This window comes from Thermobia domestica, chromosome 5 (genome assembly GCF_964235325.1).
Source record: "Thermobia domestica chromosome 5, izTheDome1.hap1.1, whole genome shotgun sequence".
Classification (NCBI taxonomy): domain Eukaryota; kingdom Metazoa; phylum Arthropoda; class Insecta; order Zygentoma; family Lepismatidae; genus Thermobia; species Thermobia domestica.
This window is the reverse complement of record NC_137458.1, coordinates 55143869-55288047: the sequence shown is the minus strand read 5'-3', so window position 1 is coordinate 55288047 and position 144179 is coordinate 55143869. Positions and strand designations below refer to the sequence as shown.

The window sequence follows — 144179 nt, the reverse complement described above, 5'->3', positions numbered from 1 at the left end:
TTACAAATAAAAAAAACTTATTTATTTTCCCTGATTCTTCGTCTCCGATTAAAAATATATCTACATGTTTGACGCTGAGAATGTAAGATGCCGAGTAACCAACATTGTAAAATGTGAAATTTCTTTGGGATAAATAACAGGGAGTAGAAACACTTTTGTGGTAGTTTGTTTCTATTCGCCTTTAACCGCTAGACAAAAACGACAGTCGGAATTAGGAAGGAGTAATTAGCAACGACCGACGAATGCACTTGCAAATATTATAGTGGGAATTCGACATTTTGTAAACAACAGCATGCAATGTTGTTTACGATAAGTTGGATTTTCACAAAGTCAATGCTTGCTAGCTAACCAGGAAACTGCAAGAAAAGTATACATGGGTGTTTCAACTGTCCAATATGATATAGAAAGAATAAAAAATTAGAGATACAAACTTCGTTCCAAAAGGCTTAAGGGAATTACTATAGGACATAGAATGTGTTATTTACGTATATAGTTTCAAATATATATTTCCCTTTGTGAGAACCACCTCTACGGTGATTAGAATTTGAAAGAATCCGAGCACACCCAGGGATAAATCATTCATATTTTTACGTATTTTGCCACAGGAAATAATTCAGGGACAATGAATTATATGATTCGATGTGAAATGTTCAATAGATTTTCCTCTAGCTTTCAGATCAGTTAACAAACTCTATGAACAAGATATACCAAAACTTATGTTATGAAAAGGATTAATAACAGCATCTTATTCTGTTGACAAAATAGGTAAGATAAGGAGTTTAATTATTTACATGACTTCTTGGATCTAACTACTAAACATTTTCCAGGATAGATATTCTTTTATATTCAGAATCTTCCTTCACAAATAAGCATAGATTGTAACAACTAACTTGAGATAAATCATGTCTTTATCAGTAAATATTATTAGATAAAGCCATATAAGCATCATGGTTTACAACTACTTTATACACAGTTTACAATTAGACGGTTTACAAGCATCGCGGTTTACAAGTACACGGGCTACAATTTGTATGATGTATTTGTAATTACTCAAGGTCACACTAAGAGAAAAACTTTGCTTTGGAATACTTTCAGATCAACTTATCTCCTCACGTCGAAACGTTGATGCTAGTTGTGCCTGCTACCCATTGTGTGACGACGAGAACTACAAAGCAGTTCTGTCTGGTATTCTTAAGTGAGTAAAAAATATTGTAAAACTAGCTCTGAATATATCGGTCTAGAAATTTACGAAAGAACATTTTTCATTATGAACATATACTAAAAACATTCGTAAAGTAAGGTAACAACAAGTACAGAGGAGCAAGTAATATTTTCGTGCGTAATTTGGCTCTACTAGATTTTACTGTCAGCCTTCTCGTTTCCAGCTATTAATCATAGCTCTCATGAATACTTATTTATATACGTATAGTGAAAGTAACAGATATTTACAATGGCTAAGCCGATTTAAAATTTCGCTAAATGTGAAGTGTGCTCCATTATGCGTTTTCTAGCCACAAGGCAAGAACATACTACGCATTCTCAAAATGTTTGTTCCTTTTACAGTAAGGCACACTTCTAGATGTGTACAGCCATATGGAGATTTACACCTGAAGTGCTCCACCAGTTGAATCCGAGGAATTTGGCAGGAAGTATGCAACAAAATTAGCTTTAAAGGAAGGCGGGCGGCATAATCACCAGGCAATTGGGCGAAATTCAAACTACCGTCTACAGCATAATTTCTACAAATGAAATGAATCTTTCACCTGTAGTTCTTACGGCAAAACATTACTTGATATTTGCCCTATTTGTGGAGAAAAATTGAAACAAAAAATTAAAGTCCAACCCTGTTGCTGTTGGAATGAAATCTCTTTAAGTCGTTTGATCTGAAATGACTTTGCAGAACCTGAATAAATATTCTGTCACTTCAGGGGGGTGTAGGAAGAGCGAATGCACCCCCGTCCAGTATGGAAACATACAATTTTAATCAAATGCTTGGCGAGAGTTAGCTCATTGGTAATGCGCTTTTATGATTTGAAATCTAGTTCCCAAGCCATCTTATGTCATAACTGACAACATAGGAGAACGGGAGATGCAAATATGATGAAGGAGAAATACACTCACATGTGCAAATTCAGAATAGGAGACAAAATAATCGGATAGCATCCATATTTTGTCGCAAATTTTGATTTTGTAAGTAGACATGTAAAAGCTCACCCGAACCTGAGAGTATCCCATTACTAATTGTTGAATTCAAGTGGAGAACTCAGTTGAGAGAATCAGATGATTAGGGAGGGAGAGAAACATCTTAAGATATGGGGAACGAACAATGAAAAAAATACGATTACGAAGCCACGCCTTTGCTCACTCACCCACAGAGCGACACAGAATGACAGACAATCATAGGTCAGGAAAAAATGTTCGTTACGACCAGTGATTTATTTGTAGGGGGAAGCTAGGGAAATTCCCCGTCTCTAGCTTTTCTTTCCTTGGCACCAACTTAAATACTGTTGTTCCAGCCTGGGAAGAATATCTTCCACCTCTCTAGAAAATTTCCTAACAATTTACATATATTTTTAGCGACACAAAACATTAATTCATTGCTGTTCTGCATAATTATACTTACACAAATGAATTATTTCCAATTCTACGAATTCCCGTAGCAAGTAAACAGAAGTACTAAGTATGAAATTCTATATCCCGCAAATAGTTTTGCAGAAAATACTTAAACTAAATTTTCTGTTGTGAACAGGGGGAAGCACTCACGCAGGGGCTTATGAAGCAGATTGCGCACATAAAATTTGTTTTCGTCAGTAAGGGACATAAATTTACATTCAAATGGCAAAATCACACGTTAAATTGTACCATAATTTTACTTTTAAAAGTATACCATTATTTTACGTTTACTTAACGTAGAACGAATGCATTCTTTTTGGCTTGGAGGAATAAAATTATGGCTGAAGTGGGAGTGAACAGACTGATTATGATCAGGAACAATGGATGCAACCAAGCAGTGGCATAGCCAGCAGGTCTGGAACGCCCGACATTTGTAAAAGTTGTTAATATAAGGCCTAAGATTGCGGTTTTATTCAAACATTTTCCCGGGGTGAACCCCCGGATACACCCCAAATGAATATTTAGCCAGCGGTCCTTCTGAAATCAAAGCCTGGCTACACCTCTGCTACCAAGTGATATATTCTCTGTCACATAAGAAAATGCATGTTTTCCGTGGGATGCTATATTTCGCCCTCACCATGGGAATTAAATCGCTACACTTTCCTTGCTACCACATCGTGATTTAATTAAATGTTTAAAAATTTTTAAAGTTTGATCCCTAACCAAATCGATAACTGTATGATCTATCTCTTTGCAGTTCACCCAGGACACTATAGAAATATCGTAAAGCAGAAATAAGTTATTTCCAACGTGAAAGTTACGATTATTGCCATATATTCATAGAATAGATCTTTCGTGTATCTATTCTGTAGCTGATTGGATAGCCGGTGGGTGTAGCCGAGCGGTCTGAGGCGTTAGGCTGATGATTGTGAGGTGAAGCCCGTTGGGGGTTCGAGTCCCTCTGTAGTAGCAAGGGTGGAATTTTAACTGTCCTCGATGTTTCTGTGTTCGTGTCCCTGTCCTGTCTAGTAGTCCTGAAAAGTGGTTGCAGTAGAAAATAAGTCAGGAAGTTTTAAAAAAAATGGATCCGTGCAAAATTCCCAGTCACGCGGCCCGTGTTCGAACCTTTGTGCCGCTATTTTCTTATTTTTATTTTTTCTATTGATCAGGTAAGGCTCCAGTAGAAAGAAACTTGTGGTTACAGCTCAAGGTGTGATTCGATATTCTGTTAATATTTATTTATTTATTTCTTCTCAAGCGAAAAAATAAAGTAAATTTTACTAGCGTAAAACTTCTAGACTTGACTGTTAATAAAAAATATGAATAAGATTACAGCTCAAAATAAATAGAATTCTCTTCAATTGTAGTCCATAATTAGCTATGGTCAAGGAAATGGATTTCAGCTGTTTTGTGTGTGATCAGCACATTGACTTCGATCATCCCTATTTTTGGAACTAAATATCAGTAATTTGTTTTTTCGTTTATATATAAAATTCTCATCTTTTAGTCCTTAACAAAGCAGAGAATATTGCCCAAACTGTCACTATGGCTTTACATTTCATTATATCAAGAAATGAAACTATATATATATATATATATATATATATATATATATATATATATATATATATATATATATATACAAAAATATCGAAAATAATATGACAAATATTATGAACAATTTTATAATAGAACTAAGCAATGGTTTATAATAAAATAAAATACAATGAAATGCACGGTATTTGAAGTTAGCGATAATATTGCCAGTAGATGCTGAAATACAAGTTTCTTGAACAGATAGGGACACTACACCTTGAAATATACACATTGAATTTAGTTTTCGATAGAATCTGAAATATGTTAAGAACTTTAAACCTTGAATAACGCAACACAAGTTTGAATCCCATAGTTGTAATAGTGTCGTTACAAACTCAGTAGTGATAGTGGCTCATTGAAATAATTCCTCTTCCCAATCTTTTTATATAAGTCAACCAATCTAAAGCCGGATCTTTGATCAAAACGTTTCTTTTTTTTCGTTTGCGTATATTTCAGGGAGAATATGTAACGTCAATTTTAATTAGCAAATGTATCAACTGACCAAATTGAATAATGCTAAAAAATTTTATTCACATAGTTAACCTCTAGCTTCGACTAGGTTGCTGAGAACTTGCTCGGGAGAGTACTCACGGAAGTACTAACTAAATACATGACTCTAATTGGTTGGCGTTATCCGTATCTTGCTACGTAGCCTATACCTCTGCATATATCAGAAAACATACGCTTGTTGCTTTCTGACCTCGTGGCTGTGCGTGCTAGCACTGTAGGCTGGTAATAAGAATTGCTTTTGGTGTGGGTTCAAAGGAAATCTTTCTATTTTTTAAAATCGTTCATAACACTTTTTTCAATAAAATACGATGAAAAAGTACTCAAAAGGCGATTTGCTTACTTTTGGGGAGATAAGTAGTAGCGATAGTAGTAGTACAGAAGCGAAGATATATATATATATATATATATATATATATATATATATATATATATATATATATATATATACCTTTCCATCAAATCATTAAAATAAAAAAAATGACTTCCAACAATATTTAACAGTAGGTATATTGGCACGTGTCGAACCGAGTTGTTTGCTACGCAACGTTATGCCTTCAGGCAAACTACTGGATATCGGCTAGTTAAGTCTTAAGGCCCACCATGAAGAAAGAAAGAAAGAAAGAAAAAGTTATGCTTATTTCATGGGGAAAACACAATAAATCTTCTCCTTGATATTAAGTGTTTGAAACCAATGCTATTATGAATATATATTTTTTCTAATTTTCTTTAGGAGACTAAAGGGAAACGTTAATTCTCCTATATATGAGAAAGAAAAATATATCTCATATATCACACACATAACGAAATAAAATAGCATATTTATTTAAGCCTTGGCGCTAAGTGCTTTAAAATTGTTTAGAATATTTTCCTAGTTTCCATAATAAAAAATGAGAATTGTTAATTTCCATAGAAAAAGAAAGTAAAATATAATTATACTTATTAAACAAAAAGAATAAAATAAAATATATTTAAAATACATTAAAATAAAATATGACTTAACTAAGTAAAACATTTACTCCGAATAGTCTCTGCAAGTAATTTGTAGAAAATGGACAGAAATAATGAGCATAAACTATTAGTTGTCAATTAAAAGTGTAGCAAGTGATAGTTCTAAATCCAAGTAGAATATTCACTCTGCTTCATTTAAATAATAAACATTTTGCAAAAATAATGATCTTTTGGCTATATCATAAATATTTTAGTAAATAAATAAGATACATATGCATAATTTAATCACCGCAACTGGATAGCTGATTGCGTGGGTGAAGATAATGAATATTACTACAAACGATTACAAAGGTGGGGGCCGCAGTGGCCCAGTGAAAGCCGGTGGGTGTAGCTAAGCTGCCTGAGGTGTCAGGCTGTAGTGTTGTGAACGGCTCAAGCGGCTCGGCTCACGATTCAGTCACCTCCTAGCCGAGCTCACACCTCAACCTACCGAGCCGGTTCGAGATCCATAAAAGTGATTAGATGCTAATAAATATGAAGTATATGTTCGATAAGACTTTTCCACAATTCTACTGTTTGGGGCTGAACTCAGTCAATATTGAGGAAGTAAATTATTCGTCCTTGATTTGAAAACTGTTCCGCGATTTAACTCTATCAAGAATAAGGGGTGAAAGCTAAAACACTCACCATTTGCACATATACATATAAAACAATTTTGTGTTATAGCAAAAGACGTGAAGATCATTTGATTAGACCAGCGTTTCCCAACTGGTGTGCCGCGAAAAAATCGAAACAAATTATTAATTCTATACGAACCAAATTGCAAGACAGGGGAAAATGTATATTTATATTTCACATTACTATGAACCTCTACTATAAATCTACAATTTTAAATTTCATACTGTCTTACTTTTCTGTACATTTTTAATGTTGAAAAACGTATTTATCATTGTCATGACCATTATTACTTCTTTGTTGTTGCAGACTATTTCGTAACTTGAAATTTTAACATATTATTCAATAAATTCAACAAAGCAAGCATGCATACAAATTACCTGCATTTGTGTTTTAAAAGTATAGGAGATTTGTTTATTTGTTCGTTATTTAGTGATCTTCCCTTTTAGTTAAAGGTTAGATACAGTCTTCGAAAGAGAAAGTGGATTTTTAAAAACCCGAGTCCTATATTTCATTGCTATTGTTTTCTATTTTAAAATTAGAATGAAAAATAAGTATAATGATTTAGCACGGGGGAAAATCAGTGATCGAGCTTTCTTCTCTGTAAGAAGGAAATTAGTAATCACATTAAAATACCACGGTAATTATATATATATATATATATGGGTGTGTCGCGAGAATTCAAGTTACACCTGTAGTGTGCCGCAAGTTAAAAAAGGTTGGGAAACGCTGGATTAGACAAACCATAGCCTATTTTTCCTTTAGGCCATCCGCATAATTCGAATTGGTTGCGAATGAAATTGGCGACTGATAAGCGCGTGAAAGCTACCAAGTTCCTCTGAACTTCGAAACTTCGTTATTTAAATATTATAATAAAATATTTTTAAAAATAACTTTCACCATATTGAGTCAATTTCGATTCAATACGGCGTATATTTTCTTTGGGGCTTCTGGATTATCCCTATTAAACGAAATCAAATGGGGGTCAAGATAAAAATTAAATTAACTTTTTCAGTTTTACGTCTAAAGATTATGCCCTGTAGACTAAGGGGGACGCTGATTGAGGGATGTGGATTATGATCATAAACTTGGTGGAATGATAATGTGAGAGGAGTCGGAAGTACGCCGGCTATCAAGAATTAGAGGTTGAATTACTTTATCCCGCCGTTTTAAAAGGATCCAGTATAACTTCTGTAAAAAGTATTTAATTTTTAAAGAATGTGGTGCGAATGTAATTTGCAGTTTATGAACAAGCCACACTTTTAGGGATAAAATCAGTCAAGAATGCCCAATCGCCCACTCCTAATCATGTTCCTTTACAAAATTCTCAATATTATTTTGTAGGTTCCCAATTATCTCCGCTGTTTAGAATTATAATTGGCCAATAATAAAGGAGTAACTTTCATTCTTCTTGTCATGTAACAAGAAATAATTTGTGCAAATATAATGTGTTTTGTGAAATATAATGTGTTTTATTGGAAATTACAGGCATAAAATTATTGTTTGGAGTTGAAGCTGGAGGGGAAAAAAGTGAAATAATTTCATTTCGTGAAACTGTTAAAATATCTTTTCTCCAAAGTTCTTATTTTCGTAAAATAGTAGTATGTTTCCTTTCAGGCTGTAGAGAAGCGTACTGTTTATGTTGTTACGCATGAGAGTTGGGGGAAATTAAGCCAACTTCAAGATTACATGTTACGATAACTTCTGTGTTTCTTTTAAAACTGATTTCATGAAGTAACTTTTTTTTTGAAAGTGTAAGAACTACTATTGTTGGTAGGGACTCAAACTGATGAAAGGAAAGATAATGTAAATGTAAAAGTTGAAAGTAAATCAGCTCGCTCCTTTAACAAGCAGTGGTGATAAAACGTTATTTTGTAAAGATGAAATAAAATACATAATTCTAGCCCCAAATGTCTTTTGGGCATTAATTAGGAAAAAAGTAAAATTAAAACTAATTTTTGTAAAAAAAAAAAAAAAGAAATAAGATATTTAACTTTAGCTCCAAAGGTCTCTTGGACATTAATTGGGATGAAAATAAATGAAAGTTGAATTTGGTGAAGAAAACGTAAGACATTTGTTCCAGCTTCAAATGTCTGGTTAATTGAGAACAAAAATGAAATGTATAAGTTCTTTACCATTGAACAAAAGAAGAAAAGCTCAATAAAAGGCAAATATTTGGAAATGAATGAATTCTAGTATTTTGTGTAGTCACCTTCTGCTTCTATAACGTCATCCAAACGATTAGGTTTACTAGATACAAGATTCAATAATATAGTTGGATGTTGTTGGAAATTATTCCAGAATTCTATTACATGTGCCTCAAGAATTTCTTTGTTACGGTCTTGTCGATGTTCTTATCATTCTTGAACCATTAACGCCAAAAGATATTCTATGAGGTTAAGGTCTGGCGATCGAGGAGGCCATTCTATACATATTAGCACTGGATGATCTTCCAACCATGCTTGAGTTTGCCTCGAGGTATGAACAGCAGTGTTGTCTTTCATAAACACGAATTCCTCTTATTCTGGAAATTTTTCGTATAGAGACGAAAGCAGTATTCTCCAGTACTTGGATATAAGTCGCACTAGTCATTCGTCCAGGAACAGGAACGTTCTCGCCCGGACCTTCAGCTGTCATATAACCCCAAAAATGAGCTGAAACCCGTCTTGAATGTTCGGTGCGAATGACATATTGTGGAAGATATCGTGTCCTGCATGGCCTGTATAATATCATTCTCCCTTTGCAGATCAGAGAGGAACACCTTCTCAGGCTTGTGGGAGACTAACGTCTAAACGCCTTTCCTTATGGTAATCTGTCAAAATAGTTCTCACAGCTGGTTGTGCGTGATGGGGTCCAGCCGCAGTAAACCGTTGCCTTACTGTCTTGTGTGAACATCCTAGATCAACAGTTTTGTCTCTCAACACAGACCGATGACGCAAAGGACGGTTCCGTACTTCTTCAACGACAGCTTTATCTTGGGTCTTTGATGTTGCGCGCGGTCTTCTACTTCTAAGTCTTGACTTGGTCCATTCTATGTTTCCCTGCTCCCCATGACGATCCAACGACTTCCTCACGGTTCTAGGATCACACCCAAAATCTTTAGCAATGAGAGGCAATTTTTCACCATTTGCAGCACGGCTAATAATCTCTCCTTTTCGAGCGGCAGTTAACTCCAAAGCGCCTTTAATTGTAGGCATTTTACTGACACTAGAATAACAAACGAAATACTCCACAGGAGGTATGAATGTGAAAGCGTGTGTTAAGGATCAGAGTAATTTTATGTGTTGATTAATTTATTGATGGATGTTCATTGTGGGTATTATTACTTTATTTTTGTAAAGAAGCAAGTTACTACCCGCAAATATAAGTATAATTCTAACTATACTCTTTTTCTGTTTTTGACAAAATAATATGACGAGTGTGGATTTTTATTTGCTTTTGGTTGTGAGAATGTAGACCAGGATGAAAAAAATCATGATTTTTTAAAAAAAATATCATTTTTGTTGATTTTCTAATTTGAATCGATTTTTTATTTAAATCAAAACTTTCTCCTCGTATAATACAAGTCGCGACTGCAGAAAAGACATTAAGAATTAGTATTAAATGTTAATTATGTCATTTAGGTGGAAGTATTGGGATTTAATTTTGAATTAATCCCCAATCGTTTACCTATTTCAATCCCAAACAATGGTACTCAAGCATTAAGGAAAAAACTTACAGCAACGTTTATCAATATGACACTTTTTTTTTCACGAAAGTTACTGATGTTTGTCAGGGCCATATATATTTTTCAATCGAAACTAGCTAGCCGCACAAAATACATATGAAGTCCATAAATTTCGCCTAAAATAAACAAACTCTATGGCGTATGGAACCCGGAGGATCAATTCCACGTTCACAAAAGCTTTCCCTGACTTCTATCTTTAGCCAACTGGATCTAGTTTCTACTTTGTATTCCTATATCTGCGAAATCCATCTAAAAGTTGTTCTCTCATCTGGGTCTAGGTCTTCCTAATGGTCGTTTTCCGATTGGTCTTCCAGTTAAGACTCTGAAAGCGTTCCTACTTTTTTCCATCCTGGCTACATGACCTGCCCACCTGAGTCTCCTAGACTTGATGACTCTAGCAATGTTTGGTAAACCGTATAAATTATGTAATTCCTCGTTATCAAGTTTCCATCATTCCCCATTCACGTTCCTTTTGGGTCCGAATATTCGTCTGAGGATCTTGTTCTCAAGAACTTTCAGTCTATGCTCTTTCCTCATAGCAAGCGACCATGTTTCGCAACCATACAGGACAACAGGCATGATAATCGTTTTATATATTTTAAGCTTCAAATTTCTCGACAGAATTTGCGAGGACAAGAGATTTTGAACTAAATAATAACACGAATTCCCTGTTTTTAGTCGACATTTAATTTCTTCGTGAATATCGTTTTCGTCTGTTAATATTGATCTTAGATATTTGAAAGTATTCACTTTATCAAAAGTGTTATTCGATATTTTAACGCATCCAAAATTTGCCGTATTACGATTTCGAATAACTTCTATGTATTCAGTACATAAATTTCGCCTGAAGTTTTAAAATCTATTATTTTTTATTTTTTTCGCAGAGGGAATCGAGCTTCCCTAAATACGACCCTATTAGCTGAAAACAAACAAATAGACGTGGGCCCAAAAGAACATTCGTCTTAAATTTCCATGGTGAGAACTCCGTTGGAATAGTTTTAACAATTTAAAACGGTCTCGGTGCTGCAAGTTAAGTTAAACTTGTAACCATCCAACCCATCAGCGAGCTCATAGGATTATGAGAAAGTGAGTGGTGTGATCCGTGATGCGTTGCAATTAAAAAAGCCACAATGAGAATCACAATGCTGGATATAAAACTTGATCTCTCACTGAAGCATCGTGACTTATAATTAAATTTCAATTAAATGCTTCTAAATCAATGCTTCAATCAATACTTCAATTAAATGCTTCAATCAAAATTAAATGCTTCTAAACATTGGGCCTATGGGTCCCTAATACAAGCTTGGCAAAGTAGTTAAATATATTCTAAAACTCACGAAATAGAATCAACAATTAATTTAAAATTATTGACTGAGTATAACTGTAAACCCAGGGTTTAAAAAGAAATATGTAAAAAAAATTAGAGACATAGTTGAATTCGTCTGGATTTTCAAAGCACGTTTCCACTGTTCAAATCAATTTAAAAATTTTCAACCAACTAATTACAATTTCCGTTCTCCACACGAGAAGGATAAGTGTACGAAAATGTTATTAGGGAAATATTTAAGCCCCTTCCCCCCCTCCCAGAAAAACAGCGAATGATAAAAGCTATCCCAGTCAATCCATGTGTTAACTACGTATGTTCAAAATTCATTGTAAACAGTTAAATTAATTCCTTGCTTTGACCATTTAATTAGGATCTTGTAGCAATTATCTCCGTTCCCCACCCCGTACATTCTACACGACAAACTTTACTGACTCGCTTGATTGAATTTTGACAATCCCTTAAAATCAAATAACTTATCTTTTCTGTTATTCTCAAGCGCTTATACTCTTACAGACCTTGCAGTTATCCTTCAGTGCAATGTATTGACACACACAGACGCACACATCAAGCAAGATAGGCAAATATGAATTTATTGAGAAGAGAAAGAAGAATCCTGTTGTTATAATTCCATTTAAAAATGAAACGAACATAATGAAAAATTACATTCACGTTCCACGATAAAGTCCTTTAGGCTAAAGGAGACGGATCATGAACGAAACTAATGTTTCTTAAAATAAAGTTTTAATGATCTCCTAACGAAGATCGAATCCAAGACTACACGAACCACAGGCGCATAGGCCACCCACTAGATCAACAGGAAGAGTGAGAGCTTCTTTAACTTTGTAGTAGACATTTTCATTTCCCTCGTCTCCAGGTTTGTTCGGTCATACCGGATCCAGGTAATGAAATTCTTATCTAGTTTCATTACCCAATAACAAATTGATTTCATTTTTCTCTTGATCCCAATTGATATCGCTTGATAGGGATGATCGAGAAGTCTCAAAAAAAATATACTCCATATTGAATCGAAATTGATTCAATGTGGTGAAAGTTATTTTTAAAAATATTTTATTATAATATTAATAACGAAGTTTCGAAGTTCAGAGGAAATTTGTCCCTTTCACGCGATTATCCAATATCACCCGCAACCAATTCGAATGTTGCGGATGGCCTAAGGTAATAGTAAACTACGTTCTGTCTAATCAAATGATCTTCACGTTGTTTTGCTTACACCACAAAATTGTTTTATATGTATATGTGCAAAGGGTGAGTGTTTTAGCTTTCAACCCTTATTCTTGATAGAGTTAAATCCCAAACGATAGGATTATTAGTTGAAACCATAAGCCAATTTTCATTAAAATCAAACCAAAACAATAAAACATAGTGCTGGAACAGGCAAACGGCCGCACATACTCACAAATTTCAGTTGAGTCGAATTGCAGCGCTTGTCTTTGATCAATTTCACTATGATCCATAAAAATGGGATTTGTTTAAAGATGTCTTCGCGGAACAGTTGTCAAATCAGGGACGAATAATTAACTTCCTCGGTATTGACTGAGTTCAGCCCCAAACAGTAGAATTGTGGAAAAGTCTTATCGAACATATACTTCATATTTATTAGCATCTAATCACTTTTATGGATCTCGAACCGGCTCGGTAGGTTGAGGTGTGAGCTCGGCTCGGAGGTGACTGAATCGTGGGCCGAGCCGTTCACAACACTACAGCCTGACACCTCAGGCAGCTTAGCTACACCCACCGGCTTTCACTGGGCCACTGCGGCCCCCACCTTTGTAATCGTTTGTAGTAATATTCATTATCTTCACCCACGCAATCAGCTATCCAGTTGCGGTGATTAAATTATGCATATGTATCTTATTTATTTACTAAAATATTTATGATATAGCCAAAAGATCATTATTTTTGCAAAATGTTTATTATTTAAATGAAGCAGAGTGAATATTCTACTTGGATTTAGAACTATCACTTGCTACACTTTTAATTGACAACTAATAGTTTATGTTCATTATTTCTGTCCATTTTCTACAAATTACTTGCAGAGACTATTCGGAGTAAATGTTTTACTTAGTTAAGTCATATTTTATTTTAATATATTTTAAAAATATTTTATTTTATTCTTTTTGTTTAATAAGTATAATTATATTTTACTTTCTTTTTCTATGGGAATTAACAATTTTCATTTTTTTCTTTTTATTATGGGAATTAGGAAAATATTCTGAACAATTTTAACTACTTAACGCCAAGGCGTAAATAGATATGCTATTTTATTTCGTTATGTGTGTGATATATGAGATATATTTTTTCTTTCTCATATATAGGAGAATTAACGTTTCCCTTTAGTCTCCTAAGGAAATTAGAAAAATGGATATTCATAATAGCATTGGTTTCAAACACTTAATGTCAAGGAGAAGATTTATTGTGTTTCCCCTAGAAATAAGCATACCTCTTTCTTTCTTTCTTTCTTTCTTTCTTCATGGTGGGCCTTAAGACTTAACTAGCCGATATCCAGTAGTTTGCCTGAAGGCATAACGTTGCGTAGCAAACAACTCGGTTCGACACGTGCCAATATACCTACCTTCTGAATGGAGTTGGAACTCAATTTTTTTTTATTTTCATGATCTCATGGAAAGTTTTATATAGATCTTCGCTTCTGTACTACTACTACCACTACTAATTATCTCCCCAAAAGTAAGCAAATCGCTTTTTTTGAGTACTTCATTCATCATATTTTATTGAAAAAAAGTGTTGTGAACGTTTTAAAAAATAGAAAGATATCCTTCAGCTGGGTTTGAACCCACACCAAAAGCAATTTTTATTACCAGCCTACAGTGCTAGCACGCACAGACTCGAGGACAGATAGCAACAAGCGTATGATTTCTGTTATATACAGAGGTATAGGCTACGTAGCAAGATACGGATAACGCCAACCAATCAGGATTGTGTATTTAGTTACTACTTCCAGGAGTACTCTCCCGAGCAAGTTCTCAGAAACCTAGTCCAAGCTAAAGGTTAACTATGTCAAGAAGATTCATTTCAAACGGTTCAGCTATTTTTCGTTATGATAGAGATTTAGTGCTTTCCACGAGTCGAGTCGGGTCGGGTTGAAGACCGAGCCGACCGACCAGAGTGACCCGACCCGTGATCAGATCCGATTGACCTGACCCGACAATCCGACCCGAGCAGACCCGATTGACCCGACCTGACGACCCAAAAACCCGAGCTGACCCGACTGACCCGACCCGAATAGCCTGACCCGACAACTCGATCCGAGCTGACTCGATTGCTCCTACCCGACAACTCGACCCGAGTAGACCCGACCCTAACCGTTTGAAAGCACTATGGGTCACGACACTGGGTGAACGCCAAAATGCACTCCGATTGGGAATTAACCCCTTACCACGTGTACCGGTCTTACATGTTAACCACTAGCTAGATCAAGCGGGGGATTTGTATATGCATCTTAATGAATATTTGGCACTTTTGAGGTTTGCTAATTTCTTTTTATAACTGATACCATTGTCCGACGTGGGAGAAATTTATTATTATTATTTTGCTTTAGTTCTATGTGACGAAATTTTTGAGAATGTCAGTGTTCTCACCTGCTCGGACGGCAGGGGGTCTTGTCGGAAGCAAGTACCAACAGTCTCTTGGCGGAGACAAAAAAAATCGTTTAACTACAATGATAAGGGTTGAGGAAACTGGAGAACACCTGTGATTTTTTCCAACCCTTCAACTTTCATTCCAAAATAGGTTCTTATGATTCCGGAACCCGCGTCACTTTGATTTTTCTTTCTCGGTAATTAAAACGTATTTTGTAGTATATATAGTTGCAAATAAAAAGATACATAATATAAATTTTGTAATTAAAAATTTAAAAATACAGTATGATAATTAATTATAAAATACTAAATTTATTTAAACACTTTAAGCCCAACAAATGATATTTAAACAATTCGAACACTGGGTCTTGGTCATCAATACTGCGTCTTATTCTTTGCCTTGCACAGTCAAGTCTTGGTCCTGCATTTCGTAGTATTGGTGGTCTTTCATTCTATACAAGAGCCGAGAATGCTCGCCTCATCGGTACAAATGAAAACCAAGTGAGATTTTGATTGTGGTCTTTCATACTACACGGAAAGCAAGAAAATATGCTCACCGCTACTTCGTGATCACCAAAACAAGGCCAAGAGCAAGATTACTATTACTTCGTCTTGCATATCCATTCTTTATCTTATTCTTGTATCGATGTTCTTGGCTTTCGTGAAATAAAATGAAATATTCAGTTTAAGGTCCCTCGATTCTGCACCGAGGCTGAGGGATATGATGACCATGAGAAATGAATGCAATGGTGGAATGAAGAAAGTTCGAGGAAACAGGAGAACCTCGAGAAAACCCACTACACGGCGTTTCTCCACCACAAAACCCACTTAGCACAAGCTGGGATCGAACCATGGACACCATGCACCAGAGATGAACTCAATATCACTGAGCTACCGCGGCCCTGCCATATCCAATTTTTCTTTTGGTCTTCCTTAAACAACTTCTAGTTTTATTCTAAATCCAGACTCCATAATGGCGTAGATATTAATATTAAAGTCGATTGGTAAAATCAATCTTCCACATTTAAAAATTAAAGTACACACAAGTACAAAAATAAGCATTTATCATAAACACACAAGCTGCAAGTGTTCAAAATAGATTTATGGCTTCTATAAAATCAACTGAAAATTGCTGTTTTTAATTAGGCTAGTGGAAAACAGCAGCTTTCGACTCCCGCCGAGTTTAAGCTCAATCTAAACTCAGTTGACTAAAGTGAACTGACCCGACTGACCCGACCCGACAACCCGAACCGAGTTGACCCGACCCGACACGTAACCCGAATCGAGCTGACTCGAATGACCCGATCCGGCAACCCGACCGTTTGAGAGCACTATAGACAACATATTTTTCATTTATATACTATGTAGATATAGGCTACGTTAATAGTATTGTTAGTGTCTGTTTGTTCCTTGATAAAGTCCTTTAGGCTAAAGGAGACGGATCGTCAACGAAATTAAGGTCACTTAAAGTAAAGTTTTAATGATCTAACGAAAATCGAATTCGAGACTACACGAACCACAGGCGCACATGCTACCCTCTAAACTAACAGGAACGGTTAGGGCTCCTTTAACTGTGTCGTAGACATTTTCATTTCCATCGTCTCCAGGTTCGTTATACCGAATCACGGGTCTGACTGATTCACGGTAATTAAATTCTTACCCAGTTTCATTACTCTTTCCCAATAACAAATGTATCACAAAGTTTGTTGCAACCCAAACGGGTAAGAACTGACTGTGGACAGATACTTTGTTCTAAAAGCGGAGTTCAATTACCGACAAGAGCTTACGTGGTTTGGATCCCACGTTAACCTGTAGGTCCATGACTCATATACTATCGCTGCTGAGTGGGACGCCAAAATCAACTCAACTACTATAACTAATAACAGACATTCTAGAAAGAGTTCTGCAGACCATTTTCTTCATAATAAATATTTTTTATTTCAAACAGAGCAACATAAATGTATAATTACAAGCATTGTGTTAAAATCTCCGTAAGTATTCAGAAACCTAAGAAAACAAAACAAAAAACACGAAACAAACAAAAAGAAAAACGAGCTGATGTATGAACTTCTACCAAATATACTGTAAGCTCTCGCAAGCAAAGTAGGCATTATTCAATTTGATCAGTTGATACATTTGCTAATAAAAAGTCAGCGTCACATGTTCTCCCTGCTATATATGCAAAGGAGAAAATAACTTTTGATCAAAGATTCAGCTTTAGATTGGTTGATTTATATAAAAAGGTAATTCTTTCAAAAATTATTTCAGGAATTCATCCTTAACTTTTTAAGGAAGCAGGAATTCTTTCAATGAGCCACTATCGCTAGTGAGTTTGTAACGACACTATTACAACCATGGGATTCAAACTTGTGTTGCGTTTATTCATGGTTTCAAGTTCTTAACATATTTCAGATTCTATCGAGAATCAAATTCAAGGTGTATATTTCAAGGTGAAGTGTCCCTATCTGTTCAAAAAACTTGTATTTCAGCATCTACTGGCAATATTATCGCTAACTTCAAATACCTTGCATTTCATTGTATTTTATTTTATTATAAACCATTGCTTAGTTCTATTATAAAATTGTTTATAATATTTGTCATATTATTTTCGATATTTTTGTATATATATATAGTTTCATTTCTTTATATAATGAAATGTAATCCCATAGTGACAGTTTGAACAATAATCTCTGTTTTGTTAAGGACTAAAGAATGAGAATTTTACATATAAACGAAAAAGAAAACCAAATTAGTGATATTTAGTTCCAGAAATAGGGATGATCGAAGTCAATGTGCTGATCACACACAAAACAGCTGAAATCCATTTCCTTGACCATAGCTAATTATGGACTACAATTGAAGAGAATTCTATTTATTTTGAGCTGTAATTTTATTCATAGTTTTTATTAACAGTCAAATCTAGAAGTTTGCAAAATTTACTTCATTTTTTTGCTTGTGAAGAAATAAATAAATACTTGCAGAATATCGAATCACACCCTGAAGTGTAACCATATGTTTCCTTCTACTGGAGTCCTACCTGATCAATAATAAAATAAAAATAAAAAATAGCGGCACGATGATTCGAACATGGGTCACGGGAATAGGAATTCTGCTTGGATCCAATGAGCTACGTAATAAGGTGTACGAACCATCTACGCTATAAATATATGGCAATAATCGTAAGCTTCACGCTGTGAAAGAATTTTTTTCTCCTTTTATTAAGTTTTACGAGATTTCTATAGTGTCTTGGGTGAACTGCAAAGAGATAGATCATTCAGTTATCGTTTTGGTTAGGGATTGAGCTTTAAAAACTTTTAAAACATTTAATTAAATCGCGATGTGGTAGCAAGGAATGTGTAGCGATTTCATTCCCATGATGAGGGGCAAAATATAGTATCCCACGGAAAACTTGCATTTTCTTATAGACAGAGAATACATCAATTGGTAGCAGGGGCGTAGCCAGGCTTTGATTTCAGAAGGACCGCTGGCTAAATGTTCATTTGGTGTGTGTCCGGGGGTTCACCCCGGGAAAAAGCTTGAATAAAACCGCAATCTTAGGCCTTATATTAACAACTTTTACAAATGCCGGACGTTCCAGACTTCCCGGCTACGCCACTGCTTCGTTGCATCCATTGTTCCTGATCATAATCAGTCTGTTCACTTCCACTTCAGCCATAATTTTATTTTTCCAAGCCAAAAAGAATGCCTTCGTTCTTCGAATTTGACGCTTTTAAAAGTAAAATTATGGTATAATTAAACGTGAGATTTTCCCATTAGAATGTAAATTTATGTCCCTTACTGACCAAAACAAATCTTATGGGCGGAATCTGCTTTCTAAGCCCCGCGTGAGCGCTTCCGCCTGCCCCAATATAAAATTTAGTTTAGGTATTTCCTGCAAAACTATTTGCGAGATATAGAAATTCATACTCAGTACTTCTGTTTATTTGATACGGGAATTCATAGAGTTGGAAATAATTCGTTTGTGTAAGTATAATTTTGCAGAACAGCCATGAATAAATGTTCTGTGTTGCTAAAAATGTATGCAAATTGTTAGGAACTTTTCTAGAGAGGTGAAAAGTAGTCGTCTCAGGTTGGGACAACAGTAATTAAGTTAGTGCCAAGGAAAGAAAAACTAGAACGGGGAATTTCCCTAGCTTCCCTCTACAAAGAAATCACTCGTCGTAACGAACGCTTTTCCTCACGTATGACTGTCTGTCACTCTGTGCAGCGGCCTATGAGTGAGCAAAGGCGTTGCTTGCAGTCCAGTCGAGGGAAGTTGGTATTTTTTTCCATTGTTCGTTTCCCATATCTTAAGATGTTTCTCTCCCTCCCTAATCATCTGATTCTCTCAACTGAGTTCTCCACTTGAATTCAACAATTAGTAATGGGATGCTCTTAAGTTCGGGTGAGCTTTTACATGTCTACTTACAAAATTAAAATTTGCGACAAAATATGGATGCTATCCGATCATTTTGTCTCCTATTCTGAATTTGCACATGTGAGCGTATTTCTCCTTCATCATATTTGCATCTTCCATTCTCCTATGTTGTCAGTTATGAGATAAGATGGCTTGGGAGCAAGATTTCAAATCATAAAAGCGCTATACCAATGCGCTCACTCTCGCTAAGCATTTAATTAAAATTATATGTTTCCATACTGGACGGGGGTGCATTCGCTCTTCCTACACCCCCCTTTCTGAAGTGACAATATTTATTCAGGTTCTGCAAAGTCATTTCAGATCAAACGACTTAAAGAGACTTAAAGAACGACTTTCATTTTTTGTTGTACTTTATCTTCACGAATAGGACAAATATCAACTAATATGTTTGCCCTAAAAACTACACGTCTTAGATTCATCTCATTTTGAAGAAATGGTGCTGTAGACAGTAGTGGGAATTTCGCCCAAGTGTACGGGAATTTTCAGTGCCTGGCGATTATGCCACCCGCCTTCTTTTAAAGTTAATGGGGTTGCAATACTTCCCTGCAAATGCTTCGGACTCAACTGGTGGAGCACTTTAGCTGTAAATCTCTATATGGCTCTACCATCCAGAAGTGTCCCCCGCTGTACATGCTTCTTTACGTCAAGAAAGATCTTGTTGAACATTCCACGACCACGAGGAAATCAATATTGAGGTGAAATATGGCTCAAGCAGCACTTTCTAAAATTCTACGACTTTCAAATACACAACCTAGTACCCCGAATTAATTTTTTAAATGGTTGTAATTGCTTGGAATCAAATATCATTGTATCAACCTATGCATCATCAAATATATTCTAGAATACATTCTATCAAATCCTCCTCTTTTAAAACTATTTCTTACTATTGTTAACTTTCTTCTCAGAACCGCCATATAGTTTATGATTTTATTTCTGATTTTTATACTTTATTTCGCTTATTTGTACCTATTTTATATTTTAAGAAAGTAGAATACAAGTAATGTTAGAATACAAAAACAAATGTAAAGATTATATACTTTTACCAGCAATTCCTTAAATATTAAAACCGATATGTTCGTGGTACCGTTTTTCATCATTGCTAGACTTTCTCACTGTAAAATCTAGTGACTTTCAAAATTAAAATTCTAGATCTTTTTCTCAATATCTATATTAATATATCTTTTCCTCAATACTTGCAAATTAGTTTTACATTAATATATTGGCACTATTAATCCCTCAGCCATTATAATTGAGAAGAAAAATAATATCTGTAAGTTGCAGTTAAATAGAAGAAGTAAATTTGCTTGACATCACCATTTTCCGATGGCTGAAATGATTCCTCCAGGATTGAGATATGAATTAAAGAGATTTTTGTATGTCAATTTAACAAGAGTGCCATAATACTATTTAGACTGAAATTCATTCAGGTGACGCCTTTCTGTTATGTGTTCGATGAATAGTCAGTAACTATGCGTAATATCTTACAAAAGAAGCGGCTACTGTTTGTAGTATCATGTCATAAATCATAAGAGAACCGGAGCTTCCACGTCCAATGATCAATAAATTTGTGGCTTTTATATCTAAAACATCTATAAGAAACATCTACAAAAAATTGAAACTTTTTGATATATTACTGAAAACTACTAACTTAGGGCGAGAATGGGAAAGGGGTGGATTTGAAGAAATGTAATAAATAATAATAGCCATCAATATTAGTGTCCAATAATAATATCTAGGGTCATTCAGATAAATTGTAATAATTATGGTGTAATATAAATCGAAATTCACCTCCCACTGACACGAGTGCGAGGAAATGGTGAGAAAAGAGGGAAACATACAAATATTCGAAAACAACCGATATTAGTGTCCAGCCTACGCCTGTAGGGATTGTTGAGATGAATAGTTATACACACAATGCCGTTAAATTCCATGTTCAGCCTATACATGAGAGGCGTGGATGATGTAAAAATATAAAAATGACACACATTAGTTTCCAATCCAATATCAAAAATGAAAAGTGACCCCCGATATTATTTAAGTTCAAATACGTCTCCCATCAGTGTGGGAGCAAAGGGTGAGGTGTAAAGTGGTAACATGTAAAAAAAAACTCACAAATACTGATTTTAGTGTCAATCCATAGTCTTCAGTATTGCTTAGATGCAGATTGACAATTCAGAAGCTGTTTAAGTGCAGGTTCAACCTCCATTTGTATGGTGGTGAGAAGTGGCGAGAGACAGGGATTAGAAGGAGATACATCAAGGACGTCTACCGTTACATTTTCATTAAAATGTATATCCTAACTAGGAAGGGGCTCAAATACTTTCTGTAAATCTATTATTCCAGCGAAAATAACAAGCATTCCAAATAGTAAAAGCTATACACTAGGCTGTATCGTGAAAACGTATTTTTCGAAATCTTCTTACCCTTAGTGGCCATGTCTTGGCCAAATGTGTTTAATATAACATAGAAAATTTCAAATTGACACCTTAATTTTTGAAGTGCCGCCAGTGGTTTGAAATTCGAAAAAAATATAAAATCGTAAATTTTTGAAACAATAAATGAAATATTTATTACTTTACACAGCATTACGCTTAGTAATAATTGTTTGAAAATAGCCCAAATATAATGAGGAAAGACATCTAAAATCGTTAGCTCTTGTTTGCCATCGCTTTGACTTCGGAGGAAAAATAAATAAACTTGTAATGTTTGTGTCTGGCAGCTGCCTCCCTTGCAACTCAATTATTGAAACTAGTTTACTCACCTTAGTCAGACATAAAAATCAGTTTGAGGTGGATTATAACATTTGAGTGTTGTGCTTCTGCTAGTGTTGGTAGCGTTGACGCGTCATTCTCTTTTCTTGCTTGTTCCTATTGTTTAAAAGCCTGTGAGTTTCTTTATACGTTTGTAAGTGCGCAATTGTTTTGCTTGTATCAACATAGAATTGGAGTATAAGACTCGATTAAGTCAGGGATATAGAAAACATTATTCACGATGTTACTGTGTCTCCATAAGAGTTTAGTTGTGTTCGACTAAGTGCCTACATAGAAAGTGTGCTGAACCAATTCTTGTGGGAAAGAGAAACAAAGAAGAAAAATTCCGGTTCTAGAAAAGATCTGCCACTGAAGGACGTTACTCATATAGTTGCCTCTAAAACAATTGAAGTTTGGAAGAAGTCAACTATATGAGGAAAGGCTACTTTTAGCCAACAACAAACTGTTGCCGTAATTCTTCAATATTACGAAAACGTTCGTCATCTCCTAAAATCGGTGAAAAATCAAGCCCTATGTGTGATTCTAAAATACTACAATTTCAAAAATTTACCAGATAAGCTTATTTAATACTGTTTGGTGTAAATGTGCTGATTCACTAATTTATTGTAAATGTGAAAAAGATAGACGATTGTTAAAGTTGGAATTGACATTTCTTCTTGACTAAAGAAAGAAAAGGAAATGATTATACGGGGAATATACAAAAGTGAATCTAAACGGCGTATCAAGAGGTGTGAAAGAGCCATAAAACGTAGAAGTGAACATTTAAAACAAGCTCAACGAACTTTAAACGAGGACGCAAATTTGTATAATAGTGACCACGATTTACATGTTCAGGTTCAGATAAAGAATTCCGTCCATCTCCAAGAACTGAAAAAGATACAAGTCCACCATCCAAGGAAATGAGTTAAACTACCAACATTCGCTTCTGCGGTTTCCAGGTAAAAAAAATGTCTCTCCGTCATGCAGCACTCCTAGCTTCTTCACTTTTATTAAATGTTTGTCACTTCTCAGCAAGAGGATTAAGATATTGATCCTATCAAAATTGAAAGGGAGAAAAATACAAAATCATGGAAACTATCACTGATGAATCCACTTCTTTTCTAAAGACTTCCGAAATAGAAGAGTTGTATTTTGAAGGAATGAAAGACCAAACTCTAGTGCTGAACGAAATAGCATACCATATAGGATAGTCAAGAAAAAAGAACGTGTCGTTTTACTTCAAGAGCCCCAATCGAAATATATCGGCCACGTATGGCCAATGATAGGTAGGGAAGACCGCATCAAGGTAGCCATTACTCAATTTTTCAATGACTAGAATCTTGACATATCAAAACTTGTCGTTCTAGGCTGTGATGAAACTCCTGTTAATGCTAGAAGAAAAATGGAGTAATGACCAATATTAAAAATTATTTAGGAAAGCCACTTCAAAGAATAATTTGTCTGTTGCATACAAATCAACTCCCACTTAGACATTTAATCCATGAAATCGATGGTAAGACTACGGGGCCAAATTCATAAGAAGGACAAATTGGAATGCCTTTACAAAAGTGCGAGTCCTCACCACTTGTTGATTTTGAACCTGTAGCTGTTCACTGGATTCAGACCTTCAGTGCTTAGAAATTAAGCACAGATCCAAATATTTTTTTGAATATTTGTCAAGCTATTTCGTTGTATCGAAATCCTGAAAAGTTATATCAGATGGGTGAAAACTGCTAGTAGAATTTTATGCCTTTACATCGGAATGGAAAATCCATCAACAGAGCTCAAGATTATGGTTTCCTACATAATGAATGTTGATGCTCCTGTATGATTCTACACTAAAGGCGAACCATCGTGCACAGAAGGAGCTAACCATTTATGAAAATTATATCATTTTTTCGATATATGGATTCAGATTCCAAATCAATCATAGATCCAGGGATAATACGAAATGCGTGGTTTAGTCATCCAGAGAATTCACTTCTGGCAATGATATCGGACACAGGCGCGAAGATAAGAAGGCTCGGTTGGAGGGGAATTTTGTAGGAAGCAAATGATTAACCTTATTTGTCAGTGATATTGATTTAAAAACGGGTCCGAGTGTGTCTTTAAGGAGCCACCACTAACACAACACAGAAGCTAAGATGAGCTGCAAGATAACATAAAAATTACCGCGGTTGCAAGCGAAGAAACGACAAGTTTTCCTTGTCACACTCAAACAGTAGAACACATGATAAAATTAGCAACAGATGAGGCCAGTTCTGTGTGTGGTGCTGCCGCTCGCCACGGTCTTATTTCGGCAACTATAAAATTTGGGGAGCGGATATCACAGTTCACAAAGAAATCAGAGTAAAAATTAAAAATTAGTCACTGAACGTAAATAAGCTACATTTGAGAACCAGTAATTTGCAAATGCAAAATCAAAGATAAGTCTAAAAGTGGCAGGAAGGGGAGCACTCGAACTGCAGCTACCTCCTCCTGGTGAGTTCTGTGTTATTTCCAATGTAATAAATTTACTAGGAAATAAGCTAAGAGTTGCAGAAACTATAATGTATCTCAGCGAGTTTTCTGCAACTTTTAAAATGTTATACGTTTTCCAAGTGTATTAAAACTTGAATACATTTCATTTTGTAGACTTTTTAGTCCATTGTGTCAGATATCTAACAGAAAAATCACTAAGATGTTTAAATCATTAATATTTAGTTCTTCATTTTTATGAATTTAATAATAAATTCTATAAAGTAATACTAAACGACTCTAGTTTGTTATTTTCTTAATCAGATAAAGTACTCCTTAGAGGCAGAACTGTGTCTTCGAAAAGTCGCAAACAGTCTTATAGTAAATATTTAGCAGTAATGTACGACTTTGCTTGCATCGTGTTCGATATACAATTTCAAACGGACGTAACATTTAAAACAAAATTGTTTGGAGGATACGTTATCCAACCAAAATATCTTCTTGAGAAGATTAGCATAGTTGGCTATTTTGTATCATTTTTATATATATTTTTAAATATTAAAATCAGAACAATACAATAACATATCAAACATTATGTACATAAGTTAAAATTAAAGATAAGCTAGTACAATCAGTAGTCTCTTTCTGCTGGAGGTAGGTATATTAATCCTAACTTCTCAAATACTGATCATTCTGTTGGTTTATATAGCATGGTTTCATTCTCTTTGTGACCATATATCAATTTCATACTGTCTTCTTAATTGTCGTAGTTGGGCTTATCGCCTTTCATAGTGTTGCATATCCTTCAGCAGTCGAAAATGCAGTTTTCTAATTCATAAATGTATTCTTCAAAGGTTTTAGGATACTAGTAATATCCATCAACCATAAATTCTTGAGCAACAAATACTTCCTTTTACCGATCAGCATGAAGAATGTTCTTGCCTTCAATATTCTCAAGTACACCAACCATCGTATTGGAGCAATCGAGTGTGTACTCCTCTCCCGATAGCCACTTACCAGTAGAATTGCGATAATATTGCGTTTAAGGAAATTCGAAATTCGAGGTTCGGGTAATTATGATGCTATTCAATAACAGATTTACTTGTACTTTTGCTAAAGCTTTAAAGTAGCTCATGAAGGAAAAAACATGCTTGGAGAAGAATATTGACATTTGGAATGCAGTAGTCGACATTTTTTCCCTGGAAACCAATTATATTCTAAAGATGTCGGTTACACTACTGCAGGAACTTGTTTCCATCTTCTTGAACATTTCACTCACAAGATAAAGCTTCATTTCAAAAAGTAGTGCAATGTATGTTAGATTTTCCATTGTGTTGAAGAAATGCAGAAAGTAACTTTTGGTAGCTGGTAAATAAAATGCTTTTCAGAATTTGCTCAATGCCGTATGAACAAAATTCAGCTTTTAACTGAGGTTTTTATAATATTGCATTTATTACAATGTATATTCTAAGCCGGAAAGAGGGCGTTAAAGGTGCGTTTCTCTTTGATGATGGAGAGTTGTAACTTGAAATATGAATTTCTTATTAAAAGTAAATGGTCGTGCCCAAGATTTCCGCAAATTCTGCTTCAAAGGAGGAGAGGAAAATGGGAAAAGTTCTATATGTGCAATTTCAAAAATGATATATGTGTATTCATTTTAAGTTTTCGTTTTGCAAAAATCATTTGCTAGGAAGTAGATGGTAAATTATTACTTGAAGAATTTTCAGTACTGGAAAGGTGTGAAGGAAAATATTCAACTCTATCTGAGAAAGCTAAGTAAAAGTTATGATAAAAAGTTAAAGGCAAGCTAAAAATTGTTGTTATTACAATTTGCGTAGATAGAAGTGTTAGTAGTTAGAGAATAAAAACTCAATACACTATAATACTTTTGAAATTCCGTACATTAAGAGCCGTTGCTACCAAGGTCTCCAAAGAATCATCTGTAGATAGAAATCGCATTAGCTCTTAAGTGACAATTCTCAATACCTGATATACATAGAGGTGCTACATTTGACACGTTTCTTTGTTTTACGTCAATACGAGAGTGGTATATAATCATATGAAATATAAATTGAAGTACTTACTCAGAATTATCTATAAAATATAGAAACGACCCGTTATCTTTTCAAAGGGGAAGGAAAATTAAAAAACACAAATTTTCAAAAATCCTAAAACTCTGACTCGAGGCAAAAGTTTCAAAAAATTGCAACCGAGTACAGGGTTTTGAATCAGAAACTACCTCCTCACACAATTTGATCGCGATAGTTCTGGGAGAACAGTGTTCCCTCCCCTGTAAGTGTGAAAATTCAATTGTTTTGTTATCACAAGTTAATGAACTCTTCAATTGTGCTAAGATTATATCAGATTATAGTTAAGTAAAATTAACTGAAACTAGTTCTTCATCGTTTACTTAATACATAACTAATATAACGTTTTAACTTATTGCGCTTTGTAAACAAATACTTGACGCAGTTCGCAGTTCGAATTTACACTTCGACATAGAAAAAATGAAGTAAGATGTTTTTCTTTTCTTCTGTGGCACCATTCAAATATTGAAGTCGATACATTACAGTCGTACATTCGATGTTTCAAATAAATGTGGGTATCAAGGGTGCTGCAATAAGGTAGAAAAGGGTCAAATCTTTTTTCGGTGATATTACCAAAAGCTTATGAACATTTGAACTATCTGTGTGCACCAGGTATGTTCTACGAGAAGTTCAAAACGAATTGATGTTTGTACAATTTGGTTTGAATACAAATGAGATTGTGAAGGTTTCCTTTTCCTTGCTATTCAACAAGAAAAATAAAGTCGTGGCACAGTTTGTGTCAGCCCTCTGGAAGCGAGCGTCATATTGCAAGTGAAGGGTTTATTTGGAACATGCCTTGCGAGAACATTAGATAGAAGTAATTTACCGCCACATTCCACTAGCAACCTACTGTGAGCTATGACCGTTTACCGTAATTTATGGACAAGCACCATTAAATGCATCCAGCCTTCATTTCTTGGTCATTAGACTTTGCAGTCATCCTTCATGATGTGTACCTTCATGGTTGTACTCGACCTCTGAAGCTAATAGCTTGTTACTCCCTTCTACTGCACGACCGCACCAAAATCCAGAGTTCCTCCGTAATTTGGTACTCCTTGGTTTTGGCTCTAAGGAAGCTCATTGGACAAAGACATGCTCAGATGGCACTTGAATTGGGAGTGAAAAAACAAGAATGCAAAATAGATGGTTAGACATCATAGTCTGTTTGTAGTTATGATATTGCTCCCACTTCGATCTCTTCTTTTCTTTTTTTAAAATGGTTATTCGAGATTCGAAATACATATCATGTACCAAATTGTGATTTAAAATTACAATAGTTTTCTGTCTAGTAGATATGTTTTAATAGCACACCGTACAATAAACCAAATTATAACCATTACGTCAATACACAATCATGTAAGTGAGAAAAATAGAGCGAAATAAAGCAGAGCTAAGAAAATTCGTAGGAATCTAGGGTCGTTTCTCTGCACTTTTTCCTTGTTTAGAAGACAGTATAGGTTATGACAACAAGTGTTTAAAAGGATATATTTGAAGATATATATATAACGTGGTTTCACTATTTCGCAGAGAGGATTCTTCTTCACAAAATGGTGCATTCATGTGTTATTGAAACATATCTCCCCATAAATTTGACGATTGAATTTAAGGCATAAAATGAAGTCTTGTGTGTTGGAGCATAGAGGATATTGTAAATATCTTATGCATGTGGCGAGGTAGTTTTTCAGACATCAGTTACGACGACTGTATGTCTCATTGCATGCTTCGCAGTAAAAATATGGAGCGATGCGTGCAGTCATGTATTGAGTGATGTATAATATTTTTCTAAGAAAATCAGATTAATGGAGAAACGTAGTACATCATATATTCTCCAGTAAAACTGATGTAAACGCTAATTTTGTACTCTTTGAGGTGAGAATGAAACTTTCAAATCTCTGGAACACTGGCTCAATTATCTAAATTTCCTGCTGCCTTAGTAGATATATCATTTCCTTCCTTGTCCAGGAAGTATTTTATTTGATTTTGCGTACGCAGAGACGTCTAGAGTCTTTGTTCTTGACATTTTTTTAATTCGTAATAGTTCTTCATTTTCAAGTACTTCTTTTCTTAACTTTCCTCTCGAAATACTCACTTGGTGAAAACGAACTGTGAAAATTTCCTGTGTAAGGAAAAGGTCATTACTGTGAAACATTTTTTTTTAAATTAGGACCAAACATGATCCAGTCTCAAGCTGATCCGGGCGTGGAGCCAACTTACCCGAACAGCTTTTTTGTATTGTGGTGATATATCACAAGCTCACACTATTATTGTGCTTTAGTCCTGCAGCAGATGATCTTGGATAGCTTGAAAATTGTTGTACATGCAGCTGTTAATCTTGATTCCTGTTGGAAGTGTATTTAACTCAAACTTCATTATATGTCCTTCAATATTGAAGTGGCTACAATGATGATCCCCTTCATTCAAAAGAGAAAATCTGACACGGACACGGTAAATAATAAAAATGTGAATATAAAAGAGGTTGTGAATGGAATTAATAATAATTTAAGAGAAAATATGAAAGAAAAATAACACTGTTGTTTTTTCTACAATGAAAACAATCACATTTCCGAATTAGTAGGATGAACAATTAATTCACTTCAGTTATAAGCATTTATTTAGTTTTTGAAACGTGATAAAAAAAATTAATAAATTCCTCCTTCAAGATAGAACATCTACGAACCTTGTCAAATTTCATGGAAGAACCTAAGTACTAATATCCTATGAAAGAAAATAAGCCCTCAACACTTACCAGTTTTTTCCATTTGGACACTTTCCAAATTTAGGATGAAATATCTATGTAACCCTTAAGTATCCATGTTTTATGGAAGGAAATTAACTTCAAATATTTACCAACTTTTATTTTTGGCAATTCTCAAAATACGGTAAACCACGTGCGCATCTATGTCAACTTTAAGAGAGATACACCAAGATATATGTCTTATGAAACATAATTAGTTCCAATCATTAATAACCAATTTTTCATTTTTGACAACTCCCAAATTTTAGGATTGGTCATCTATGTATTAAAGTTAAATTTAAAAGGATGCATCATCGGATCCATATCCTATAAAAGAGAAAGCCATTAACGTTTACGAATTTCTACTTTCTACAATAACTAATATCTTAATTACAAAATTGAGGGGTACCATTACTTACAGGGGTATTTGTCAATCTTGATATCCATGTCTTATAAATATGAATGAACCCTCAACATTTACGAATATTTGTCTTGCGAATTTTCAAATTTAAAATTCGTAATGTACCTACTTTGTCAAATTGAAGAACGGTTTATCATCCTATGCAACTCCTATGTAAAATAAAATCAATTCGGAATTAGCAATATTAATACATTATATGTATGTACACTAAATAAATTTTCCTGTAGTTTTCAGTCTAAAACTTGATGTTTACAGCTACTATTTATCATGAGAAAGAATATGCCAAAAGAATAATTATAGTAAGCCTCTGAGGGTGCTGTACTGGTTCGAATGTAGTTGGAATGGATACCACTAATAAATAAGAAACTTTGCCAAAAGTAGTTGTTGTCCTCTCCAAAATTTCTACTATAGTCCAAGGAAATCGGAATGCGTGATACTCATAAATTAGAAACATATCAAACAAGCATTCAAACTATAAACGGTATGTTGATTCTGTTATTTAGTACGATAGGAAACTGGCCAGAAAGTAGTTCATGTGCCGCTCTCAAATTTCAACTATGGGTTAAACATTTATTCTTACACTGCCTTCTGTGCATCGAATTGGTACGTTAAATCAATTAACATTTGTTTCCTGGATTTCTACAATTTAACATATAAGAACCCCTAAAAATAGTCTGTCGCCAGGAATCAAACCCCGGGATAAAGTGCAACTAGAACGACTAGAAAAGTTAATTTTAAGAGTTACATTTTAAAGTTGAAGACAAAAATAAACTTATTATTGAAAAATTGAATTCTTAAAACTCGAACTAAATACACAACTTTCAACACACTGTTTCAAATTTAAAACTATTTTGAATTTAATAATCTACTATTACATCGTTATGATTTGGCTCAATGTTTCATTATAATCTTAAAAGATGTATCATGATGTTACTCCGTTCACTTATCCAAACCGTATTTTAATAACAAAAATGGGCAAATCGTCGATTTGGTACACGTGGTGTCAGAGAAATGAGATAGATGGCATAAGGTAATATCATAAACACCATGAAATCGTAAATAATTTCGAATTAATGTTAAATAAGTGTATATTTTGTCATGATTTGTCTAAAACTGGATCTATTTTTGGCTATCTTGATCTATATTTTGTCATGATCTATTATAATTATTTGCAACTCTAAATTTGATAATCAAAGAATCACATTGTGATGTCAAAGTAAGTGATATAATTTTCAGCTTTAAATAATAATTCGTTTCGTAAGAACGTCATAGATTGCAAAAACTTTATCAGAATGCACTGAAATTGCATGTTTAATAAGTAAAAGAAAAATGTCAATGTTTGGCCATTTTGTAAAGAAGGTTTGTTAGGTTCCTTTAATGAATGAAGCTGACAAAGGAAACCAAGTATACGTAATACTACGTACACGTCTCTAGCAAACAGTGTAATAACGTATAACACAATAGCAATTAGTAGCAGTTGATTGATCTAAGAAAAAAACACCGACATTTGCTTTAAAATATACTAATTTAACAACGAAAATTACCTTTTAAACACCTTTTCACATTTTTTAATAAGCTATTAATGGAAACAATGAGAATCTATGTCAATATTTAAGAAATACTATTCAGCTTCTCGACCGCCTACTATCTCGCCTTTCTCAGTAAGTCCATGTATCCTATCACATTACCAAATATATTGATACAATCCTAAAGTTTTAACTTAAAGGATAGAGCACATGAAATTTTGGTAATTTTATATCCACCCAAGATATAAAAGTTGGTCAAATACCAGACATTAGAGAAGTTTGCCCTTGACTATGATTTCTATGTCAAAAAATTTACTTTCACCTGTTGGCCAGCAAATTAGGTACTCTTACAAGAACTTAGTAGAGGACACAGCTATGTTGAGTCTGGCCATGGTACTGTCAAGTTTTGCTGAATCTGTTAGCAGTACACTACCGAATATTACTTTATTAATGTTAAGTTTTCAATATGTAACTTCTTTCTAGAAATGAATTTTATTCGATCAAAAATATTTAGCAAAAATTTCACTTCCAATTTATTTTTAGTTTATAATTTAACGGGTATAAGAGTAGTGTTGCCGGGTTTTCATGTCAATACACAAATAAATGAAAATGAAAATTGTTTAAAATGATCATGACGAAATAATTTTCCTAATCTGTAAAAATATAGAAAAATATTCTAGTCCGCACAGCAACAGTAAGCAAGCACGATTATTAATTTAGAATTTTTTATTGCATCACTCCGATTCATACTAATCTTGGACAACAATTGAACATTTCTTCCATTAATGTTGATATATTGTAAATAAATTAATTGGGCGCGAATAAAGATCGTGCATTTTGTTCTACTAGGTTGTTATCTTTACCATTCTATGTGTTTCGTAGTATGCTTGTTCTGTTAGGTAAAGAAAATAATTTCCACAGTTCAAATTTTAAGCAGACGGTTGGCTTTCTTATTATTATCTTCTCTTTTGAGTCCAGGACTGGTAAGCGTATGTTATAACTATCCCCATATTATTATAAAAGGAATGCTCAAATGAAAAGTACGAAACGTCATGCAAATTAAACAGGTTGAAATAAGAATATGATGCTTTGGAATAACACAATGTGGTTAGACACATGTGCGAGCGCATCTTACGTGAACAGGAGAGAATCAGGCAGTTGTGTGTTCCGTCCAATTGACGTGGCAGAGCGTGTGAGGAAATAATGGCCTTTATATTGAAAAAAAATGGCGATAGAGGAGCAGTGAGATGATATCAGATTTCTGAACGCGGAAGGGGTTAAACCGACTGATATGCATTGCAGGAAGATGACCCTATACGGGGAGACTATGTGTTCGACAAGTCAGTGAGAAAGTGGAGTGTCCGTTTTCATGAAAGCCGGAAAACTTTTTAAGTGATGCCCGACACCAGCCAGGCAAGACAGTAAACATGTCAGAACTCATTGAAGAATGGTAAACCTATATGGGGGAGGCTGTGTATCCGACAAGTCAGTGAGAAAGTAGGGTGCCCGTTTTCATGAGAGCCGGGATACTTTAAGTGATGACCAGAAACCAGGTCAGCCAAAGACGGTAATCACGACCAAACTCATCGACAAAGTGAATGACCTGGTGGGAAGTGATCGGCGTGTAACAATGCGGATGTTGGGAGTGATGGTGGGTCATTGGAATAGTGTTGAAAATTGCTCACGATATGTTGAGTTACCAGAAAGTGTGTGTGCATCGGACTCCGAAAATGAACAGCGAATCGCAAAAGGAACAGCGTATGGGCTAGCACTGAAACACCTGTTCCGGTATCGTGTAGAACACGCATTTCCGGAGATGATGGTCGCCGGTGACGAAAGCTGATATTGTAACTTCGAGCCAGAGACAAAGTGAGACAGCACGCAATGGAAACTTACCTCATCACTTCCCCCTCAGAACTTCAAAGCTGTGTCCTCAGCAGGCAAAGTGATGCTCACTGTCATTTTCGACGTTCGAGGTCTGATACTCATCGAATTCCTCGAGCTCGGAAACCCATTAACAGTGACGTGTACTGTTAGACCCATCATAATCTACCCAAGTCCATCAATGGTCTAAGCTCTTCACGAAGGGAGTAATTCTGCCCCACGATAATGCTAGCCCACACGTCTCCCAGGTCATATAAAGTCTACTGGATATGTTAAGATGTGAGCAGCTTGCACATCCGTACTACAGCCCGAACATGCTGCCCAGCGATTTCCATCTGTTTCGTCCGCTTAAAAAAATCTCAAAGGAAAGCATTTCAACTCGTATAACGAATTGAAGGACATGGTTCAAAATTGGTTGCTGTCACAGCCACAGGCAAACGGGGAACAGAGAATATTTCGGCACGTAGAATGGTAGAATAGTTTGCTCAGGCTGCTGCTGATTACTTTTGATTGAAGACTTCGATTATGTAAGCAGTGTAGCTTCGTACCTTTTCATTTGAACACACTACGTCCACAGAAGTAATTTGTGACTTCAGTAAATGAGTTCAATAGTTTATGTGTTTCTAGCAAATTTATTAGTGACAAAATATTTTATAACTTTTTAATTACGTGTTTTACTTTTAGATGTCAATGTTTGAAATTATACTTTTTTTCTTACTCAACATTTTCCTCTTGCTTGTTGCAGATTTAAGAATGTACCACCAGGAGCAATTTATATTATGGGAGCATTCCCGTATTTGCGTTACGAAAGGGATATATTATTTGGAAAATTGGAAATGATGGGTAAGTTAATGGAAATGCATTGTTATCGGATTATAAACATTTCTAGGTAATTCGTTGGAAACGAATTCTTCTGTATAAATAGAAACCTTTAAATTTCCATTGCTTTTTAAGATGATGATGAACGTGTGTTTTACAGTATATATATATATATATATATATATATATATATATATATATATATATATATATATATATATATATATATATATATATACTCATGTGGCAAACAAGAATTCGAGAAAGCTGATGTTATCTATTGTTCAACTAACTCTTTTATAATAAGATTAGATAATCTTGTGCTAAAAGGTTAATGATGATATTGTCTGTAAAATATTGTCAATATGTTTGTAAATATGTCCTAATGAGACTAAGGGTATATTTTACCTGCATGGTTTAATTAACAAATTTTAAATGTATCAATATTATAATTATGTTTATTCCTTTAGACTCCATTCTTATTCCCAATAGAAAAGATTTCATGTACAGTTAGATTTTGACTTTCGAGCAACTTCGCTTAAGACAGACTCATCATAAATCGATTTGATCTAAATCGGGCAGGTATTAGCCTATTATACAGTAAAGTATGAAATAACATATTGATGAACCGTTGGTTAATGACATAAAGTATGGTTACATTGTTATTGAATTTGTAAAATGCTTAGTTGTACGAACTCTACAAAATAAAACAAATTAATTGAATATATGTCAATAAAATAAGAAACAACTAAATTCTTTTAAACACCAGATCCTCTGTAGATGCCAATTCAACAACTCACAAAGAGTGAAAAAGTTACCCAAACACAGTATCTCCGGAACACCGTGCCGATGAGTTAACCAATATGCCACCCAATCTGCTTCCCAGAACAGCCACACACTTTCTCATTCTTGAAGTCATCGCCATTCAGACCATGTGGTATATATCACAGACTCCTCCTGTGCTTGGAAAATCCAGTATCCATATATTGAGAAAACCTTTTGATGGTTCAATGGGTTAACATTTAGTTCTTTTTAGAAATCTCCAGTATAAATTGTTTTAATTCTGTGTAGGTGTACCTTAATAGCTGCTATTTTTATGGGGTCTCACAATAGCTCCCACTACTCCTACAATAAATTATAGCAAGAATCTAACATTAATCTCTGGTTTGATTTCAGCTTAGCGTCCCTTTCAATAGCAAGGCTACATGAGATGTGCCCTACAGGTTAAAATGGAATCTGAGCCACATGAGATCCTGCCGGGAATTGTAGCCGGGTCTCCCACGGTAAAAGAATGTTCCATAACCGCTTAGCCGCGAGGAAGCTCGAATCTAACGTTTACTGAAAATCGCTTCTATATTCTGTAGCTCAAAGAACATAAAAATTATATATTATACTAAAATATATCTGACTGCAAAATGCAATATATGAACTACGCTGAAATAAATATTAAATAAATAAAACAGTTTTCCTGGCAATTTAATATTTCTCTACACGTTATGTAAAATCATTAAAGCTATAAGTAAATAACCTAATGTTCAAAAAGGAGAAAGATGAAGAGAACGAGCTTTTCTCATCATCATAAAAGGTATTCTACTTCAATCTACATTAGTGAAAATGTTAACAAATATGTTCGTAGTCGCATCTCCTAAATTAATATTCAAGACTGTAACTTTGGAATGGCCTGATACATCGAGGAGCATACAGTGAGTATCTCAGGTCACAATTCATTTGTACGTTACCGAATTAATTTCTTTATCTTGCTTTTAAAATTAGGAACACCGTCATTGTTGAAAATATTCCGAATGAAGAATGATAATTCAAAAATGTGGCTCACAAATTTTAAAGTTTTGTTCTACAGCAGTAGTAATTGCCCCACCTGATCGCGTTTTGGACTTTGACCCTGACCTTTATGACGTCATAGGTGAAAGGTCAATGACCTTGGCCCGGTATCAATGACCTAGGGGTACATAGGACCACCCCCTCTAAATTTTGGCCGGGGTACCATGGCCCACCCAATAAAATTTGGCAGGGGTACATAGGACCACCCCCCTTAAATTTTAGAAATTGCCAAATCTAAAAATTTGGTATGGTAGCCTAGGACCATAGTATGTACCTCTATTAGTATTGGGTGTCTATGTCGTTCCCTTTTATGGGTAAAAAATTGCCAAAAATTCAAATTTCGGGGATTTTTGACCTAATTTATCGCCTTTGATGAGGTATTATTACCCTATATGGTTATATGGGCGTATACAGGAGTTTATTACCTTTTATAAGACATAGGTATATTAATGCAACGCTTTAAAAATTTGGGAGGGGTACCTTGGCCCACCCCTTAAATTTTGGAAATTGCACAATTTAAACATTTAGTATTATAGTATAGAACCCTAGTATGTATCACTATAAATTTGGGTGGTCCACCTTGTTCCCTTTCATGGGTACAAAATTGCCAAAATATAAACGTAAGCAATACGTTGTACCACGTGTTTGGGTTTTGGTCCATTTTATCCCCCTTTGATGAGGTCCTATTTCCTTATATAGTTATATGGTCATGTATGGGGGTCCATTATCTATCATAAGACATAGGTACATTGGTGCACCCTTTAAAATTTTGGGAGGGGTACCTTGGCCCACCCCTTAAATTTCGGAAATTGACCAATTTAAGCATTTGGTATTATAGTATAGGACACTAATGTAGATCACTATAAATTTGGATGGTTCACCTCGTTCCCTTTCATGGGTACAAAATTGCCAAATTTTAGTACAACCACGTGTTTGGTTTTCGGCCCAATTTATCCCCTTTGATGATGTTCTATTACCTTATATAGTTATATGGTCATATATAGGGGTCCATTGTCTGTCATAAGACATAGGTACATTGGTACACCCCTTTAAAATTTAGGGAGGAGTACCTTGGCCCACCCCTTAAATTGTAGAAATTGCCCAATTTAAACATTTAGTATTATAGTATAGGACCTCAATATGTATCATGATAAATTTGGGTGGACCATCTCGTTCCCTTTTAGGGGTACAAAATTGCCAAAATATAAACGTAAGCAATACGTTGTACCACGTGCTTGGTTTTTTGGTCCATTTTATTCCCTTGAATTAGATCCTATTAACTTATATGATTACAGGGATCCATTTCCTGTCATATTGTTGCACCCTTCTTAAAAATTGGCAAGGGGTACACTGAAATTGTCCAATTTAGGCATAGTACAGGACCTCAATATATTTTGGTGGTCCTATTGCCAAATTTTTTAGTACAATCACATGTTCGGTTATTGACTCAATTTATCCTATTTGATAACGTATGGACGGGTATCCCCTTTCAATTTGGTAAGAACCTTCGGGTGTAGTACGGTCACGTGATCGATGATTTGGTTTTGATGCGCGACGAGGCTCCTGGTCAATGTTCTCTAGGAATTAGGTGGAAACTTTGAAAGGAGAGATTCATGGCATTTAAGTTTTTTTTCAACTTTCAAACTAAAAAAATCAAACCAAAGTTTTCAAAACAAAAATTGAAACGAAAACTTTTAAACGAAAATCTTGAAACTAAAATATTTTCAAAACAAAAATTTGAAACGAAAAATTTTGAAAAATTTTCAAACAAAAAATTTCTAACTAAAAATTTTCAAACAAAAATTTTGAAACGAAAAATTTTCAAACAAAAATTTTGAAACGAACAAAATTTTTCAAACTAAAGAATTTTGAAAACAAAAAAAAAGTTTAAAGCAATATTTTTAGAAACGGAAAATATTTTCAAACTAACAATTTGAAACAAAAATTTTGAAACAAAAATTTTCAAATAAAATTTTCAAACAAAAATTTCAAAACAAATTTCAAATGAAAAATTTTCAAATAGAATTTAAATCAAAGAGTGATCAGTTTTCACGGTTAACCGTTAAACTTTTTCCGGTTTTTAAATATTCGATTAACAAATAAACGGTTTTCAACTATTCGATTAACAAATAAACGATTTTCAGCTATTCGATAAACAGATGTACGGATTTTCCGTATCTCGCCAACATTTACCAGTGAGTGCAAGAATTTACAAACTAAAAAAAAATTATACTCGCCATAAATGCGCATCATTTTTGAAACAAGGTGTTCGTGTTCATCATGGATACGCAGTGGAAACATCCGTTTACCTGTATTCTTGCAGGAACTAGTGGGTGTGGAAAAACGTATTTTGTGAAGCGATTACTGTCACATCTCCCAACCATGATCAATGCAAAATTTCGTAAGATATACTGGTATTATGCAGAAAATGCAAGACGTGTATGCAACAATGCCGGTTCCAGTAGAATTTCACGAAGGACTTCCACGAATGAAAGATTTTCAGCTTCAAGATGGACCACATTTGATTATTATTGATGACCATATGCGAGAAGTGAATAGTGATATTGTTGATTTGTTCACAAAATTATCGCATCATCTAAATATTAGTGTGATTTTTATAACACAAAATGTATTTTATCAAAGTAAAGCAAATAGAGATATGAGTTTAAATTGTTCGTATTTGGTGTTGTTTAAAAATGCACATGACAAGTCACAAATCAAGCATATGAGTTATCAAATCATGCCTGAGCATCCACTGTTTCTACAAGAAAGTTATGCAGACGCAACAAGAAATCCACATGGCTATTTACTGATGGATCTTAAACAAGATACACCCGATGAAATGCGATTTCATACAAATATTTTTTCCGACGATCTGCATCATTATGTTTACGTACCAACAAAACATGTTTAAATTATTGTGCATGTGAAAACAATGACTTAGTCTGCCACGATGTCTCCTACAGTGAAACACGCTGATCTGCTACGTGCTTTGCACAAAGCTAAACCAAGATTGCGTAAAGCTATTATTGCCAATGCAGACGCTTCATTAATTCATACTATTTGTAAATGTTGTTATAATGTCTTAAAAGGCAATGTTCCACTGACAAGTGCGCAGAAGTCAAGATTAAAGCGTTACAAGAACACGCTCCGCTATCTCGTAGACAATACAAAATCATTGGATAAAAAGAAGAAACATTTAGCCGTACAACAAGGAGGATTCTTACCTGCATTACTTGCACCTATTGTAGGAAGTGTGTTATCCAGTATTTTGTTTAAACAATAAACATCATGGAACATAGCAAGAAGATGGTTTTAGTGCCACCAGAAATGTTTCAACGAATGCATGCATCATCATCATCCCGTGTGAGTGAAAATCGAGAATCTAATTTCGATCGTGAAATGCAATCTATATTGAATACATCGTATCCAAGTGATGAAGAAAAATGGAATCAGTACAATAGAATATTACATAAATATCTTTATGTGATGCGTAAACAAGAAGAACCAATACCACTTACAATTACATCAATGAAACCTAATGGTGTCGTCCCGAATGTTGACGATAGCACGAAACAAGAAATTCTAGCCGCAATACCACAAATGTATCGTAAGAAAGCCGAACTACTATTCCATCGTTTAAAACAAGATGACGCAATTACGTGAGATCATAAAGGAACAGTGTACATCAACGATAATAACCTACATGGATCCAATATTGTAGATTTAATGTGTGATGTGACTCGACCGAGGAAACATTCTAATCCTCAAGGCTGGGAATTGTTTTGCAACTACCTTGCATCGTCAAACACACCTCAAGAATTGATTGGTAATCCACGAAGATTAAACTATATTGTCAAGCGTAATAGTACAACAGCATCTGAAGGATCTGCACCACCAAAACCGGCACCTGAATTATTTTCTTCCGGAGAAGAAGAAGAAGAAGAAAATGATGATGATGTTTTAGAAGTCCCACCAAAAGAAAACGTATCATTCCACAATGGTCAACGTACAAACCATGACAAAAAGTTGAAATCCATTTACTACAATCCAGCACACCCTGCATCGTTTTCTACTGCAAAGAAATTATGGCAAGCCACAGGAAAATCTATACCTTCAGCCAAAATAAAACTTTGGTTAAACAAACAACCTACCTACACGTTACATCGTCCTGTACGTCGTCGTTTCCATAGAGATTTTTATCTTGTCAACAATATTGATGATCAATGAGAATGTGATTTAAATGATTTACAATCACTTCAAAACTATAATGACAATTACCGCTATATTCTTACAGTGATTGATGTGTTTAGTCGGTACGCATGGGCTGTACCACTAAAATCAAAAAGTGCCGAGGATATAGTGAATGCATTTGAAATGATTTTCTAGGACAGGAAACCAATTGTGCTACGTAGTGATCAAGGAACTGAATTTACCAACAAGACAGTACAAAAGTTTCTCAGGAAACACAACGTGCAATATGTTACAACAAAGGATCCAGATATTAAAGCCAGCATCGCAGAAAGATTTAATCAGACATTAAAACATCGTATGTGGAAATGCTTTACCAAATATCAAACATACAATTACATCAAAGTATTGCCTTTACTTTTAAAAGCATACAAGGAAAGTCGGCATTCCAGTATTAAAATGGCACCTTCAAACGTTTCTCAGGACAATTTACTGGAGGTGTGGCAAAACTTATACGACAAAAAGCTACAACGTTCAAAACATGATACGGATTTATCTGTTGGTGATACTGTTCGTATTAGTAAAACAAAACGTATCTTTGACAAGGGTTACCTCGAGAACTGGACTTGGGAAATATTCAGAGTAAAAGCCATTCTACCAAGAAACCCACCAGTGTATCGACTAGAGGATTTAAATCATCAACTCATCGGTCGTGTTTTCTACAGAGAAGAATTACAACCAGTGCCGCTACCTTCGACGTTCCTCATCGATAAAATATTACGTACAAGAACAAAAGGTCGCAGAAAGGAGTATCTCGTCCAGTGGAAAGGATATCCTTCCTCATTCAATTCGTGGATCCCTGCAACTTCATTGAAGAAGAAGAATGGAACCTGATCAAGATTTTTACGATACACTTCCCAGTAATAGTTCCATGGATTATTTTCCAAAAAATACATTGACTTCATATATTACGAAATTACAACGATGTGTAGAGTTTCGCCAGAAATGGGATGTGGCAATTGTAGAGATTCATTATCCACATTCTTTGCTGAACATCAACAGTAAAAAAAATAAAATATATTACAAATCATCAAGTAGTAGTGATCAGGAACCGTGGAAGTTTGTAACGATCCCTGTACGCTATTATAACAATATACGGGATCTTGTTCATGCAATTAATATACATCATAAAGAAACCAATTTATTTATATCGCATGACACAACTAATAATATATGCCTCATAAGACATCCCAATGAGGAAATCCATACTTCTGTACAATTCCCACCAAGTGTTAGTTTAATGCTTGGATTTGAACCGAAAGTGATTTAAAAGATATGGAAAAGGGACAATATACACCGGATGTACGATTAGGCTTACCACCACAAATGTACGTCTATTGTGACATTATTGAATCTGTCATTGTTGGAGATACAATGGTACCCTTAATACGAATTGTCAACATGGATCCTGTGAATCATACTTTTGGAAGTCATGCAGTACAAATCTTTAATCCTGCACATTATGTTCCGGTGGAAAAAATGAATTTTGAGCAAATACAAATCGATATAAGGGATAGCACAGGTCATCGTATGCCATTCACCTTTGGAACGGTGTGTACAAAACTACATTTCCGTCGTCGTCGTCATGACTGATCCGTATTTGCAATACTACCAAAAACTAAAAATAAAAAGCTAAAAAGCTAAAAATATGTTGAAAACTATGCTGGGAAGTGGATATCATAAACGAAAATGGGATGACTGCTCTCAGTTTGAGGTTGACCTTCCAACGATCAACAACACAATCAATCCTACGAACAGACGTAAATTATCACATAAGAAGAAGAAGAAATCATTGGCATCGTCACGAGATATTTTTGATTAATGCAACGATGGCTTTCTTACATCATCAATCCTGTGAATGTGTAAAAAGTGAATTGGACATTTTTTTAACGTTACCCACGCAAACCAGTGTTATGGACAATCGTATTATTGGCTACAAACCAATTAGTTCAATAGCTGAAAATTCACTAATAGAATTTGTAGTGAGTGGTAGCAGTGATGAATATATTGATTTGCCACAAACCTTATTGTACATCCAAGCACAAATTGTGAAACCAGATGGTTCCTCCTTCACCGAAACGGATAAAGCAATTGCACCTGTCAATGATTTTCTAAATGCTATGTTTAGTGAAGTACAAATCTACTTGAACAATAAACTGATTTCATAAACTGTTTTGAAAACTTTGGTTTGATTTTTTTTAGTTTGAAAGTTGAAAAAAAAAGTTAAATGCCATGAATCTTTCCTTTCAAAGTTTCCACCTAATTCATAGAGAACATTGACCAGGGGCCTCGTCGCGCATCAAAACCAAATCATCGATCACGTGACCGTACTACACCCGAAGGTTCCTACCAAATTGAAAGGGGAAACCCGTCCATACGTTATCAAAAATAGGATAAATTGAGTAAATAACCGAACATGTGATTGTACTAAACAATTTGGCAATAGGACCACCAAAATATATTGAGGTCCTGTACTATGCCTAAATTGGACAATTTCAGTGTACCCCTTGCCAAATTTTAAGAAGGGTGCAACAATATGATAGGAAATGGACCCCTGTAATCATATAAGTTAATAGGATCTCATTCAAGGGAATAAAATGGACCAAAAAACCAAGCACATGGTACAACGTATTGCTTACGTTTATATTTTGGCAATTTTGTACCCCTAAAAAGGAACGAGATGGTCCACCCAAATTTATCATGATACATATTGAGGTCCTATACTATAATACTAAATGTTTAAATTGGGCAATTTCTACAATTTAAGGGGTGGGCCAAGGTACTCCTCCCTAAATTTTAAAGGGGTGCACCAATGTACCTGTGTCTTATGACAGACAATGGACCCCTATATATGACCATATAACTATATAAGGTAATAGAACATCATCAAAGGGGATAAATTGGGCCGAAAACCAAACACGTGGTTGTACTAAAATTTGGCAATTTTGTACCCATGAAAGGGAACGAGGTGAACCATCCAAATTTATAGTGATCTACATTAGTGTCCTATACTATAATACCAAATGCTTAAATTGGTCAATTTCCGAAATTTAAGGGGTGGGCCAAGGTACCCCTCCCAAAATTTTAAAGGGTGCACCAATGTACCTATGTCTTATGATAGATAATGGACCCCTATACATGACCATATAACTATATAAGGAAATAGGACCTCATCAAAGGGGGATAAAATGGACCAAAACCCAAACACGTGGTACAACGTATTGCTTACGTTTATATTTTGGCAATTTTGTACCCATGAAAGGGAACAAGGTGGACCACCCAAATTTATAGTGATACATACTAGGGTTCTATACTATAATACTAAATGTTTAAATTGTGCAATTTCCAAAATTTAAGGGGTGGGCCAAGGTACCCCTCCCAAATTTTTAAAGGGTTGCATTAATATACCTATGTCTTATGAAAGGTAATAAACTCCTGTATACGCCCATATAGCCATATAGGGTAATAATACCTCATCAAAGGTGATAAATTAGGTCAAAAAGCCCCGAAATTTGAATTTTTGGCAATTTTTTACCCATAAAAGGGAACGACATAGACACCCAATACTGATAGAGGTACATACTATGGTCCTAGGCTACCATACCAAATTTTTAGATTTGGCAATTTCTAAAATTTAAGGGGGGTGGTCCTATGTACCCCTGCCAAAATTTAGTGGGTGGGCCATGGTACCCCGGCCAAAATTTAGATGGGGTGGTCCTATGTACCCCTAGGTCATTGACACCGGGCCAAGGTCATTGACCTTTGACCTATGACGTCATAAAGGTCAGGGTCAAAGTCCAAAACGCGATCAGGTGGGGCAATTACTACTACAGCACTAACGACTTCACCTACAACCGAATTATGTTGTTGTTCTACTGCAATACTCGTAGCATTAATGTACAAATAATCAAATTTATCAAGTTTCTCGGAAGATACATTACTTCGAGCATTTAGTTCATCTGAAACAATTTTAGGAATTTATCTTTCGAGGTTGCTATAATTCAATCATTAGATTCAAGTGATCAAGATTTTACTTTTCCGGAATTGAACTACATCACTCATCTAGCTCATTCCTGATGTTTTCTTGTTCGAAATTCTTCCTTCAACTACATCAGAGCGCTAAAACATGATATTTCCATAATACATACAGAAGTATTAATAGAGTGTTCTGCGAAATATTTCGAGTGAACTTTTTCATTAGTCCTACATGGAGAATTGTTTCAGATGCATGGATTATTATCCAGTAATTCACTTCAAACTTTACATAACAATTCGAAGATATTATTTCGACGGATATTTCAAATTACTTATGACTTGCGCTGTATGACTAGTTCTATTTTCTTAAAAATAAACTGCATTATCTTCTTCAGTAAATTGTCTAGATTTGCCAACGAATATCTAATAAATGCATTAGTTTTATTATTTCTCATCAAATTACGAATATTATTCGCTGTGTAGCAAAAAAATAGATTTGCATATAATATACTTGTCACAAGAAAAACTTCATGAGAATAGCTTTTAGTTACGTTATCATTGTCATTATCAGTGAATACATAAATAGTATTACAGCATTCCTATAATGCATTCCTTTATTTCTTCGGTCTAATAGCTTCAACACATCTTATTGAATTATGTTATATATATATATATATATATATATATATATATATATATATATATATATATATATATATATATATATATATATATATATATATCAGTATATTGTGTATAGAAGAATTATTATAACCGATTTACTTTTTCTTCACTTGAAAATTAGTTCTCGGCTTATTCGGCACCATACAAAACGATTAAATATTTTAAGATAGTAACACTCTAGTTCGTTTTAGAATATTAGATTTAGATATATTTGGCTTCAACAACTTTCAAGAAGCTTTTAAGATATCATAAAAACATCAGTAGACAACAATAATGTTTATTCTTATTTATATCTCTAAGTTGAATAGTGTTCTCCTGCATGTATGTAAATTAAGACGGTTAAGACCAAATGACCACAATCACTCTAATGCTTGCAATGGAAATGCAGTGTTGTGTTTCACGTGCGTTGAAATTTATATTCCACACAGGCATATTCCGCACAATCCTATTTAATAATTACAGAGCGTAACGCAACGTAAAACAGAATGCAAAATTCAATTGAAACTGAAAAGTATATTTGGCGTAGTATTGCACAAGACATTAAAGAATGTGGCTAAATACAACATAACCATTTAAAACAGTTCGCAACTTGATTATAAGTCGAAGACTAACTGTATGTAGTTATTGCAAATTATAATATTGTTGTTATCTTTTAGGACTTCAAGTAACTTTCGAGTAACCCCCTTGAACCTCAAGCTACTATATGCTATTACCTTGACTTTAATGCTATTTTTAATATTTCTATTTAAGTATATGTAGTATTGATCTTGTTTACTACTTAATCTATATTTCTTACTGCTTTTGTGAATTTGAGGTGAAATAACCATTTTAAACCACATATGTGATAGAATGATGTCCTTCAATATCGCAAAAAAGGATTCATTTATTTTGTGAGTTTTCAGAAGAAACATTTTGTTGTTTTAAATATAGTATATCGAACAGATTCTAGAATCTTCCTTGTTCCATCGAGTCAGGGAGACGGTAATGATGATGTCCGTGAACCTGGCCCTACCCATATCGGCACTAATTTTGAAACATACGTCAAATATTAGTGCCCAATTAGTGCTGACGACCTCTAATGTTAAAAAAATTTGTGCCGTTACATAGACTTCAAAACACAAAAAAGATTCTGGGTGGGGCTAAGTTCACGCTAGCCCCACCCACTCAACCGATTGAAATAAAACCTATACAGAATGTTAGTGTTAAATTAGTGTTGTCGATACCGAATAAAAAGAAAATTAGTGCCATTATCAGAAGGCCAAATATATTCGAAAATCCAATATGACGGTATCATCAAAGTAAACAATCGATTCTCATTTTTATGATACTATACTTAGCACTAATTTTCTTTCTATGCGATATCGTCAGCACTAATTTTTGGCATAATTTTCAAAATTAGTGCTGTTACACAAACGTCAAAAAAAATGATGTGGGTAGGCTAGCGTGAACCTAGCCCCACCCACTCAACCGATTGAGATGAAACCTATACAGAATGTTAGTGTTCAATTAGTGCTGTCGATACCACATAAAAAGGAAATTAGTGCCATTATCAGAAGGCCAAATATATTCGAAAATCTAATATGGCGGCATCATCAAAGAAAACAATTGATCCTCATTTTTATGATACTATACATAGCACTAATTTTCTTTCTACGCGGTATCGTCAGCACTCATTTTTGGCATAGTTTTCAAAATTAGTGCTGTTACACAAACGTCAAAAACCAAAATGATGTCGATGGGTCTAGCGTGAACCCAACCCGACCCACTCAGCCGATTGAGATGTAACCTATTCACAAAGCTAGTGTGATATTAGTGCTGTCGATACCGCATAAAAAGAAAATTAGTGTCATTATCAGGAGGCTAAATATTCGAAAATCTAATATGGCGGCGTCATCAAAGAAAACAATCGATCCTCACTTTTATGATGCTATATATAGCACTAATTTTCTTTCTGTGCTGTATCGTTAGCTCTAGTTTAGCACTAATTTTTGGCATAGTTTACTAAATTAGTGCTATTACACAAACCGCAAAAAACGCACTAATGTTTCCTTTATTGCTTGAAGCGGAATGTCACGAAACTCTCATATGAAATACATGGGGAGTTGTTCATTGCGCCAAATCCCATCACATTCGAAAGCACTAATTACCTCTACTAGTGCAATTGTTAGTGAATTGGAAGTGCTTCGTAGTGCAGCACCAACAACTGACGTTAATGCTTTATTAGTATAGGTGCTACAAATAAAATACTTTTGGATGTTAGGGTGAACTTGGTGCTATCACTTCAAGTACTAACTAAAAAGTTAATGCCATCGTTAGTGCTTCAATAAAATAACTAACAGTTCCAATAATGTTAGACTATTAGTGTAGTTATGGCCAATTACATATCACGAAATTCACATATGAAATTTATGGAGAATTTTTCATTGTATCAATTTCCGCCAAATTCAAATGCACTAATAATCTCTTCTAAAGAAATCGTTAGTGCATTTTTAGTTTTTAGTTCACCAACACCTAATGTTAGTGTTTCGTTAGTATAGGGCGAGCGTGAACTTCGCGCCCCCACTTCAAGCACTAACGAAAATATTAGTACGATTTCTTAGTGCATCTTTAGTGGTATAAGTAAACATAAACAATTTTGTTACTGCTTCACTGTTAGTGTAATTATGGCCAATTACATGTCAGGAAACACAGATAAGAAATTTATGGTGAATTTTTCATTGCGCCAAATTTCTGCCAAATTCAAAAGCACTAATTATATCTTCTAGTGCAATCGTTAGTGCATCATTAGTACTTCTTAGTGCAGCAACCACTGACGCTAGTGCTTCATTCGTATAGTTGCTAAAAATAAAATATCTTTGGAGGTCTGCTTGAACGTGCCCCGACATCAAACACTAACGAAAAATAGTGATATTCATTAGTATATTGATAGTGCTTCCATTAAACACTAACAGTTTATAGGGAACTTGATATTTCTGAAGTTGCCCCCCCCCAATAAAAATCTTCAATAAATCACAAAATATGGTGTCACTAATGTTCGTGCTTAGTGCGTGTAAATGCACTAACGATGGACTAAAGATTGGCGTTAACTCAATATTTCGATGTCAGTTTGAATGAAATTTGATATTTCTGAAGTTGGCCCCATCAAAGATCTTAAATAAATCCCAAATAATGATAGCAGTAACGTTAATGCTTAGTGAGTTTAAGTGCACTAACGATGTTCTAACGATTGATGTTAACCCCATGTTTCTACGTCAATTTATATAGATATGAATATTTCTGAAGATGTCCCCCAACCAAAAATCTCCAATAACTCGTAAACTCTGATACCACTAACGTTAGTGCTTAAAGCGTTTAAGCGTACTAACGTTGCACTAAGGATTGCCTATAACCCCAAATTTTTACGTCAATTTATATGGAATTAGATATTTCTGAAGTTGGCCCCCATCAAAGATTTTGATTAAATCCCAAAATATGGTAGCACTAAGGTTACGCACTAACGATTGCAGTTAACCTGGTATTTCTTCATCAATTTGTACGGAATTTGATATTTTTGAAGTTGGCCCCCACCAAAAATCTTCAACAACTAGTAAACTCTGACATCACTAACGTTAGCGCTTAGTGCGTTTAGTGCATTAATGATGCACTAAAATGTAATAAGTTTGGTGAAATTGTCTCAGCATAGCCCCCCATCAAAAATCTTCAATATCTCGTAAATTGTGATTGCACTAACGTGCACTTTCGATGCAGTAACGATGTGCGACGTTTGGATGATGGGGGCCAAATTCAGACATAGAAAGAATACTAGTGCTGAGGCCACTAACGTGCTTGAAGTTGGCCCCCAATCTCTTCCAAATTACACTAAACGTTACACATCGTTAGTGCACTTAAACACACAAAGCACAAAGCATAATGCTATCTGAGTTTACAAGTAATTGAATATTTTTGGTGAGGGGGCGAACTTCAGAAATATCAAATTCCATACAAATTGACGTAGAAACATGCAGTTAAGGTAGTCGTTAGAGCATCGTTAATGCACTTAAACGCACGAAGCACTAAAGTTAGTGCTATCATATTTTGTGATTTATTGAATATTTTTGGTGGTGGGGTAGCTTCAGAAATATCAAATTCCATATAATTTGACGTAGAAACATTTGGTTAATGGTAATCATTAGTGTATCGTTAGTGCACTTAAACGCACTAAGAAATAGCGTTAGTATTACCATATATTGGGATTTATTCAAGAGTTTTGGTGGGGGCAACTTCAGAAATACCAAAATCCCTACAAATTGACGTAGAAGCATGGGGTTAAAGGCAGTGCACTTAAACGCACTAACGTTCGTGCTATCACAGTTTACGAGTTATTGAAGATTTTTGGTGGGGGCTAACCAGAAAAATCAAATTCCATTCAAAATGACGTAGAAACATGGGCTTAATGACAAATCGTTAGTGCATCCTTAAGGCACTTAAACACACTAAGCATTAACGTTATTGGTACCATATTTTGGTATTTGTTCAAGTTTTTGGTGGGGACCAACTTCAGAAATATCAAATTGTATACAGGCTGTTAGTGTTTTCTAAAAGAACTAACAAATGACATTATTTTTTTCCTTAGTGCTTGAAGTAGGGGAAGTTTAAGCCGACTTCCAAAGATATTTTACTTTTAGCAACTACACTAATGAAGCACTAACGTTAGGGGTTGGTGCACTATGTAACGAGTCGCCTTGAGGACACCCCCCGGCTCGCGACTCAATGGACTCGTTCCATGTTGATGACGACTAACAAGAAGCAAAGGATTGTAAAAAGAAAAAAAAGGAAAATAATTATATTATGTCATAAGGTTGTTTAAAACAAGTCAAATTTAACCTGTATATACATTTATTCTTTGTATCTTTTTCTGTTAGTTTTTTTTTAAAGTAAAAAGAAAGAGTACGAGTGCGCGAATATTAGAGTTGAAGTGGAAAACATTCATATTTGTTAGCGCGTCACGTGATGGTTCATAGCTTCGCGGTATGTGATTGCCTTCTGCCCATATACTCTCTTGTTATATTTCAGCCGGGACAGATCGTGAACTCTCGTAGTTTTTTTAGCCTGGATGAATCGTGAATTCATAGCTGTAGTTTGTCAGCCAGCATGGATTGTTAGCTCATGATTGTATGTGTGGTGACGGTTGTGGAACGAAACGTGTACCAGTCTTTGCATGGTGTCGTTGTTTGTGTCTGAGTTTAACAGTGAAGTTGAACTGGGGCAATGAATGTATTGGGCATAACGGCAAAAGGAGTGAAAAGTGTGGAAAAAAGTGCTTAATGATATGAATATAATCACAGTTTCTCAGAAGCTAGTATTTCTATTATGCTTCTTTTCTTTTTAAGCAGAGAAATTACAGGAGTATTGAAGCCGAGGCAGGAAGTGAGCGGGGGACCAAAGTAGGTCAACTTGTGCCCGTTTATATGTTGCGAGTTTGTTCTAATAACCAGTGTAATCGTTTTGATTACTATAACCTTAGTTGTCTGGTTAGTTTGTGGTGCATTTTAGCCCCAAAGGACGAATTCTGCATTTTTTTTTTTTTTTTTTGTGGGACAATAATCTGCGAAAAGAAAAAGAAAAGATCTGAGAACAATAGTTACTTGCTTTGGTTTTGTAATGCAGGAAGCTTTTACCTTAATAAGCTCAACTGCTATAGCAAGTAACCGTTTGTACGCCGAAACTAAGTTTAGTTTGAATTTTTGGCGAGAGTCTTTGAAAAAGGTTCTAGACAAAAGTGCCGTTTGACCAATATGTTTATTCGCTTCGAGTTTCATCTCGGTCAGTCAACGAAGCCAATTCCATTACTTTAACACCACGAGACAAGGTAAAAAGAAGACGGAAAATTTGGGTGAGTGAATTTTTGTTTTAAGTAGTATATGGGTCACTTTGTTAGCAATTCCAGTTTGGTTGTGGTTAAGGTCGTTTCCGCTTTGGTTAGGACGCTATTTACATTTGTATTAAATTGTCACAGTAGGGATCTGTTACATCTTCTAGTTAAATCCTCCCCAGATTGTAATTTAGAAATTGGTGGAATGATAATCCGGGAGTTTAGATCCGAATAATTCTAAAGAATATTAAAAAGTTCGAAATTTTTCCTTGTGGATATGTTTATGTCTTTACAGCGTAATTTTGACTCGTTTATACGTGCATATTACATTCACTATTGATGAATGATTTCCATTGAGATTCTATATCGAGCACTTAAGAGTAAAATTTTCCAAAGAGAATTTACTTCTGAAGGTAAAGTGTGTGATATTTTGAACATCATAAAGATTAGCAATTGTGGGATTAAAAATATTACGTATTTATCAAATATTAATTTCGAATATGTACAGTCACGGTCAATACAAATAGGACTAGGTTCAATTTTAGTAAAAAGTATTGTAATATGAATAAGATTTTGATTCGAAAGAATTTCATAAGATTAATTGTGTTATTTCTTGATGTCACCAATTAATAATTATTGTACAGTCAGTGACAAAAGTTATTGAATGATAGAGTTTCTAGTTAACATTGAACTTTCACTTAATATTTATGAAAGAAATCTTTTGAATAGTATATTTGAATGGAAAGCAGATTGTCGAGACTGATTAACTTCAGATTTATATTATTATTATTATTAAATTTTTAATTACTTTGAATAAATTTATTTTTCGACTTTGTATTATTCAAGCGAATTTAGATTCGAATTGAGATACCGAGATTATTGTTAGTTAGTGCAATTAAATTGATAGTCAATACATTCGAATCAAATTATAAGTATATATTTTGAATTGGATCTCTTACGTATTACTACGCGGTATATATATATATATATATATATATATATATATATATATATATATATATATATATATATATATTTACATATATATATTTTTTTTAAAAATTTACTTCTGTTGTTATTATTGCTTTGCGCATTTATATTAATCTAACGTATTAGTATATATGCACAACCAACGCTTTGAAATAAAATTTGTTATTGAAAATTTGAAATCTGGTTGTTCCATTATTTATGATTATCTGTATATCCTATTTATTTGTGTTCGCCAATAACATATTCACAAGGAATATCAATCCGTCCAGTCTGGTGCAGCTGCTTTGGGTTTATGTGTCTGTTCGACCAAGACTCTTCTTTCGGGTTTGCTACTCGAGTTTAAATCGATTGTTGAATTATAATTATTTTTTTTAGTTAAGACTCTCGATTTGGATTCGTGTGGCGTGACTAGGAGGAAAGGGTCGTTACAACTAACAAGTACTAACACTGCACTAACGATCTAACGATTGCACTAGAAAAGGTCATGAGTGTTTTTAAATGTGGCCGAAATTTAATGTATTGGGCAATTCCTCATAAATTTCTTATAACGAAACTTTTTTGTACTAACGATGTACTAACGAAACACACTAATTTTTTCCTAAGTGCTTAAAGTAGGGCCTAAGTCAATACTATTTCCAAAAGTTTTTTACTTGTTGCACCTATACAAATGAGTACTAACGTTAGATGTTGGTGCATTAAGAAGCAAGAACCATGCGCTAATGAACTGCACTAATTTTTTCGTTAGTGGTTGAAATATCTTTAACAGCGAGAAATTGCCCACTGCAATTAGGGTTTTCCTTGTAACACCTTCACTTGTAACACTAACGACGCCTCTGAACTTAACCTCCACCTAACACACTAACGATAAATCTAGTGTCAATCGCTAGTGCATCGTTAATGTTTCTTAGTGCATTAACGTCTATCGTTAGTGCATTATTACTATAGGAGCTACAAATAAAAACCTTTGTGGCGCCGAGTTCACGCTGCCCCTGCCACTTCAAGTACTAACGAAAAACTTAGTGTCATTCGTTAGTGCTTCCTAGTGCACCGATAACAACTATTAGTGCTCCATTAGCGTAGGGTCTACAAGTCGAAAAACATTTGGGGCTAGCGTGATTTGGCTCCCATTTTAACCACTAACGGAAAGTAAGTGTTATTCGTTCATGCATAGTTAGTGCTTCTAGAAAGCAAACATAGTTTCGTAAATGCTAAACTATTGACGTAGATATGGCTAATTACATGTCACGAAACTCCATAAGAAATTCATATGGAAGATTTTGCTATCGACCTATTACCAGGAGAGAAATTTGATAGTGACTCTTGTCTGCGGTTTGCAACTATGATTTTTGCTGCGCAGGAAGAGAGTGTGTATTTCTTTACCCAGCATGCCGATGACAATATCCGCTTCTCAGGATGCAAAAGACTAAGCGCTGTTGTCATTCGTCAAGATTCTTTACTTCCGTCATTCTTTAACCAATCACCAGACGCGTATCATACCCAAACTGTTTTCTTTTGTCTGTAAGTCCACGCAGTGTGCGTGTAGGAGAGGAGAAAAAAATAAAAGTAGTACTTGCTGGTTGATCATCCGGAGAATGATATGATTTTGCGCTACGCAGAAATGCTAATCCTATTGTCAGTGGAATCCAAGGCTATAAAAGTTAATGTTGTCTGAATCTTGGAATAAGAGTGAACTATAATTTTATACTTGTGTTCATCAGATTAATCACACATCATCTTCGTAACAATTACGTGGAACAGAAGTTTGTGCAGCGGTACAGTGTAATCATCACTAGTGTTAAGAAAAAGCAATAATAATAAGAGAATAAGTGTATAATTGAACGGTATTTCAGCTCTTCAGTGAAAGATTATAAGTATTCAATTATTAAAGAGAAAAGGGGAAGAGTGATAATCGAAATACTAGTTTACGTTGTATTATTATTTGCAGTTTATCCAAATGCATGGTGAAAATAGCAACTGAAAGTGTAAACCAGTAAGTCATTCTATCGATAAAGATCACACAGTCATTGAGGCTGTATTGTGTTTTTGACGTGAACTACTCGTTCGCGTTCAGACGTCTATATGTAATAAACGTTATACTTTTGCTATTCCTAACTGACGTTCTACTCTTTGCTTTATTGTGTGGTTGCATAATCCCCGTAAGTTGGATTCAAGGGCACGGCTTGTGTCATTCGATGATAGTTGGACGATTGTAGTAAGTAAGGAAAATAAAAAATACACTGTCTTAACGTGCCCCAACACGTCACGTCTGACAGTATCTTTGCACCAAGCCTAATAACTCAAGTAACTGCCAGTATCGTGAGTTTGCTTACCGTATAGTAAAGTGTGATTGGGCGGAATTTTCTTATCTGTTGATGTGCACGTAACGATTATGGTAGTAAGTCAACGCAGTTCTGATCACTGATGTGTCTATTATGTTTAAAGGTGAGTAACCCTTAATACGAACGGTAGCAATTTCATTGCCTCAAATTTACACCAAAATCAAATGCACTGGTAATCCCTTCTAGAGCAATTGTTAGTGCATTGCTAGTGCACCACCACCTACCGTTCGTGCTTTATTAATGTGGGTGCTACAAGTAAAAACATCTTTGAGGACAGTGTTAATTTGGCAGCAATAACGGAAATATTAGAGCCGTTTTTGTCGTTTGTGTAACAGCACTAATTTTGTAAACTAAGACAAAAATTAGTGCTAAATTAGTGCTGACGATACCGCATAGAAAGAAAATTAGTGCTATGTATAGTATCATAAAAATGAGGATCGATTGTTTTCTTTGATGATGCCGCCATATTAGATTTTCGAATATATTTGGCCTTCTGATAATGTCACTGATTTTCTTTTTATGTGGTATCGACAGCACTAATTGAACACTAACATTCTGTATAGGTTTCATCTCAATCGGTTGAGTGGGTGGGGCTAGCGTGATCCTAGCCCCACCCAGAATCTTTTTTGTTTCTTGAAGTCTGTGTAACGGTACAATTTTTTTTAACATGACAGTTCTTCAGCACTAATTGGGCACTAATTTTTGACATATGTTTTAAAATTAGTGCCGATGTGGGTGGGACCAGTTTCACTGACATGTAATGATACTCTGAAAAATGGAAAAAATCAGAAAGCACGAATGGGAGACAAACGCGTGCTTTAATGAAAATAAATCATAATATATTTTATATTTTTTCTATGTATTCGGCATAGCTATAATGCTTTCAGTTTCAAATTTCTAAACCAATAAGGGAACGAACTATCGAAAGTTGAGACTCACTCTATGAATATTGTGTTTGCTTCAAGACATTGCTTAAGCTCCAAGCCGGTTACATCGTGGAATGGGCTTGAACTCTTAAAGAATAATCATAGTTTATAGATTAATTTTATTCATTTTATTTTCAGTATCGTTTGGAGGCGTTGGAGGACTTTTCTTTGGATGCAGTCTGATCTCCATAATTGAGCTGGTCTACTTTTTTACATTGCATGCCATTTTACTTAATTGTCGAAAGCCCAAGAAAAAAGAAATGGAAATACAACTATCAAATTCCACATGTGAGCGCAGGAGGCAGTTGATGCGTATGAAAGCTAGAATATATCCAGAAAGCAGGGTGGTATTAAATCATGTGAGTTTATACATAACGAGACAAAACACATGGACATACCGAGAAATTAGGAAAAATCTCTTGGCCAGGTAAGTTTTTCACATCTGATTATATAGGGTGATCTTTAGAAAGTGAAATCTTGTTTGGAGGCAAAACTTTTTAGTTCTACAACGTGTAACGAATGAGTGCAAATAATATTAAAACAATGACTGAAGTCGAATTTAAAAGTAGATTTCGTATTGCACTATGTATCATGTCTTAAATACTTGCACAGTAATAGGAAGCATGTTAGCATGTTAAGTAGAGAAAATGTACTGTGGTAGTAGTACTGTTGAGTAGTAGTACTGTGGTTTCTGATAGCTTTGTTTCATTTAATATCCTTGTCGTAGTAACATTTTATGAAGGAACGATAACAAAACAAAAGTGAACTGAACAATAATTTTTAGAGTGTCATAAGCGATAAGCGTTTGATCTTACGTTTTCAAATTAAATATTTGGCATTTTAAGTTGAATTTGAAAGTAGTTTAATAAATTCTGGTTACACCAGACGCTGTACTAATTTTCAGTTTAAAATAAAAGTGTATCACATGAACCTATTGTTTCCTATCTCTTATTTTAATTTCGAAGTTTCAATATTCAAATTTTGAGCGATATAGTGATACTAATTAAAATTGAATTTAGCTTTCATAAACAAGCTGCTGATTACGACTGATGAAACTTGTCTCATTTGTAATTTTTCTTTCATATACATTATATAATTGCCCACTAATTATATACAATTTTCATAGAAAAAAATCCACCTTTTTCTGACCCTCACTCAGCTCCTAAAGGTCAGCTCCTTTAGTCATACGAATAAGGCAATATGGCACATATTTCATCTACAGTGACGTAACTAGTCGTGGCAAACGGGGCTTGTGCCCCGGGTGACGGATCGGAAGACTCAAAATTGGAAAAATATTTGGGGAGGGTTTCGGTTTGATTGGTCAGGGGGTCGCTAAGGCGAGTTCTTGCCCCGGGCGACAACTGACGTATTTGCCTCGCTGTTCATCTTATGTCCAAGTTTTATTTCTCATGAGTCTTATATTTCCTCCGATTTATGAATGGTGAACCATGACATTCTCTCTCACACATGGCACGTTTTATATCCTGGAAATATAGTGAACGTAATCTTAGCAAATTTTGCGTGTCATCATTGGTGAGAATATTAATATATAATTACATTTATCAAAATATAATGAAAAATATTGCGTTTCAAGTTGTTAAAACATTCAACCTAACACAGCATTAAATAAAATTTCCACTTGCATGCTTTGCAGCTTCGTAAAATGGTCTTTATGTTCTTTCTGCTTCCTCTGCTCCATATCTGAAGGAGCTCTTACCAATTAACTTGTAGAACGTATTATCGTGTATTTGAAATGCCAAGTTCAGAATCAAATAATTGCAATTCATCAAGGTTATTTACATTGTTAGTATCTTTTTATTTAACGTCCAAGGTATATTATCTGAGGCTAAGAGTGATGTTTACGATTATAATCATGGATGAAATAATGGCATGAGAAAAGTAAGAAGGAATTATGTAAATACTCAACCACACTGTGTATTTAGTCCACAAATCAGTTTTGGGATAGTTAGGATAGAACCAGGGACCATACGTACAAGAAACAAGCATTCTACTACTGAAACATAATTCATAATATTTGTTATGTCACATTGAAAATGTATATATGCTCGGTTCTAAAGGAGTTAGATCGATTGTTTATGTAACTGTACGTTTACATAAAAATATATTCAAACAAGTACTTATTAAACGAAATCTCCGTTAAATACTATTCTGAAATATTAACAAATATGTGACTTAACTATTTTTGACCGTACGTTATTGTTTACAGACTTATACAATATATAACTAGAAGTCGAAAGAAAAATCTAAAAATAAAATATTGAAGGAAAAATAGTGTATATATATCTCCCGAAAGTTTTGAGAAAGATAGTGTAGCAGAAAACGTTCAATGATTTACTAAATGTTTACTGTTTCCAGATGAATGTATATGAAAACTATTCAATAGGATGTGTTATGTAAACTTAGGTTAATTAAGTATTTGTTGTTGTAGAGTGTTTGATGCAGTAGTTCAATTCGTGAAGAAATTCTACAGAACCATTTGTTCCTCAATACGAGAGTATGGATCCGCTTCTTCTCTACATGGTGTGAATTTTGTTGGAAACACTAGACTCCACTTGTCAGTTAGGTAAATTTGACTATCACTTCTAAAACCCTCCTAGGTGATAGCTTTCTCATGTTACTGTATGGAACATTCTTTAACATCTCGAATATGTTTTCTTAATTTTCAGACCTATTTATAAAGAAACGCGGTACGTTTATTATTAAGATGTTTTATATATTCATTGATGTATAACTAGAAACAAATGCTGACATTGAGGTATGAATTTCTTTATCCAAGCTTTATAGACCGTATGTTACTGTATTTTATCGAAGACTATATATTTGTATTTATGTTTGTTTTTATATATATGATCTTAAACTACTTAATAATGTTTGTTTGTTTGTTCTTCATACAAATTCACACCGTAGGCATGATATACTTGCAGGTAACTGTAAGAAGAGATCGTATGGTATTTAAAATTAGTTCAAATTATAATAGGCATACAGTAATAATGCTATATCCTATCTTTCCGGAAAAATCTATCTTACGAAATACTACCAAAGTGGTACTTGGTAATAAATCTTCCATTTCCGGTTGAGCGCAGTTGAAGAACATGTGTACATACACAAAGTCAATAGATGAAACTTGGAATTTCAATTAAATTAACTATTCGGTCCTGTAAGTGATGTTGCATGTTTCTTTTAGGACAGTGTAGTTATTTTGTTGTACATTAAACATTTTCTCGGCAAATATCGAGAAGCTGTAGGTTACTTAAATTTTTCAGGGCAAATATTTGTACTTCAAAGGTAACTAAACTATAGCTAGCTAAACTATATTATATAAAGTAGCTAACTAAAATTCCCTGTAATCGATAACTCGAAAAAATTTATGATTCCCAAACATTTTTTAAACTTGTTTTTTCTTTACCAGAAAATTATATAATAATATTGTCACTAAAATTTGGTCGTAAAAAGCATGTCATTGGATAACTTCTTATCCCTCGAAAAAATTCATGCATTCCAATTATTACTCAACCTTACGCGCAATGTAAGCATTTGGTAGCTAAGTGGTCGATAGCATCAAGCCTGTTCATGGAACTCCCGCCTGTTACTGGCTGACATTGTTCATAGTTAATTTTGTGTTTCGTCGAACATAAATTCAGTAATGGTGCAACGATTTTAATCCTCTTTATTTTGGTTTGAAAGACTATTGATAAGTTCTGGTCTCAAGTGAAGTTTATAAGAATCTAGTTAAAGTATTCTGAGCTACTAGATAGCCGTAAATTCGCTCATTCCGGAATTTCGAGCGTCAGAACATATGTATCATAAGTATCAATGAAATGAAATACACATCAAACAAGGCTGTCCTTGTAGATATTTTTGAGATTTAAACCGTGAGATGGGGATTCCACGTTTGACCTCACGAATTCTAGAAACATTCGAACGTGTAGAATTTCTTCGAGACAAGAGAAAAGTTAAGAAGTCACTTCTGGATGTTTTAGTGGAATAATTGGAATGTTAATTGATAGGGTGCGTTGTACTATAAAATAACATACAGATGGTGATCAGAAAAATGGAAACATCTGATGGAAATTGCAACTTACCAGATTAATATGGTGTCGGGCCACCTTTCGCCTTCAGAATAGCCTTGACGCGACGTGCGATGGAGGCATAGAGGTCGTGAATGGTAGCAAGTGGAATTTTACACCATTCCTCGTGCAGGCCATCGAACAGTTCTGTGAGAGAGGATGGAGGTGGAAATCGTCGCCGGAGTCGTGTTTCCAAGACGAACCACAGACGTTCAATTATGTTCAGATCTGGGGATTGCGCGGGCCAGGGGAGATGTTGAACTTGTAAATGGGTGAATTATCATCCTCGAAGATGGCGTCATTGTCCGGGAACAACATCCGGACCATAGGATGCAAGTGGTCTCCTAAAATTGCGACATAATCGTTGGCAGTGATTCGTCCGCTAAGTGTGACCACAGGATCTAATGAAAACATAATATGGCGGTCCACAGCATCACCGAGCCGCCGCCATGTTTCACAGTTGGGCGGAGACACTCCAGATCATAAGCTTCTTTGGGCGTTCTCCACACATAAACACTGCCCGTGGTTGGGAATAGGGTGAAGGATGACTCATCCGACCATTTCACACGTTTCCAGTCCTCAACGGTTCAAGTTGCATGGTCGCGGCACCATTTGCGGAGTGCGAAAGCGTTATGGTCCCTGATGAGCGGTTTGGCCCGTGCAACACGACCCCGTAAGTTCATGTCATGTAATTCGCGGCGGACTGTGATTGTCGAAACAAGGTGGGGGAGGTGCTGATTGAGTTCCTTCGTCACTTGCTCCGCAGTGGCACGACAGTTCTGCGTGACAATGCGTTTTAATACCCGGCGTGACCTGTCACTCATGATTTTCTTCCGCCCACTCTTCCGCTTCCCCGATGTGATTTTCCCGTGTGTTGTGTAGGCCGTCATCACCTTCGACACTGTCCCACGCGACAAACCTAACACAGTAGCCACTGCCGTCACACTCACTCCACATAACCGCGCACCAACAATTTTCCCTCTTTGAAAATCTGAGAGGTCTCCCATTTTACACTACCTCCGTCTGCTCCAGCCACTAGACACTGCTGTTCCTCTGCGCCTGACGTAGTATGCAGACCGACCTAACACAACACCACCAGCGGTCCGGCGCTGCGGGTGCACAACCCATACATCTGACGTGTTGCGAACTACAGGTGTTTCCATTTTTCTGATCACCATCTGTATGTTTTCTGGCAATATTGCCTAGGATGACAACTTATCAAGCTATATGAACAAACATGGATGGCTACCAACCATTCTAAAAATAAACGGTTACAAGCAAACAAGTAACTTCATTGAGGAAAGTTAATTACCTACCCATGCCTGGACAGTTAATGACCTACCCTGACTCCGTAAGGATCTGTAGAGCGAGACTATGAAAACTTTGAAAGCTAACAATGTTAATACTGTAATTAACTGACTTGTTTGTGTGTATGTTCAAGCCTAGAAGTTCAGATTTTGATTATTATATTTCAGATTCAAAGAGTGTAATTTTCCCCAGGTTCCAATAGATTTTATCAGGGCCCAATTAGAATCTTTGAAATTAGACCAAGAAACTGTTCAACATATAATAATGTTAGTATCGTATGCACAGTATGTTCATGTATAACTTCGTAACGCATAGTCCGAATAATTTATACATGGATAAGCAAGATTCTAGTCTGACCCACTTCATAAGACATTAGTATAATACCTTTAGTTTAGGCATCTAACTAAACCACCGAGTAATGAAGAATTGAAAAAAATAAAACTTAATAGAAAATATCATAAAGCTTCAACAATTACTTCAAAAGGACTTAATGCACACTAAAAACCTGAAGATAATATGTTCTCTATTTAAAAAAGCAATATTAATTAATTTTTAAAATGCTAAAAAAAAGTTGAAAATAATAAAAACCAAAAAAATAATATTAGTAAGACAACACATAAATGAAGAAACTAATCTATTACTATTATCTATAAAACAGTTGAAGTTTTTGTTTTACTTGGCATATACTTAAACTTTTTATACATAATAGTAATTCATTATTATCTATATTTAAGCACTCCGTTATTATTAATAATATATTTTGATTTTAGATCTTTTGTTATTAATTTCTACTTTTCGTGCTTTTGTTAAAGTAGGTTGATATTGTTCTTTTTAATTTTATCTGTATTCCTTCACCAACACATATTCATTTCTTGTGAAACGAAGAGAAGAGTACTCTGGGCACGATATCTAACACAGTTTCAAAGTCACTAACACTGAGAAGTAAAAATTCAGATTAAATATATATTTTTCTTGCAATTGTTAATGCGAAAACTATTGATTGCACAGAATTCTTACTATTGTAAAATTAATCGGCAAACAGTTTCATTTTATGTTAGAATTCCGTTTGATTGTTGGTCTACATTTTTTGTTTTCATTTAAGTATAAAAGGCGAGATATAAATCCCTGACATATTTACTGTCAAAATAGATTCTCTTTTCGTGAAGGCAATAATTCAGTTTGCTCGAAGGGACTATGTACAAGTGAAGGTAAAGCTGTAAGATGTCCGCTATTCCTTATTGTTGGCTTATGTAGTACAAAGTTGCTTTGTATTTTTTATTAAAAAATGCACTAACTACACAACTGCATCTGCCTGACTATGAAATAACTTCAAAGAATCACCGTTATCTTTTTCAAAGTTACAAGTAACAAATGTACTGTCATTAGTTTGAATGTCGTAATTTTCTCCTGCACACTATTTGGACATAAAAGTCATAAGAAAACGAACACTCTACTTCTATTTCTATTTCTATTTCTCTAGGACTGTCGATTTTCAAACGAAGGTGACAAATCATGAAAACCATTGTTATTCCATATATGGATGTCTATCCAGCTTGTCTATCAAAATGTTAAAAATATGAAAATATATATTTTAAAGCTTTTCATACAATAATTTTGTTAATTTTAAGAAAATAATTTTATAATGAATTAAACATTAAATAATTGAAATATTTCTTTAGTAAGTAAAATATGCAAAATTTTAATATTCTATTAAATTATTAAATATATGGATTTTCTAAAATTAAATATTTTACACAAAACAAAACTAATTTTGAAACAAATTTTGGAAAATTTGATTCCTTAACCAAAAAATCATTAACATTAAAGAATATGATTAAAACCTAAGAAACGTGTAAGGCATCCAAAAATATTTATACCTCGGGTAATGAGAGCATATCGTTTTAATGCTACAGTACCGTTCACTACACAACCTTATCAACTTAAGCAATGTTTATCAAAATGTCCTTTGTATTTTATGAGTCTTCTGTACGAGCTCATAATAATTAGTCTTCGTTATTAACAGGCTAATGAAACGCTGGAAATAAAAGAAACCTGTCTCTGTCCATACCTAAACTTCTACGTAAATTGGAGAGTTCTCTCCGATAACAAAACATATTTTTGTCGAAATAAATATTTTTCTAATGTAAGGATGTCCGTTATGGACAATTCACTTTACATATGGAGAGTTCGGAGCAACAAAATTTTAATTGCAGTTACCAAAATAGTGAGAAAAAACGCTTAAACGCCCCGTTTAGTACATGGGGAACAAAAACCTCTTTTATTACATTCTTAGAGGGCAATACCTAGATATGAACCTTTCAAGCACTAACTTACTTCTAAGTAAAGATCCTAGATTTTATCTATCTCCGAAATGGCCAGAAGTAGACTTCAATCTAGTTTCCATTAAACGTCCTAAATATAAACTACCGCATAAAGGTATATCTATTTGCCGAAGAAAGAGCTGTGCTGGTAAGCTGACCATGACTTTGCGTCTTGAACAACCATGGATCATATTAAGTTATTTAACATTCTCAGAAAATGAATGCATATCGTTTTTACGTTTATTAGCTATAGTATGTAACTTGAATGTTATATTGTTTCAGATTATTCTGGCTATTCATCTGTTTATCTGCAGTTGGTTCCGCAGTGTTTGCGTCTCTAACATTACTGAAGGATTATTATTATGATTCAGTAGCGTACGAGACCGAATCGAACGAGCTAGGAAAGGAACACGCAAGTTCTGGATCAGCTTCTATATGCTCATGGGACAAAGAAAGTTGGATGGCAACGTAAGTAAACGAGAATAAAACCACTTTAGTCATCTTTAATTTGCACAGTTTTCTGAAGTCACAGTAGGAAAAAACTATGTACAAGCCACTACACGATACGATTTTACTGTTTTAATCAACGATATATCATTCAGAAAACTTTACGTTTTTGTTGCAAACGTCCCTCCAGATTTGAAATTCTGAGAGGTAATGTAGGTTGATTGTTTTTGATTTAACGTGAACCTTAACAACGAAGTAATTTGGCCAGATCACGATAAAATCAACAACTTTCAACTTGTTGCACATTAAAGGAAACAAAATATTTAAAAGTGTATTTCGAAGATCAGTATCACAAGAGAATATATACACGATGTTACAAAACAACACTGACAACGTTTGGGGGGTGATTTCTGACACTATAATAAGACAAAAAGTATAGACCATCCTGCGTGCACAAACGCTTCGTTTCGGAGTTGTATGCTGCCGAAAACATGAAAAATTCAACACTAAAGATCCATAGCTCCAAGACTATGGGATCTACCGTAGGCGGGTCAAGACTTAACTTAGGAACTAATATGTGCCCTATTCAAATATCCGTGTTTCAGAATCCTAAGGTACTTCCGCAACAATTACTATAGGACTAGTTTGTCAGAACCTCTATTTATATGATCATAGCCAAACTCCCCCTATAAAAATTGTTCTGCAATAGAATAGAGAACACGACTTCTGTCACTAAAAACGAATATCCTGCTATCATGAAAGAATTCAGTTACCTCGTGGCCTCATCGAAACCAGCAAAAAGAACGTCCAGTAGAAATTTGGTTAGTGAAGGATGTTTTCGGCGATACAAGGTGCCGAGAGAGTGAGAAAATGGATTTCAGGGGGTTGTAATTCAAAAACAACGCAATGGAGAGACTGAGGCTTAGAACATGACACTCGAAGTCAGACCTGTTCAATTGGAAAATGTACGTTTCAAACCTCCTGAAGATGTGTGCAAGGTATTCCCCAAAATAATTAGGGATTTACTATAACCTGGCAAGTAATCCGTATGTTGGTTTCGGTGTTGGGAATCATCTTCCGAGGTTTGTTCAAATAGTTTCTGACCATTCTCTATAATCTTGTAATTAGGATTTTGACTACAGGTTTCTAGATAAAACTAACTTTAACAAAAAGCAGAATTTTATTTATACTCAATAAGCGACTACATTTATGAAGAAGAAAATACGTGGAAACTACCAGGGAACGCAATTATACGCTTCGGCGTTTTTGAGAGCCCTGTTTGCAAATCGCACAGTATAATGTCTTTCAGTATGTTAATGAACGTCTTTTTCTTTCTCATGCAGCAGGAAAATAAGTGCTTCATAGTCGTAACAAGATTCATTTTTTAAGTATACTGTCGACAATTCCAGATGGAATATGTAAGCTATGAATTCCGTTCCCTCATAACAATCATATGATTTAATTTAACAAGAGACAGTCAAAATTGTTGGAAAATAAGTTTATTAGCTTCTTTAGTCGATAACTTACTAACTCTATGGCCTATCGAACCCGGAGGTTCGATGCTGCCTTCGCAGAAGCTCTTCTCTGACATCTATCCTTAGCCAACTAGATCCAGTTTCCACTTTATATTCGTATTTCTGTAAGATCCATCTTAATTTTTCCTCCCAACTGCGCCTATGTCTTCCTAATGGTCGTTTACCGATTGGTGTTTCAGTTAAGACTTTGAAAACGAGTATACTTTCTTCTTTCCTGGCTACATGCACTCCACGCCTGAGTCTCCTAAATTTGTTAACCCTAACAATGTTTGGTAAACCGTATAAGTTATGTAATTCCTAGTTATGAAATTTCCGCCATTCCTTATTCCCGTTTCTCCTGGGTCCGAATATTCGTCTCAGAATCTTGTTCTCAAATAATTTCAGTTTAGGTTCTACCCTCAGAGCAAACAACCATGTTTTGTAACCATGCATAACAACAGGCATGATTATTGTTTTATATATTTTAAGCTTCAAGTTCCACGACAGAATTCGTGACGACAAGGGATTTTAAACTGAATTAGAAGAGTGAGTAATTCAGTAAATAGAATAACCGCTGAATAAATTGTAATCGTTCACCGTACAATCTAATTATTCCTATAAGAAAGAGAAAAGTGTTTACTTTACCATCTAATAAATTGAATTGAATTGGTGTAAAGTTGCCATTACTCGCTTAGCTACAAAGAATCAATAATAACTTATTCTGTTCAATTGTTAAATGTTTACTGGCTAATCGTGAGTGCATTAATATTTGGCAACTTTTGTTAATTGTATCATTGATAGGAAGAAAATGAGTTCCTTCTTGTCTTCTGAGCTATGAAGGACTTTGTTCGTAAAGAGAAGTTTACAGATAACTGATGTTTTGTCTATCTTTGTATTTCTTTTGTGTATTCTCTTGTTTATAAGATACGATTGCTTGGCACGCGTTTCCGAAACCTAAAATGACTATCTGCATAAGTTGTTTATCTTTCTTTTATTTTCTATTTTCCTTATTGTTTTCTTCTTATTCTTGCGTGCTTTCATGAAAAAAGATTTTAAACAATTCTTGTGAATTGTATTTTTAAAGGAATCAGGCAGTTACAAGCTTCACATTAATTTAACAATTAGTATTGCAAGTCTATTATATCTTTTACACCAACCTTCCGGTAATCATTTTTTCAGAGGGAAAGCAAACAAACACTTTTTGTAAGAGCAGAAATTTTGTCTGCATGTCTTTTCTTAAAGTATCTCTTTTGTCGTTAGTGCGTTAGTGTCGTTACCTCTTTCTAGTAAGTGTTGTTTTGCAGCATTTTCTATCTAGAAATACCATTCTGCTTGTAGCTGGGTCATTCCACGTCAAATCAACTAATTTTAAAACATGACCGTGCTTCAACGTCTCATATTCTCTTCAAAATGTTTTCATACATAAATACCAATCGAATTATGCTAAATTATTTTTTTCCGATTTTTGGATGAAAAATGGGCCGGGAAGAAATTAATTCATTTGACATCTGGATGACCCCAATCACTTAAAAAATAGGAAAGTTATGGTAATTTTAGGTCCATGATGCTGAGTGTCAAAAAGTGACATTGAGGCAAAATTCACATTTTAAAAAAAAATTCTCCCCGGCCCATTTCTCATCCAAAAAATTCGAAAGTATTAATTAGCATACTTTCATTGGTATCTATGTATGAAGAAAATAAAGAGAATCAGAAACATTGAAGCAGAGGGCTCTAGGTGATTTCACATGGAATGACCCAGCTGAGGCGTTATATTTAATTTGCAATCCGGTAAGGTCCTTGGTTTGGTCTGTGCATTAAAAACGTGCCTGGTTTTATAGATCTAGTTAGGGCGATCGTCATGTGTCCGGCGATAGTCATGTGTGATATTAATTTTGGTCATTGCGATTGATTCCCTGAAACAAGAAAAGAGAGTTCTGAAGAGCTTTGTTAACACTTTACACAATTTCAATGTTGCTATGGTTGAAACTTAGGCGTAATTTAATTCCATATCATATATTTTTACTGAATTGTGAAGTTTTCTAGCATAATGGACGGAATGTTGATCCAGCTGAATACAAGAAAAAGATCAATATCGTAATACAATTTCTTCAACAAGTAATGTCCCGATTATGTCTTGTGTGATGATTTTCACAACCTTTGTCAACGTGTATATAGTGTCCAATTCAGTTGCGACCATATTTTGTATTGTTTTCCTGTATTTCGTCGAAAATGGCTTCAACGTGACAAAATATCACTTGCCTTCAACAAAATCAATAGGATGGCGTAATAGTTTAGGTTGTGTCTTCTGTGGAAAACGTTTCATATTTTGAGACTCAGTGCTTATTTTAATTCTTACAGCCAGAAAAATTTCATATTGGGTATATAGTAAATTTTTCAGGACGATTTTATGTCTTGAAAAAACCAAAGTGTTGTCCTGTTGGGTTTTTATGTATCAGTTCCAACAACTGATTTCCTGAAGACTTATTTATGTTCAATAAATGAAGAAAACTTCATTCTAAATACTTTTGGATGTGAAAGAGGAAGTTGTACTTTAGATGTCTATTTCGGTGATCGAAGTGCGAATGTCTTTATAGATTTGTTGCCTTTCGATATTCAGCTAATATCTGCATATATATAGTATGGTAAGTTAAACTCAAGACGAGGGTTGTAGAAAAAAGAGAAAACAAAGTTATTTTCTTAACTTGGATCATTCACAATACTATTCTTCTGCATCCATACATTGTTGCGTTCTGGTCGTCAGTGCGCGGAAGAATTCCTTTCCGTTTTCTGCGCAATGCTGTTGAAATCTCGTGTTGTCGCTTTCTTGATCGCGCGTTACTTCAGAAAGTACGAACCTTTGAGTGAAAACCTGAGGTTAGAAAATATAAAATGATAGAACGGAGCCAAATCTGGTGAATAGGAATGGTGGAACAAGATCCCCTTTTCCACCAATAGTCTTCCACATTCCTCTATCACTTCTGGCATTGTCGTGGAGAAAATACCAATGTGTCACTGATCATCACCCTGAAACTCAGACCTCTCACATGTGGTATATTGCAGTTGCCGTTTCAATAACTCAACATAAAATGAAGCATGAATTGTCTGTCCTGTAGGCACAATGTTATTCCTATCGTAGAAAACAATTAGCAAACTTTTGATTTTGGATTTTCACTAGCGCAATTTTTGACTTGTGTAAAGTTAGGATACTTCAACTCTGCACTGTAACATTTTGTCTATGGGTTATATTGAAAAACCCATTCTCCATCCCTCACTGACGATATTCAGGACCTAGTCGCAGCCAAGTTACAGATTCGGAACACCCACAAAGCTCAGTTGAAGCCAACTGATAGGTTCGGGACAACCACAGGGCAGAGTCACAGCCAAGGGACAGGTTCAGGAGAATCACAGCGCCCAATTGAAGCCACCAAATCGGTATTTTTTTTCTCTCAAGGACTCACACTCAGGCAAGTGAATGGCATGAACTCTGAGGACACAGATGTAGTCAAGATAAAGAGATTTGGTTTGTTTCAGGGCCTACATTTAGCCAAGAGAGTAGTAATATATATTGAGGCAGAGATCTAGCAAATAGATTATGGTAAGGAGCTCTCATATGTAAAGTATATTACAATTATTGATGGAGAGGTGTTATAATCGCCTTGTTAATCACATTTCTCATTTCTAGGACTTTTTGAAAAGTTTATACTGCGATCTATCTTCTACTCTTTACCTGTATTATGAACCAAACATTTTAATTTCAATAGTTCAATGAATCAAATAAATCATATAAACCATATAATAACTCATCTCTCTGCATCATGTGTAAAGATGAATGTTCTGGGGAAAAAATCTACGGAGGTGATTTTCAAAATTAAGAAAATCTTCAATTACTGACACAATTCAGCATAGAATAAATTTCGAAATTGAAAATCCGAATTTTATCTAAGATGATATTGCTCTGATGCAGCAAATCCTGAGAATTAAATACCAGGTGCATGTAACTATGTTTGGTCAGAACAATAAATGTATTACAGATTTCTTTTCCTGTAAGTGGTCATATACCCTTCAGCTTACAGAAATAGAATATTGCTGAGAGTTTTCAATTATTATTAGAAACCATGCATATATTTCTTCCATTATACAAATATAACATTGAAGAAATTTAGTGAATACTTTTTAAAATAAAAAGTACATATATTAGTATATACCCAAACCAAAACAAAATGATAAATTTTCTTTCGACTGGACAAGAGTACGGTGTAACAGAATTTCTCAAACTTATTTTGAGGGATCTGGAACTATGTCTCATTCTTGCATTGCATAGTATTAATATTTAGAAAACATTTTTTTCTTTTCAGACCTTGCCAGTCATTGGTGGTAAATTGTTCATTGAATGGTGTACATTTCGAATGTTGTACTATGTTTACAGAATCGACTTTCGGCGCCTCCAACTGCCTAACACTTTTTTCTCATCAAATTCAGTAAGTGACTATATTCTTCATATTTCAAAATAAATATATTTCCAAATAACGTTACTTTTGATTATTAGTATTATTATTATTATTATTATTATTATTATTATTATTATTATTATTATTATTATTATTATTATTATTATTATTATTAAAGATATAGTTCGTAATTATACTCTCATTGTGAAACTATTTTTAAAAGCGTTACATGCAATAATATAAGTTGGTTTAATATTTAAAATATTTTAATACTATACAAGATAATACTAGCTGATAGACTTGATACACTTAATCATCATTGCCATAGTGGTGGCAATTGATTTGTATAATAAGTGATATATTACATCTATCTTACTAGCAGTGGTGGGTATAGTGTAATCCCATGTGCATCTCTTGTTAAAATTGAACTTAAACTTGATATTTATTCTTTTGGAGATGCTTTGAAATTCTGACATGGTTGGATTTTTTCGCTCATTCGAATCCAATATGGTGGCTATCAAATATGGCCGCCTTCACGAATGCACAGCGCTGTCTTTAAAAGCGTATATCTCCCAAACTAATTGATCAATCTTCATGCAACGAACACCAAACGACGTAGAAAATAACAAATGTTTAAAAGTTGACAAGCATTATTACTTATCAATGCAATTAATAATGTGAGAAATAATTTTATTTTTGAAATTTTATACTCGGCATTTTTGCGTGAGAAGAGTTGCCATCCCAACTGTGAGAGGTCGCTCCTGCAGTCAGTGCCTGTTGAGTACCATAAGCAAATCGCTCTAAATTACTGCATATTTCCTCGGGTGGTGCGTACACAGTCTGTCCTAAAGAGGCAAAGGACTAATATTTTTGTCGCTTCTTTGATAGATTTTAAATGCTGTTTTTTCGATTTTACAGCAAATTTTCCAGAAACATCTGTGCCAGTGAATGCATGGAAACCTAATAGTCCTCTACATAAATCAGTCCCGAAAGCTAAATAGAGATCCCAAATGTGAATTACGCTTTTTTCCTGGAGATCACCAATAAAAGTGACTTGCAGCCCAATGTCTTCAAAGTAATGTAACAGAAGCAGTGCTACTTCTGTATCTGGTGAATATATTGTCAAATGGGTGTCAGGGGATTTTCTTCGAGCAAGGAAATAATTCAAGGAGAGGATTGAATGGAAAATAATGAGTGTATCCTCTTCTTCATGACTGTGCTTTTTCAACTCGTCTTCCAGCAAATCTGATGCTGCTTCTGCGAAATCCTCCCACACAATGATGACCTGCTTCGTGTGAAGACATGTTTCGGAAGTAATCGACGGTCCCTTTGACCAAGAATGCTGTTAAATGTCGTTTTATGCTATTATGTGAAAGAAAATAGTTCATAGATACATTTCTGATGTTTGTGGAAGCATCAACACGGAACTCGAGTGATGTACTTCCACTTCGCTCACTTCGCATTTTTTCTTCCAAGGAATTTTGGATGTACTTATCGAATATAATGCGAATTTCGTTTGATGATTGTCAGATCTGCTCTATTTTTTTTACAAATTCGATTGGAAAATCAAAACAGGTTTCCACCGTCGGGATCTTCTTCATGCTTTGTACAATTCACATTCCATCAATTATCATGATGTTTTCGCTTTGAACACTCCTGTTCGAGTTTACATCAATTTCTGGCTCGGTACTGTTGCGTGAATCTAGCATTCCTTCCAAAGTGCGAATAATAATGGCTTTATCTCTGCCCAATAGGAGCAAACCATCTGCAGCAAAGACTGCTCGCGGGATAGTAGAGAGCTCAAACTCTCCAATCACTTTTCATGTCTAATTTATTGCATGTACGACAGGCGATTACAAAACGCGCTATAAAACTTCTCTCTTCCTTCAATTTGATGATTTTACTGGCTATCTGCCTGGAACCATGACGTCGAGATTTTACGAACTGGTCTGCTTGCTCTGTCCCATTGTCAGCACCAGAAGAATATCTGGTTTTTTTTTTTTTTTTTTTTTTACTTTCTCAGGAACCATTGATTTGGTTGTGATGATTACAAGCTCTCCTGTTCGAGCAAAAGGATTACCACAGTGAATGAAAATCTTTCTAAGCTCGTCTGCATTTTGCAGCATTCGAGTTTCCGAAGTTCCAACAAGACGATAATGGTTATGTGACTGCACGTATTCCATTCAACCATATAACATTTCAAATTCTTGAAGGAATTGAGTTATAACGGGTGCCGACCAAAGATAGCGATCTAGAGCTGACTCATTTTGTGTCAATCCAGTGATGCCTCCTGTTACTTTCAGTGATCGATTCTGATGTTCTATCCCGTGATCTGAGTCAATAGATGTAAAAGGATGACCGAACTTGTTCAAGCAAAAGTTTCCTTCTTTTAGGTTTTCAAATATTTCATGCTTGCGTTTCTGAAGATCTTGCATTTCTGCACAATATAGAATGGTTATTCTGGCCTAGCTTAGTTGAGCATTAGCAAAGAAATATTTTATGAGGTCTTCTTGAGCAGAAAGATAAAGGGACCAGTTGACCTCCCTTCTGGTCCGACTGTAGCACAGCATAGATGCAAATGGCTCCATATAGTTCCTTACAAACTTGGTCATGTCAGTCAATTGTCCATCTTCCTCTTCCAGGATGCTTCCAAATTTTTCCTCCTGCATAACATTGTTATATTCTTCCCTAATTTCCTGTTGGATCAGAAAATACCGCAGTAAGAAGCTTGTCCAAGGTTGGATATATTTCTGTCTTCTTCTCTGGATATTTCTGCCATATGCTATTCAGATATAGGTAATAGAGAGCGAGCACCATAGACGGGTGTGCTTCTATTCTTCTGTATAAATGTTTTTCCTGAATCATTTTACGGAAGGTAGTGGGGCTGTAAATTTCAGCAGCAACCCGACAGTCATCAAGCCCACTACCTTCAACATAGGATCCTAGAGAACGCAAGCATGCCAACACAGTTTAGAGTTCACCCAAACGCAGTACGAAGTTTTCTCTCACATCCTCGCGGGCCATGGGTTTCTGTGCTTTCTCGTTCAAAGGTATATCAAGGGTTACAAGACATGGCGAATTGAAGCCCATAACTAAATCACAGATGCATTCATCAGAGCGCTATGTAGTCCTAAATATTCTGTGGGTGGAATTCGTAAAATGGGTGTCGAATCGATCGAATCATCCCGTCAGGGTTGAAGCGCAACTTCTGAACCATCGTTACTTCATTGGAATACTGATTTTGATATATGAAGGTGAAAGTTCCGTGTTAAGTGTCTTTTCCTGTGGCTGTATCTTCATTAAAGTCGATGTTATCAATAGCAAACCATACTAGCTTCTCTGTAACTGTGAATGGAGGTATATGAACATTATCATACTGTCTCACTCCTACCTGCATTACATGGGCAAATCTAACTTCAATGTCCTCTATTTTCTTATAATTGACCCAAATTCCATAGTTCTTCAATGCATTTAGGAGCTGTTTGCTTCTTGTTTCTTGATGAATGAGTAGCGGAAGCCCAATGGTTAATGGTGTATCAACTTGTTGTCGGAAATTATAGTTAATTTGACGATCAGATCTACAGTTAGCGACAACCAATTGGCATAAGTTCTTCAGGGCTTTATTAATTTCTTCAGCTCGTCGTGTTGTCTAACTCTCTGACTTGCAAAATTGTATCAGCCAACGCATAAACTCTTGGTGGATTTACGGAGAGCTATACCCGTCAAATGATCCATGAAATTTCCAGTGTTCACTGGTAAGGATTTCGTCACGAATTTTGTATATTGCTTTGAGTACTGCAGTTGCGTCAGCATGAGAAATAAAGGTACGAACGACATTTTCGAAGCTTTAAACGGATTTTTCAATCGTCTTGGAAGCGCAGAGATTCTCAGGAGCGTTTATTTGTGTTGGACGAACAAAGTTCACATTTCGTAACTTTTGTATTTGTGATTTCAGATAACGCTTATAATTGCCATCAACTATCTTTCCACGTTTCTCAGAGAGAACATTACGATAAGTTGTATTGACATCACGCATACTTATTATAGAAACTTTCTCCCGATAAAATGTGGATTGCAAGATATTTAGTAATTCGATGTCAGCCAAAATGTCTGCAGAAGATTTTAACAATCCAGTTTCATATGGTTCTCATAAAGATTTTCTTCTTTCAGCATACACCAAGTATTTTAAGTGGTATTTCATGTCATATGCAATTGCGTCCCTGGTTTCGTTCAACAAGGAGAGAAGGCGGCACTTCAATTCATCGGAACTATTTTCAAGAACATTTTTAATATTTTGCCCCATGGTCAACGTCTGCACTAAATGAAGTTCACCCTCAGCCTCTTGACAAATTATGTATTTGTTTTTGTCAAATGGAAAGGTAGAAGACCTTGTTGAACTTGGAGCATCCACTCCTCTCTAAGAAATTGCACTATTCACTGTTAATTTCGAGGGCCTTCCGCTTTTCGTAACCGTAGGCACTATGGATCCATGTTTTAAAGCCTCCTCATATCTCCGCTTCGATTTATCATAGAGTTCTTTGTGAACTAAACTAAAGTAACAGACTTTGTTTTAGAATTCGGTCTTTTCCTGCAGATGCTCAGGAGATAACGGTTTAAGAAGAGATGTGACCCTTGAATACTGAAGATCACCAAATTTGCTTCTGTTCACCGCAATTATTATTAGCTTTTCTAGTGATTCAAGAGATAGATTTCTAGTTATGTCTCCTCTTTTCTGATCCTAGCACATGATACAGAGATTATAATCAAGTTCTTTCGGATTTGGTGACTCCATCTTGTAAGTTAATTACACAGTTTCATTTCTGAAAATACAAGAAAGAATTGGGGAGACACTTTAGAAACGAAGAGTAAGTCACAAGAGGGCTAAAGGTAACATAAAGCAAATTTATAAGATACAATACTTAACGTTGCAATTGAAATTCGGCAAGTAACCACACAATTTCCCCAGCTAACTGTGAGTAGTTCCACTTTCCGGCGCACTTATATACTTTGTACGAGTACTAGAAACGTTCATTGAATTCTAATTGAACGTTCTAAAACCCCATTGAATTCTAATGGGAAGGTCTAGAATATTCTATAAATTTCAAGAAAATTCTAAAATTTTCTTGAATTTTCTGGTAATTTCTAGAATGTTCGGGCAAGTTTCTAGAAAGTTCATTAATGCTAGAAAACATACAGAAGGTTATAGAACGTTTTAATAAAATGACATGGAAGCCTCTAGAGCCTTCTAGTACTTTCCATTGGAAAGTTATGGCTATTCCTGGAAGTTTCTAGAAGTTTTGCATAAATATTGATATACTTGAGGTGCGCTAAAAGGGGTGTTTGTCAGGGTATAGCATGCGACATATCAAACTACTTCTCTTGGAGAGTAGATCACGGATTCATGATTGGTTTTTCTATAGGTCTCGATCTTCCTCTACTCATGCGGGAAAATCAAGCAAAAACGGAAATATTAATTTGTTATAATTTCGTTGTTTCTTATCCAAACTGAACGAATGACATGGAAATTTAAAGAGAATTTATTAGTCTTTTAAATGGTACACAACGTTGTTCTCAATTATTTGCCGTTTACTTGTTAATTAAAAAATATAAAAAAAACACATAATAAAATATGCAAACTTTGAAATAAAATTATTTCTCGCGTTATTATTTGCATTGATAAGTAATAATTCTTGTCAATTTCTACAATTTATTACTTTGTAAATCGTTAGGTGTTTGTTGAATGAAGATTGGTCAATTCGTTTGGAAGATATAGGCTTTTAAAGACAGTGCTGTGCATTCGCGAAGGCGGCCATCTTTGATAGCCACCATATTGGATTCGGATGAACGAAAAACTGGCAACCGTGTCAGAATATTAAAGGATTACCGAAAGGACAAAAATCAGGTATTAGTTCAATTTTAAGAAGAAATGCACACGGATATGCAATTTCAGACATAGCGCACCCCATTATAGATGTCCTGATACCTTTTTGACATCTAAAATAACTTCAGGAGTTCAATTATTTGTTTGTTTTTCATTGTCGCTTACTCTAACGATGTTATGAGGTGACATTTCACGTGACTATATTAACATGGTTGTCATGGAGATAAAATACATTGAAATCATTTTGAGTGAAACACTAGGAGAGTGAAACAAAATGGTCATTGCTGATGATTTTAACAAAAACCACCCACCCAGATAGGGAATCCGTTAGCAACACAACAGTAAGCAAATTGATCAAGAAATTAATTTAAACAAGGTATGTGGCGAATAAACGAAAATTAAATAACAGAGTCGAAACAGTGTCAATAACAATATTGGCTGCATTTAACAATAGTCCAAATCGAAGCACTAGTCATTTGACCCAAGAAAGTGGTGTTTGTGACTCATCCATCATGCATGCTTTTCTCTGTATAAGTGGCAAACCTACAACCTTCAGGTACACCAGAACCTTGGTGGTCACGATAGGCGTTTGGAATTAGCGAAAAGAGCAACAGAACAAGTACGCAAAAATCTCCGTTTTGTCTACAGTGTCTTTTCAGACAAGGAGCCAACCTTTACGTTTCTGGTGAGACAAGGAAACAAAATGTTTGTTACTTATCGAAATCAATCCCCATTGGTTTGAAGCATCTCCTGGCATTTCTATAAAAATAATTGTGTAATTGTGTGGTATAGTGTGTGGGTAGACCGTATTGTGGTCGTTTGTTAATCAATGGTGCTTTAACAGCAATCGAGTATCTTCGAATGTTGGAACATATGTTGCCCGACCCTTAGGTCAAAAAGTGACATTTTCTGCCCTCTAGCGATGCTGGCCTTCTGCATTACGGAAATGGTATTTCTGAATATTTGGATGTGAACTTTTTCAACTCATGAATCGGTAGACTTGTTGCAAAGGAGTAGGCACCACTTTCCCTTGCCCTCATTCCCCTAGACTTTTATCTTTCAAAACATCCCAAATCCTTTGTGTATTTAGTAAACATTCGTGATATTGACCACATAAAGGAACGCCTTGGAAAAAGAATAACCCTGAAATTCCAACAAAATGGACAGACATCGAACATATCCTCTAACCGGGAGAAATGTGGGGAATGGGCCTGACGTTGAGAAAACCAGAAAGCAGTGATACCATAATTGCCGTAAATGATAAAGCAAAAACTAAGACACGACATTGAATTCCTAAGTTAAATTCAGATGAGAGGAATATATCACAACCTATAGTTTCTATTTAAGAAAATGAAAGTGACTCCAAAATAGCGGATTTCAAGAAGACTCTTATCAACATCGTATGGTTTAAAAGTTTTCCCCATCTATATTTCTAACCTTCAAGGTTTCGCAATTCCTCTAAAAATCCTTTTATTACAATCTTTCCACACTCTTGTTCAACCCTATGTATAGTAAGTCGAGAAATATAGAAGATAACTACGAACTGCGAAGATAATTAATGTCTACACGTATAACCACAATACCCAATGAAGGTAATCCATGGCTTTCGAAATGTGTGGACACTTGGTGAGAAACGTAAATTGTGATTCTCGTCAGTCGCACAGCGCATTTTTTTCTTGCGAAATTATTTCATTCTATCGGTTCTCTCAAAGGTCCGAAAACATGAGTCACTGTGGAAGAGATTTTTAGCATTGGACGAATGTATTTCAACCTAACAATTTACATTTTGGATTACGTACACCGTAAATTATAAGGTTGGACAATATCATGAAACAATAAACATATTAAAATCGAATGCTCATCATTTAATTTACATGTAAGGTAAATGTGATAGTGCGGCAATACTCCATACAATGCACTAGTTCTGGTCTCAATGCATTGTTTGAAAAGTGAAACATTTCAGTTAAATGAGTATGATACATTTCAGTTAAATCGACAAAAACGACGAAAACTGGAGTAATCTCCCGTATACGAAAATATTTCGCTCACGTTCGCGAGTATACTAGACCATTTTTTTAACAAAAGAGACAACATTTTTGCACGATATGTTTGTCATATTTTGTGTATATGATTCCACCGGTGGCTCATGAAATGGGCCTTACAAAAATGTACAGAAATTCTTCAATTATCCCATTTTCATACTAAAATAGAGTCAGCATGTCTTTTTGCGCTGATACTTATGTACTGAAATTTTCGGATTTTCTCAACATTGTTGATTTGTTTTAGGTTGGGTTAGATTAGGTTCGCATAAAGTGTCTTGCACAGCATTTATAATTATGGGATTTTATTGTTGAGTGATTGCAGCGACAACACCTATGTGTTTGCTTAATTGTACATAATGATGCACTTTACCCTGAATTAAGTGGAAAATTCATGGAAAGGAAATTATATAAAAGTACTTCATTAACAACTCTTTTGGATAGGACGAAAAGGTCGTGAGAAAACTCACGAATATCCCGTTCTCCACCACAAGATCACTTTACCTGTGATCAAATCGAGAAATTCTCACAACAGAGGCGTATGTTCTGACTTCACCTTCCGTTCCCCAAATAATGAAAGTAATAAAAACATTATTTTACGTTGTTATCGAAACAAATACATGTACCTATATTCTTTGTATTTCATAAAATTTTATACCCGTCGTAAGCTAAACTGTGGTTTGGCATTAACCATGAGTCCGCAACGCGCTGTTGCGAAACTTAAGGTGCAAAGGCAAACTTTTAGTGCGCAAATATTGCATGTTGGAAAAGTAATCGGCTCACCAACATTTAGTACGTTATAACACTACAAAGATATGTGATCCAAGTTACACCACCATAATAATAAATCTTATTGGTAAACTTATTTAATTTTATAAATATGGTAGGTTATGAATAATATATTACGTTTGATTCAGATATTCACATGAGATGCAAGATAAAATAAGTATATTTTAGATTATTTGCGTAGGCGTAACTATGCACAAAAATAATGCCACGTATCATGTAAACGATGTTCTATGAAAAATATCTGGGTATGCTTTATATATTAGAAATATTTAGATGTTTCAATAGCAGAAATTAGAACTGATACGTTTCATTTTAATAAGATTTAATAAAATAAGTAAATTAGAAATAATATTCTTGAATATGGGCTAATTTCCTTCTACTATCGTCAGTGAGATAGAAGAATTTCGAAGGAATTCGCACTCCTGAACACTGAACCTTGAACCTTCTGTAAATCAGGATATTTTTTATTTAGAACCACATGTAAAACATTTTCTCAAATCAAAAAATTCACTTAATTCCATGAAATTATTATAAACATTAGCTGCAGCACTCTAATATTTGTATCTAAACATCGAATTACATATATATATATATATATATATATATATATATATATATATATATATATATATATATAAAGCAAACCTGGTGGCAGATAAAAGTGGCAGGTCGAGAAACATTTTACAGTTGATTGACAAAAACACAAAAAATGTACGTAAAAATGAAGAGTTTAACTAAAGAGAGTGCTACATGAAACCTTCTGTGTTGCGACAAGTAAATGCTATGGTTTACAAATCTCGAAGCATTAGTATGCAGGAACATAAAATCTTCAATGAATTTTCTCAAATATAAAGTTAGCATACTTGATAATGTTTATAATCTGTCTTATCTATTTGCGTATATCTCGTTAAACCAAATTTGTCGTTTTCTCAAAGGTTGTTCAACTGAAACTACACACACCCTTTCCGTACAACAAACGCACTTACACACATTATGTACTTCAGTCCAGAAATTCTATCAATTACGTAAGTCCTGAAATAATGGAAAACAAAAAATAATACGAGTTAAAACACATAAAAAATAAATTGTAGGAAATCTTCAAATTCTGATCAATATGCAACAAATCCCTTTGGTTATATCAGAAGTAAGTAACAACTGGGCAAGACGAACTGTTGATGGATTAATTTAGGAGACAGTATGTTTCTATTTCCTTCATCTGTCCAAATTCGACAAATAAGAAACTATATAGTTTATTTTACATTTTCTAATATGTTGATAACGTTTTTCTTCAGTAACAAAGTCACGTTTCCCTATTTTTTTAAAATGTAGCTAATGTCATACTTACTAGAGAGAAAATTACAGTAATAGATTTTTTATGTTGTTGGTACGTCATCTTTTCTGAAAGAATAGGTATTGAAGTCAATTACGATTTTATTGGCTTAGAAGATAATGTACCCAAAGCCAAAAATAATATCAGGAACGTTGGTTAGCTTACTAAGGAATATTTTGTGTTCTTTACAAAAATACATGAATATATTATTATTTCATTACTCTTCCATATTATTTCTTTCCTCAAATACTTCGGAAGAAAAATGGGAATAAAGTTCATAAGTATTAAATGTTTGAATACACGAATTACAAGTTCCTAAAAGGACGGTAGTCTGCTTGTTTATTTGAAAAGATAAGATCGATGCGACTACGTTTGTTATGGCTAGCAAATTTTGCCAGTTGCTGCTTTCGTATAAGTAAGCGAGATAAGGCGGGTACGAGTATTAAATTTTTCCAACTATTACAATGTAATTTTACATGTAAATTCTACTTAACTATATACTAGTACAACGAAAAATACTAAGTGAAATTGTATGTTATTAACTTATGCACAATCACTGCGTTATCTATACACACGTGGTGTCTTTATAATTTGGTTTAGTTACAAGTTTCTCATCTTGTATTTTATCATTTACTATTTTAATGTTATCCCTTTTTAGTATATACCAATCTCCTTTTAAACATTGAGTTTTTCATCAACTTATAAAAAACACTTGTTGCTTTTGATTGTATCAAAGTGTTTAGATCAATGTAGTTCTTTAACAAGTCTGAAAGACTCTATTACTCGATATATTTTATATTAAATTTAATCCATTGTTTTAAGTTTTGAAAATGAATTACTTATCTAGAATACTAATATCTTAAATTGTTTCGAACGAGTTGAAAACATATTTCCAGGAGCTAGGGAAAAATCTTCGTGATGATGTATTTTCTGGATACCAATTATTTATTTCTAATAAGTAACCATTATCCTATTTATCAGAAATATTTGTGAAATGAAATGACATCTGTAAATGTTACGTCCCATACTTATTCCTGCTAGGCTAAACGAGACAATGAAGATGAGAAATGAATGGAATAGTGGAATGATTAAAGTGAGATGAAACCGTAGAAACCCGAGAAAACTTACTCACATGGTGTTTGCTTACTATAAAGTTTACTTGGTGCGAGCTGAAATCGAACAGGGACCCCATGCACAAGAGATGAACGCTTTGCCAGTGAGCCCGCGCTTACTATAAATTTGTGTGTGTGTTTCTTTTTCCTCCTTATCTAACCATTTAAGTCCATTATACGGTGGATATTGACAATCCATACAGATTATTCCAAATACGTTACACGAGATTCTTTTTTATTTTCCTCATAATCTTTTATATATTCAGTATTTGCCTTTATATGTCTTTTTGAACATTTATTAATTCCTGCCCTTACATTTTTCTCTATCATTGAAATCATATAATCAAAACTTAAATTTTTAATTATACATTTATAATTTTTGAAATCGTTTTACAAGCTAAATTTGTAATGGTCATATACCAAACAGGATCAAGTACACTATTGTTTATACATTGTATTTTTTTTCTAAACTTGGAAATACATCTTCTAGAAACAACACATCTGATTGTAAGTGCGTCATGTGATATTTTACTAAGTTTTTGATCTTAAATTTGTCTCAAATCATATTTGCATGTTCATGTTTTTTACCACTAATTTCTATGCTAATAAGCTTGTTAAAATGCTTCTTTTGGAGGTAATTATTTTCTACTAAACTTATTAGCATCATAAACATAATTGTAAGTGTAAACACATTTCTATGCTGGGTTTAAACTGTTCTTGATTACAATAGAAATATTGCTTATGAAATATTTGTCCTGTTTCTAATTTTAAATATATTTTGTTTAAGCTGCGAAGTATAAATCTCAAGGAATAAATTAATTTTATTTTGACAGTTTCTACATTTTTACTAAATGATACATATCATTCTTTATTGTAAGATACAATGTTTGCTTTCCTTTGTTACTTCTATACTCTTCTATAAATAAATGTGTCAAATCCAGTTTAGTATTACATTAGGAGATATTTTAAAACTGTATCTGTTAAATTACAATTACAATCAAACAATTACTAAAAGATTTTATAAGAGAATTTGAAAATAAAGTTAGTTGGAAAAGAATTTTTGAATATTTAGAATTACTAGAGGAGTTTATTAGAGAATTGCTGATAAGGTAAATTAGTATAAAATACCTTATCAAAAAAAAAAACTTCTCTGAAAATTTTATTAAATAATTTATAGATAAAGATAATTTTAAGACTATGTCTTCTAGAAAAGATCTACGAAATCATGCTGGTAAACGTGTTCGTTTATTTTATCGTCACAGTAAATTTTAACAGAAATTATTATAACGGATTATGCTGATAGAGAAGATTGGATCATTATTTCACAGTTTCAAAGCTTATCAAGAACTTTTATGTTATAATTAGAGATGTTAGTCTTAGGTATTAGATGTCACAATATCAAACCTTTCTAAAGAATACATATCTGTATTTAGACACTATTTAGATTGGAGTACTCTGCTAACACTATTATAATAACCCGAATTTGGAAATGTTTTCAATATAGCATCATTAGTAACCATAGAAAAGTTGTATTCACATCAAGTTGTAACTAGTTGCTTTTATGTAAAATATTTAAAAGTCGGTCTCCATCGTTATTAATTTGAATTTCTAACACTAAAAGCAAATCTACAAAAACACAATTTCTTTAATCATTATCAATATTTTTTTAAAAATCTACATGACAAGCACAATATAAAAACAAGAGTATATTTCTTAGACTTTATTTAGTAGATTCATGGAAGTAGGATTTATATTTTCTGATATACTATCATATCTCGGTATTTTTCTCCAAAGCATTGAAATCTTAGGTTTATATTTCATTGTTGAACTTTTAAAACAAAATAATGACATCTGTTGTATTTTGCTACTAAATTTCTGTTGGCATCATCATATTCTTCTAATATTTCTTTTCATTGTGTCTATGATAAAGATTCTCTTTTAAGAATGAGTATGTTATTTATTGTTTCCGGATCATCTGTTTCTTCTTCTGCTACTGGTTGGAGAGATTCAACTATGATATTCATTTTTGATTTTCTAACTATAATTCAGTCATAGATTGTTCACAATCTTATAATATTAATTAAAGTGTTTTATTAATTCTTATATTGTTTAATTCTTAATACGAAATAATCCTCAATAATATTGTAACATTTACAGTCAAATTAATCAATCATGTAGCTATATTGAGGGGAATGCTCTTGTAAACATATAAGGTTAAAATATGATGTTCACTTCTGAACTTCCAACTGGCTTTTAACTGTAAACCCAGTAAAGGAAAGTCTTATAGTTTGGGCAACATGCTGCAACGACATCTTGTATTTTCAGTGTAATTTTAAATATTTTTCTTATATTTCCGGGCAATATATGATTTTAAAATATGCACTAACCAGTTTGATAAAGAAGAAGGAAATACGAAAAAGAAAAAAGTCAAAATCATTTCTAAGATGATGACTTTTGATGAGTTTTGTCTTTAGGTTGTCATTATAACAATTTGTAAATAAAACAAAATAATTCAGGAACCAACATATAAATGGATGTATACATAATCATAAAGGTGTGTATTTATTTCTATAATTGTGTGCTACAATAAAAGCAAGGAAAGCTAAACGTAATCTAGACTGTTTTAGGTTATTTTCGTAATATAATCTAGTTCTAATTATAACTGAGAATCTATGTATAACGAGTTAAGTTGTAGACCCATGGCTGATATTGTTTCAGTACTTAAATAGATATTAAACTCCACTCTAACCGACTAAAGTTCCTCGACATTTTATATTCTTGTAAATGAAACGCGAAGTAAATACACATATTTTATACAGTTCCATACGCAATATTTCATTCAGGACATTATAAACACCCAAGTTCATTTCGATATATTAACCTTCGGATGGTAACACATAAAGAGTAAAATGGCAATATGAAGTTAGTGATAACATTAATACTACCCATGCACGTTCTTTTAATACGAGCGATATGCACAGTAATACGATTAGTTGTTCTTTTCTTTCTTGGTGGACAAAGTACGTCAGACTCTAACTGATGATATAATAATATACTGATGATATAATAATCAATTATATTATTTTAATGTAAAACTATGTTCCGAGCATACTTTTATTGCCTAAGGCTATACGTCCCTCCAAACAACTACTATGGATTCGCTGTAGACTTGTCTCGCATATCTAACAGTATTTTAAAAATCTACTTCGAGAGAAATATTCGATCGGTGGCATATTCGATGTCGATTACTGCTGAAAAGGGTCTTCAGGATGGAGTGCTTGGGACACCTAAAATCTGATTTCGTTATCTAAATATAAGTAGGATCGGTGAATCTATTTTGTGAAAATAATAAAGAAGCAGAATGAGGATTTCAGTGCGTCGTAAAAAATACCTCTTCAGTATTCGTCAACGTTCCATATAAGCAGTTATAAAATAAATTCTAAATGAAGCTGAGTTAAATTTGCTGGAAAACTGAAGAATGATAACTACATACGATCTTCGATCGAATAACAAAACTATTACAATATTGGTTACATCATTTCTCCAAAACTATAATTCGTCGACAACCAACGGTATTACCAGAGATGCTCTTGTCTACTGTTTGAACTATAAAGGTAAGGAAGAAAGTTCTGTCACTTTTTGCGGAGGTCTCCGTTCAATTGGTCTTCACACCGTGACTTGAATGCGAATGGAGACAAGACGAAGGTCAGTTGTTCGTGTGGGTATGTCCAACATACTACCTAGTTTTAGCAGTTCAGTTACACCGTGAACTTACGTCAAGGGAGAGTGAATATGGAAGCTCTACAGAGCGTCATAAAGGCTTATATGCTGTACGACTTCAAACTGGGGTCAAACGCCACTGCAACAGGGCAGAATATGTACCACGCCTTTGGTGAGGAAGTCGTAAATATGCGAAAAATGCAGTGGTGGTATAACAAGTTTAAGGACGTTGACGAAACACTCAAAGACGCAACAAAAGTCGGAGGACAACACATGTACAAAATGAAAGTCTTCATTCAGTAATTTAGGCGAACAATGGCCAAACGTGTGATGAAGTGATACACAATCCAGTGTGAGCGGGAAAATAATTCCGCAGCACCTCCATCAAATTGAGAAGCATTACAAGTTGGGTCGATGTGTCCCACAGGATTTGACCTGGGCAAGAAGGCAACGCGAGCAAACACCTGTGTTTCTTTGCTGTTTCGTCTGAGAAAGGAGCCATTTCTAAACAGGGTATGGCTTGTGATGAGAAGTGAGTCATATACGAAGTTCCACGGCGCTGTCATCATTGGCTAACATCCCATGAACCCCTTATAAAAGAGTCGAAACAGCCGCACTGCACGAGAAGAAGGTCCTTCTCTGCTTTGGTGGACTGCTGGTGGCATCTTCCATCGGAAACTGCAACGTTACTGTGTACTGTGAGTAGTTAAGCCGATTTAAAAAAAAACTCAAAACTCTGGAGCCAGCACTTCCCAATCGCAAATCGTTCCTTCTTTTACAAGAAAGGCAAAGCCCCATGTGGCTGGAATGAATTTGGACACCATTCTACACCTGGGATGGGAACATTATTGCATCCCCCATAAAGTCCGGGCATTGCAGCGTCCGATTACCACCAGTTCCATTACTTGGATAATTCACCTTAGAGAACGCTAGAAATCCCTAATAGATGTGCACACTGCTTCATATCTTCTTCGCTTCACAGCCTATCAAGTTCTACCGCGATAGAATCCATGGACTTCCAGAAGGTTGGCAGAAGGTCGTCTTTGTATGGAAATCTACTAATAGTTAAACATAGAAGTCAGTATTTATAACAACGATATCAAAGTTGTAACAATTTCAACTATTTGTTATATGTAACGTACTAACCACATTATCATATCAATATACATAATTGATTTTATTGGAACTTACTTGTACATTCAGATTTTAAAGAAAACGAATTTTGTAACATAATAATATCGTGAATCTATAATATATAAATACTATCCTAAGACCACTTCATTTCAAATTATGCATTTTTCTGTTAATTTCTTAACTCTTATCCGTTTCTTGATTTACGAAGCATAGTTCGAAATGATATATTAAAATTGTCTTATATTTCAGGAACATAACATATGTGAGGGAATCACACAAGGATTTATTAAGTTACGAATTTGTGACTGTAGATACCAACGTCTTGTTTGAATACACAGTCAAGTGGATTCAAGTACCAATGCTGGTTAGTAGTTGAGTTGAATTCATTAAAGGTACTAACAATTACAAAAAGGACATTTATAATTTTGTTAACTGTTTTGAGATAATGCAAGTATACCAGTATACTTATATTTTAAAATAGTAACATTTTAGATTTATTATTATTGTACTAAGAAAACAAACTATATATTAGTATTGTGTTCAAATAATAGCAGAAGATCACAAATATTTTATAATAACATATGTATTAAGAATTAGCTGAATCGAAACTTCATCGTACTGGAAAAATAAAGTGTACATCAAAACTGGAAATTTAAACATCGAAGAATTTGTCTTCTTTTCCCAATTTTCGTGGATGATAAAACATGTTCTGTCATTTTTAATCAAAATATTTCATATCGAATTCTAAATCTCGAACTTAAGTGAATCCTTACATGGGAGATTTCAGTATAAATATAGATGAGTATAAATAAAATGAAATCTTCTTCCTTCGGAGTGTAATTTTTGGAAACTCAGAAACACGTTTCCTTTCTTAAGTTAATTAAATTTTACACCTCCTACTTAAACGAATACTCACTTGGTCATATCATTGAATAGAAAATAGTAACTTCAATATTATTGCAATTTCTTCCATTTTTCCTTTCGGAACGGAAAATTTAACAATCAAAAAATGCAGATACCTTCAGTTCTAATAAATTTTACATTTCAAATTTAAACAATCCGCACATTCCTGAGTTTTTCCGTAAAGAAAGAGAGATCATTATCTTCTTAGGTGTTGCATATCCGAAAAGACTAAATCACATACTTTCTAGTTTTAAATTAGGAGTCTATACTGTTCCGAATTTTATACCTCTAATCTAAGCCAAACTCCAAGTTCGGTATATTCTGAATAACCAAAAGAAAATTGGAGCTTCATGGAAGTACCGCTCTTTCCTTTCATGAATAAAATTTTGGAAAATATTGACACATGTATTTCATTACTTCTAATGAAGGAATAATATGCTGACGTTTATCTCTCTGAAGAAGTTAAGAAATTTTTCGATACTCAATTTTTGATGGAATATTTAAGCCCTGTTTTATGCTCTTAGAATTTAAAAAAATGGAATATTTTGTCTAAATTTCAAGTTTCTATTTATATTAACATCGCTTGAGCGATGATAAATTAGCAATTTCTACTCTTCTCTATAATGTTGTATAGATTCGAATTTCCATACTCTTTACCACCCTAAATTGTAAAATCTATTATTTACGTAGTGATACATGTACGAGCTTCTCAATTAATTGTAAGATACGCAATTAACGTGAAAGTAATTTGCTTTGTCTCGTTTGACCTAAGGTTCAAATTAAGGGGAACAAATCTGTAAACCTCAATTCGAGTACTAGAATATTAGAAACTCTACTCTAGCATGATCAGCAAAACTACAGTTTATGTCTTTCGCAAGCAATGAGAAGATAATACGTTCTTTTAAAATTTTGCAAGGGACATGTGCAAAGCTCCAACAATCTGTAAAACCAGGTACTTTTAGTCAATAGAAATTACTACAGTAAACGGAATAAAAACTATGAATACAATAAGCGAGGTATAAAACAAATTACTTAATAAGTTCGTGGAAACTAATTAATTAATATCGTTGGAATATTTAATGAAGACTCAGCAGAGGGGATAGTTGTCCGCTTAACAAGACAGGGGGAAGTCTGGGATGAAATGGAAAGTAGATGAGATTGTACAGCTTATAAAAATAAATAGTTTGAGGTTTAGTGTAGCTTCACTTTAAATCAGTAATCTAACAGGGATATACAATGTAGATATACACTGTGCTTTTGAGAACGGTCGGGTGTATTGTTACAAAAAAAACAAGTATTACGGGTCTAAACCACTATCAGAATAAGCAGAACTCTTAGTGATGATACAGTTTTGAGAACGGTTGATACTGTTGTTAGTTCAATCTTGAATACTTGATATAGGCGATCAATACTAAACAAAGACCTCTGGGGTGAAGACACAGCGAATAGAGTTTTTACGTTCAGAAACATAAATATAAATCATATCAGAATCAAAGTAAAATTTCTAACATCTCAGTAAAAGATTGCCGGTATGACTTGGAGCTTGTTTGCCTGTTACTGAATGATGTCAAAAAAGGCAGCATTCATTAGGAATGAAGATTACATTAAGGCAGCAGTCAGAATGGATGGGCACAATTTTTCTAACAAAGAAAGATATAACAACACAACTGCATCCGTGATGATACACTCGTATACAAGAACTAGAAGGAAGTAAAACTCTATATTGACCTGAGTTGGACACCGGACCTGAGAAATAACTCACGACGATGCGGAAAATGTGGTTCACTTCTTTCAATATAAGGCTAGCAACAGCACTTCCAGCAGCTAGACGAATAGCGTAGTACAATGGTAATAGAATCTAAATACAATACTAGATTGTAAACATTCCCATTGTGTGTACTAAATGGCGAAAGAGGATGTAAGATTGAGTTTGATTTTTCCAATTAAGTGAAGAATACTTACACAAATGACAACACAATATAGTACCTATATACCTCAAAGACTTTCAAAGTTTACAATAAATTGAAATGTTGGTTGAAAATATAACGTATGTCCACAAAATTGAAACATAATGAATTTGAAATCTTTAATTAAATAAACTATTATTTTCGTATAATATTCATGTTTTATCTTTCAACTTTCTCAGTTGGGGCATAGAAGTATATTGCACACCGAACAGTGATTATTTTGTATGAAAGTATATGTTAACATAAAAACTATTAATTGAAAATACGTTATACGTTCCTCATTTGTTTTAGCAATAATTCTTGTAAAAATTATATATATATATATATATATATATATATATATATATATATATAGAGAGAGAGAGAGAGAGAGAGAGAGAGAGAGAGAGAGAAAAGAGAGAGAGATAGTTGAGAACATATATAGTTATTAAACCTCTATGTTCATAATAATATTTAAAAGTGGGAACTTTATGTTATTATGGAATACTCACATTACGAACAAAAAAATATGCTATTTATATAAAGACTCAATACATGGACGAATCTTTGTATCAAACTTCTTATTCCCAATACATCTAATAAAAAACCTACTACTGATTCAGAATGTTGTATCTGGTCTTTCATAGCCCCATTGCTATATAAGGATGAAGGCTAAATTGGGTTACATCTTAGAATTTACTATCATTAAATCATAAGATACTAATTTTATTATTCTAATATGTACATTTTAACAGTTCAATAAAATTTGAGAATTACTCGTTTGAGCTCTAACTCAGCACACTCACACAAACAGTTACAATTTACCTTATCAGGAAAAGTGCAGGCCATGTCTTTGATTATTGCTGGGCTACGACGTTTCCACTACAGGGGACAGCGTTGGAGCTAGACGATAGATATTGCATCTCACTTCTTTATACAGGTTTGCCACAGTCCGGAGAGGGTGCGGACTAGACGATGGAACGGGTGCCGCTTGAGGAGAGAGAAAACAGAATAGTACATTTTCTGACGTCTGGACTCTTGGCAAGGATGTGAGAGAAGATAGTTGCTGCAATTTAAGTTTCCCTCTCCATACCGCGATACAGCTGTGTGACTGAACACCTTGTATTCTTCAGCTGAACCTGGCTTGTATCTTGTCTTTGCAACGTTTGAATGTCATGTTCATACATTACAGAAAGGACATGAGTCTGTAGTATTCAGCATTGATTTTGACGTTTGAGGCTTCACCTTTCGAAGAAACAGTTTACTTCTGTAAGAGAAACCTGCCACAAACGTGGCTAATATTAAGAAAGTCTCTGTAATTTTGTTACGAACTTGCCCATAGTCACTGAGGTAAAACCGCACCTCACAAAGAGTAATAAGAAAGTTCCATCGATCACCTGTCGGAAGACATTTCATAAAGTTTCCTACAGTTATTTTTCGCTCAGTCACATGGCATGGTGTCAGGGTGTGCACATAGCTTTTACGAACGACAGTTATGTGTAAATTCCGTTGAATAGCGCAATTGATTATCTCCTGCAGTGTGCAGCATTTCCTATCCAATGAGTGGGGGGATTTTCGGAGGTCGTCATAAGCTGAACCACACACAATAGCGGTGGAAACCCCTTCACTGATGCAGGTTTCTAGCTGTTCGTGTAGATATGGTGGGACGAAAACTACATAGTTCAGTATAATATCATTCACAGTGGAAAAATCTACACGAGTATTAGGCACTTGACACATGTCCGATATGGGCGATACCCTAAACTTAACATTGGAAAGGGCCATAATGAATCACTTCCAGTTTCGTTGGCACCAGACTACGAAGGAAAACACAACTCTATTGCGGTACTAATGAGATACTGTTGCTTGGTTCGTGACAATATCATGCACATTGAATTTGACGTAGTGTAACTGAATCAACGTCTAAATTACAATTAGGCAATACTACCAACGGTGATTTTTTTATTTTAATGGAGCATAGTGCTAATATAATAATTTTAGGTTGTTTTATTGGTGTTATCCCTTAATTCCTAAATTCTTTTGAATTCAGATCAGTTTCCATGGAATCTACGAAATGCCAATCAACACAAAAGAACTTATTGGTATGGAAATGATCGAATTGATCGATCACCTGAAACTTGAATTCCTTCTGACAAACGAAGTTGCAAATGCTGATTAACGGCATATTCCAGTGGATTCCAGACAATGTAGGTTTCCTGAAGAGAATGACGGTTTGTGGGCCTTTGACTACTATAGCCACTCTGCCTGTATATGGCAGTGTAAGGTGGACAGGAGTATGGAACTTTGTAACTGTACCGATTCTGTTGTTGGAAAAAGAAGAGGTAAGTACAAAACTGAATACTCTGAAAGGAAAATTTTTAATTTTGTTATATAAATGGTATCACAACTTTTAGTTTGATTGTACTCTTAAAATGTTGATATAAATATTATGTAGACTCTAAAATTCAAACTCTAATATTCCATAACAATAAAAATCTTTCAGAATGGATGCTAGTTGAATTTGAACACGTGGTATTTTTTAAGTTTATCTAAATGTTTATTACTCCATTAAAATTATTAAATATGTACAGACGGTTGTTCAAGTAATGAAAATACCTGAAGAAATATAACATGTATGCTTAATACGACGTTGAACTCCAGCCTGATTCTTAGAACAATGGAAGCATATAGTTTCCCTAGTAATATTATTTCATTCTTTAAACAGAACGGCACCTTATCAGATCAACGAGAATAAGCAAATGTATCTACTCTTTGTTTGAGGTCCAAAATTGACGGAAAATAGAAAATGTGTTTAGGTATGTTCAGATTGAACGAAATAATACAAGACAAACTATAAAAGATACAAAATTTAGAAGATTTCTAAAACTAGCAAACGCAGTAGCACGTAACATGGCACTCTATAAAAATGAAACGTCATATCATGTTTACTATTTTAATTCGCGAACAAAGTTGAGGATATTGTCACCGATAACCATATTTTCCTCTAAGATTTATTGAGCGCTAATTATTCTGGACATTACTCAAATAACTCTAACTACGTGAGAAGTAATTAATCTTCACAATGAAGCTAGTTGGAGCCCACTCTTGATAGGAGAAAATGAGATGAAAGTGTCCGATACGCAACCAAACTAGAATGAATTATTCCCAATGGCTAGTAAAAGTTTTACAAAATGTTTTCTAGTGAGTGGAGCTTAATCACGTTGATTCTGTTTCAATCCGATTGCCTCTGTTAAAGGAAATACTTAATAAGATAGGAGCAAGAGACATAGTTCTCTATATTTACTTCCAAAATTGCTGACATGTCTCAATATCAAGCAAACACTAACTACATAACTCTTCCTGTAACCGATGGCATCTCTCCACAATGTGTGTCACGATTTCGTATATACTCTTTAGGCTTATATTAACGTTCTTTTAGTTATTCTAGTTATACACGATGGGGCAAACAATATTAAGTGTATTAGAAAAAGGCCGAATAGCGCTTTCAGATGGCACAAAGAGCTTCTTAACCTGGTATGGCGAGCCCATAGTAGCAGACTTAGACAACAAACTACCATCTGCCTCGTTACCTTATGTCCATTATTCGTCGAGAAGTTGCTAATGATGTGTGCATTAACGTAAGACAATGCCATCAAATTTTGACTGAAAAATTTCAGATCCGTCGTGTCAATGCAAAATTTGACTGCAGTCATCTAGTAAAACATCACACTTCCATTGTGCCCCATTCACCCTATTGTCCTGTATCAGTCCAGTATTCCAAACCCAAAACAACCTGAGCGCCAGAAAGTGCTTCCCATGAGTCTTTCCAAAATGGAAAAGCGTTGTGAATAGTGTGTTGCACCTAAAGGGGCAATTTTGAGGGGAGAGGCAATGTTCAAAATCTTGTAAAATGAGCAATACAGATTTTGAAACGAAATGAAATGAAATTCTTGAGTTTTACGTCCTACGGTTATGCCGATTAGGCTAAAGGAGACAGTGATTATGAGAAATGAATGAAGTGGTGAAATGAAGAAAGTGGGAGGAAACGGGAGAACCCCGAGAAAACTCACGCACACGGTGTTTGTCCACCACAAAGTTCACTTGGCGGGAGCAGGGTTTGAACCCGGAACCCCAAGCACCAGAGGTGAACGCTCTACCACTAAGCCACCGCGGCCCCAATACAGATTTTGTAGCATAAGTTATTTTCTCTTATTTATTTATTTTTTTTTTGTGATCAAATCTTGGAAAGCACGTGATCACAAGCAAGTTTATCTACTATTAGTTCGAGATTGGAAACGGAGCACCAGACATACAGATTAAACTTTGAGGCGAATAAAGTTACAGAGTTCTGATTATTGGAATTCTGGGTACTGTTCTAGCAACACTGCCAGTCTTGTTTAAATTTGTGTGATTGATGCCCGATAAGAACAAAATGAACCTTGGTGAAATATACAGTACAAGCATATAAAAAATAAACTTCCTGGTATATAAATTCATATTAACATAGACTTTTTTAAGCACAAATACATCACCGGTATTTAGCAGATAACGACGCCACGCGTCCAATCTGTTGCTGGTGTCATCTTTCGAGAATGTATTACACTAGGGAATGTTTACTAAAGTTTATCTGTAGGCTTATTGTAACGTTTTGTGAGTCAGTTAAACAGCACGATTGAGTGCAACCTTAATTGTTGTTAGTTCGAGAGTAAATGAAGGGTAAGGAGAAAAACAGGAATGTACAGCGGGGGACACTTCTAAATGGTACACCTTAGCCGTAAATCTCCATATGGCTGTACCATTTAGAAGTGTCCCCCGCTGTACATGTGTGTGCTTTAACGGGTGCTTTGTCCTATCTGTTGATGGCTCTTGGCACTGTTTGACTGTATATTAGGGTGGGCCGAAAACGGCCGAAAGTTTTTTGTTTTTTTTAGAAAATTAAGATTGAGTACCGTGCAAAAATTGTAAAATGTTATATTATGTTTCCTCACCAAAACAGAGCCGGATTAAAATATATTTAACCGGGCCCCGGGGGCCCCAAAGAACGTTAAGTTTGAAAACAATAGTTGAGTTCTATGCAAAAGTAGTATAATATTATGTTATGTTTCTTCACCAAGATAGAGCCGGATGAAAAAATATTTAACCGGGCCCCGGGGGGCCCGAACGAACGCTATTTAAAAAAAACACTAGCAAGCAATGACAATATTATGAAAATATATTTTTAGAAAGTTAAGTCACAATACCGTGCAAAAGTTGTATAATGTTGTTTCTTCACAGAAACAGAGCCGGAATAAAAGTTATTTAACCAGGCCCCGGGGACCCAAAAGAATGTTTATTAAAAGAAAGATAGTTGTGAATAGTCAAAATATTATTGAAATATATTTTTTAGAAACTTAAGTTTGAATACCGTGCAAAATCTATGTCATGTTTCCTCGCCAAAACAGAGCAGGATAAAAATATATTTAACCGGGCCCCGCCAGCCCGAAAGAACGTTAATGCTGAAAAATATGGTTGTGAGTAATGAAAATACTATTGAAATATTTGTTTTCAGAAAATTAAGTTTGAGTACCGTGCAAAAGTTGTATAATGCTATGTTTCTTCCCCAAAACAGAGGCAGATAAAAATATTTCACCAGGCCCTGCGGGTCCAAAAGTGTTTTGTTTTGTTCAATATATACCATTATTTTAAGTATGTATAGAAAATTGGTTAAGATTCCTAATACTTTAACTTGACCCCTGGATTTTAAATGTCCTGATCTGATGTGCAGCTCTTCGTCTGATTGGTGTTTAGTAGATATAATATTACGGACACAAATACATAAGGTAAGGTGGAAAAATTGACCAACAAATACTAAACCAGCCAGAACGTGGAAGTGGTTACACAGCAAGTTTCTCCCACCCACCCTACTCTTACTTAAAGCTCCTTAGTTGAATTTTGGAACAAAATATTGAGATTTAGATCCGAACCTTGATAGATACTTTCGTGCTTCCAGTTTTGCGCGAATATAACCGTCTCGTGCAACACTACCGCATACTTCTGAAGAAGATTCTGTTACCACATTTACACACCTCTCCATAGCCTGTGTGTGGAAGGGGAACGTGACAAACTGAGGAACCTTCTCTTTTCCACAATCATTTCGGTTAGCTCTTCTGTTGATATGTTAGCCGAAATTGGAGGTTTCGTTACTATTACTTCTGACCAATCGATGAAATCGAATAATCCGCATATTCTTTAGTGCTTTGCTTACTGCAATTGTCAATTATAACTATAGTTTGGTATTTTCGGCCATCAAAATAGAGACCCTTAAAATTAGTAGTGTCACACTGTTGACGGGTTCTTTTTTCTTTTCCTTTCTTTGCTAGTTTCCTACGGATTTTGTTTTTATCTACTACCTTGTCTTGGTTAATTTTGTTCAGTAAATTAATATCTTCTAAAACAGCGGATACAATTTTAGCAGCCGACCTATTCGAGACACCTGTTAAATCTTTTGCGGTACTCATTTGTTTAGGGCTCACTATTGTTTATTTAGGTTCACTTTAGATTTTATTCTCTAAACGATAGCTCCATGCGAACCTTCGTCGTCTGAATTAGGGGTGAAAGCGCTTAATGTATGTTCCAAGTGCGGGATTGAGGCTAATGATTGTAACCCTCTTGTAATTGGTACCGCAGCATCATAATCGATCTGTGTGTCATGCTGTCTTTTGTGAGTATGAGTTTCTGCTTTATCTACATGCAACTCGTCATTTGTCTCTGATTTCTCTGATCTAATATGAGCTTCCACTCCAAAAGCGGTATTTAATTTGAATTATCACACTTACAGGTTAATCTATCGCAGCATTTGCAAGAGAAAATATCACATAATTTCTGAGCACCGTTCTTAAATTTCTTTAATTTGGCCCTTAATGGGGGATATCTCGTTTCTTAATGGGGTTAATGATTGTTTTGCATTTTGAGTTGTAATTCAAAATCACATGCTTAATTCGAAAGCAAGAAAATACAGGAAGAGAGGCTCGCAGTCAATCGTTTCTAGTTTATTTGAATTCAGCAATGTAAGCGCCGTCTTCGGAAAACCAGTGTTGTGCATTTTTCATCCAGATGCGAAAAAGCGATATTCTCTTAAAGTTTGAAAGTTCTGAACTGGGATCTTTACGAAGGATTTTCGTGTGTTAATATGGTAGTTATAAAAGTTAGTTAAGCTCTTAATAGTTATTTGGGTATATTGAAACCATGTATTTCATGTTTTAAGTATTAATAGTATTGTCTGGTAAAATGTTCTTACTACCTAAAATAATTTTATTTGAACAAAAAATTAGGCACTTTAGGGCCACGGGGGCCCGGTTAAATATTGTTTTAAAATCAACATATTTGACATGGCTTCATTTCGTACCAATGCACAACTTTAGATAACTATCAATCTTGAATATCTGAAAAAAAATCGGCCCACCCTACTGTATATATCATGCACGCGTATATGTAGCAATTTCCATCTAAAAAGGGCAAAAGATTTGACTAACCCTATTTAGAATTTACGCGGTTTTCAATATTAGAACGCAGTTTTGGGACATTCCTTGTTTTTTTCCCTTTATCCTTCAAATATTGAACACATGTTATGCAGGCTAAATACTGAGCTATCGTCATCTCTGACAACCAACCCTATTCTGACTTTTCGTATTGTTCATATGAAACAAATTCAAATCGGGACACTACTCTGATAACATTTACACAATTATTGCTGAAATTTATTGGCCCTCTGTCCTGTTTGGTCCAAGATGAGAATTGAAAATCGAGCCTCAAATTTGGCAACAAGAAGATTTCCATAAGCTCGAACGTTGGGCATGTGACCCAAGGATTTACTGCGTGCCACTCATAAATCTATCCATGACGGGTGGACGCACATGAATTCTGTAATATAGGGAAAGTCTCTCATTAAGGTGTTCCTGCGATGGTTTGTCTACTTTTGCATAAAAACTAAAATATAATTAGTAGGAAAACCAAATTTTTGTGCTTTATACTGCTGTATATTATGCTTTATTTTTTCCTTACATTACGCTTAACTATGCTTTTCCCTAAATTATGCCTTAATATGTTGTTCCTTGAATTATACTTCATTTTTACCCATTTCAATTACATATTTGTTTCATTTTACTCGTTTTCATTACACAAGCATTAAAACTGTAAATGAAACTATTAATTTACCCCACCAAAATGACATCAATACGTTGCATCAAGGTATTGTGATACAAAATTGCATCAAAGTGAGGAGAGAGGAGGAATTAGAGCTTTTCATTGTTAGGCGTGAAAACAACTGGCAGTTAATTTCCATTGTTTGCGGCACTGATAACAGCCTTTGTTAATAGTTTTTTTTTCTTTGGTACAAAAAATATTAACATATTTTTCCTTTTTGTACACAGACCACCGCCCGCTGGAGTCACTCTTCTCTCACTCGCTCTGTATAGCCTACTGCCTGTCGAATCATCGAAAATAACATGGAGATCACCGTACGAATATTTTTCCTGATTCCGCCACATGGGTGCAGCACTAAGCGAGGCTTGTGTGTGTAAATTTCATAGAGGAAAATGTATTTTACGGTTCAGTGTTTTCGCAAATTAAAATGTATTACTGTTGTATGTCCTTTTCTAAGGCACAAAGAGACATTTTAGAATACGTTGAGATAACGTTTCACGAAATACCATCGTGTATTCAAAAAATGGTTAGGTAAAATATAAAATATCAAGACATGGTGATACGGATGGTAGTAACTAAATTCCTCCAGACAGATCTGTTGTTTGTTGTCAATATTCTGTAAAAGAAGATTTTAAAACATGTAAAGTTCGAAAGCTGCAAGAAGACTCTGTGCCCAATGTATTCTCTGAATGTTAGTAATAATCGACTAGAAGAGCCACCTAGAAAGGTGAACTTCCAAACTCTAAACTGTGTCACGTTTACCTCATTAAAGGACTATAAGACTTCATTGAGGCTGCTATACCGGATTTCAAGAAATCGGTAGATTTACTGAGAAATCTGAGGCATTATGTTTGCCAGTTCTACGGAATGCACTTTGTTGAACTGTCACAATCAATAAAAGCACGAATTGCTATTATCAGAAATAATAGTGAAAAAAATTTAAGAAACCACTATTCATACGTGCAGAAAGCATAAACAAGGCGTTTTGATTTTCTTGAAAATTCAAACTCATTTCCAGAAAGACAGTTCAAACTCTAAAAATGAGGATTGGACAATTTCCACTATGTTTCGTATTATTATTATTATTATTATTATTATTATTATTATTATTATTATTATTATTATTATTATTATTATTGTTATTATTAGTATTATTATTATTATTATTATTATTATTGATAATAACATTGAAATTTGGAGTGAATGGAGCGCGTCGTTCGCCAGAAAATACTCTGGAGTTGAGTTTAACGTCCCGTTAAGCAGCGAGGCTATATGAGACGTGGAACTACTGATTAACGTGGAATCCGAATCACATGAGCTCCCGCCGGGAATCGAACCCGAGTCTCCTACGCCAAAGGCGGCCAGAAAATACATTCAAGGTCGGCGTCAGATTTAATGTTTTGCCACCCATAGGCAAAAAAAATATTTGCGTCTCTCATGCCGACGTACAAAATTTTAACACTATATATATATAATTTCAATATAACGTCCCACGATTATGCCCATTAAGCTAAGGCAGACAGATGATTAAGGGAAGTGAGATGTTGATGGAAGAATTGTGAAATGAAATGTGGAAGGAAACGAAAGTACCGCGAGAAAACCAACGGACACGAAGTTGTGCATCACAAAATTGCTTGACCGGGAATAGAACCAGAAACCCCACGCATTAGAGGTAAGTGCTCTACCACTGAGCCACCCTGCTTCTATATATATTTTTGTACAAATTTTAACGAATTTTAATTTCGAATCTGCTGTAAAGAGAAATTCAAACTGTTACAAATTTACGTCTTTTCAAACAAAGTTACAGAAAATGATCGGTTTGTCCAAGAGTAAAAGAAATTGGTTTGAAGTTCCGTGTGCAAAATGCTAATATTGAAATACTAAAAAGTCTCAGAATAATTGTATTTGATTGTTGAAATTTATGTTTCTACTGCAATGTGAAGTGATTATTTTGGTTAGAATAATTAAAACCTTCAATAAAACTTTTGAATATTACACTTTCTGTTCACACTAAAATCTTAATTTCAGCATCATCTTAATGAACACTAAATCATAAAGATCAATGAAGTGGAAGAAAATGGTATTATGAAACCGTATAATATGGAAATTGTTGCCATTGTCCAACTTATTTTAGATTTGTATGAACTTTTGCCCTTAAAATAAATTTAAACTGCCTTTCTTCTTGCTTTGTACCAAGCGAAGGTGTCCATCTCCCCAACTTGATTAACGTAATCATGCTGAACGTCATAGAGGGTGTTTACTGTCTTTAACCATGTTTATTATTCTTCATCTTTTGCATTTTTTCGTTTTTCATATTAAATTTTGGTCTAACGGGCGATCGTAAGATCGTTAAATCCAGCCTTGCACAGGATATATACATATCAGGTACAAAATTTCTTGGGTTGGCATAGAAAAATGTACGATGTATGAGAATGTATCTTGGGGAGATGGATGGTAAATCCTGATTTCATTTTATAGTGTGTAGATTCAATGATAAGATTCAACGGCAGTCTTCTGTTTCTGAGATGATGAGTCATCGCTCTTTTTGTCTATAATTTTAATATAATGATAGTAATAATAATAATAATAATATAATGGTGGTGGGGCTCAGTCAACACCAGCAATGTGAGCTGATTGTGTTGGTCTTATCAACTGAGTTGATCATAATTTAATTGCTTGGAATGTATTTGGTCTATTTTGGATTTACTTCTTTGAGAAACTAACGATGATACTTCATGTATTTTCAATTACATATTATTTATTTATTTTTATATGTGAGAGAAATACTTAGCAAATCACAAATGATATGGCGTTACTGACTGATACAGCAAACGATGATTACTTTTCTATTGCGCTCTTTTTTGTGTTAACCTTTTTCTTACTTTGTGATAATAGATATGTAGAATTTGCTCTTTTATTAATTAAAAGTAAAATTCTTATTTAAAATATATATACAACCTTGCCGTATGTAATTGAAAAATTGAAAAATTATTGAAAACTTGTACTAGTTCTTTCAAAAATGGGGGAAAATATGCCGAATTAATGTAGAGCTACATTGAAATTGACGAGAAGCAGCCTCGGCTGTCCCTGCCACCTAACGGCCAATTTTTTGTTTTTGTCGCATGCTGTAAATCGTTGTTTCGACAGGCAGTATAAGGAGCGAGCGGGAGGAGTGACTCCAGCGGGCGGTGACACAGACACAAGGCTCTGGAATAAAAAACATTAAGCATTATGCTTAATGCTTTACTTCTGTAAATTATGCTTATAAGATTAGGGAATTTGCATCTATAAAGTGGTCAAAATCACGTGCCTGAAGTTGCCCCCCCCACCTCTTTAAAATTACACCAAACACTGCACATCGTTAGTGCACATTAGTGCATCGTTAGTTCATCGTTAGTGCACTCAGAACTAACGTTAATGCTATCAGCGTTTAAGAGATATTGAAGATTTTTGGTGGGTGGACCAACTTCATATGAAGTTAGCCCCCACCCATCTTTATGCAAACAGATTTTCACAAAAACTTAGCGCATCGTTAGTGCATCGCTAGTGCACTTAAACACACTAAGCACTGTCGTTAGTGCTACCATATTTTGGGATTTATTCAAGATTTTAGGTGGGGGGCCAAATTCAGAAATATCAAATTCTATACAAATAGATGTAGAAACATAGTTAACGACAATCGTTAGTGCATCGTTAGTGCACCTAAACGCACTAAGCAATACCATTAGTGCTACCATATTTTGTGATTTATTCAAGATTTTTGGTTGAGGGGCCAACTTCAGAAATATCAAATTCTATACAAATAAAAGTAGAAACATAGAGTTAACGGCAATCGTTAGTGCATCGTTAGTGCTACCATACCTTGAAATTTATTCTAGATTTTCGGTGGGGTGGGCAACTTCAGTAATATCAAATTCTATACAAATAGAGATAGGAACATAGCGTTAACGGCAATCGTTAATGCATCGTTAGTGCACTTAAACGCAGTAAGCACTAATGTCAGTTCTACCGTATTTTGGGATTTATTCAAAATTTTTGGTTAGATCCCACAGAGCACATCACAGCCAGTGGACGTACATATTAAATCCAGAACGTCCAGTTTTAGTACATTGACTTATGCGTAACATCCAGTGGTTGTCCATATTACGTTCGGCAATGGATATCCATATTCTGAACTTGAGTGGACGGTCCATTGGATGTCCATATTACGTTCAGAAGTGAATATCCATTTTCTGGACTTCAGTGGATGGTCCATTGGATGTCAATATTTAATCCACAAATGAAACGTCCACGGACCTACATTATTTGGATAAAAAAATGGACGAACGGAAAACAACATTCAATTGTTAGTGACGGCGCATGCGCAGATCCTTGCACAGTGCACTCTCAGCAGGTTTGAATTAAATGGTTGATTAAGGTTGTTGAATTTAAGTAATTTATTTACAAAGACCTTTTTGTGTTGGAGTGAAACAGAAAGATAGAATAGGAACTGCGAAAAAGGTAAGATATGATGAGTGATTTGTTTATATAGATTTATTCCGGTGCACCATTTATTATACAACTGAAAGTTTTGTGTATGTGTACAAAAGTAAGTCATTATCAATTATAAAGCAATTTTTAATTAAGAAGGAACAATTCAGGACGTGGATAACTTCGCTATTACGTCGACATGCCATTTCAAATCTTATATTCGGGTGTATTATAATAGGCTGGGGTAACGTAGATGGGCACATGGGAATTGGTAATGTATATATATATATATATATATATATATATATATATATATATATATATATATATATATATATATATATATATCAGTGAATTCGGATGGTGAAGGGTGTAATAACACCCTCATATAAGATACTAGTGAGGTTCGTTCCTTGTGTACCAAAGCTCAGGACTCAATTCGACATTACTCGAGAAGACGGTTCAACCAAATTTTGACAGATTTCTTACATTCCCAGGTTACATTAGAGTTTTGTATTTCTTTTAGCCCAGCATGCACAAAATGAGGAGCTCCATTACTAATTGCAGATTGACTTCAGGAGAGCTCAGTATGGGTTACTACTGTATCGCGGGACCAATTTTAGAAAATTTACCAGATAAATTGGAGGGTTTCTTTTGGTTCGTGAGTAAAAGTAAGTTGAGGGTGATAGTTACCAAAATACTTGTCGTTAGTTATTTTTGATATTGTAAGCTACACTATATATATGGGGGGCGGAAGGGGAAGGTTCTAGATTACTGGTCCCCCATGCAGATTAGTAGCTGGGTATGTTTCTTTCTGTACTAAAGAGTATACATTTAACTTATACAGTATTGCCGAACGAGCGTTAGCGAGTGAAGGCGGGTCAGAGCCCCGCAGGGCACGTTGTTTTCTGTCTTTATTACTGCTCAATGGGAAGAGGGGCCAGTAATCTAGAACCTTGCCGGGCGGAAGGGACTATTTGGCGGTACATTTGTTATGAATTTTGGGAAAGGCAGTGCGTAAATGACAAGGTTGTGTCATATCGTGATTGAGTTTTATGAAGTTATACAAAAATGAGTGTCAGTTGTCGAAATTGTGTGAAAGGCATGGTCTACTAAACAGGCAAAAAGTTTATTGTGACTAGTGTAAACAAATTGAAGCTACAGAAAAGAAGAGGAACATTTAACCAAACCTAATCGAGTATAATCTAATTTAGTACATTTTGGTACTTTTTTGGATTGCATGTAGTACCTCCCCCAAAGCTGTGCAACACATAAGGCGTGCATTTTATGAAATGAACTGTTAGATGAAATTGTTTTCCCACCATCCTCGTTTATGCGTATACTCATCGCCGCTGACGCGCCTGCTCCCTACGGACGCTGTTTCTACTCTCCTGTTTTGACTCGGTTAGATAGCATTCGTGCTTTTTACTGGCCACGTAGCACAAATTAGTCAGTGTTTTATGGACTAGCTTTTATGCCATACGTTCACATCGTATTTCGAACATTAATCATTATCAAGTGAGCCAGGGCCAATATCTAGTATTTTGGGTGAGAAACTAAATAATATTCCTTTCTTATTTTCGTATTCTGGCAATACAGCAGTAATACCATAAGTATAAATACATTGCGGATGTGAGCTCCTCCGTGGCTAAGCAGTTGGCGTGCGAGACCCGAGTTCGATTACCGGCGAGAGCTCAGGTGGTTCGGATTCCACGTTAATCAGTAAGTTTACGTCTTATATAGCCTTACTGATGAACGGGACGTTAAACTCAACAGCAACGACATTGCGGATACCGGTTCTGAAAGACTGGCCTGAGCCTAATAAAAAAAAAATTACGTGTGTGTGGCATAAAGCCTACAATGCATGATGATGTACCAACTTGTGCTAGGTGACCAATAAAAAGCACGAATGCTATATTCCCTAGGTTACGCCTAGTTTGTTTCAGAGTATAATGAGAGTTCTTGGACATTTTACACTTCTAATTATCGCTTAAAAGCTCTTCTCGCATCATTTCTCGTCTGCTCAGAGGAATAGGGTGAACATGTATTCGCCAAGAGGTGCTTAGTCTCTACCGAAGTTGCATACAGCACAAGCCAGTAATGTGTATCGTTAGATTTAAATAAGGAGAAGAAAAGTAAAAAAGAAATAATTTAAAGATGAACCCTCCCTCTGGCCCCAATCGACAATAGCACAAGTTTCTTGAGTCCACCTCTTTTCCTTCTTTTCCCTTTCTTCTCTTCACCTGCTTCCCCTTCCCCCTTCTAATCACTTATACTCCGTCGTTTCGTAAATGAATGAAAGTAATATTTTTGAGTTTTACGTCCCACGATTATACCTTTTACGCTAAATGAGACGGTGGTGATGATGAGAAATGAATTAAATGGTGGAATGAAGAAAGTGGGAGGAAATGGGAGAACCCCGAGGAAACCCACGCACATGGTGTTTGTCCACCACAAAGTTCACTTGGCGGGAACAGTGTTTGAACCCGGGGCCATATGCACCAGAGGTGAACGCTCTACCACTGAGCCATAGTTTCGTAAAGTGAGAATTCTTCAAGTCAACTGAAGGCATTATTTTATAGTGAAGATACGCTTTCACAATACGATATACTAAAAACTTTTAGATGCAGTGTTTATCTACTTAAACATATCTGCAGATATTGTAATATAAGTACTGGAAATACTGCACAATAAAAACTGAAGATGCTGGATCATAGACACTCATATGAAAGTAGTCCCCAAATTGTGTATTTCTATGTACTTGTTTTTTATTTTATTTTAATTTTTTTATTTTTATTTATTTATTTTTTCCTCGGAGTTATTTATTCTCTGTTCTGCCTGAAACGCTCCCGCATTTCAATACTTCAGTGTGTAACTTATCGTTACAATGATTAGAGAGAGAGAGAAACTCTTTTCGTACCCTCTCCCTTTCCCGTATAGATTTTTTATCGTGTATTTAAGTATCAGCGCTTTGCCAAGAAACAGAAATGTCAGTTAATAAATAAACGTAAAAGGTCTATAGCATCAATTTTTTTTGGGGGGGGGTGATCATAATAGTAAAGTTTATTATTTACAGTATCATTTATATTTATTAATTTGAAATAATTACTAGCAAATGCTAGCAGTGATATTTTTTTCTTCGTCACATCTACCACAGGTGGATAGAAGAAATGTCATTGGTTAAAGATTTTAGCTCTCAGATTTCTAGAAGCTGGGAGTAGGGGATGTAGAAGCGTCTTTTCTTCGAATATCGGGGTTGGATTAACACGTACAATGTAACTATAGATTTTCAGTTTTAAAGAGTCGGCGTAAAAAGTATATCAACCAGATGAGGTTGAGTGGAAATTAGTCGCAATTCGGCGTGTAAGTGAAGACGAATAGCGTAATGACATCTATGCGTATTAATATCTTGCGAAACTTCATAAATACGTCCATATATTATTTAGTAACGTTATTATATTATATATTTACAATATTTCCAATACCGAGAAAGATTTAGTAAGGAAAAAGTAATACAGGTTAACACATCCTATGTTTTTTTTCATTATTTCGGTATTTTCCAGTTTTTTTTTTTTTTTTTTTTTTTTTTTTTTGTACTTTATTTTCATTTGAATTAAGTACTTTCTTCCTACTTTGTTTTCGTGTGAGAGGAAATTTTCATCTCCTTGTATACTTCATGGTTTTTGTCATGGTTTCTTCGGGGCAGAGCGGTGTGATGTGGAGGGACATGTGTGTGAGCTCACAGTAAGAAAGTTTAACGTTATTTTCCATCACCGATGGACTTGTACTAATAACTATCCGATTTAATTTTAAGCTTTCCTCCGGACATGTAATTTATTCCTATTTACTTAGTTCACCTTTTGATTAGAGTAATTACTATTATTTAAATTTTCTTAAACTGGATTTTTTAAAGTTTTCCTTTTTATTATCTTTGCTTTTTAACCAACTTTTGGTGGTAACGAAGTTTGTTTGTTATATAGAATTTAACGGTGGTCCTCCTTCGTATCTCTGCTTGGTCACAGACTTATAGCTGGTTTGAGGATAGTATAATCGGTCTGTATTGAGAGGACCATACGTTTTTGGGATCTATGGCTAATTGTTTCGGTTTAAGTCAACAAATGGTTGTAAGTTTTGTAAGTCCATAGCACCCATCTCCAGAATTAAATTGCATTTACAGTACTGTCCTAGTAGAAATGCAGTGTTAGGTTAATACGTGTAGCATGTTTCCAGAGACACGAGTCTGAAATATAAACAAATGTCAAAAATATTGCATAATCAATTTGGTTTTAGTCTTAATATTTAAAGATTTGGTTTTAGTCTTAATATTTAAAGGCTAAATTGTAGGCTATAATGGACATAGATAAAATTGTAATGGATTTCATAATTTCTTCTAAGACAGTTAATGAATTTTTTATCCAGGATAACACGGAAATAAAATTTACTTGAAAGAAAAGGGTCGGGTTGAAAATGGGCTGTAGTGTAATAATTTGACGTGCAATGACTCAAATATGTTTATCTCCTTTTAAAAAAAAATAGTACAATTTTTATGTTGCACATTTAATGTGCGATAAATATATTTTCGTAGTAAATGGGCTCAATGTTAGATAGATAACATTTTTGAAGTCGATTACAAATATCTACCTTGTAACATTTTTCCTTTCAATTACACATAATATATCATGTCTTGCTCTAAATTAAAGTTAGAGGCAGCGCAGTAACTTAGATTTTTTGGGGAGGGAAAGCATTCATATTTGAGCCCCCTCCAAAAGATTGTTTTGGATTCCCCACAAAATTCGAAAATAGATCTCGTCTTTCCATCTTTCTCTTACTCTTTGTGGGCCCTCCAGCTCTCTGCAGGGCCCATTCCGTACATGACAAATTAACTAAAGGGACAATATTTACAAATGTCAAAGCCATAAGAATAAAGATTTCTGGGGCACTTAATAATATAGACATTTTTTACTGAAGTGGGTCCATGACACATTTTTGTTTTATCTACCTGTTGTGTGCTGTTTTGTGTATGTAATGTAATGAACCTGTTTGATGCTTCATTTATAATTACATGTATTACAGTATATGGAATAAAAAATTGTCTTAAAGTAGGCCCCCTCGAACGGCGGGAAGCTTCCCTGGAGGAGCAGTTGCCCTCCCTGCCCCCACAAGTTACCTCCCTGGTTAGAGGCAAACAGGCATGATTACGTTAATTGCTAAAAAATTCTTTAGTTGCTGTTTTTACATTTTCTGGTTATAACTAGTTTAGATCTCATAGATTAGCAGATGTTAGAATGTCAAAATAATACACACAGACTAAAGTATAACACATTCTTCTTTCCACAGAATCCGTAGAAAAAGCTTGCGGGACAGTTACAGAGAAATCATTCGCTTGTCCGTATTATACACTAGAAACGAAAAAAAAACTGGGAGATTTTTTGGAAAAAAGAAATCGAAATTTTTGCGCCCTTCTGGCCCGGGCCTGGGTACAGTCATGGTTCAAACGTCATTTTCTTCAGTATAACGAGCTCTTTCTAACAGTACCACTACATGTCCGTATCGTACACATCAACCGGAACAATCGAGACAATCGGAAATTTTTCAGAAAAACTCACCGCTTCGGACCCCTCCGAAAAACACTTGAGCCCCTCGTACCCAACCCTGGTTTCACATAGGGATCTCAAAAAGAATTAGAAATACCAGTACCTAATGGTGCACGCAATCAGTATGCAAAGTTTCAATCTGATATCTTGAAAATTAAAGGCGTGAAAAATTTCTGAAATTTGTTTTATGAAAAATTTCACGCCCCTCCGCCCCCACTTGGCGTCGCCAAGTTCACCATCCGGTTTCAAAACGCATCTGGAGTGTTCTTTGGTCCATCCTAGACTTGACCAATAAAAAAACCGGCTTCAATATTTGTTATAGAACCTAAATAAGCGATCAAAAACGATACTACGTCGTGGTAACATAAGTTACTATAAAGCCTAAAAGGGTTAAGCTTTGGAAACAGAACGCCACTGTTGAGCTTCGCACTGCCGCCACCTGTATATATATTATTTCGGAAAGGTGGGGATATATTCGTACTTACAGTATATATTTTTTCCGATATTTTAGAAAATCGGAAAACCTTTAACATTCTTCGATCTTACAATTGAATAAGAAAGCCTGTTTCTTAGATGGAACGACTTTTGGGAGTTAAACTTGAAATTTGAGATTCATTGTATTGTGCTTGAACAGAATAAAGTATGAAAAGGAAATACATTTTGTGGCCCAAGGCTGCAAGAAAAAAAGTAGATTTTCAGAAACTTAAAACTGCCGCTAATAATACGTTTTGTAATTTGTATTGATTAATTTATTTATTAGTTTAACGTCCGTTTCAGCAGCGAGGCTATATGAGACGTGGACCTACTGATTAACGTGGAATCCGAACCACGTGGGCTCCCGCCGGGAATCGAACCCGGGTTTCCCACGCCAAAGGCGCGTATGCTAACCGCTTAGCCACGGAGGAGCTCATTTTTGTAATTTGTAGTTCAATTTGGAATTTGTAATTGTAACTTTGTATACCTTTGAGTCCCGTTTGTATAGTTTAAAGCCAAAAGGTCCCAAGTTGAATCCGTCATGTAATTTTTACTCTTTAAAGTTAAACATAAAGAACCTTACTTAACATCAACCTCATAATATGATTTTAATTTTGATCGTTGTGATGTTGATTATACCTAGAATTAATTTTCCCATTTTCTTAATTTCAGAAAATAGAAAAATGGAGCGCACGAAGAAAGAATCTCATGATATATCAGTGAGAAGATTAAAATTCCCTTGCTTAACAATATTATGCGCTTATAATACATTTCATAATCAAGAATAAAACATGTGTACGAAACTTTTAATATCATTGAGATGTAAGAAAATCGTATTACAATCTTATTCAATATATTAAAAAGACAAATATTGTGGAGCAGTATATGTAATTAGAGGTAATCCAATAAAGTATATTGTTATGTTATTCGTTTCTTTCTATGTTACGCCTTTCTTATTCTTTAACGTATATAAGTTCAATAATTTGTAACGTTCTCGGCCATTAATGGATGGCATGTTTTGATTGAAGTTAATGTTTCTCCTATGAGTATGATAATATGAAAAAAAGGGGGGATAGTGTTAAAAAGTTTTGGTCATCATTTGTTTCAATATGAGAAGTGAAGCGTAGCTGTCTTGTCTGTTCTCAATACTAAGGAAAAGGGAGAACTGATATTTCCAAATGAATTTGAAACTTTAGAGTGAATCGAGGGAGGTTTCGGTTTGTGATATCTTTCTATGCATCTACAAAGAGTGGAAGAGGATGCAGGTTTGAAGCTTTTTTAATCAACAAATTGTATTAACTAAAGCGTATGGGCAGAATACTTTACATTGTTATTATATTTTGAGTTCTCATTTTCGGGAGATAAGGATGCATTATTGTAAGGAAGGATTAATTCATGTAAAATTGGAACCAGATTTGCTATTGATACCGAATCTTCAAATAGTTTGACCTTTCAGTAGATACAAATCGAAAAGAAATTATTTTCGTGGAACACAGAACAAGAATTTTGACTGGAAAGGTACGAAATATTAAACGTATTAAAAATATTTCTCATTGTTTTTTTGTTTGCTCATAAAACTTTATAGTATAAATGTTCACGTGTGTATTTGATGACTGATAGTAAAAATTGATGGAAGATGGCTTATTTAAATGTCACTTTGATATGGTAAAATTTAACCTATGTTAAAAATAGATTGATTCCAGATAGTATGGCTTCTGTATCGGGCTTTAAGTGAATAATCCTTCTGTGGCAGTCCTTTAGAACATTCAGTGAAAGGCCATAATTGGTCCGTGTAGGAACCAAAAATAGTCACAATTTGTACGTTCAGGTTCCCATGATATCCACATATGGACATCCTCTACATCAGTTTGAAGTCCATAATAGGTCCATTTTAGCTCCCAATGGACGTCCAGGAGATGCATGGCAACTGTCCCAAAGTAACATCTTGTGTATATTGAGTATACGTCGTATGGACCAAAAGAACACGTCCTCTGAACGTCCATTGGGCGTCTGTACGTCCATAATTAGTTCGTTTTGGTACCAGAAATGGACATAATATGTACGTTCTGGACGTCCAGTAGATGCACGGCAACTGTGCCACCTGTACTCTCCCGTGTACATCCACTAGACGTTGTATGGACCAAAACCACACGTCCACTGGACATCCCGTAAATTCATTTTAGCTCCGAATGGACGTCCACGAGATGCATGGCAACTGTCCCAAAGTAACATCTTGTGTATATCCAGTGGACGTCGTATGGACCAAAAGAACACGTCCTCTGAACGTCCATTGGGCGTCTGTACGTCCATAATTAGTTCGTTTTGGTACCAGAAATGGATATAATATGTACGTTCTGGACGTCCAGTAGATGCACGGCAACTGTGCAACCTGTACTATCCCGTGTACATCCACTAGACGTTGTATGGACCAAGACCGCACGTCCACTGGACATCCCGTAAATCCATGCCCGGACGTTAAATGGATGTACATTGGACGTCGGTGTGCTGTGTGGGATGTCAACGTTAGAAATATCAAATTCCATACAAATTGATGTAGAAACATGGGGTTAACAGCAATCGTTAGTGTTTCGTTAGTGCATTTAAACGCACTAAGCACTAACGTTACTACTACCATATTTTGGGATTTATTCAAGATTGTCGGTGGGGTGGGTAACTTCAGAAATATCAAATTCTGTAAATTGACGTAGAAACATGGGGTTAACGGCAATCGTTAGTGCACTTATAAACACTAAACACTGATGTTAGTGCTACCAAATTTTGGGATTTATTCAAGATTTTAGATGGGCTGCCAACTTCAGATATATCAAATTCTATACAAATAGAGGTAGAAACATGGAGTTAACGACAATCGTTAATGCATCGTTAGTGCACTTAAATGCACTAAGCACTAACGTTAGCATTACCATACTTTGGGATTTATTCAAGATTTTTGGTAGGGGACAGCTTCAGAAATCTCAAAGTCCATACAAACCTTTAGTGCTATCTAGAAGCACTAACGATCCACTAACGAATGGCATTAATTTTTTGTTACTGCTTAAAGTTGGGGCAAGTTCACCGTGCCCTCCAAAGATATTGTACTTGTAGCACATACACTAATGAAGCATTAACGGTACGGGTTGGTGCACTAAGAACCACTAACAATTGCACTAGAATATAGTGCTTTTGTGCTTTTCAATTTGACGGAAATTTGATGCAATTAAAAATTTCCAATAAATTTATTATGGGAGTTTCGTGACATGTAATTGTTCATAACTACAGTAAATTTGAAGTACTAAAGAAACTGTTAGTGTTTTCTAGAAGCACTAACGATGTACTAACGATTGCACTAGAAGAGAACATTAGTGCTCTTGGATTTGACGGAAATTTGATGGAATGTAAAATTTCCCATAAATGTATTATGTGTTTCGTGACATGTAATTGGCCATAACTAAACTAATAGTGAAGTACTAACTAAACTGTTAGTGTTTTCTAGAAGCACTAACGAATGACACTCAGTTTTTAGTTAGTGCTTGAAGTGGGGGCGCTAAGTTCACTCTGGCCTCAAAAGATATTTTAATTGTAGCACTTACACTAATAAAGCACTAACCTTAGGTGTAGATGCACTAAGAAGCACTAACAATGCACTAACGATTGCTTTAGAAGAGATCATTAGTGATTTTGAATTTGGCGGAAATTCGATTCAATAAAAAAATGCCAAAAATTTCTTGTGATCTCGTGATATGTAATTGGCCATAACTACACTAATAGTGAAGCACTAACGAAATTGTTAGTGCTTTATAGAAGCACTAACGAATGGCACTATTTTTCCGTTAGTGCTTAAAGTATGGGTGCGAAATTCACGCTGACTTCCGCAAAGCTGTTTTTTACTTCTAAGATCTATATTAATGAAGCACTAACATTAGGTGTTTGTGCTCTAAGAAACACATAAGATGCACTAACAATTGCACAAACAGAGGTAATTAGTGCTTTTGAATGCGATGGGAATTTGATACAATGAATAATTCCCCATGTGTTTCTTATGGAAGTTTTGTAACATAATTGGCCATATCCACACTAATGGTGAAACACTAACGAAACTACTTGTATCTTCTATAGGGTACTACCAATGCATTACCGAATAAAACTAATTTTTTCGTTAGTGCTTGGAGTGGGGGCTAACTTCACGCTAATTTCGAAGGTTTTCTTTACTTGTAACATTAGTGCTTCCTAGTGCACCTACACCTAAGCTTAGTGCTTCATGCTAAGAACAATTGCACAAACAGAGGTAATTAGTGCTTTTGAATGCGATGGGAATTTGATACAATGAATAATTCCCCATGTGTTTCTTATGGAAGTTTTGTAACATAATTGGCCATATCCACACTAATGGTGAAACACTAACGAAACTACTTGTATCTTCTATAGGGTACTACCAATGCATTACCGAATAAAACTAATTTTTTCGTTAGTGCTTGTAGTGGGGGCTAACTTCACGCTAATTTCGAAGGTTTTCTTTACTTGTAACATTAGTGCTTCCTAGTGCACCTACACCTAAGCTTAGTGCTTCATTAGTGCAGGTGCTACAAGTAAAAAACTTTGCGGACCAGCGTGAACTTGGTTCCCACTTCAAGCACTAACGAAAAATAAGTCCATTCGTTAATGTATCGTTAGCGCGTCTGCAAAACACTCATAGTTCCATTAATGCTTAACTATTGATGTAGATATGGCCAACTATATGCCACAAAGTCCCATAAGAAATTCATGGGGAATTTTTCATTGCGTCAAATTTCTACCAAAATCAAAAGCACTAATGACCTCTTCTATTGAAATCGTTAGTGCTTCATAGTGCACTAACATCTAACGTTAGTTCTTCATCTAACGTTAGTTGGGTCCTACAAGTAAACAAAAACTTTGGAAGCCTTCATGAACTTGGCGCCCCCACTTCAACCAATATCGAAAAAATTCGTGCTTCTAGAAAATACTTTCAGTTTTGTTAGTGCTTCACTATTAGTGTAGTTATGGCCAGTTACATCTCAGGAAACTCACATAAGAAATTTAAGGAAAGATTTTCACTGTGTCAAATTTCTGCCAAATTAGAAAGCACTAATGATTACTTCCAGTACAATCCTTAGTGCATCGTTAGAGATTCTTCGTGCACCAACCCCTAACGTTAGTGCTAAATTAGTGTAGGTGCTACAATTAAAATATCTTTGGTGGTCAGCGTAAATTTGCGCTCACTTCACGCACTAACAAAGTAATTAGTGCATTCGTTAGTGCTTCCTGAAAATACTGACACTTTGTACGGAATTTGATATTTCTGAAGTTGGCCCCCACCAAAAATTTTGAATAAATCACAAAATGTGGTAGCACTAACGTTAGTGCTACCACATTTAAGTGCCCTAATCACGCTCTAACGATTGCCGTTAACCATATATTTCTATCTCTATTTGTATAGAATTTAATAGTTCTGAAGTTGACCCCTCACCGAAAATCTTGATTAAATTCCAAAATATGATAGCAATAACGTTAGTACTTAATGTGTTTAAGTGCACTAACGATTGCCGTTAACTCCATGTTTCTACATCTATTTGTATAGAAAAATATGGTAGCACTGACGTAAGTGCTTCATGTGTTTAAGCGCACTAATGATGCACTAACGATTGCCGTTAAACCAATCTTTCTACCTCTATTTGTATAGAATTTGATATCTCTGAAGTTGGCCCCCCACCAAAAATCTTGAATAAATCACAAAATATGGTAGCACTAACGTTAGCGCTTAATGTTTTTAAGTGCACAAATGATGCACTAACGATTGCCGTTAACCCCATTTTTCTACCTCTATTGGTATAGAATTTGATATTTCTGAATTTAGCCCCCCACCAAAAATTTTGAATAAATCCCAAAATATGGCAGCACTAACGTTAGTGCTTACTGCTTTTAAGTCCACTAACGATGCACTGACGAATGCCGTTAACTCCATGTTTCTACTTCTATTTGTATAGAATTTGATATTTCTGAAGTTGCCCCCCCCCCCACCGAAAATTTTTAATAAATCCCAAAATATGGTAGCACTAACGACAGTGCTTAGTGTGTTTAAGTGCACTGACGATGCACTAACGATGCGTTAAGTTTTGCGAAAATCTGCCCACCACCAAACATTTTCAATGTCTCGTAAACGCTGATAGCACTAACGTTAGTTCTGAGTGCACTAACGATGCACTAACGATTTGCAACGTTTGGCGTAATTTGGAAGAGGGGCGCAACTTCAAGCACGTGTCAAAATCACAATTATGGTACCAATCATAGGTAAAAGTTTCATTATGCCCTTACTGCTTTTTATGCTTTATGGTGGCCCTAATAATTAGTTAGAGAAGTACCAGTAGCTAAAATACTTGAAAAGCAAAAACGTAGTGAACTAGATAATACTATTTTGCATGTGATACCGTTATCACATCTATCTGCTTTCGATTTACAACTGTAGAAAGATTTAGCATTTTTGCGGCTTCTGTAAATAGCGGAATACCAAAAGCAGATGGAGTAAAACTAGCACATGCAAAATCATATTGTCTAAATCCTATTCGGCCTAAGCTTTAAACTGCGTTAAACTAAACCACGTGAAAATAAATCTTGCTGATTTGCTGTTGTTCTTCCGACGCTTGTACTTCTCTGCAAAATAGTATATATGAATGCATTATTACTTTCACTGTAAACCTTCATATATAACTGCTACATTATTATTAATGACATAAATATATTAAGGATTATCTAACAATACTGCAATCGAGTGTAGTTAATGAAACAATCGAAATAAATTTTAAGCATGCATAGTAATAATAATAATAATGTACTTTTCATGTAACAAAAAAGTTAATGACTTTCCTCTTCCTTCCCTTATTAGTAGTAGAAGTACTATTATTGTTCGAGCAGTCCATGTATTTTCTTTATCAAGCCGAACTATCCGTTTGTAGTTTGCAAACATTTAGTTCATTCGTTTGTCTTGAGTGCTCTCGGTATTCACAAAGCAACAATTGTCTACCAGCGAAATTCATTTTTTTTATCTTTCGAGTTTTTTTTATTCTTTCTTTTCTGCTGCTGTTGTAAGTATCTGGACAACACGAGAGAATATTGTCAAAATGAACGCGTATATTTGTTTTCTCTCCGTGGGGAGTGGTAGTGATACATCGTGTAGCCAATCGTATTTGTGACAAGCGAAGAAATACAAATATTTTGTTTAACGGAGTTTAGAGCTTATGCTGAACACTCTTTAGTTTACTACGTTTATAGTTTTCGAATATTGTTATTTGAACCGAAGATATTACAGAAAAACTCTAAAAATAGTAGTACTTTAATTTCGCTGTAGTGAAGTCTTTTAAGCAACGATCTAATGTCAAGAACAAAAACCAAAACGTATAAAGAAATAAAAGTATGTTTAATCGAGATAGAAGTCTGGATTAACAAGAAAGATTTGTTGGTGACAGAAGTACACATGCTGAGAGTTTTGGCAACAAAATCGAAATATTTTCACAAGACGATTCAAAATAAATTGATTCTCTTGAGTAATATCTGTAATAGCAATAAATAAGTTTATCGTCAACATAAAGCATGTCAGACATAAGAGTACAGATCTGAAATAAAACATTGTTGACATCTACAGTGAGCTGTGTGTCACTGATAACACAGCTTTTGGAAACTGTTGTATTACGGAAATCGCTCTGAGAAACTATTCCCATACGTTTCCTAAAATAATCTTCATCAAGAAAGTTGTTTATGAATAATTCCATGTCACTACGAAGATCCCGTCATGTCGTTGATTCAAAATCCACTACCTATAATTGTGCCATAAGCGTTGACCATATCAAAAATATTAGCAAGATTGACAATAGTATAAGGCTTCGTGAATTTGACTTAGCAGCAAGTAGCGCAACCGTCAGTATAATTACTACACCTACAAGTGATGTCAATTATGAGATTCAAAGAAAGATGTGTAAGCAAGATTTAAATTAGTTTGGTGAAAGCAAACAAGTCAAAAAGCAGTTGCTTTATTTTCTCAAGATTGCTTCCGAATCCGCTTCGATTCTATTGTAAAAGTTCCATACGATCGCTTAACATGAAGTTTTTTTCTAGAGTCAATCGCCGTCTACTCACTATCAATCAGTTCATTCTTCTGAAATCGAAGTAGTTTAAGACGTGTTGGAGATTATAGTTTCCTCGGTGAGCCGAGGCATTATTAAGACGACGCCGACTATCCTGGCTCAATTTAATGCTAGTCATATATGCCGAGACTCGATGCAGTGGCATTAGCTTCAGACCACCATTGCGATCATGAAATGTTATGGAAGGATCGCATTAAGTGGTCTAATTGAAGTTCAGAAACATCACACGTCAGATGTTAATGGAAGCATCATATATGTGGTTTGGCACAGAATTCGGAGCAATAGTATCAACAGTGACAAACAAACACGAAGCAAGATTGGATTTCACTGTTTTAAAAGACGATTTGGTTCGGCTGCAGAAATTCTCCGACAACCATAAGTTCTCGCATATTTTTCTCTCTGAAAAACTATACCACAACCTAGCCAAATCATATTGATCACCCTTATAGTTGACACAAAATGGTTTGGTCAATGTACAGACATTCGTGCCATCACTTTCGTGGCAAGTATTGGTACAAACACCAGTCTGCCAATTACTCGTCGTGTATGTGTGCCGAAATGTTGATATTTAAACCAACGAAAAGCACTAGAAATGTAATGCTCTACTTTCGGTCGCTATATCCAGCCTTCTCACATTCCGGGAGCAAACCAATAGTACGAATGAGTGATTTAATACGATCTACTACGAAATCTTCACCTGGCAGTTCAAATTCAATCTCTACTCCACTCGCGCTTATGAAAGTCCAACATGAAATCACTGTCCGACTAGCATCCAGTAGGCGGTGACGTTCTATTAATGGGAGAAGTGAGTCCACGTTATTGAATTTAAGTGGTATCGCAGTTTGTACATGATCTACTGTTTTCATTAATAAAGTACCACTACATAGTTACTATTAATATTTTTCAACATCCCCAGTGTTGTACGTAATAACGATATTACTAAAGAAATGGGATCATTACCCTTAGTACCACACAAGCAGGTAGCTTCTCCATTAGTTGTATCAACATTTTTATCTTCTATTGCGATGTATCGGACTACAGGGATCATGAAACTTGTACTTTCCACTTCCTTTATTTAGGGAATACTTATCTCACTCTTCATTGGTTTCGATGTCTTACGGAGGAATAAAACATCATCCGTATTTAATGATTGTTTATTTGTAAAATATGGTGTTTAAGAAACATCTATAAACGAAATCAGTATGTTAACGCCACGCTTTTACACTTGGGCACTTATAGGGATACTTTACGCTCTTTCCTTACTAAGCTCCTAGACATATCTACATTGGAGGATCAGCTGGAGTTATCACATCAGAGATAATGAGAAATACAGCAGATAACCATCACTGTCGACAAAACACATGACAGCAAAATAATAATAAATGGAAAAGCGATAAAATCATGAATTAACCAAAACACAACACTTACAAACTCAAAATACGTATCAAATAATTGGTGCAAATTTTTAGACATTTTACATTTTTATATGTTTCTTTTTAAAGATTTGATACTCCAAATAACATAATTGGACTTATACAAAAGCTAAGACGGAGTGGTGCACACCCACTTCGTTCAGAGTAAGGCGTCTACCACCTAGTCTCTATCAAGTCTTCAACAACCACCCGGTATTCCGATAGTGGTATTCGTGGCTGTAAGTGCATGCAAGTAAATGTAGAAAATGTAATGATACATGCATGATGAATGATGCCTTCCTTTCAGCTCCACACGAGGAATAAACAACGAACATATGTTCATCACTGAAGTGTTTCACAAAACTCACACCGTAATTGATTCCAGCGGAGAACTAAGCTAGTATACAAAAAATGCGTCTACTATAGGAATAAGTACAAGAGCAGCAGCATGACCACCAATGAATTTATCACGATCCTGAACTGTGATTCATGATAAAAATAAAAGACTGAAAATATTGAAAATTAGTTCCTTGAAAACTTACAACTATCGAATAAGTCATCGGAGGCTAGCTGTTTTTATTTCTGGAGATGACCGAATCTTTTGAAATCCACTGAAGGCGTACCATTATTACAAATATTACCTTTTAAGGCCAACATCTTCCATGCGCCAACCACTATACACTCACTATGAATCAGTTATTATTCACCATACAAGACATCCTTGAAAATACAATTGATTTGCTAATTGAGGGTCGTACAATGATGATAACTTTGTGTCTACAATATGTAGTGAGTGACGGTTACCTGACATTAAGTTACAAACTGCATGAGATGCTTTCCAAGGTTAGGTACGTAAAGGAATGACTGAGACTATCGGCTCAATATTCTTAGGCTTAATGGGTTCAAATTGGCTGGAAACGACAATTCTTTTGTCTCCCACAAATTTGCAAGAAATCTCAATCACCCAACGGTAGAAGTCGTACGGTTATTATATTTTCATTCACGTAATGCCTTGCGTTGGTTGCGAAAATTTTCTCAACATCGGTCGGTGAGTTCTTAGATAGTAAACTTTCATTTAAAGAGTAGACAGTTACTACATCGAAGAGAATGATCACCTTATCAGTTAACACGAAACGTTAATATCAATGTAGATTATTCCGTACATTGACTTCCTGGACTACAATTCATAGATACAGTAGCAGTAGCAAATTTACGACTACTGAAATATCGAAATAAAGACACATAAATCATCGAAAAGAAGTATATATGAATGACCAAACTCTGTTTCGATAAAATCCAGACTTTACGAATTTCTGAAGCATATGATAACTGAAAGTAAAATCCATGACTAAGATTAGAGCAGTCCATCTATCATCTTACTTTTTATCATCCCTACTTCAACATATTGGCGGCTTACCTATGATTCAAACTTTGCATCACTTGTATTCAATAGGTTCCAAAACGAAATTTTCTCGTCACTAACAGTCAGTAGGAAGTGGGGTTCTGTTCTGAAGCGAAGTTGTTCATCGTATCTAACTTAAGAAGCTTCTCTGGTTGGTTTTCAATAGTACTTTCCACCAACGTTGTTTCATTTCTCAGTTAGTTTGTATTTTCCCCTTGTCTTGTTCAATGATTAACTATTTTACTACTTACGAACGGTTACAAGCCCTTGATTAATTTAAAAATTGAGGTTTACTATTAGGCCCTTTCCCGTATATTTGCATGCAACACAAAGTAACAACGGTGGCTCAGTGGTAGAGCGCTTACCTCTGGTGCTTGAGGTCCCGGGTTCGATCCCAACCCCCGCCAAGTAAACTTTGTGGTGGACATACAACGTGTGCATAGTTTTCCTCGGGGTTCTCCCGTTTCCTCCCACTTTCTTCATTCCACCATTTCATTCATTACTCACCATCACCGTCTCCTTTAGCTTAACCGGCATAATCGTAAAATTCAAAGATTTCAGTTCATTTACAAAGTAGCAAACTCATACTAGTGTGAAGCAGCTAAGTTTCTCATTTTCACTACCATTTTCCGAACATATACTGTAGAGGATATCAGACTAAGCGCCTATTTTGAATTCTCCCTGTATGTAGTTATTTTGTTCTTCAAACAAGAAATTGTAATTATTAAATAATAAAGAAGAGACTTCCCTATGTTGTCACCTCATCCCAATACAAATGCATGCTTACCATTCTCTTCCTAGTTTCCGTAACTTCACCAAAACAAACTCAGCCACGCCGTTTCAGCAATTAAACTTCCCTATTAACCAACATAATTGTGATGAGCTAGTCATCCACGTGCGGAGCACCAGGAAGAAGCGAAAGCTAGGAAGTAGAACAAAACCAGGGGACACGGAACCCTCGAGGAGAGAAGTGTGACAGAAGCCGCCAGAAACATACTTTGGACCCCTATTCAGAAGAGTCGTCGTAACAGCAATTGGGAGACGGTCGGCACGCCTGGGCCCTCACCATCCACTGCATGACAGAGGTGTCATTCCGAAGAGGCCAGGACATCTGAAAGCTGTTGCCCTGAGATCGAGAGGTTCTTCACTCTCGAACGTGAGGTCCGGGATCGATACCAGACGGAAACACTCAACGGATTGGAGGATAAGGCTTCACTCGATAATTGAAGAGGCTCATCATATCGAAATGGCTGAGGTACAGTAAAACCCTTTCCTTTCCTAACCTTTGCGTCTCTGTGATTTCTTCTATTGGAAAACATGCATTTCATTTCATTCATCCCCAATTAATTAATTCAGCGCTGTACTGCTCAGATCCCCACGTACTTTCTCTCTTGCCATGCGAAGTGCTATCCCCACATTCTTTCAGTAAAGAACTGATAATTGAGCAAATAACTGTGGTTGTAACCCCACAGTACAGTACAGCAAGAATACTTCTAGCTCGTGCTCTTGGGTTTTTTTACTTGTTATGCTGAAAGTCAAATCTCCAAAAAAAAAAAAAATACAAGAAGATTTACCGAAAGTTGAACATAATAACACAAAACAAGATGAGATGGCAGCTACACTGACCAGAATCGTTAAGAGAAAACTAATGCACATCCGTACGCATGAACTCACGATATAACAGTCAGCAATAAACGTATCTACCGTTAACTGCTGTAACTCCACTAGGTCGGGTCCCGTACTTTTCCTACTATCACAAACTCCTGGACATATGCAATCTAACATATACCTAACATTTCAACACGCATTCAATAGTTCGTAAGCGTTGAGAGCAATAAAATATGCTTTTCTGTCTATTCGATTCACAAAGAATTACTCTATTTGTAGATTTATCTCTATTGTCGGGGACGTGGTCTAACGATGTTCTATATCATTGATTTTATAATCCGTTGTGTGCATGTATGACAAACGAAGAAACAAACTTTTATCATACATCACATACGGTTTGGTTAAAATTATTCGAATAAATAAATAATGCAACCATGGAAAGAAATAATGTCTCCTTTCATGGACAAACTCCAATTTCTCATCATTCTCGTCATTTGGAAATCGCTTTTCTCCTACATACATTTCACACAGAGTACGGATCGAAATTAAAATACGATAAAATTTCGGACTTTCAGGGATTCTTGGTAGAAAAACTATTGCCGTAACCACTTGCCTACGACGGCCACTTATTTGATATACAAAATCTGATGGCTGGTTGAAAACATTTCATGTAAGCCTAGTCCACATATTGAGGTATGTATGAAGAAACAATCTCTAGTAGAATTACTCATCACTTCAGTCTTCAACTCAAAAACAGTTCAAATATATTTTCTCAAGTTGAGAATAAGATTTTAATTTTGGTTACGAATTCTAAGGAAAAGATACGATGTCATACGTTATTTGATAATTATTTAAATTGTATCGAGAAATGTTTCTTACGAAAATACCAAGGGGTAGAGACGAGTTGAAGTGCCTATAAGTCAATTTATTTTCTTAATCACATTTTAGGTATTTTTTATTATGATTCTTTTATCCTTTATCGTCATCATTATTCCTCCTTTATTATTATTATAATTATTATTATTATTATTATTATTATTATTATTATTATTATTATTATTATTATTATTATTATTATTATTATTATTATTATTATTATTATTCACGATCAGTGCACAGTTTCTGATTTACGTAAGTGATTGATGTAAGTACATTTATACATTGTCATAACTATAAACTCCATTTATTCACGCAAACTCAATCGTGTCTGACAAGCGATACTTGGTGCGAAATAGTTGATAATTAAGTATGATGATCTAGAAGCATATTCTATTAGACATGACAGGGGTTTACACATTTCATAGCTTCTACATTCCTAAAAGACTATTTTGAATATTCGTTCGTCCGTCTGAATCGAACGTGTCCACTCGCCTAGAAATCATATCGTTCAATGAAATTGTGCCAAATTCTAAACTTAAGGTTCTCGGGGTTTCTACAATATTCTTCCTATCCAGAACAGGAAATTTACTGAATAGTGGCAAAAATGCGGTTTTATTTTAAACTATTCTAAATATTTTATTTATATTTCATGTATCAGTAATGCATTATCAACTTTATACTGTGATACAAGTTATTTCTCTTAAGAAATTGTACGAGAGGTAGTATATTCATGGCAGTGAGCACTAGTACAAAATTGACTCAGATAGTTTCTTTTATTTCTCGTAAAGACATATTTCATTAATTATCCGATAATGTATAACTTGTTTGTTCCAAACCAATCTACCATGGATAATTGTTTTGTTCGAAATATTTTCTCAAAGTCAATGAGGTAATCTTTTTCTTTACATTTCATACATAAATCTTTGATTAATTACCTGAAAATACAACATATTTCATGTTTTCTCGAGAAACCTGCAATAAAAAATTTATTCTTAGTGGTATTTTTTTCCTGACAGTTTTTCATAAACAACCAATGCAATTTTGTTCTTATTCCATTAATAAATATTTGATTTCTAAGTCGATGACGGTGATTAAATTAATTAATATGAAAATATCTATAATGGGTGGTATATTCTTCATTGTAAATATTCTTATATTTTTCTTAAATACGAATTATGCGATTTCTTTGTTGTTTGAGAAATAAAATTTTCCTTAGTAAACCTCACAAATATCATAAGTAATCTCTTATGGAAAATGATAAAGTGGTAGGTTGAATTTTGAGAGTTTTTTTCTTCTTTTGTACGAGGTTTTCTGAAAATGTCATAATAAAATTTCTAAGATCGCAAAAAAAATGTTCCGTTAATAACTGCAGCATAAAATGATTTAGTCTAAGAATAGAAGTGAAACAGACCTTAACTTTTATTTATTTTTATTGAAGTTATATTATTTTCAGTTTCTCGTTTTTCTAACAGTTTTCTTAAACAGTACTCAATAATATTTATGCGTTAAAATATCTACAGTAGATGTTAGAAAAACTACCATAGACATTACAGTAAAAAGAATCAATGATATGAACATGACCATGTGTATTTATTTTTATTGCAGAGAAACAGAAACTTTGTGATGAAAAAGGACTTGAATGCATCAAAAGAAATCAAGGTAACTGGTATTTCTTTCCATATTAAGATTATGAATGTTCTTGTAGTGTATGTGCTACTTATTCAAGAAAACCAGTGTTTATCCGTTATCCAATGAGAGCACTGTCCTCTGCTTTTGTCAAAATACCCGAAAGCCGGTATATCAATTAATCAAAAATGGTACATGTTTATTACCTATAGTAGACACATACATGTGTGAGAACTATAAGTTGTATACTAATCACAGATGTTCATGTTTGACATTTATTCATTGTTATGTCATTTAGTATCTTCATTTCATGTATGCATAAGCCAGTATTACATTGGGGCATGAATAGCTTACTTACATCATGTAAAGTGGACATTCATTGAAATTGGCAGAAGAGAGAAAAATCATAGATACTTCTTTGATAAAAATCAAAGATCTTTAACATTATATAGTGTAATAACAGTATTATTTTAGAACAATGGAATAGAACAGCGGTAAAATGGGATGAACAAGGTTGAGAAAGACGTTTTAAATATCATATTAGTCACTTTCAATATTCTTTGAATAGTGCTCTCGTTCCAGAACTATAGCTTTACGTCTAACAGAATGCAGTAAAATTTTCATATTCAAGTTTCTAAATTTATATCAAACTACAATGTACTGATATCGCAATTGTAAATATAATACCTCAACATTTATTCAGATTGAGATATAAAGTTTTCATTATTGTATAAATACAACTTTTACTTTCAGAGTTACTTTTAAATTTTCAGATGCATTAACTGAAATTAATACACAAATTCACAAGCAACATCTCTTGGACCGGTTTGTACCCTTCCAAATGTGAAAAATGCTCATCTTTAAATAATACTACAAAAATACACTGGTGCTCATGAACGTGGGCGGTGGTTATGAAATGCAGAGAAAATGGATGTCATAGTACAAAGAGCATTGACGAATGATCCGGGAAAGATTGTATGGAAGAACTCGCGATTATGCTACCTTCACAGGACTTCGTAAAGTACTAGTAATAAGGTGAGGACTATATGAGCTCACGGAATTGTTGGCCGATATAGTGTGTAGAGTCCAGAAGCAAGTCTAGTGGAATGTGACAACGCATCATCATTTACTTGATGAATTACGCTGGCGTGCCATCGGTAAATTCCAAGCAGGGCAGCGTCAGGCCGACGTGACCCGGTGGCTCAATGTCTATCGAGCAGTGGTCACAAGGGTATGAAGCAAGTTCTAGAGCCCGCACAGTGCTTCGTGAAGTTACAGGGGCGGTCGATAGCGTGTGACATCGGCCAGGGATGATCGGTATATTCAATTGACAAGACGAAGAAACAGGTCGGCAACAGCAACGCAAGTGCGTGTGGAGGCTGTTGCTGCCACTGGAAGTCCTCTATTAACGAGTATAATAAACAGGCGAGTTCACGAGGATGAGTTGTATGCCAGAAGACCAGTGATGTGTGTGTACCCCTTACCCGGTGTCCCAAGAGGCAGCGATTAAATTCGGAAGGAGTGCATGTGAATAGGCCCAGGAGCAATGGCAGTCAGTTCTCTTTGCTGGTGAGTTTAGATTTTCTCTGGACAGTGATTCTAGACGCAGGTTGAACTAGAGATACAGGAACCCATTAACGTCCATCCAATATTCATGAATGGGATAGATATGGTGTGTAGGTGTGCTTGTATATGGTAGCATCTCGCTTGGAGGGTATAGATCTATATGTTCTCCCGCATGGCACAATAATAGCATAGGGATGATGTTCTGAATCGTCACGTTGTAGCCTTCGAACGTGCTACAGGTCAGGGATTCATTTCACAGGATGATAATCCTCATCCCCATAGAACACAACTAGTCGATCAGTACTTAGAGCAACACCATATTCAACGCATAGAGTGGATATCGAGGTCCCTAGACCCTCCTGCATTGTTATGGGCGGTGATCATATCCTTTACTAGTGTCAGCAAACTATCCTTTTGCGGATAGTTTCAGTGCCACCTATGTCCAGCATATTTTTTCACACAGGTGTACTTTCATTTGGTAGTTTTCCTTGCTGTATGGTGTAAAATATGCGATTCTTTAATTCCAATAACAGTCTGATCACCAGCATTTGTTTACTTTCCTAACACACTTAAGTATCCATTTGTTGCTTAATTTATGAGGTATTCAAAAAATCACTTAATTACAATTATGCATTATTTTGTTAAAGTTTGTTATTTTAGAGATTTTGTTAGAAATAAACATGAAATATTAATTTCCAATTAAGAAGAACATTTCCGACATTGCCCATACATCTTGTAATAACAATAAATAGTTAAGGTTTTCTCATTTTCTTTTTCTACATAACATTTTATTAAATGATACTTTAATTATGAAATGAAATTTATATTAAATTGGAATGTATTTAATAATTGTGTCTTTTAATAATCGTGCATTTCATTCAATACCATTGGAACTTATACAGAAAGAAAGATTCCTGTTGACCATTATTTCAGAAATATTTATCCTAAAAGTACTAAACTAAAATATGTACACTCTTAATTCCATATATGAAGTATACACATCCAGAACTTCAAAGTATTTCTAGGCAAGCTAAGCACTGTTCATACTGTTTCTAACACCAATAAAATAGCAATAGTAATATAAACAGCTAAATAACTATAAAGCATGAAGAAAGAACATGGCCAACTATGCACAAGTTCTTGATTCACAGACTAGCTTCGTGTTTACAGGAACATAAACTGCAAACTAATTTCCATATTCATTTCAAACACTTTTTCCGCAGGACATTAAGATGCGTTATCCAAGAAACATATAAAAGCAAGATCTACAAACCAATGAGTTTAGCTCTTTATCCCTGGCTGCTTCTCATAGTTTACAAACCCTCATCATTTGAAAGTATCTCAAACTGACTTTCGCAAGTTATTGTTCGGTGTCATTCCTTGCTGAAGCATATTCCTTGTCTAGAAATACACACTGGTTAAATAATTTAACGTAGTTAATTCTTCAAGTGTTTGTTATGGTTTCAGTGAGTTGCCTGACATTAATAGGTCTCAAATTTCTTTTGACTCTCATTTGGATTCCTGGCCGTGAGACAAATTCTCCATAGAAAACAATTATTTGGCATTGCATAATCATTCTTGAAACTTCCGCTTCTTTCATACTGAACAATATCACAATTTCCAACAAATGACAAAACTTGTTCATCAACCGACATATAGCTATATTTTATAAAAGGTAACCAAGAAAGTGCTGTCGTTTTTAGACGTCTGTCCTATTGGCCTTCACACCTTGAGATGAATGCAAATATAGATAAGGCGAAGGCCAGTTGTTGATGTGGGTATGTTCAACATACTACCAGATTGTTACAGCTCTCTTGCGCCATGAGCTTTCGTAAGGACAGAATAAACATCGGACCTGCACACAACGTCATAAGGGCGTGTCGTACTAATATAATCTGAGGCCAAACGCCGTTGCAGTGGAGTGGCAGATGTGCCAGTCCGTTAGTGAGGATATCATGACTACACGGACAGTGCAGTGGTGGTTTAACAAGTCTAAGGAGGGCGACGAAACACTCGAAGATCCACCACATGCCAGAAGACCAAAACATGTACAAAATGAAGTTCTTCAAGCAGCAATTGAAGCGAACAATGGCCAGACATGTGGTTAACTGGGACTACAATATAGTGTGAGCGGAGGAACCATTTGGCAGCACCTCCTTCAATTTGAAAAGCACTACAAGTTGGGTCGATGGGTTCTACATGATTTATCTCCGAGCCAGAAGACAACGCGAGCAGACATCTGTGGTTCTTTGCTATCTACTCTGAGGAAGGAGCCATTTTTGGACAGAGTGTTGATATGTGATGAGAAGTTGGTACCGGACGAAGCTCCACGGCGCCGTCATCATTAGTTACTATCCCATGAACTGGTTACAAAACAGTCGAAACCAGTACTGCACCAGACGAAGGTCCTTCTATATGTTTAGTGGACTTTTCGCGGCATCGTGCAACGGGAATTCCTACTACCTGGTCAGAGCACCAATGCAAATATGTACTGTCAGCAGTTGAGTTTTGTTCAAGAAAACTCAAAACTCTGAAGCTAGCACTTCTGAATCGTATAGGGTTTTCGTGTTACATGACAGCTCTAAAGTCTCACGTGACTAGAATGACCCGGAACACCATTCTACGCCTTGGATGGAAAAAACTATTCCACCCGTCACACTCCCTGGATATTGCACCATCCGAATATAACCTGTTCCATTCCTTGGAGAATCAGCTCAGAGGATGCCAGTTCAAATAATCCGTAGTAGAAGTGCAAAATGCACTCGACACCTTCTCAGCATTACGGCCCACTAGGTTCTACCGCGATGGAATCCATGGCCTTCCAGAACGTTGGCAGAAGGTCATGGATACTGATGAGGACTATTTTTCATCTTTCTGGCACGTTTTAAGTACCATATCAATGTACGAAGGTGGTGGGTGAAAAAGCGACAGAACTTTCGTGGTTATCTTTATAAAATGAAGGGAAAATTCTGTATTTGGTTTTTAAAACAAACAGATTAGTGGAAGCTTGTCGGTTTCCAGTTTCAGAATGTTTCTTGATTAGCAAGATTGTCAGAATGTTTCTTTTATATTTGCAATCATCTCTCAATCCCTTCCAAATATTGTCTTACTGGTAAAAGACAGTATTGCTTGATAAAGAGATTTGGTCATAACACACAAATAGGCACATATCTGATTACCAACCATTACCTGTAACAGAAAATGGAAACCAATTTTTTATTCAAACTTTCCTTTATTTTTTTTTTTTCGTTTTCAAACGCCGACCTAGTTCAACAAAATGTTCTTTGGCGTCGACCATTATAGAATAATTTCATGCTTCTTTAGAGCAAGATGTTTTCACTTCCCTTCAAAACATCGTTTGCACTCTATAACATTTTGTATGTGGAGAAAACTTTTTTTCATTTACGCGAAAGAATTTTCTTTGTTTTTACATGTTCTGTATATTCTTACTATTATTTTACAACAATTGCACTCTTTGAATTCACAATCCAGAAAATACTGGATTCACAGTCTGCACTACTGGAAAATAGCAGCTCTTCTTAGAGAGAGATGTCAAAAATAAAATAAAAGTCATAAATTATACTTTATGGGTTCCACATGGAAAGAAATTGGATAGATTTTAAATTGCTGTTTTCTTATGCTTAAAAATATCCATATTTTCAGTATTATAAGATAAATCCCCTCAATTGAATTTATTAAGATCACATATATCATTAACCACATTTCGAATTGTTCAAAATCTTGTAATATATTCCATCTAAACTTACTTCCACTTTATTACGAAGATTCTTTAAAGGATATCACACAAGTTAAATTACGTAAAGCACACTATATTTTGCAATAATCGTCAATCACTTTTCAACAATACGTCCGTATTACATGACATCTAGGCTCCTTATATCTTGGTAATTAACTGTCAACAAGTACATGAAAACTAGAGCTCTTACCTTAGTAACCAACTCCATATAAGTATACTGCCAAAGCAGCGAATAAACAGTCACCTGCTCATGGCAATCAAAAAAGAAACATTACCAACAACATTTTTTTAATATCAGCAAATATTACATTTTCTGCTTATTCTTCTTCTAATGAGTAGCTAGTGCATATTAGTGTAGCAATTTGTCCTAAATAAGTAATGAGTAAATGGAAAATACACATTATCATTGTATATGGCTTCCGAACTAAGAGACTCCTTTAATTGTTCTCAATTGAAGAAATAATTACTGGGCTTTCAAGTACTATACGTATGATGTTCATAGTCACCTTATTTTCTGAATTGTACTAGTGTATTAAAATTACAAATCAATAGTATAATATATTATACTTTTATCTTCAATATCAGATTTCTATATTTCAATTCATAATAATCAATTACATTTTACTTAATCGTTGAAGAGAAGGCAAATTCAAGATTTGAAAAAAAATATTTAATTATTCCCAAAGTAGGATTCTTTCGTCGATAATAAATTACAATTGTTGTTATATCAATATAAATCAAGAATACAACAGAACAGTATTCCTCCGTTCGAGTACAGCTAAAATAAAATTGGAAAATATGATTGGTATTTTCAAAATACAGAATATAGATCACAATAAATAATAACAATAACTTAATAATTAATATCAAAATGAATTCCATAACGGGAAAGTTATTCTACCAAGAATTAATCAGATAAATCAACATTATTTATACTAACTTTGGACAACACCTCTTTAGGAACTAAGGTATTAACAATATGTATCTATTGGTTTTTCATATGATGCGAAAGGCGACATTTTCTTATTCATCTATATTACCCAAATCTATAAGTTCATCAGCTTTAACAACACATAATTCGAAGATCTTTTCCTCAATCTGTTTAGTGCATAACTAAGATCCTGCGTATATAACACAGAATGCGTAGATTGTCTTCAATAATGCGTTAGTTTGTGAGTGTAATCGAACAAAAACGAAATCGTTGAATTTATTTTAGATTTGTCAGTTTGTTGATCTTCAATTTTCTGATTTCGTAATAGGAATATCTATGTTCTACGAAGATCCACCATACTGATATGATGAAAATAATCAATGTCATTGTCTTTCACCAAGTTTGATACCAAAATTTTGGTTCTATCAGTTTTATGGAATCTGTCCCATTATGAATATTTGCTGGAGCGATACCCAAAATGTCAAAAACAGAAAATGTTAAGAAATATGTACTTTCAGTTACATGTTTGATCCAGTCAGAGTGATTGTTTTGGTTCCAAGGTTGAAACAGCATTCACAGATTATAATGAATATTTTCTACTATTGAACTACACGGCTGGTATGAGATAAGAAAATGAACTATTGTTAGCATTTTTCATCGCATGAAGAGAAAACTTACTGCGAAACTAACCAGCATTATCGCAGAGAAAATGCTCAATAGGAAAGAACATGCTCAATACATATAAATACATTCAAATCATGTGCACAATTACTGAGAAAGTTGTTTTTCTGAAAGGATATGGCACAAAATACCTCGAAAATACGTCCATTACTGTGAGAACATATGTGTCACTAGTATGTATTCGTTGCAAAGGCTCACATAGATCTATAGAAATAAAAGGGTAGGGTGTCTTAGGCATGATTGACAACATGGGTTTATATCTAGCCTGATAATTATGTTTGGTTTAAATATCCTCCTAGCAATCATTGATATAATTCTTGATTTGGGTCCCCTGTGTCTTCCAGTAAAAGAATTAACTGATTAGCTAGTGTACTTCAAATACCGACCATGTCCGAAGTCATCAGTACGCCTTTAGTATGCGAGGTACCAGAATCGGTGGATTACATGTCATCTTCCGGTTCCTGTATTTGAAGTCATGGGAAACCACAATCCTTATTGCAAGATGTTAAATGTTTGATGATCCTTGCGGAATCCTCATAAGTAAATTGTTGTTTTCTCAGTTCTTCTAAAGATATTTTGGCTATCTCGTCCTGAAGAACCTTGAATGCAGTTATGAACAGGAATCGTTGTTCCAAGTCCGGAAATAATATCGGTGACGTATCTACCTATTATGTAATGCACTTCGAAATCGAAGGACTGTAGTTCCAAGAACCTTCGCAGTAAACTACTGTTATATCCCTGAACTCTTTTAAGATGACGTAGAGAATTGCGGCTCGTCAAAACTACAAAATGACGACCAATGAAGTAAAGGGAAAACTTCTCAAGAGTGAAATGTACAGCAGACAGTTCAATTTCGTTGTTTTATACCCTTCCTCCACTGTACGACTTAGGTATTAAAGTTGGCACTTCTGCAGTACAATTAGACTGTCATAATATCCAAGATATTCCGTAGAAATATCGCAACACTAATTATAAAAAGACGATGGAAATTTAGATGGTTTCAATGAACATTTTATATAGTAGAAGCTTTCAGTTTGTAAACTCTTCGTTCTTTTGCATCACCCCACTTCCAAGGAATTTCTTTTTCGTAATGGAAAATAGAGCTCTGCAATTTCGAAAAGCCGAGGTATTAATCTTCGGAACCAGTTAAACAACCCTAAAACTTGGCGTGTTTCCTTTAAGTTTATTCGTGAAGGCAAACTTCTATAGCTGTATATTAATATTTGATTCATTAAACCACATCCCATGTAAATTAATGATATAGCCGAAAAATTCAATGCAATCCCTTAATTTAATATTTTTCCAAATTGATTGTAAGACCTACGTTTCCGAGATGTTCCAGGACAATATCAAGGTTTCTCAAATAATCTCCGGGTACTTTCCCATTACTAAAATGTCATCAGCATGAAAGATAACATTAGAACCAAGCTCTTGTCCTAATTCCTGATTTAGGCAAGCGGCTAAAACAGGGCTTCCAGTAATCAATCCAAATACGACTCGGTAGAATTCATGCAATTAGCCTTCCAATGAAAGAGCAGTTTAGGGCATAGAGTTTTATTCCAATAATATTTGGTTGTAGGCTGAGGCAAGATCTGAATTTCCAAATATTGTATTGCCCAGCAAAGAACTGAGGATCTCATCGAAATGAGAGTGCCTTACTTGTTATAGCCGTATATGTTCATTTAGTTTTCTGAGGTCAAGATAAATTCTCAGTCAATTTCTATCCTTCTTTCGGTACGACATGAATTGGATTTAGATGTGTACTTTTTGAAGAACGAATAATCTGTAGCTTTTCTCTGATTTGTGTCCTTATTTCATCCCTTAATTTGTAAGGTATACTATCGGTTCTTCTCTATTTTCATCAATCGCATACGTAAAAGTTTTTCAACATCCCAGAATTTCTGAAAATACACTTGTGTATTTATGAAGAGTATTCTTAAATTCTGATATACATTTCTCATGTTCGTTACCAATAGAACAAATAATTTCATCCACACGATCGTCAAACAAGCAAATTTTGCTTTTAGCAGTAGCATCCTTGACTTTAGATTTTTCGATATCTGTCATGATATTGCCATAATTATTTACATTTAAATTGTCATTATTTACAAAAGGTTAGTACTGGCAAGTAAAATTATCAGTAGCTGGTATCAAATCTAAAAGAAGTTTATCATTAAAAGTTTGTGTAGGAAACGTCGTACTGTTACAATCCAACACGCACGTAACTGCGTGAGAAAATCTAGACCTATTAAGAGATTTTCGTTTAATTCATTTATAACCAATATTGGTACTGAGATTTCATAAACTTGCAGAGAAATCAGAACTTGTGTCTTACCCATAACCCTTCTTCGTGTATACCGATATAATCAACTAAATTTAAACCTCAACTATAAAATAATCAACTAAATCTTCTTTTTTAATCCTGGCTTAAGGATATCTTTAATGAGATTTCACTAAAATTTAGAAATCAGAGATGTACTGAAGCCAGTGTCAATCAAGGCTTTCAGTGTTATATCACTAACTTTGACGTGTATTATGTCTGTATAACACATTCTTAAGAAAAACAAAGTCATTGTCTGTTACATAATTATCTCTTATATTATAATCAGATAACCAAAAACTGTTACGTATAGGAATGTACTGATAAGCAACAACATAAGTTAAAGCTTTAGGGATAGTTTCATTACAATTATCTGTATCAATATCAGAAGAATCGGTGTGAGAATTTAAAGTATTGTCACTAATTTCTACGTTCATAATTTTATGACTTTGAATTTCGGTTGCTGACGTGGTTTCAACATCTTTCACACCAGCAGGCGTTATTTTAAAGTATAACTGTGCGATGCATCTATTAAGTCGGATTGTACTGCAAAATCATGTCTAAAACTGACAAGAAATTAATTCTTTTGTGTCTCTTATTATAAAAATTCCTTCCTCCTATCAGTCTCAAATTGTTACGAAATCTGTTGAGTGGATTAGGCTGATAGTATCTATTGTTTCTAAAAGTTGTATTATCATTCGAATTAGGTTCTGTTACATTACCGGTACATCTAGAATTTCCTTTTACATTACTACTGCCTTGTTTTATACTAATGTTACCTACAGGCTCTTAATTGTAACATTATTCAGCACATTCTTATTTTCACTATATTACATACTCATCTGATTTTGTACTATTAATAACAAATTCACACATTGAGATGACATTAGAACCTGTTGCAATTTGTACGGTTACAAACTTCTGATGGAAGCTATAATTATCGAATCCGATTGGTAAGGTTTGAGTAACTTTAGATCGTTGTAAGTGGTAATATAAAAAACATAATACTTTCGTTTTTTCAACAAAAATTAGCTTTATCAATGCTTATCAATTCACATTCTTACTCAAATCTTTCTATAAAAGTACTTTGAGTAATGTCATCTATATGACCAAATAAGTTAGTCTAAGAATTTATGTCACTAAATTTTGCCTGTACATTTAATGATTTTGTATCACTAAACTTTACAGATCTTAGATTTCTAGGTTTATGTGAGTAGAATTACGCTCTGGTCTTTCTCCTCCTTTTCACTCTTAAGATCTGAACTGATGCCTTCCCTTGTTGTAATTTCCAGTTAACTTCGGTCTTCATACCTATATCTTGGAACTGCATGATACGATTCGGTAATGATTACGACAAGCTGTGATTCCGGAACAATTTCTCTGGTTGCAAGATTCGTGTTTGTCTCACTGCTAGTCGTTAATTCATTCTTGATATCCAAAACTTCTCTTTATAATACGGATATTTGGGTATAATTACCATCTATTCAGGCTTCCAAGCTATCAAATTTACTTTGAGATTCAGTGACAATTGATCTGGTTTGGCACTGTGAAATTGCTCAAATTGTTACATTTTAGCAGACTGCGATAACTCTAATCGTTCCAACTTTTATTTTTTGCTGCGATTGTTCCAATTGGCTCTCCATATATTCCAATTTGGTATTTCTTTGGCTCTGTGACAATACCAACTGTTCTTTCAAATTTATTTCAAGTGTTCCAATTGAACTTTTTGAGTACGTTCCGAATGTTTGCCTACTGTAGTTCCCTTTTCAAATCTAAGTTGAGTTACATCTGTCCATGCTTTTGTGCCAGCAGAAGTTACTGCATCAGATCTAATGGAATTATTCCAGCCAGTGATATAAATAATTGTGTGGCTGACTGTACGTAGCATATGTTGGCGTTTGGGTAACAAACAACAAGAGTGATATCGTCTTTTTCTCTTTACTAGATAATACTAATCTAACGCTTTCTTTTTTCAGCTTAAATCATATGAGCTTCTTTTACGAGTGTCTGAAACCTTGTTTTATCCATGTAAAACATGTAAAAACAATTAATTTCGGCCTAAATTTGCCAGGCGAAACTGCATCACTGCGCCGAAAAACTACTGTATATTCTCTTTGTTAAATCCTGGAATTCGGAATACATATATATTCCTTGTTATCGAAGAATGGGGTTTGAGATACTTTCGAAAAATCTTTATAAATGGATTGTTTAAGTAATAGTTATCTTTCAGAATATGGTATGGTAATTTCCTTACATCTGTTGGTGTTAGTCCAAACAAACAAGTTTCAAACCAAAAATGACTTTGGCATTATAATTTGATTGAGTATATTTTCGTAAAGCAAAACCCCGTATCACATTCTATAGCCTGGCCAATGAATTTTTTTAAATGCAATGTTTTCTACACCATGCATTTAAGACAAAATATTTCCTTTATGTGGTTCTGCAAAGCAAAGCTTATGCATTTCATATTCTCAGGAACTAATTTATCACACTCTTGTACGATTTTCGTTTATACTCCATTATTATTGATGCTAAAACAAAAGTAGAAAACTGACTTATTACCCTAGTGTCACAAATCACACCGGTGCTGATTGGACAACCTTGTGGTGCGATTTATGTGCTCAGATCATTGTGAGAAAAAGATGTTTCTACTGTCTAATATTCTAAGTATAGATAGCTAGTAATACGTTCATGTCTATTATTAAACAAATCACACAAATGATAGAAAATTTAAATCTGAAATATGAAACTAGCCTTTACTAAATAACGTTGTAAAGTTCTCAAAGAAATAAGTATCTAACACGTTTTCTCCAAATACACGCTTATCGAACTTCAGCATAAATTTCCAAACTAATGGACGGCACTTGAGGTGATCGTAGGCTTCCCAATTGAGAGTACGTAGCACCTATGTCCAATAGGTTTCCTAAAACGGTTTTGGTACGATTAAGAACTAGTATTATTTAGACAACTCCCCTTGGTATGGTGTATATTAATTTATTGTTTATTTGTCATTACAGATCAGTTAGATCCAATTGACTCAGTTGCCCACAAAGACAAGGGACTTAAATGCAACTGTCTCCGTTCTTGTGCCCAGCCAACCATCGAAATTACTTATAGTGCAGGGTAAGCATTTTAATAAGGGATATATAAAAGCTAGAAGCATCTATAAGATCGATAATTTCGTAAATTGTGATTTCATACATATGTAATAAATTTAATTATCTTATTGAGCACAATCCGCATTTATTTTGACCATTCTCTTAATCTTTCGTTTAATGCATATTTCTAAAATAGAATAACATATACACTGCAAACGTAGCTACAAATGTCATAGTTAACATCTATAAATTGGAAGGAGATACTACATGGAGAATTTCAATTTACAAAGTATTTGAATATGCGACTTCATATTTGAATTCGGAGAAAGAAGGAAAAATTCTAAATCAGCTTGGTTTCTACAACAACATAGTTCTCTTCACAAACAACACCATACTGCAAGATGCGACAGTAGAGCTTAATTTGAATTAGAAAGGAAATCAAATTATAAGAGGAGAGTGATCTTCAGCTATTTCAAATGACAGTTTACAACGATAGCGTTGTATATTGTATATTTCAGTAGTAATCAGGGCTGCTGTGCTCAAGCACTTGCCACAAAATAGAAGAAGAAAAAAGAAGTAATGTAATCCATATGTGCAGATTAATCCATATATGTTTGTTTATACGTTGTTATGGTGACGTTAGCCGTTGTCAAGGAAATGTTTATAATTACAATTGTGTAAGTCGCCATTAGAGTTCAACGTATAATTAAGAATTGTGCTGTAAAACAAGCTATTCTCATCAAATATATAGTTTTGAGAATTTGGGACTTTTTTTTAGTTAAGGAGGAAGGGACCTTATAATTCCTCTTAGAGAATTTGAGTCTATGGGTAATAGATTATATCCTCCTGCCTCTCAGAAGGTTACGCCCTCTCTTTGGCATGTGATTCTTCAAAATAGGCGCAAGAAAAGGAAGGGGATGGGCTAAGGGATATTCTTTATTATCAGCTGAAGTAGAACATCTATTAAGAGGGTTGTGAACTCATCATCATTTAATTTCATATCATTTTACATTTATTTTTATTAATGCTAATAAACATAACATATAGAACTAGAATAACTGTAACAGTGCATAATGATATAATGCAAAAAAAAACATACATATGATATAGTGCAAGAAAATCAAAGATAAGGAATAGGTGCAACATGAGGCCGGAGAAATTGTAAAGTAATGAAGATGAGAAATGAGATGAAGTGCTAGAACGTCACAAACATAAATGTGTTAATCAGACAGATGCAGGGTTATATCTTCTGTCCCGGGGCGACTTGGGACTGATGAACACAGGGGGAAGCCCTTGTTAATGGTGAGGATCTCTTGCAATAATGGAAAAAGATTAGGAATGTGATCACCAATGAAATAAATGTCGTAGATTTCTCGTTCGTCCGGTGTCAGGTGCGTGTTGTTGATATATAGAGATATAAATATATTTAATGGTGAAAGTTTGTACCGAAAGGTGGAGTCGGTGAGAGCGTCGGAGTGAAGGATGTCTAAAAATAGCGGATGACCTGTGCGTATGCGAGAGTTGACGTACCTAATACGTAATTCAGCAAGATGTTCCGTAATTTTCGGAAAGGAGATGTGTTCATAGGTGAGTCGTGTGGGATATGGTAGTTTAAGGCGATAGGCTAGACGAATCAAGTGTCTCTCCAGTATGCAGAGCTTTTCGTAATATGAAGCAGAAGCATTGCACCAGGCCGTATGTCCGTAAGTGAGGACGGGGCGGAGAAACCCTTATAGGTGTGAAGCAAGACATTCGCTTTCAGGCCCCAAGTTGTTCCAGTGAGTCGGCGTAAGAGATTCAATCTATTTTTAGCCTTATCTGTTAGCCTCTTCAAGTGGGCGTTCCAGGTGAGCTTGGAATCGAAGACCACGCCTAAGTAGGTAACAGTCAATGTGGGATGTATAAGATATCCACCTACGGTGACTGGGAAAAGAGTTGGGTTCCTGTGAATTCTGGAACGTCTTTTAGGTGGCAAGAACACTATTGCTTGTGTTTTTTCTTCGTTGATAGTTAGATGCCACTTCTTACACCAGGTGATGAAATTATTGAGTGTAGTTTGAAGAGCAGTATTAAGTTGATGTACAGTTTTGCCAAGAACGAGGAAAGCCGTATCGTCTGCATATTGAAAAGTAAATACATTGTGCAGAGTTGGAGGTATGTCGGAAGAATAAAGTATATAAAGTAAGGGGCTAAGAGCTGATCCCTGAGGAACTCCAGTAAACGGAAATATAGGCCAAGAGAGCACATTGCCGACAGTGACGTAAGCAATACGATGTGTAAGAAAAGAATAATTTGGGACTGAAGTATGTGTCTTGAAGTTGTCTCTAATTGTTAAAACATATGTGAGTACTGAGGTGTTATATGTGAGATAACGTGGTTTCCACTCCAGAGTTGATTTATTCTGAAGAATAGTAAGATTATCTAAAATAGTTTTCATTAATGTCGGTCAAAGACTTCGTAATCAATACTTATAATGAATTGAAACAGCTAAATCCGTTTCAACTCGATTCCAGAATTATGGCATCTACCAGGATTTCACTACCATATAAATTACAGCAAGTATTACTTTCTTCACATAGCATGAATTTTAATCGCTTACTATTAACTGTTCTAAATTATGAAAACTAGATGGCTGTACAACATAGTTCAAATAAGAATATACGTAATAATTCTAATAAGACATTTCCTATACCTAACATCCGCATAAAAGCAGGTACAAATACTGAAAATTGTAATCCCAGATCCAACGCAACTAGAAACAACGTAAATAATAACATTGCTTTATGAAGTAATCGATACAGAAATATTAGGTACCGTCAGTATAACACAGTTAATAGGCGTGCTAATAATCGAAGTGAGATAGATAGCAGAAATTTTCATATTAGAAGTCAAACAAATATTGAATCGAATTCTACACGCAATATTGCACAAGATCGTGTGGTGCAATGTGAATTAACTGACACAACCTACAGGAAAACCTTAACCTAAGGCCTATTGGCGTTGGGCAGATTGATGATCATGTCAAAAACTAAAACTCAATGTTATAAATTGATACATATTTCAACTAATGATAATGTTTTAAATTTATAGTTCTTGTCGTACCGAAAAATGATACCAAATAACGTTAGATTTTTCTCATTGATTCTTAATAAAATAATGTTCCATATATAACTTTAAAGTAATACCAATTAATGTTTGTTTCTTTTTCTTTTATTATCGTGGCGATTTATTGTAATTTTGGCTTTATTCCTTGACATGTGGATTATGTTTATGCTCTTATAAGAACTGAACTCTTATAACACCTACGGAAGAACAACATGAACCTTCATTCTATTGACTAGCATATGAATTGTTTTCTGATTTTATAATAACTGCGCCCGAGCGAAAAGATCATCGTTATGAATATTGTAACTTGTAATTGCTCAAATGTTAATACCTATTATAATTCTTAAGAAAAGAATTATATGATGGACCTAAGATAAACAACTGAAATTTCAAATTTTGTTGCTCCGAGTTTAAAATGTACCAGACCCAATTATCTTATTCTTCGTGTAGATATAGTCCCTAACACAATTGAATATTTCATTATTTTCCAAAGCAACATTAAATCAATTTCTGGTAATTGAAACACGGGTAGGTCGTTTTCTTGTATGTGAAAACGCATTGTTAGAAAATTTGGTGAAGATCCGTTGTTGTTTTGTAATATAATTAAGGCTCTCCAAAATAAAGAGCCTAAAAGAGCTTTTCGAAAGACGAGACCACGCTAAATCGATTTCCGATATCCAAAGTCATTTTCACATCAAATTTCATCAAAATCGTGGGAAACGTTTTCAAAATAAGAATTTTTCAATGTTTATTTAATGCAATTCAAAAGTCAGAGCATAATGATATGTCAATACCGTTCATAGGTCTTATATATAGGTGGCTACGATAGGACTCATAGTACCTTATTCATGCAACTTGCGGGTAGGTACGGTATAACATATGGGCGGGACATGAGTTTAACTAAAGATGGCGTTATTTGACATCTAGTAATAAAATTGCAACTATATTGTGAGCTAAAAGCTATCAGTTGCATTCTTTTGTGGTACCATTTGAAACTATAGATTAATGATTCATGCCTACATCTTTTGCTTTTTTTCTATAATAATACATGAAAAATGTAATAGGACGAGGAACAAACATTGAATATTGTAACAGTTTCACTCAGTAATAACAATAGTAAGCAATCTTTGTACATTTCCACATTATGAAACTTTAAAAAAAAAAGTTCTGTAGGTAGTAGAGCATTTGTTTGACGTGAGCGATACTATAAAAAATTTTAATAAATACCGTATTCATCTTAAAATAGAATGTTAAAGATTTATTTCTCATACATTTTTAATGCCTATATTTTATACACTACAATGTACATGTTTTAAAATTGTACTTCTCACTAACAGAAACCTAGAAGAAATGTAAACCCAGGTATGAAAGTGGTAACTATAATAGTATCATTGTATGATACCTAACTGCATGGTTAGTCTTGCTCTCATAAATGTAAAAAATTAAATTTAATTCAATCCCACGAATATGAATATTTCATTATTCATACCATGTCAGTACATTGTACTAGACAACATATGTTGTTATCAATGCATAGATGATATTTCCTATAATTGGTGATACTTTATGGAAGTTCTGGTACAGACTTTCTGTAATTCTTGAAAAAACACGAATTATATTATGAAGTTTATATCTAATATTGTATATTACATCGACTAACAGATCCAAACTGTTAATGTGTAGATACTTGTTAAGCTATGAAGAATTAACCTTTTAAGTAAAAGAAACTGTTATGTAGAATTTATGAAAGTAGCGCCAAAATATAAGTCAAACATTGGAAACTATATAATTGTGTCGAAATATGATTGACAGTACTCACCACCAAAGGTTTAGACAGAGAGCCAAACATTAATTTTAAAAATTTATGTACCAAAATTGTCTATCACTTCTCATTAATTTATTTCGACTCCATTATTACTTGCCTATTTTTTTCCTATTTCCTTCGGTGTTACGTAGAACATCGTCTATTTTGAGTTCAAGAGAGAAATTGCTGAAATATGCATTCTTCTCAAAGGGAGAATTGACTACAGAAATGTATTTGAAATACATATTACAATTTCTTCTCCTCTGATTTAAGTCTAAATGAAATTATAAAAAAATACTGTTTGATCTGTATGCTATGTTCAAACATACATTAAGAAATGTTCAACCATTTTTTCACTTTCCCCATTCTGTGAACACGAGATGGAAAATTAAGATATGAAAGAAATTATCGCTTCTCCCATTTACAAATAGAATGTTTCGAAACGAGTTATATACGTATCAAATTTAAATACATTTTCCAACCGTTTCCCAGTGGTATGGGTGTAAATTCAAATATAGAAATTACCCCTCAGAAGCGGAAATTTTTGAAACATTGGAACGCGTATCCAATTATTTTCATTGAGTTTATATACCCAGTTCCTGTGTTTAACTTATGGCACTCGTAAGATACTTCATTCTCTGCATATTTTTTTAGCTCCATCCTCATATGATATCCATTTTAATTAAGGAACATAATTCTAACCTACATGTTATTTTTAAAAATACATTTCAAACTGTTCTATGGGGTCTATTTGTATAACAGTAACCATACATACAAACAAACGAACAAACATTACGTTATGTATTTATGTCTATTTTACATTATATTATATTCGTGGAACAATGATTGCTGCTTACCATTTAAAATGTATCTAAATGCAATTTGATGATAAATATAAACAGAACTGAAATACAGAGTATACCAATGTTATGATCCAGGTATTTTGTGCTGCTTTAACTGCAATCTACTTGGAAATTAATCGTCAAATATTTTCCTTACATTGATTCATTTTCATTATTCTTATAGTGTTGGCAAGAGCAAAGTTGGTGGATACGGTAAAGTAACTGCAAACATAAAATTGGCGAAAACGCTTCGTCGGCTGAAAGTTGTGCGTGGAATGCTTGATATTGCAGGTAATGAGCGTAAATATATTGGCAATATAACATAAATAAGACTTATAGAAATACGGATTTTGTATCACTTCAAAAACGGCCTCCAGAATAACTTCAAATATGTCTATTAATATAGCTGAATGATTCTTGAATTTGTAATTAACGTACATTTTAACAGAAAAATTAAATGCGATATAGGCATATATCTTAAATTGTGATTAGAGCAACACCGAGTCTCCATTAATTGAAATACCTTGCATGTATTTCCATTACCTCGCACATTGGAGTAGTGAAACAATGCTTAACTGGTCAAACAGACGAAAGAGTTCGAACAAGCAAAATCTGATGTTGCCTAATATAAATAATAAAAGTCTGGTTCTATATGAAATAGCAAATGCCTTCTTTCATTTTAAAGTCATCATACAAACTTGTGTCTTTACCATTCTCAAATTTCCCAGTAATTTCTGCTTAATTTAATTATCACTCGAAATTTCAATCGTCATTTCGGAAGCTAGAAAGTGAAGTTCATTTAGCCAGTTGGTCATTCTTAACTGACCTCACGCTTAGATTAGAAGTTGGAATTAGTTTGACATCTACTTGAAATCTAACGCATGAAACTAGAGTAACTCTTTTAATGTAATACATCCTGGAGGGAGGCAGGCTCTTGCAGAAAACTAGCTAAGTAATCGCAAAGCTACTTGGAGTGAAAAAGACCTGAAACGAAATAAAAGCAAAGCACTATATGAAGAAAAATTTAAAACATATTCTTCACTCTCTTATTTTAAACAGTTGAAAACCGAATAACAATTGTATGCTTGTTTATTTCATATATGTGTTAGTCCTCATTTTATATAACTTTTATAAAAGAATTAAAAAAATTTTTAACATTATTCATATGTAGCATTTCTCTTTTATGCAAAATTCCGGTTACAGACTTCAGTCATTTATCCAGACAAACTCCCCTAAAGAACGTTGGGTCCTGGAAGTGGATTTTTCCTACGATTTCCTCATAAATGATTCAGCAATTGTTCACATTCCATAAGTAAATGTTTCATTAATAACATTACAATACAGAATAATCCATTTTGTATGAAAACACCGACAAGTTGCAAGGGATTACTTTTGGAGGTGAGTTCTCGTTCGGCGAAGATTTTCAAAAGAGCCTTATAATTTTGTTCGTATTTGAGGAAAACATGTTTCATTTTATAATTTCAGTATAACTTGATTTAGTGTAAGGAATTGAAGCGGGAAAGTTTGCTGCAGTGGCGTACATCTTTTATTTCATTAAACGCGAATAATCTTAGTGATTTTTATAGCAGAACTGATTAGAGAGAGTACATAAGTTTACTTCCCTTGCCCATTCTTTATAAATATAAAACAAATTCTTTAAATTACTGAAGTTTTACCAGCATATTTTATATTTTTCTAATTTTGTTCTGATTCATGTTATCATTTCTCTAATTATCTAATTTTCTTTAATTAATTCTTTCATCTTCCTAAGACTATGTTATACTTTCAATAATATGAATACATTTATCTTGAAGTAATGGTTTCCCTTTTATACAGTTAGATTCGCCTGTAACAATGTGTTGCCCAAAATTTGTATATATTGTTAAGAGTTGAAAAAAACTGTCTCGTATTCTTAAGAGTCACATCATCTTTTCAGAATAAGTTCAACAGATAATCAACATTGCCAATATCAAATATATATTTCTTTTCCATGCACTTCCTACTTGTTATTTAAATATGTTTCCCTTTGCTTTATCACAAAATCAAATATGTTATTATTTTCATTCCAGTTTCCATTGGAGGTGTTTTTGGGTTGTTTATTGGAGCAAGCTTCATGAGTTTACTTGAAGTGGTTTATTTCGTAATTGTAAAACCCATACTTCTCATCTGCAAATGAACTTTAGTTCCAGAAGAGGAGCTATTTCCTTTGGATTGGAGTTAAGTTATCCTGACAGAATATTGTATTATTTCAGAGAGATCTAGGACATAAGTCATTTTGCACGAATTATGTAAAATATTTCCTAATGCAATATAAGAATGCAGTGTCCTGAAAGGATCGTTGAGTTAAGTGATTGAATTCGAAGGTTAAAACTTTGGAGAATTGAAATAAATAGGAAATAAAATGAGTGAAGTAACACTGAAATATGAATCATGTACATTGTCTTACCATTGGTAGTGCATTGTATAATATCTGATGGTACGAATTGATTAGAGCTATTTAATACTTAATTCCACATATACCTTAAGTGCCATCGTGTACTTTGAATGTTGCTTAATTGCAATGTTAGTTTGTAGTGTTGTAGAGGTAGTTTCTAAATTAAGAGTATCAGAAAGTTGCACTTATATATGTACATGAATCTGTTGTTAAAATACATCCAGAAAAATCATACATCAGTAGCTAGAGTGCTTAAAAATAGCGGTATATCTTTGTGAGCCTCTAAGCCATAAGAAGATACTCATATTTCATTATGCATTGTCTGTTAAAAGAGCAACGTTTTACATACTTTAAAGATAGGAACTCTGTATTTAGTAGTAGTGAAAATTTTATTATAGAAGTTTATTATTATAAAGTTTAATACATATTGCAATAAAGCATAATACATTTTTTCACTTGTACACTCCGTAAACTAGCTGTAGCACTTATAACTGCACGATTTGTTCCCGATCACGTATTGAACATATCACAAATAGTGCCATTTGTTTTGAATTTTTTGAAATTAAAAATAGTCAGTATATTTCCCACTGTTTCACAGATTCAACCTGTTTCAGTTACGTGTCGTAAAAGAAAATATGATTTATGCGAAATACATTGTTAGGGAGAACTTCGAGTATTTGCCACAAACTCGATAGTATCTGACTGCAAACGAAACCAAATGTTGGAAAGAGAATCTCTTTATACAAAGTATATTTTAGGTAGCTTAATGAACACTTGTGGTAATTTGGACAAATACTTTGTTAATTTAGAGGTGTGTGTTCTCACCGTGTAAAAAGTTAAGTTTTATTGTTATTTACAATGTCTCTAACCTAAAACGTAGACTGAAAATATTTCTTTTAATAACCCTTTATTAATTTCTATGATTTCAAATTCGATTAGGAAACAATATTATGTGAATTGTAAATATAAAGTGCTATAACGAGGTATAAAGCATTTTCACTATTCTATTATTAGCCACTCTGGCGTCAGAGACAACGGTTTGAATCTCCGTAGGAGCTCATGGGGTTCGAATCCCACGTTGAATTATTTACCCAGTCTCATATAGGCTCACTGCTGGAAGGGACGCTTAATTCTAACCAACCAAGTATTATTATCTGATCATTGACGGCGCTAGAGAAGGAGAAAGAGAACATGCACCTCCTTAGTAGTATCGTCCACCCTCCCCGAATACATTCTAGAAATGTTTTATTCTAGTGTAGATTAAGTAGTGTAAAACGTTTTATAATATATGTGTATAAAACGGATATCGACTAGGTAAAAGGTGCTGTAACTCGAATTGGAATTTAAGCATTGTTTTGTATTGCGCTTTAAAGTCCCCTCTCATCAAAAGGCATTGGAAGCAAACATGAAATACCAATTAAATAAGGAGTCGATCGACGTAAAACAGTAACAAAAATCCATAGTGGGTCGTAGGAAAAGAGTATATGTAAGTCAGGATTTGATAACATAATGTTATCTAAAATATTTTGAGCATTTAGAGATTAAAATGGAAAATATATTTATGATAATTTGGAAATATCATAGCGAAACAAAGTGTCTACTTCTATTCGATAACTTTCTGCCATTTTTCTGGAATAATCTCGTCTCGACAAAACTTTCGTCATCTTTTGATGAAAAAGTAACAAGTAGTTTCTACCAGCATCGATTCAATCTAACTTAACACCATTCAGAGAATTCGTTTGAGACCGAAGCAAATGATAGTTTGACGCTGCCAGATTCAAGGTATCCGGTGGACGCATTAAAACTTCGCGGCCAATTACTCTCAACTTCTGATGGGTCGTGAATATGAAAGCCGTCCAGTGTTGTCAGCATGGTATA

The 144179-nt window shown here is 34.7% G+C and overlaps 1 long non-coding RNA gene across 1 annotated transcript; it reads left to right on the top strand.

Moving 5' to 3' along the window:
• The first annotated feature begins 69027 nt into the window (after nucleotides 1-69027).
• LOC145684652 (uncharacterized) lies at nucleotides 69028-134140 on the top strand. Its single transcript, XR_014131347.1, has 5 exons — nucleotides 69028-69140; nucleotides 85365-85479; nucleotides 90015-90306; nucleotides 121743-121796; nucleotides 134036-134140. It is a non-coding gene; the product is annotated as an uncharacterized LOC145684652 (long non-coding RNA).
• The last annotated feature ends 10039 nt before the right edge of the window (nucleotides 134141-144179 follow it).